Consider the following 143,527-nt stretch of genomic DNA (forward strand, 5'->3'; position numbering starts at 1 on the left):
TCCTGACCTGGTGCATCACACACTCCCCCCTCCATGCTGTGCCAGTGTGCTGGAGGGAGGCTTCTTCCTCTCCCTGCGGTGCCAGCTTTCAGTATTCTCTGAGCTGTAACACGGTTTGTTTTGTTTTTTTTTTTTTCTTGCAGTAATTTAACTGCTTCCCGTTTTGAGAGGATTGCCAAGGATTTTCTCTCTGAATAAATAATATGCCTTCATTTCACTGCAAAGTGAGTGAGCTACAGAGCCTCACCCAGGTTTTCCAGCCAGCAAGGTCATTGCCCACCAAGGCAATTAAAGGGAGCAGAAAGTGAATGTGGATGATGCTGAGGGTCTGTGTGTGGACCATGACCTGTCACCCATTTGCAGTCCATCTTCTCTTGTTCAAGAACTGTCACTTGATGCAGGGGTGCAGCTCTGTTAAAAAGTGTAGGGGTTGTTCAGAGTCTCCTCCCTGCTAAATTCATGAAGTGCTGTGAAATGAATGTTTGGATTTCAAAATGAAGACTCAAAATTTCAATCAAAGGAATTCAAAAGGAAGACTCCTATCTGTTTTCTATCTCTCTGTCTGTGTGTTGTGGGTCAGGCATGAGTTAGGTAAGATGGGTATCTCTTTCCAGGCTTCACTGCCTGTTTATTGTCACTTCAAACTGTCACTTCTAGTTTGCATTGGTTGTTGAGCACTGAGGGCTTGCTCTGCCCAAGGAGAACACAGCTGTTCAAAAACCAGCCCTTTCTTGAAAGGAGGAATAAACGCCTTGTCTGAGTGCTTGTTCACCTGCACATTCACACTCTGGGTGTACAAATATCTGACCTGGGGAAAATATAAGAGCCTGAGCTCTGCAAGGTGATCTGCTCCCCTGGAAATCTTCCCAGGGATGTGACCCTTGCACTGCAAGGGAAGTTCTTGTCCTAGGAAGGAAGGGTTCAAACCACTGCAAACAAATCCTTTGCCTGGTTCCATGGAGAGAACCTTCCCTGAGAGGGCTCTTTGCAGACTGGGTCTTCTCGATTGCAGCTGGGATAATTTCTCAAGGATGCAAAGCCTGCACTGGTGGAGATCACACTGGGGCAGGATTTGAGCTGGAAAGTTGCAAATTATTATTACATTAATCCTTGCTAATGGATCTAGAGCCTAATGCTGTCTTTTCAACTCTTTCCAGCTGTGTAACTGCTCCCAGTCAAGTCTGGGCAGAGACCAGTGCTGGAGGATGCTCTGTCTGTGTTCTGATTGCCCCAAACTGTTCTTTCATCTCTGCTGGAAAATAGGAATTCTGTTCCTGTCACTCAACCTTTCCATCATGTTGTAGAAAGATTTCCCTTAGGGGATCACCCGTCAGCTTCCCAGGGGAGGTGTATTCTTTTCTAACGAGTGCCCTTAGGGCTTGCCTGGAGTTCTTTGACTGTACAGTGTTACTGTAAAAGCTTCTTTTTTTTTTTCATTGCTTGTACCTGTGTCTGGTCAGATTGCTCCTCTGCAGCATGTGAGAAATAAGGCAGTTCATTTGTCTGCGTGATCAGTAAGACATTTTGGTCCTTCATACTCCACTGTAGTGACGGGTCACTCAATAATGACAGTCAATAATGACAGTGAGAGCTTTGAATATTTATCTGTCTCTGGGAGGACAGTTTCCTCTGTTGCTTTCAGTTCCAGGTTTTTCCAGTTTCAAGTCAGAGAATGTCAGCCTAGTTCCAGCTAAATCTTATCCAGTTCCCGAGCACACACATAAAGAGGAGACATCACAAAATGAGCATTACTACAGCTGCCTTATCCATGAGCCCTGAAGGGATCTTTGACATGGTGTTAGATTTAAACTTTTTTCCCTTTGAACATGTCAGAGACAAGAAAGACAGTGAAAGATTCACCAGAATCTCCTCCTGGAAAAAAAAAAAATCTGGGACTTCTGCTGCATTGTAAATTCACATGCAGCAAAGTCAGGAGATCTGAGGTGATCTCAGAGCTTTTTTCAGGATTTGGGGTATGTCAGCATACCCCAAATCAATCTCGGTCTCCAATGACAACTGCTGCTACCAGACCAAAGCTGGTTCTCCCTCCCAGATGTGTTCTGGATCAAATAGTGGAGACCCATACTGAGCACCCCTTCCCCATCTGCACTTCTGTTAAGGACAGCCAGGAAAGTACAAGGACACCATAAAGGAGAGGATCTCTATTGACTAAAGCTTAAGTATTTGCTTTTCATCTCCATGTATTTTCTTCAGGCTTTCCCACCCAGTCTTCTTTCCTTGGGACCTGAGCTCATAGAGGGCTCTTAACCCAGTGTTTTGTCATCTTTTGTGTGTGCCTTCAGAGCTCAAAACTGTACAGACTCTAAAAATAAAGACTGTCTTTTGTTGTTTTCCTGATAAATGACCAGTAAAGCTTATACTAAATTCTTTTCAAAGGTCATTTATGAGTTCTGATAAATCAAGGGAGTAACCAACTTTCTCTTTTTTCCCCTGACAAGGAGTACTTCCAGAAAGGTCTGCTTGTACTACCTGGGTAAGTTCAGTGGGCAGGAGTCTTGAAAAGTAATATTAGTATTGTCAGTCATGACAATGAGAGGCATAAAAATATTACAGAGACCTAGGATGGCCAGCTTGGAACAAATAATTGCTTTCTTGGCTTGCAGACAACCCCATTCCAAGTACCCTGGGTTATAATAGCATTTTGTCAGTTTGTTAATCAGAAATGGAAAAATACAGAACGACTAATCTCCACAGTTGCCAAGTGAGATGTGTACATGTGATACTGAAAGACCTGGAACTTCCCAGGAGAGGGATCATCTAGTTCAGAAGGGTGCCTGAGGATTATGGAAATCTACTGCCTTGTCACTCTTGCCCTTCCTGTGCTGCTTCACCCCACAGCACAGGCACTCGTGGGGCCACAGGGCTCATGGCCCCTTTCAGCACCTGTCATTTACAGGCAGGTCAGCAGCTGCACACACCAGGCACATAAAAGGAGTGTGTGTATGAAGCACAACCTCTGTCCAGTCTGACAGGTTCAGCAATCCCACTGTTGCTTCTTGTAGCTGTCCCAGATCAAAGGGCTTGTACTTACTGTTCCTTGGTCACAGGTTTTTTAGAACAGGGCTACAGCACCAAGTACACGTCCTGCTCATAACTCAATACCCGGTGGTTATTCATGGACCTTCTTCTGGGGAGAGTTTGGCTCACAGGAAATAGGCCATGATTACAGGAGCCTGGCAGGCAGGTGCTTCCTGTGATACCTAGAGAAACCCTGAATCTGACAAATTGAACAATCAACCAAACATGAGATTGATGCTAAATATTAGACCTTTTACGTACACTTATTGTTCTTTAACCTTTTTGAACAGCCAGGCTGGCTGAAGGTATCTTGATTTAAAGATATGACTGTACAAACGGTCTACTGGTGGTTTTGAGCATGAATTGATGTGGAGAAAATCACTGTGCTGGAAAGTAATTGAAAACTTTCCAGCAAGTAGCAGCTTTGTGTGGCTGTAAAAGCCACTTGCTGTTTGGATAAATTGGGCTGTTATTGTACTTATGCCTTCTCTTGTCAGAGGTGCCTTGAAGAAATGAAGAGAAGGTGTCTGTGCCATTGTGGTCTTGGGAGAGAAGACATAGGTGCTACAAGCTGTTACTTTTTGCATGTGAGGTGAATGGGGCTTGAAGGCTCATAGATGAGATCTGTCATGACAGCACAAGAGAAATCTTCCTCCAGCAGCACTCTGCTCAAGCATCTGTCTCTGTGAAAAACAACTGGCAAACTAAAAGCAATGCCTCATGCTCTTCACTGGCTGCTCAGTGCATATTTTGAGGGAACAGTTTATTGTATAGTGATTAGAAAGAGCTGGAGGGAATTCCAGCTCACCTGAGGGAGCCAGGCTGCTGCCCTGGCAGTCACTCAGACAGCTATTGATTGCTACAGAGCTCAGCTGTGTGTGGGCACACTCATGTCTTGGGTACCCTCCACAGGATGCAAATATTCCCATTTCCTCAAGGACAAGATGAAGCACTAAATGCTGGATGGTGTGAGAGAAAATACAGCCAGTAGGCACATGTCAGTGGTGTCTGCTGCAGTGCCTGGAGCAGTGCAACAAGCCCTGGCAGCTGTGGCCAGAGGACAAAGCACTGGGCACAGTTTGAGGCTGCTCAGATGCTGGGTCAGTGGTGACTTTACAAAACTAGGGCTACCTTTGTGAAGATGGCTTCTGTCTGCCTTCATTGGTGACCTTTGATGCTGGTTGATCTCTGGAGAAATACACAAATGTGCCTGTGTGAATCCTCCTGTGAAATAAATGCCTGTAACAAAAATATTTTGTTGGTAATGAATAATACTGATTGGCTTTGTCTTTACCCTGTGGGCATGAAATAACATTTACAGGCTGTCCTTCCAGATCCATGGGCCAAAATTTAGGCTCCTTTAATTCAGCCTCCAGGTTGAAATCTGGCCTTTGCTGTGTAAGTCACAGTGTGACATTTTGCAAAGCAGCAGTCAGTGCTAATGTCAGGCTGAAAAGGTTAAACCCTGTTTGCCTTATTACCATTGTTCAGCTTCGAGTCATTTCCCTGCAGAGCAACTGAGAGAGGCTGGACCTTATGGGGCAGTTATTTGTGGCCTCAGTTTTGGCTCCAGAGCAAGAGGGCTTGTGCCAGTCTGTTGCTGTCTAGTGAGAATTTGAGCAGCATGTTTATACCGTTCACTCAGTCTCATTTGGAGTAGCCCTGAATTCTGTTCAGAGGATCCACAGGGCAGACATAGGCACATGGCTCATCTGAATGCCACCCATATTAAATGAAATACATACTCCAGAATACAAATATTAAAAAAATACCCACCTAAAGTAATTGAAACATAATTATTAAAACATTTTATGTTACTCTACAGTACAATGTAAATTGTTCCTTTCAATTAAATTTTGAAATACACTAGATTACATCATTTAAATAATTGCAAACTCTTAAATTCACTATCAGTGGTAGCAGAGCTGTATTTACATATATTTCTGAGATATTTCAGATGCAGCATTATGTTCCAGTCCCTAAGTCAGTTAAATAACAGACTCTTACTAGGGGTGTGCTGCTCTTCCACAGTTCTACACATATGTGGGGTTTGGGGTTTATGTGTTTGCTCTTTTTTTCTTTTTTCTTTTTTTTTTTTTTTTTTTTCTGTCTGCATGCAGCTGAATCTGAGCAAATTGATACCTACTTCATTTGGATTAAAGATGAAAGGCCTTTCTTTTTAAACAAGTGTTTTGACTGAATATACAGAGGTGAATAATGAAACACAGTTCTTAGGAGTAGTGGTGGGAAACATAATTTTTTCCAGCTTTTAGCCTCTGTTGCATAATACTGCACCTAATTTTGCTGAGTACCCAGACTTTACCTAATGCTGATGAAATACAGTCAATAGTGGAAACCTCTCTCATTGTCAAAACTGGCTTTCAACACGATCCATGCAATGGCAAGCATCATACATCATTCTCCTGCAGTGCAACATTACCAAGTTAAATTATTTTCCTTCAGTGATCTCCTCAAGAGGAGCCCATCTCTGTATGTACATGAGCCACAAACTATTGTGAGTCCAGAGGCTGGAGACCAGCACCAGGCTGTGGTGTTCACTTCTAGTGCTAGTAAGAGTCTTTGGGGACAAGGCTCCTCCCTGTGTTGTCCATGGAGCAAGTTCAGGCCACTGGGGCTCTCGCTGGTCTTTGCTTGTGGCACTGGTGAAGCCAAGCCTGCCCGTGCAGGGCTCAGGGCCTGGTGTGAGGAGTGCTGATCATGATGTTGGGCAGCGCGTTCCGCCGTTTCTTCCAGGAGCCCAGCTCCCTGGAGTAGCGCCTGATCTGCCGGAACCAGTGGTGAGTCCGTGCCCGGTCGCTGTCCCGGAACACAAACGCCTCCCGCCTGATCTCAATGAGTTCAAAGGTGTCGTCGCAGTCGGGATCAGTGGAGACGATGCAATTACTCAGCCTCAAGGGCTCCCTGAGCAAATGGAACTTCCCGTTGTTTTTGTCCCTGATGAGCACCAGCACTGCGTCCTTCACAGGCCCTGGCTCAGCTGAATCCAGGCTGGACTCAGACACACGCTTCATGTTCACCAGGAGGAGGACCTGCATGTTCTGGAACTTCAGGATCTTGCTGCCTTTCTTCACCCACTGGCCATCGGGAGGCTGGGCCAGCTGCAGAGACCCCTCCATCACAAACCGTGTTTCCTCCCGCAGCCAACCGACAGTTTTGAGGGCAGTTTCTCTCATCTCGATGTTGATGACTTCCCTCTTCTTCTTGCTGTCCTGGCGAAAGGATCGGAGGGTCCATGTGTTCCCCTCCTGCTTGGTCTTCATGTTGATGTGCTCCAGGTGGGACTCGATGCGGCTCTTGGCCTCCCGCAGGCTGCTGTGGTCTGGGTGGTACTCGGTGGTGGCCTTGATGATTCTGCTGAGCAGCAGGGGGTACTTGGTGACCCTTTGCAAAGGGGCCATCAGGAACGACCTCAGGTTCATCCGCCGCAGTGCTGTGTTGTCGTTCTGGGAGACATTGAGGAATATTCTGCAGGGATTTAAGAAGACAGGATGAAGCAGTGGTTGTTCTGCCAGCAGATGCTGCAATCCTAAATGCAAATTAAGCATGGTGCTGACAGCTGCTGGGCACTGCAGCCCCCCCATTTTTAGCAACCTTGTGAATTCTGTCTTATTAAAGACCAACAACCATTTCTGCAGCTGTGCTCAGCTGCAGAATCCTAATGAGGTGCCTGGGACACTTGCACATAACATCCTAACAGTCTTCTATTAAATCATAAAATAGCAAGGGTGTGATCTTTCTCTGCTACCCACTGACGTAAACATGAGGTATATGCATCACTTTGTATCAGATTGCATTAACTTGTAATGCCTTTCATCATTAGATTAAAAACCATATTAAACAAGAATTTGGCTGAGCAGTGGAAAGAGAAATGACTTGCCTGACATTGCCCAACAGACCAAGGCTACTAATGGGAACCAAGTTCAAGTCATGTGTACCACAGAGTGGTTTTCTGCAGTGGAAATCCAACCTGGGCTCCAGCACGGGGACTGAGAGCTGATCTCAGCTGAGTATCATTTGGTGACAGTTCAGGACAGTGGTCACTGGGCAGATACTGCTAGCGCAAAACACAGAGTACAGCTGGAGACCAACTGGTAGCCTTAGCTGCCAAGGACTGAATATTTTTTGAGAATGAATGACTGTCCTCAGCCCAAGAGGGAGCAGTGATAACTGAAGAACATTAGCATCAAACTTTGATCTAGATGGGCTGGCAAAGGCTTCACCCTCAGCCTGCTGCCTTTCTGTCCCCAAAGCCTGGTTGAATATATTTATCTCCCTTCTCACCTGAGCAACTCCTTCTCCTTCTCCAGCGCGTTGAGCATATTCACAGAGGAGGACTGCTGAAGACAGTATGTCTGAAAGGCTGGCAGCATGTTTACGAATTCCAGGAATATTTCTCCAATGCACACAGTCATCAGGTCATCATCCCCCTGCAAGTATGCAATAGAGCCCTGGTCAGTTAGCTCAGGAGAGGGACAGCCATGGGGCCTGCCTTCAGTCCTATCAGCATGAACTGCTGCAGCATCTGCTGAGCACCAGACCAAAGGTGGAGCTGGGCTCAGCCTGCCTGGTCAAAAGACAGCTCCTGCAGGTCTGGGGGAATCAGTGCTTGGGAAGGGGAAGGAAAGCTGGTCTAACTGCTTGCTCTTCCACATTCAAAGAGCTGTCTGCTCTCCTCCTGTGGGCTCAGCCAGCTCATCAGAGCAAGGGCCTGAAGGCCAGCGTGAGCCTCTTAGTCAACAGGTTGTATTATGGCCTCACAGTCTTATTTCTATTTCTCTGTCCTCTGACCACCATGCTGGTGGGGCAGGAAAGCTCCTTGTGAAAGGCAGGGTGAGTCAGTAGAAGCAGCCATACACAGCTGTAAAGCAGGGAGCAGCCTGCTCTGCCTGGCCCCACAGACAGCCTAGAGCCAAGCTGCAGTAAACTGCAAGCCAAGGCAAACACAGCCAAGCCAGCATGAAGCCAGCCAGCTCAGGGCTGCAAGAGCACAGCCTGAGAGGCAGAGCAAGCTGAGCTCTGTGCCTCCATGGTCACATTCTTACCAGCCTCCAAGCCGACTGGCCTAAAACTAATTTTGATAATGAGACCATTAAGACCTGTTATTGGGATAAATGAGAGAGACTGCTGGATGTCAGTGGCATCACCATAGCACAGTGAGTACAATACCTGTGACCTGCACAGAGCTACTGAAATCAGAATAGCTGAGAGAGCAAGGGACTAGAGCTGGATAGCTGACCATAACCTGGGAGTCCTACCTCCTGTTCCTCTGCTCCACCTATGCTGCCCCCATAACACAAAACCTATTCCAGTCTGCCTGGTCCAGCTCCTTTAGAGGGCAGAGGCAGCATCATACCTGGTCAAAGGCCTGATCAATCTCTTCTTGAAGTATCTCCAGGAAGCTCTCATTGAGGTCAATGAGCTCCTGGATGTTGCTGAAGATACCCTGGAGCTGCTCCTGGCTCAGCAGCCCAGCCACCTGCATGGGGAGGTAGAACTCCTCTTTGATGATGCGCAGGTCCTCTCCATAGCTGGCCTCTGTGTTGACAAACTCCAGCACAGACTCCTTGCGCTCCGTCCTGCGCTTGCGGCACTTCTCGCAGAGATCAGCCCGCCTCTGGTTGCAGTTCTGCACGTCCGTCTCCCCCGGGAGGTCCCTTTCTCCACAGTCGGTGCAGGGACGGTGGGCTTCCCAGGCCTGCAGGGAGCTCAGCGTTTCAGATGCCCTATTCCTCCACTTCCTGGCTGGCATCTGGCCAATGCCACTGTCTGCCCTCTCCACATCTGCTGACTTGGTCCGGGTGGCCTCAGCGGGATCCAGGTCATCCCGGGCATCATTGACCCCAACAATCCCGCTGTCCGTGCTCAGACTGCTGACGTTGCTCCAGTGACGTCTGGAGCGGAGGGACCCCCGTGGGGTGCGTCGGGTCTCATCAAAGCTGCCACCATGGCCAAGGTTGGCTTTTGCTACCACTGGACCTGAGAATAGACAGAAATTGTTACAGACACTGCCAGCTGCACAGAGCTCACCCAAATAACTTGTGCTGGCACAGCCATGAATGGCAGGAAACCTGGAGAGACAGGCTGGTTCTGGTGAAGCAGGGCTGTGAGATGCCTTCCCACCCTGTTTTGCTGCTGAGACTGGTGCGAGTCAGAAGTGAATGGCTCCCAGGTGAAATCTGGGATCTGTCATCTCTGCACTGCTCTTACCTATGAACTCATTTGGGCTGCCACTTCTCCTGCCATGTACCACTCAGGGACAGAGCAGAGTAGATCCTGATTTCCTGCACACCGGGGTAACAACCCAGGATGCTTCCCTCCCCTGGTTTGTAGAGTTACTCCACATTTTCAGCAGCACAGCAGGGCCCAGGATCTGGCCCATGAGCCCCCAAGTGTGCAGTGTGTGTACCGTAGTCTCGCTCCTGCCGGCGCTTCTGTGCGTGCTGTCGCGCTGCAGCCGCGATCTTCAGCTCCAGCTGCTTCCTCTTCACTGAGTCTGTTGGCATCGGGTCGCTGAAGTGCGGCCGCAGCCGGCACTCCCGCTGGGCCTTGGCACCATCCGTGCTCTCATGGACAATGTCGGAGCTGGATCGGCGACAGCCAGGACTGGGGGTCTGCAAGAAAGGCAAGAAAGGGTTTGGAGCAAGGCTGAGGTCAAAGCAGCACCTGGTTTTGCAGACACTGGACTTCAGTTGATAAAAGAGAGAAAAGGAAACTCATCAGCCATGGGACTGTAAATGTAGCTCTGATACATGATGATTAAGAAATCTGTCCCCGGGAGTCCCTCTGTCTTGCTCAGCCCTAACAAGTAAGGACCCCTCTCCCTTTGCTGTTGTATAGCTTTGAGTACATCAGCTCTGCAGTGGTTGGATCACGGCTGTCAAATAACCATGAAGAAGTCAATAGCACAGCCCTGGCTATGGGTCTGTGCTCAGGGACCTGAGCTCACTTGCAGCTGCACTGTGAAGGTTTCAGCATTGCAGAGTCAGGAAGTCCAGCCCCTGTGCCCCACCTGCACCAGCAGCTTGCCCAAGGGGGCACTAGGAAGTAATGTCTGAACCCCCACACACAATGGAAGCCATGAAGAGGTTATTCTTGAACTCCCTGCATGAAATGCAGCAGCACATAGGCAGGAGCAAAAAACTCACTCCTGTTTTACTGAGTGTAATTAAAAAGCTTCTGATGCTTCTTACAGAGTTTAATCAATCATTGGTACCAGATTGCCATCTCCCAGCCTGCCCAGTTCCTACAATGCAGGGATCCTTCAGAGCTTCTAACAAGAAAAAAATCCTAAACACATGCATGAGAGGGGAATTCCTCTCCCTTACATTCCCTGCAGGTGGAGTGTCACTGGATGTCTCATTGCTTGGCTTGTCCTCCCAGGTCTCTGTTGCCATGGACATCGCCGTGGGCTGCTGGCTGTCCTCCAGAGGTGGGAGATCAGCTTCCCTCAGATCACACCGCCCCTTGGCGGGGGATTTGGCAGCAGTCTCAGCATTGCAGCTGCAAGGGAAGAAGCAGACTCCATTGAACATCATGGATGCAGTTCTCCTGCTGTTCCTGACACAGATGAGACTGAGCAACAAGCCCAGGTTCAAACAATAATCTGCAACAGTTCAGGGAAAGTGCAGGCAGGGATCATGACTGGTCAGCATGGACGACTGTGCTTGTGTTTCAAGGGCTCTAAGCACTGCTCAGTTAAGACAGTGCAAATTGGTAACTGCACGCATGCCAACATCAGTCTGGGTTATCAAGTGTCGGCTGTTCACAGGGCATTTTTGTGTCCATAAAACATGAGGTGCTCCATAGGGACCAGAAACACTCCTTTCTAAGTAGGCCACATCCATATTTGCTGCTGCTGCCAACACAGAAAATATATTGCTCATCTGGAAGAAAATCACCTGCTATAAACCATAATACTTTGAAGGGATTAGAGGATTAAAGGAGTATTCCCTCTGCTTTTCATCTCATTCGATCCCAAGCCCACTGAAGTCACTGGAAAGATACTATCTGTTTTCAGTGAACTCAGGATCAGGCTTTTTGGTGCACTTGAGACCTGAAAAGACTGGCAGTGCCTGTTGCTCTCACTTGGCAGTTCTGGGATGCCCTCACTCATGGCTGTCCAGTGCTAACAAGGGCCTGGTCTGGCTGATACAGGCAGCCTGTCCAACACCATGTTCCCCTCTCTGCAGACAGCATCACCCTCCAGACAGACACAGTCTGGTGCAAAACCACTGACTTGACAGAGTAGTTGACAGGCTGTCATTTGTGATACTATTTGTGATACATTTTTTTTAACAGACTCTCTAAGACATCTTATTTCCATGCATAATAAAGCCTGTCGGGAAGAATTTTTTTTTTTTTTTTTTTTTTTTTTTTTGGGTTTACTTAATTTTTATGGACTTGGATTCTTTTAAAAAGAAAGGTTGTGAGACTGAATATGGATGCTTGCATATACAGGAAGCCAGTGTCTGGAACATATTTCAGGTTCTGCATGTATTTTATGCTTAACAAAAATCTCCTATGAGAAAAATCTGCTTCTTCTTAAAGGCTTCACTTGTGAACTTATGCTGGTAGGTCACACTGCTAATGTGCAATTCCAACAGTGTCAACTACAAGCAAACACATGAGACAGATGGCCATTCTCCTTGCAGTGAATGACAGTTGGCTCCAATAACAAACCATCAGCCAATGCTAAAATCACTGAAGAGGGAACAAGTCTCCCAGAACACAAACTGGCTCTGTTGTCAGGCCAGAAAAGTTGGTTTGCATCTCTCCAGCTGATGCTTTTTCATCTTCCTCCATTTACGTTTCCAGGTCCCTGCTGACACAACCAGTTAAAAAGAGTTTAGCCATGACTAGGCGGCAACAGCAGCAGTGCCAACAGCAGGCTCCTGGCATTTGCTTTTTGCTGTCCCCCTTCAGGTCTCTATTCCCCGGCCTGTAGAAGGGGGATACCAACATCACTGCTGGCACAGAGCAGTCTGTAGCACTTACAAGGTGATAGTAAGAGCAGCACAGGCACACAGCAAGGCTGCAGTCCCACCACGGTACTGGCCTGGCCTGGCTGGCAGGTTCTTCTCTCCCTCCTGTCCCCAGCCATGCTTGGGGTATCACCAGTGTACACACAGTTACCAGAGTGTAACTGTCTGTGTGGCCATGATCTAAAATCAGTCTTGAAATTATATGGGTTTAAAAAGCCCCCCTCATGTATTCTCAGATAGATAATTTCATCCATGATTCATTGAGCTGTGTAAAGTATGAACAGATCAGTTGGGCATGGGAAGGAAGGCACAGGTTAAGGAGAAAGAAAACTCTTGAAGAGGATGTGCCACTGCCAAAAACCACCCTTTCCAAAAGCTGCTCCTGCTCAAACAGCTCCTGGCCAAATAACACAGAAAAGGGACCATGCTGGTCCAGAGAGGCAATGGGATGCATCCAAGGTTAGCAGCAGAGCTCATAATTGTAATATTATCTTCTTGATCACACCATCTCCCACTCTACAGATCATACTCTCAAGAGAGATGCTGAGCTTTCATTTGTCACTTTCACAGTGCTTCAAGATCATCCATTTAAATATGGGAAGCACTCCAGAGTATTGCTGCTCCTCTAAGTGAAGCTGACAGCAGCTCTCTGCTGATAGGGTCTACAGACCAGATGCCACCACTTAGTGTGGTTTCCGTAGCCAGCCCAAAAGGGATATTTAAAAAAATCTCCAGACGTGATCTGCAGTGGGAATAAGAGCCAATACTATCCAGAGAGCTTAGCTAAAGAAACACGACTGAAGATTGAGAAATTCAACCCACCCCATGGCTGGTCAGCTGGAGGTAAGAAAGGCAATGATGCCTTTCATCGTGTGAAAGGAGATTTCTTCATCCCTGGTTTGACTGCTCTACTTCTTGTTATGATTAGATCCCTTCTGCTTGATGTACTGGCCACGTGGTCTTGGGGCAAGTGCTGCTCCACACACCACTAGATCAGAGTGTGATCAGAGGGATGTGGGCAGAACAGAGAGGATACAAGCAGTTTCGTGGAACTACATCTTAGTAGTTACCTCTTTTAACCTTTGCCTCTGGGTTAGAAGGAATAGGGGACATTGCCAAGAAAACAGGATATTGCCCCCTATCTAGTGCCCTACTCCTGGCAGAGATCTGTGCTGCCAACAGGTTCACACCATCACCTGCTCAAGCAAGTCAAGCCCCCTCTGTCCTCGCAGGACTCCAGCATCTTTCCTTCTGTTGGATTAAATCACTTCTTGGGACAGGAGTTTTTGCCTGGAGTTGGTATCAGTTTTTTTCTGTTTTGCCCAAGAGAGGTGATGCGCTTGAGCCAACACAGGGAGGACCAGTTCTTTTTGAATGTGTTTTCAAACCTCTGGTCATCAACTCTGAATTCCATGGAAGTGGAGGTACTGGGGATGGTGTACAACTGGAAATGCACCTGCTTTCCTTCACTGTCTCTATGGGCCTCTTCATGGTTTTATCATTGTCTAAGCCAGCAGTTCTCAGCCCTTCCCACATGTTCCTGACTCTTTCTAACTAATGGAAACATTTTGTGCATGCCTTCCCTGCTGCCACCTGCCTTCCTGACTTGGAGTCCTCTGCTAGGGGAAGTTGGTATTGTACCCACTATCCTGTTGTCACCCCACATCACTCTTCTCAGGAAACCCTCTTTCCTTGGCTAAATCATGCAGCCTTCTGTTGTCACCATGTTCCTCATTTCATAGACACAAACCTGAAGTATTTGCATGTCCTTATCCTGAACAATTCCCCACTTAAGCAATTTCAGAAAGTGGACTATATACTGAAAAGCTTACAGGATTCCCATCTAGATATCAACACCCCTTCCCAACCAGGACTACAACCTAAGTAAAGGTATCCAGTGACCCAAAAGGGGGCTAAAGCCACCGGAATTATGAGACTGACAATCAAATCTTCACTGACAAAGTATTAAGTCAATTGAATGAATTTTAAGTAATTAACAATGAATTACTATGGAGACTACTAACTTACAGACAAAACTGCTTTGTAAAACTGACACACAGAAACACTAGAAAGACAATTTTAGCTATTTTACTCTGTGATGCTCCATCACAACATCTCTATCAGAGGCTTGCTGAGCTGAGTATCTGCGGAAATGAGAACAAATCCTCAGCTTTCAGCTAATTTCATTTGAGGCTTAGAAGAAATGTGGCCTGGATGCCAGTGATCATAATTTAGCACCCAAAATGCAGACAAAAATCTCCCACCTCTGCAGTGAAAATCAGCTGGAGTAGTGAATATTCAGGAAAATTACAGTCTCAGGTGAAAATGATGGAAAAATGGTAAATTTCTAAACAAAGGAAACTGGAGTTTCCCAATAACCAGTGCTTTGGAAATAACAATTACCATTAATTGTTATTACTCTGGAAAATAATAAGGCCAGGATGGTTCCTTCACATATAAAACTACCTCTCTAATAATGGAACCATTGTCATTCACATTTTTAGATCAACTGTCATTTTGGTGTTAATAAAAATTGCTTCCTAGATTTTAACACCGCAAACTAGTGAGACTGAACACATTCACAGAAACAAAAACCACTGTAGGTATTAAAAGCACAGAAGCCACACACAAAGACCCTGGGCAGGAAGTGTTTGGAGGCTGGCAGAGTAGTGGGAAGGAAGATCATATGCACTTCTCATTTCCTGTACTTTGCTCTGAATGCAGCTTGGGCTCCAGGTACCAGTAAAATCATTGATCTGCAAAGAAACAGCTGTTCTTACACCCTTACTGCTTGTGCCATCCTGTGTATTTCATTTCACATTTATGACCAAAATAGCCTAATCCATTAAAGTGGTTGCATCCCATAATATTCTCATCTACCTCTTCACTGGGTTTTCATACTGTAGAAGAAAAGCACAAAGGCTGGGCTGGACAGATGAGGGAAACACTGAGGGCTCTGACACCACCTACTTTCCTCTGGATTATAAAGCTGCAGAAGTATTTCTGCTGTCACTCTGGCTTCAGCCCCACTTAAGTTCTTTCAGACAACTCTCATTCCTGTGCAGAAGTCACTATTATCTCCTCTAAAACCAGAGTCCAGTCTCAGCCCATGCATTCCAGAAATAAAAAGGCAGCATACAAGGTTAATGCCCTGGCATTTCACACATCCATCTGTGGATTGCAAAAGCAGCCAGGAACCAAGTCTAATGCAATTCTGGCAAATCCAACCATGAAAGCCTAGTGCATGAAAACAAACCACTCCACCAATACTTACTCCTCCTTTTCCCATCAGCCTCATCTTATGATAAGACAGTGATAACTTCCCCGAATTCTTAGCTTCTAGAACTTTTCTGATCCCTACTGTGTCACCCAGCATAGAAAGGGATCCCCATTTCTTTGGCAGGAGGGAGGAACAGGACTGCAGTGTTCAAAACTAGGATGGAGAAAGCAGTTGTTCTGAACATCTTACCTAGAGAAGGGGAAAAACCCTGGATGGAGAAGGAAGAAGGCTTTATGGAAGTATTTTCTCTGGCTGCCTACACGGAGATGGCAGAAGGACAGTATTTACAAGTACTTCCACTCGCTGGGGTTAAAGACTCATAGCAGCTGTTTTGTCCTTGTGTGCCTGTTCACAATATACAGCCAACAAGTGAGAGCACTTGCTGCTGCATGTCACACTATCTAAAGTCATGTCCTGCACTGGTGGGACAGAGTCTACATCTTTCTTCAAAGGAATCACATCAGTACTTTGTATCCTTTGGCTGTCTTCTACTTTTAACAGATGCAAAAGAAAAAAAAAAAAAGACATTTTGACAATTTAATACAGAAATAAAATGGGGGGGGGGAGGAAACTGGGTGTCAGAACTGCTAATGGCTGTTGTCTTTAAAGGATTAAGGTGCATAAAAAGGCAAAGCCTAGATGAAAATGCTTTTTGATGTTTAATCCCCTGCAAGGTGGAATTTAAGCTGAACAGCTTTAAAGATGTGTCCATGTGACTATCAGAGACTCCAAGATAAAAGGCTCTGTCAACAGCACATTTATGCTACAGGAATTAAATGTACATATCAGGAGAAAGAGAAGATCATTAACAAGGGAACTTCTTTCAGGTGACCCCATGGAGCATGTTACCTTTTCTTAATAAGTTCCAAGGCTGAACCTATGAATTCATCCTTCATTTTTTGTAGCTTAGCTCCATAGCTGGATAAATCTGTGGCTTCTAACAGCAGCGATGAACAGCAAGAGGACTGGGCTTCAGAAGGCAGTGACTGCCCTGCAAGGTGGACAACATCATTTAATTGTCTTGTCTCTCCTTTCTGCTGCTCATCACTGAAGATCTCTTGCCCAGCACTGTGTATTGCTCCTGCCGGTAGAGGTGATCGTGGAATAGGACTGGAACAAATAGGGACTGGTGATGTATCTGGGATGGAGGTATGGAAGGTTCTGTCCTTCACCTCAGGACTGCTCATCTTGAAACCATCCCATGTGGCTGGGTTTTGGGAAAAGCCAGCAGAGGTGTGGTTTTCATGAAATACATCATCATCCTCCTCCACTGTGACAGCAGGTTCATTCACAGCTTTGGTCTCTAAAGCCTCTGGACAGACATTCTTACTGTTTTCCTCCTCCAGTGTCTGGTTTGCAGGCAGAGCCTTTTTCAAGCAATCTGCTGGCCCACTGCTGCTGTCAAATGAATTTCCCTCCTTTCTTCTCATGTGCTTGAACTCCTCAAAGGTTGGTATGTAGAGCTTCCCTTTGCAGCGGCCTTTCTTGCTCTGTCCCAATGTGGGTTTGCCATCTGTTTCCCCACTGTACTGTTCTACGGTCTCTGCTGTTCTGGATTTGCTCATCTCATGGCTTTCCCCAGCATGCTGAAGGGGCAGACTGGGGGAGCTATTCTGCCTTCGGAGCTGAAGCCTCCTTTGCGCCTCCTGCTTGATGTCTTCTGGACTGATGATGGTGTGTGCAAAGCACAGCCCCTGCCCCGCTGTGAGGCTGTGCCTGAGAGCAGTGTGTCCCACCAGAACTGTGCAGCAGTTCACAGCACAGCTGTTCTTGCACTGCTGGCACATCCGGCATTCAGAGCACTCCTGGCCCATCAGCTCAGGCAGGGCCAGCGGTGGGCGCACAGGCTTACAGGGCTCTGCCACCTTACTGCTGTGCAGCCTCAGCTTCTCCTTCAGCTCTTTTCTGGCATCCCCGCGTAGGGATCTTTCCTCTGTGGAAGGGAAGAGCCACTGAGGCACTTTGGCAAAAGGAGGGAGGAGCACATTCTGTGCGGATCGAGATGTCTGTTTAGCGCGAAGAGAAAGGTTCCTCAGAGAGTCTGATGTGCTCTGTCCTGGGGCCACATCCACACAGCCTTCTGTCCACTGACTGGTGGCTCTACAGCGAAAGATGATCTCGTTATCCAGGCTCCGGCAGTGAGAATACAGCCCACAGTCAGCAACTGTTTCCCAGTGTAGGTTTTCCACACTCCGATACATCCGGTTTTCCACAGGACTGGTCAAAGGTGCCTTGCCTGTGCGGCAGGCAAGAGTGTGGAAGTCCCCAGAAAAAATATGAGTGTCTAGGTTCTTTAGTGGATGCATGCTGCTAACTGAAAAGTCCTTTAAGCCATGTTGTGCACAGAGCTGATTATTTCGGCAGCTCGAGATCACCCGGCAGTGTTCCTGTCTCTCATCAACATTGATGTATGTCATAGCAAATGCACATGGAGGCTCTAGGACAGTGGCGTCTAGGGGGAGAGGAGGGAGCTGGGGTGTCGCTTAGATGCCAGTCAATGTCCACAGACCACAGACAGCAAAGTGTGCTGCTGGGCACTCACATAAGAGCTCTCACATGGGTGTTGTCGCCATGCGCAGAAGACCTGTGAATGGAAGGAAAGATGAGTTACTGAAGCAGCCTGGTGCTGACTTGCAGGATGCAGCAGCAGGTCTGCTTCCAGGGTAGGCAGAATCCAACACCAACTGCTTCTGTAGGAGCAGATCAGCGTAACTGGGCAATGAGCCATGGGGTTTGAGGCAGGGAAGCTTTTTCTTCTCCAGCCAAGCCAACAGTGGCCTTACACTACCTGTCTGAATTTGGAGAAGTTCATCCTACCTACCCTCAGCAATTCCCTCACGATAACATTGCTCAACTCTAGAGACAAATGCTCAGAAGTGCTTGCTGCAGGCTCAGCTTACTTACACAGCAGCACTAAGGAGATGGCAGGTTTACAAGAGATAGTGAGGTTCTTTCCCTCAAATGGGGTGCAGACAAGAGTGTATGAATTAAGGGGGATGCTGGGCTTGGGAAAGGATGACATAACTGGTCTCCTTGAACCAGTAGCAAGGAGGAAGAAGAAGGCTGACAGGTGGTGGTTTTCTGCCTGACAGTCACATTGCAGCCCCTTATTGCTCTGCTTTACCCTTCATGAGGAAGATACATATGGTTTATTGACTGCACATGGTAGCCAAGTATTGCCAAGGCCTTTCCAGTGCAGAGACAAAGATACCTTACAGTCTTTCACAAATGCTCCCTCCTGACTCCTTAGCCACAGGTTCAAATGATCATCCTCCCATGATAGTTCAGTGGAGGCTCCAAAAGAGAAAGCTGTGCTTTTCAAGGCTCCTCCTATGAGCTGTGTTCAGCACTGTAAGGCCCAGGGAATCTAAGTGACTAAATCACATGTTCAGAGTGGAGAATTATGTCTCTAAACTCCAGTTTGGGCCAGCAGGATGAAGACTAAGTGGGCTAAGTCCTTGCTGGAAGTGGATGGAGCCTAATTACACTGAATGGAGAGACTCCAGATTTCTTTTAGGGATTTAGGCCTCATGGGCTTTCCAGCCGTCACACAAAACATCAGTGTCTGCTACAGCCTAGTCCACTCCCTTCCTTGGCAATCAGAGGCAAAGGGACTGAGTGAGTGCCATATGTAAAGGAGAGTAAGACTGGGCAGGGGATGTGGGGTTAGCCTAAGGTTCGTAAGAGCTGGGATGGTGAGGCACAAGTCTTTAATAATAAGCCAGGCAAGAACCAACCAGGTTGAACACACAGGAAGAGGTCTTGGTAAAGCAAGACAGAACCAGTTACAGCCAGATTGTTTGTTCTGTAGTGCAGCTGGATTCCCCACATGTGGCAAAATATTCAGGGAGCACACCCACCTTGATCAGGAGGGCAATGAAGAGGTTTGTTACTCCCTGAAGGCTTAGACACCACAGGCACCTAGCCATGTGATGCACCAAAGACATCTATCTGAGGGGAAGTCTGAGGTAAGGTATTGCCTGGAAGCCAATCTTGCTAACACACTGGGAGCTTGATTCATTCCATGCTTAGAGTGGTACAAATTAGCATATTTTCCCCGCATTGATGAAACTATGTCTAATCTCATCCCAGAAAGGGAAGGCAGAACTGCTCCTGTGGTTCACCACTGAATGAAGAACATAATTTCCATCCTCCATAACTGCTAAAAATAAAAACTAAAACTAGCTCTGAAAACGTGGCTGTCCCCCAAGATGTCACAGGCACTTCTCACCCGGTCTTCTCATGGTGGGGCTGGAGCTCCCCCTTCTTCACGGCTCTGGAGGAGCCCACAGGTGACAGCAGAGAAACGTGAGGATCAGGACTTTCTGTGCTCAGAGGTTATAACATAATCTGTCAAGAAAGAGAGAATTATATGATGTGAAAGCCAGTCACTGAGCAGAGAGCATGGCTCCTGGTAGTGCCAAAGGGCTCCTGTGAGAAAGTGCTGTTAATAAAGGATGCCATGCCCTGTCAGGTTGGTCTGCGATCAGGTCACAGCCACACGATTAAAAGCCACCATGTACTTTTGGCACTGTGCTTTCAGAACAAGAAGAAAGAGCAAACAGCCCTTTTTGCAGTGAGAACAGAGAACGAAGCTGTCCTTGCCCAAGGCAGGGAGTTACACAGAGCAAGGCCTGAAGAGAAAGCAAGGCCCATGTGAGACAGGATCCTGGGCTGGATATTGGCTTGACAGGCTCTGCATATCTGTGTGTGACAGCAAGGGGGCCAGAGAAGAAAGTGCACAGGCAGGGGCAGAAGCAGTCAGGAGAAGAGCAAGGAAACAGAGGCACAGAAACAACAGGGTGGGATCTCTCTGTAGCTGCACCATTCACCAAGAGATGGGCAGCACTGAGAAGACAATTGGTTTTTGCCCTCATGATTCTCTTCAGGTGGAAGTTCACTGTGAGGGCTCATAGAGCTGACCCCTCTATGGGCTGCAGGTCAGCTAAAGTGATCCCAGGCATGGGAGGCCAGGGGCCACTCTGTCCCTGCCTGCTCAAGTGCACAGCACAGCCCATGCAGGGGGGTTCACACCCCTCCATTTCTCAGGGGAAGGCCTCAAACCCTCCAGCAGATGAGGGTACCCCTCTGCACTGCAGAACAGTACAGACCATCCCCCAGCAGCCATGGAAGGTGCCAGTGCTCTCGAGCACTGCCAGGCAGCAGAGACCTGCTGCTGCTTTGTCTGGGCAGGATTTTCCAGAAAATGTACATGAGATGGCAAAAGTCACTTTCAGGGAAGGAGCAGCTGGAATAAAACGTCCTGTGGGCACAGTGGGGCAGGCAGAGTCAGGGACAGAGAGCAGGAGCCAGAGGCAGGTTTGCAGAGCAGAGGAGTCAGAGAAGACAGAGAACAGCTAGAGCTGGCTGCAAGACAGCAGGGAACAGAGACTTTCCAGAGGAGGCTGAGCAAAGTTTGCTGACATGTAGGCAAGAACCAAAATTCACCGGATTAAGTGCAGAAAGATGGGAATTTTATTTTCAAATAATTTAATATTTGTCACCCATCGGGACTGAATTTTTTCTCTGAACAGTAATTTTTTTGTTTGTTTGTTTGTTTGTTTGTTTGTTTAAACACTTCTGACACAGGAAGTCCCTCCAATACTTCCAGGAGAGCTCAGGGCAAAGGTGAACACAGATGTGGCTCACAGGTGGGTGTGCAAGGGGATCTGGTGCTCTGGCTGGAGTGAGGGGGAGCCTCAGAAATCAGTGAGTTCTGTTCCCCCAAACACCTGCAGGGCAGCTGTGGAGATCTCGTAACAGCCAGCTCAGGCAGCAGCACCTTTCTTCCCTCACTCCACTCTTGGAAGGACCATCTCTTTCCAGCTGAACTCTTGTGACCTTGCCCATTCCCCCATGTCACCACCCTGAGGGCTGTGCACAGCATGTCAGGCAGCTAAGCTTAATTTCACTGAGCACCCTGGGCAACTGCTGCCCGAGTCATGACCTGGACAGGGGACTGGCTGAGACAGCCTCCTTCCCCCACAGCTCAGGGATGCTTGGAGCAGGAGAAAAGCAGTGGCCTCTCTAAAAAACACCAGGTAATTTGTCCCTGGTTTGTCCCCTGGTCTGTAACCAGGAAACAGAGAGTTTCCCCCTCCTTCCCCTATTCTTGTGCTGTATGGCACACAGCAAGTGCATCATAGTTTCAGCTCAGATGCCTGCATGTGCCAGGTCATTGACACCTCATGACATAAAACATGGCCTACATACTCAGCTCCCAAGTAACATGGGCACAAGCCTGTTGTAGGCAGACTGCTGGAGAGCAAAAGATGGAGACAGAAAAAAGCCCCAAAAGAAGTTAATACGCTTCTGGTTGATGATGACCTCTGAGTATTTACCTCCAGCCTTATATGGTCACCAACAAAGAAACATTGGGAACCACGGCAATTTGAAAGTTTGCCTTCCCACCACCTCAGAGCTGTAAGTACATGCTACAGCAGGTGATTCCAGGTATTGACTAGCAAAGGTCAATGAAGTGTGAGGGGAAGGAAGGAAGGAAGGAAGGAAGGAAGGAAGGAAGGAAGGAAGGAAGGAAGGAAGGAAGGAAGGAAGGAAGGAAGGAAGGAAGGAAGGAAGGAAGGAAGGAAGGAAGGAAGGAAGGAAGGAAGGAAGGAAGGAAGGAAGGAAGGAAGGAAGGAAGGAAGGAAGGAAGGAAATGCTGATTTCTTATATGGTGACCAAATTCCAGGTCCTAATTTACCCTCTCCTAAAGGTACACGGCAGCCCTAATGTATCCTCTGCTCTCTTCCAGTTACACGAAGCACTGACTTGCCCATTCTTTGTCACTCCCCACTGTGTATGAGCACTGTGATTGATGCTACACTCCCTCATTCCCCATCTGGGTACTTCCAGGCAGCACTGTCCACACTTACCCAAAGCTCAGGCTTTATTCTAGACCAGCAGTTCTCCATGCCAATGGTCACTTATTCCAGGCCAAATAGCAAAGCAGAGTTTAGTGCTGGCTGCTGCTGCAGCACATCATTGCTCCTCAATCACATTGTCTGTGAAACATTTGCCTGTTCCCTGGCTCAGGGACTGAAAAGCTTCTAGTGGTTATGAGCCTCATGCCTAAAGTGAGCATAAGACTAAGGGCAATGTGTCTCAGCTTATTTTCTACCACGTGATTCTGTTTAATCAACTTCTCCACTACTCTGATAAGTGCCTGCTTGGACACCTGCCATGAACCTTAATTTTCCTGTAAAATCCCCCCCAAAAACTTATTTCTCAAGGATTAAAGCTTGAAGGATAAATTATTTCTTCTCAAACACATCAGAACCGTTCTGCCTGGCTGACCTTCCCAGCAAAGCACAAGATAAAGTGCCAGGAGGATGAAGCACGCAGGGACAGGATAAGTAGCTCATTGCTGATGAAAAACACTGTGGAGAAGACCAGACATGTTCAAGGACTCCAGGAATATCAGAATAAGGGATCACAGAGCCTCACAAGGCCTCAGGAAAAGAGGCCACGAAATCTGGCAGGGCTGAGTAGGTTTACTGGCGCTGCTTTGCAGAGCTTCCTGCAGCAAGATTTACTCTATAGACCTATCAAACATGGACAATTGTTCCATGAAATGGTGGAGAGCAGCTTGCTATTGTCTGGCATCTCCTGCTTGATCAGACATCAAGTGAGTCTGGTACATTTTCCACTTTCCACATTTACAACGTTTCAGTCACAAGCAAATGAGCTTCCAAGTCATGGCTATCACACTGAACTCCTGCTTCCAAGGGAGGGGAATAACTGCACATCCTTACTCCATCTTGAAATAAGAGATGACACTAACCTTCAGATTTTATTCTAATGTCTCTGCATTAGGTTTTGCAAATTGCAGCACTGAACAGAGGTTAGTTTATTCTGGACTACAATCTCCCTTTTATTTAAGAGATCCAGCCAGCTAGAGGGATGTGAACAGCACATTTCAAAGAGCTATACAAAGGATTTTAGCAAGCTATTTTACTGCTGTGAGTTTTGTGCTATTTGATACAGCAAACCTCATGGTCACAGCAGGATCTGCTTGCTGCCACGTCATGCACATCACTTCAGTTGCTTAGCAGAACACCAGCAGTCTCAAGGGAAAGAATGCCAGATGTTTGTGGTTTTTTTTCATATTAAAGGTTAAAAACAAAAAGAAAGGTGCCTTGGCTGTATTTGCTTTCTTAGCTGTTCTCTTAACCAGCACTGTGCTGCAGAAATTGAATGATGAAGAAAAGGTGACTATAGTCAAATTTATTGGGGTTTTTTTGGTCTGTTTTAGCAGCTGAAGCAGGAACACAGCTTATATAGTGTCTATTAATTGCAGCAGGAAAGGTACAGCCACAGTAGTTCTCTAAACCAGTAAAGTTTCCTGGGTTTCTTTCTCCTTCCTAGGGTAAACAGCTAATCATAACTTTTCCTGAGCTTACAGTATTATCACTGCTTTCATTGTCCTCTGCATGGCATAAATCAGGACTGCTAACAAGAGGACCAACTGCCAGATTGATTTCAAAACCAGGTAATAAAGGGAAAACAATAACCTTTATAGTCTGCTCACTGATTTATAGTCTGTGTTCTCACCTTAAGAATAAGCAAGAACCACAAAGTCTCAGAGCCAGCTTGGCATGGGGAACCCCTGAAGAGACAGTACAGCCCAGGGTCAAGAGGTTGCTGAGAGCACAGGCAATGGTATTAAATTCTGCTGTGTTATGAGCTGCTTGCTTCACCATCTGATATTGTCTAGCCATTCTCCTCCTTTCACATTTCTTTTCCTAATCCTTTTCGGGATTTTTTATCCTGCTTCTCCAATTCTTCTCCATCTCACTGCACTCAACACAACACAACACAACAACTTGTTAACAACTTGTCCAGAAAAACTGGTCTTGGTCACTGGTCAGAGCAGCCCAAAGAGCACACATTGGCAGCCAGATGTGTCACAGAAGAATCTGTCCACAGTATCTGTTGATCACCATAGGAACATCCTGCTAAGGATCAGCACAGTTCCAACAGGGAGAGTGTAGGAATCACCATAACTTCATGCGAGTTTCTATTTGGGCCAGACTGGCTCCAAAATAGTCTCAAGGCAGTGGAAAAGCTACTCTCAAAATTTTATCTACTCACTTAAGTATTCTTGGCTCCTTTTCTGTAGGATTTTTAAGCTGTTTGGGAACTATTTTTATTGACATAAAAGGTTTCACCTGAGAAGCCTTACTGCTCCACACACCTGTGCACTTGGCAGCAGTGCCTTTGATGAATTTTTCTGGCTGCTCTCTTAGTCTGAGCAGCTTCTCCTTCTTGAGTCCCACCATGGTTTTCCCCTTGTGCTCCTCTTTCAAAAAGGCTGTGATGAGATGATGCTTCCAGCCTACCTCCAAGGGCAGGCATTCCAGCACACTGATTTCAGGTAGCATACTTGCAAGGTGACTTGTGTTCCCTCTTGATTCTTTGCTTTGGGAAGGGGTACCTCCTTTTGTCTCACTAATGCACCACTCAATCTCTTGGACAATATTGCTCCAACAGTCCTACTTGATGATGCAGCAGAGGGACTGGAGCTTCAGAGGATTAACATTCATCTTGCAGCAAAGGAAGGCTGAGTAGGTTGATTCTGTAACAACTGCTCCTGGAGACACCAATGTGACACCCCCATCAAGCATTCCAGCTGGAGTTGTTTGTCATCATCAGCTGTGAAGTATCCTAAGAGATGGCAGCATCCACCATCTGCCAAGCTTTCAGTGACTCAACACCCTGGCTGACCACAAAGCTCCTTTGGATGACTCCATCTCAGGAGGAAGCCAGTTCCATTTGCAATGAAGTCCTCTTGTGGGACAGATCACCCACAGCACCTATGACCCTGCAGGGTACATCTGATTGACAGATGCTGCCCTTGTCTGTAACACTGTGAGCCACCCTGCTCCCCTCTTACAGCTAGAGAAGGAGTCCATAGGGTTATACCCAAGCAGAGACAATGCCCAGGCTTGAGTTAGTTGATATTCAGGACCCAGGTGGTTTCCCCTGACCTGTGCAGACACAGGCAAACATTCCCAGGCCTTTGGGTCATGCAGAGTAGATCTTGCCCACCACGCACCTTGGTCCTGGCATACACACACAGAACTCACTGCTGGCCTTATGAGGAACAGACATGATCTGAGCACAGGCTCCGACCTTGCTCTATACCTGCCAAAGACACAGGCAATTCTCAGAGGCAAACCTGAGCCAGGAAAACCTACCCATCCCCCTGTGAGATCTGGGAATTAAAAAGCCATATGTCAGCTCACTTTACAACCTGGCACCTCCATTTCTCCTTCAAACCCCCACTCTGCAACGGTATAACACCAGCACTAACTGCGGAAAATGTTTCCAATATGGCTACAAGAGAATTTGTTATTTCTTGGGAAGTGGGGAGAAGAAAAGGTTAAGGCTGTGACTTGAAGCTCAGTCCCAGCAAAGGATCCAACATCAGTTGTGACAGTGCCAGCTCCAGACCATTCTCCTCCGCTCCCTGCCAGAGATGTGCCCCAGCCCAGCCCTGCTATGCTCAGTCAATGACTCACACACCTTTGTGAGGCAGCCCAGAACTGCCAGCCCAGTGCTCTGCCTCCAGCTGCGGTCAGCAGCACATCCTTTTGGAAAGAGCAACACAGATGGGGCATGTCTGCAGCTGAAAAATGATGAGGTGGGGAACTACACCTCAGATCATCTAAAACTGTCTTGATCCTCTCTGCATGTGTTTGAGGAAGGCAGAAGGGACAGAGCAAAAAAAGCAGGGCACAATGGGTCAGTTGAATATGAGAACTGATGGGGAAAAGTAGATCAAGCCAGTAGCAGGAAAAGGCTGGCTGCTCCCTTCCCCTTGCAGCATGTGAAGAGGATCAACAGAGCCTTCACGTAAGCTGAATGTTGTCATATTTTGTGCATTGAAGACCAGCATTTCAACTCATCATTTTTATTCACTTTCTGGCAAGAAAGAGGTAAAAAGCCAAGTCACACTTAATGGGAAAAATAAAATCCAGTCCTTTGTTAATATCACCATTTAACTCTTGATTTAATCTCACGATTTGCAGGGCCTGAGTAATGATGCTGGATTTCTTTCAGGGTGGATATACCCCTGGCTGAACTAGCAATACATGACCATTAGGGCACACCAAAATATAGCACTTCCCATGCCCTATTACATTGCTTCCATCAGTCCCAGTAGGACAACAGAAAACCAGTCCTATGCAGTTGGTGCCCTCAGGGTGGCCAAAGTTCTTCCTTGTTCTAAGATTGTTCTGAGAGTTTCAGCCTAATCCTTAAAATGCATAAGGCACAGGAAAGAAATCACACCCTAATTCTAACAATAAGCTGTATGTTGAAGGTTCCTACTCCCTTCCTTGTACTAGGAAAACGTTTTTTGCAGCACAGCCACAAATGTTAAACTTTGAGTGCACTAGTGGCTTACTGTATCAGTCTTTCCAACCAGGCAGTATGAACCTTGGCTCCCATCTCACTAGGGGGGAAAAGAAGCCCCACAACTTAATTCTGTTGACCTCAGTTCATTAACTTAGCACTGGAAGCCACTCCAGCACTACCCAAAGTTTAGGGTAGGTGGATGACCAGGGCTCTTCCATGCCAGCAACACACGTGAGATTGGAAAGAGATCTGGGGGAAAAAGGAGGTGTTGAGGACAGTGAGAGACACATGATCTCATCCTACACCCTGCCTGGTTACATCCCAAAGCTTCAGGCACTGTGTCATAATGCTGGCAGAGGCAGGTTTGGCATGAGGAAATGTGGATGACAGCAGCACCAGTAGTCCTGGCCGGGTGTGGATGGCCATGGGCAGTAACACTCCTTGTTCCTTTGGCTCTGGAGGCACTCGGCAATGCTGCTACAGAAAAACAGGCAGGACTGTGCCCACCATCTGCCTCAGTCGAGAGATGTATCCTCAGAAGGTCCAGCACTGCATGGTACCCACTATGAGGCACTGGGAGTCCTGACAGGAAGCTGGTGCAGCTGTCCAGGCTCCGCCTCTACATCAATCCCAAGGAACATCACAAGCTCTTCCTACCTACCAAAGAGAAGCTATTTTCTTCTTTTTTGCAGATTTTCAACTCCTCCCATGGGCCTCTCAAACAACCCCCTCCCTTTCAGATGCTGATGCTTTTCAGCTGATTAAACTGTGGACCAGACCACGAGCTGTGTGTAAACCAGTATTGCTTGTCAATGCTAATTTACACCTGCTGAGAATTTCCCTTCCTTCACCATTTAGCAGAATTATATGACATGTCTTTTATCTCTCTTCACAGTTTAGCCTGCCATTCCCCTTCCCTGGCCCCCAAGCCTCCCACTTTGCTCTGAACTCCCTGGAGGTTTACAGGATAAGTTGCTTATTTGCAATGTAAAGTGTCTCTCAGAACCACATCCCCGTGCAAACAAACCCAAAAGAGGCACATTTATCCCTACTTGTGCAACAAATCCAGCCCCATCTTTTTCTGGCAGCAGTTCCCTAATCACACGCTGAACGGGACTTGCTAAGGGCAGAAATATGTCCTTTATTGCCATTACACAATGCAGGACTTCTCTGGGGAAATGCAGAGGATAGAGAATGAAAAGATTGATTCCACAGAGACCCTGAGCTCTTTCCTTTCTCATTGAAACTGATGGTGATGGCTTGCCATCCACATCAGCACCCTGTAGATTCTGACTGTCAATAGGCAGGATGCCATTAATGACTTCTTGTTGCTATGGTGATATTGATGGATAGTCCTTGGTGTTGGTGGGAATCCTGGGAAAGCTAGGAAAAAAAAAAAAAAAAAAAAAAAAAAAAAAAAAAGTGGGTCAACAAAATGTGAGTTTTCCCACAAATGGGTATTTATGTGACATACCTGATGAATTCGGTGGCACTTCACACCTCTTGCCTCCTCCTGCCTCCTACAAGAACAGCATGGTGTTCTCCAGAGCCAGGGCAAACCTGCTCACAGCAGGGATCTGGTGCAGAGGCACAGTGTTGCAAATGGATTTCCTTACTAGGCATTACTTTTGCAGCTTCACCCTGGCAATTCATTTCACATACACAGTAAAAATCTTGGCTCCAGTGAAATCACTTGGACCTGTGCCATGGGCAGAGAGCCAGGGTTTCCCCCAGCTCTCAGGATGCCTTATCGCAAGTGACAATTTCATTCAGCTGCCTCAATAGCCACTGGGAACCCCCTGCCCCTCCAGAGCTGTTTCAAGCATAGAAAAACCACTGTTGCAGTTTTTTGCTCTATTTTGCTGAGGCTCAGTGCTGTGCTTTCTTTGAAGGTGGTGTCATGGACTCTCTCTTGGTTTCCTACTTTGCAATGTGCAGTTTAGAGCAACCTTTCATCCCAACCGAGTGACCACGGGAAATTACAGGCTGGGCTCCAGCCACAATTGGGTCTTTTCACTTTGCACAAGTATTCTTGGGATTTGGGCACATCTTCCTAAAATAACATTTCTCTCTGACCTTTCTTTCTCTGGGAAAATCATTCCTAATTCAGGTTGGTGGCCCATTAATGAAGAAGTGATAAAGCTCCAGTGGAACTGCCTCTTTCTCTACAGATGCTATTTATCTAAGCCCACCAAGGAGTGCACAACTTGCAAGATGCCTTGTTTTGGGGGAGATTTTAGTATGATTAGCGAATTCCAGAGTATGCTTTTTGTCTTAGCAAAGACTCTTATCTTTTCTGCTTTGCTTATGCACATACAAATTTAAGGAACCTTTTATTCCTAATAGTACTACCACTCCAGGCATGTATCACTCCAATCACTCCATCACCTGATGAGCACTCTCAATCCACAAAGTTTTTATTTGTTTGGATCTGTTATTACAGAAGAATTATATCCACGGGGGAGCATTATCTATAGCAATAGCATTACATAGATAGTTTTGTCAGTAAATGCCCCAGTGCAGATCAGATCCAATGGATGTGTCAGCTTTTCTCTCTAGTTGTATGTTCAGATCCTTTGCCTCCATGTGAACTTAGGAACTGAAACGAAACTACCCTGCCCCTCTCTTTTGCATCTTTTGATATCCCTAGTTCTAATGGCCTACAGAGTCTGAAAGCACTTTACATCAGGAACAGATCCCAAGAGAAAAATTCAGTTCCTTTCTCTACATTACATATAGCTGTTCATCAAATTTACTGGGCAAAGCTCCTAAGCACATGGAGGCCGGACCAGCACTGACAGAGGGTCTCTCTTGTATAGAAACCCTTTGATCAGACTGTCAGCATCATTTATTTGCTTTTGTTTCATATTTTTCACTGCTCCAGTAAGTTATATTTCCCAGTTGATTATCAAAGGCAAAGGCTGCCCTTTCAAGTTGGATTTGCACCTCTTCCCTTCCATTTCAATTAGCTATGGAAATTACTTGGATTTTCTTTTTCTATCTTCTCTTGCCTGCTTGTCTATATGAGAGGCTTTGTGAACACTGATGGCTGGGGAAAACTCCAGTTGATGTCTTCCCTGTAGGAAAGATTGTGACTTGCAATTAGCACATCTAAGTGCTCTACTTGACCTACTGCTGGCCAGGGTGGAGAGCTCAGACCCAGCTGCCTTTTCCCCAGCCAGGAGCAAGGGGATGGAGGGCTGTGAGTGCTATGGATGGAAGAAAGGAGCTACCACCACAAACCGGTAGGGACAGATGAGGACAGAAACTGGTTTACTGCACTAGGAGACAGAAGTTGATAGGAAGGTAAAAGCTTCTTGAAATAGGATCTCTGCCTGTGAGGAAGTGCTGTTCTGCTGCATTTGCAGCTATTACTGTTCTGCAAACAATTCTGTGACTACAGAGACACGACAGGCAGTGAACTGCCCAGAGCAGCTTAGGGCTGAGCAGAAACGGCATTTAGACTGGGCTGGAGGTCTGGGTTCCTCCACCTGGAGGTGCCTGGATAAATGTCTATAAGCACAAATCCCAGCACACTGGGAGGAGCACACATTCTACAGGGCAGCTTTCCAAGTGTGATTTGCCCTAAACAGCTAGTCACCAAAGTTTTCTCAGATGACAATATCAAGACTTAAAAACATATCAGATATATTCAAGACAGGAGAATCACTCTGGGCTGTATTTGACACCAGCTGGGCATTAATGCCCAGGTGACCTCATAGGAACAGGATTTGGAGATATTAGACTGGAGGCAATACAGATCCATGGGATTTCTTACCACACACAAGTGTCCCCTAGAAACATCATGTCACACATGGTTTACTGGAGATGTTCTGAAGTCATCATTAAGAAACAGATTCTAAGACTGATTAATACCAATGCATATACTCTCAGGATGTTCCTAACCACATCTATATATTCTAAATTATCAGCATTGCCATGGGACTCCTTCTTTTGGTTTTCTGCCAGACCCTACATTATAGCGAACAGTGATGGAAGAGGAGGCAGGACATGTCCCTTTGTTTAAATCCAGCTGTAAGAAAATAGTTTTGTTTGCTCAGATGTACTGGACACTTTGTGCAAGCTGCATCTTCATGCAGAGCAGGTTTGCAACTGCACATGTAACATGGTGAAGAAAATAATAACGGCAGCGGTTTTGCAGCTCTTCCTAAAAGACTGAGGGAGAAGGATAGGGAATCAGATTCTTTCTTCATGTGCTGCTGGTGTTGAATATTGGCTACATCATACAGACCCCATGACATTAAGTGTGATGAAGACCCACCCTTGATCCAGAATCACAAGACACTCCATGTCACTTCTTATGCCAGTAACTTGCTGCAGGGTCTGAAGCTGGCAGTTCCCAACCAGCTCTGGGTTCTCACAGCCTGAGTTAGGTACCATTACTTCCATGCCATTTTGCAAAATATTCCAAGAGTTTAATGAAGGTCATTACATTCTTGTTAACCTTCACTTTTTTGCAACTGGAAAAAAATAAGACACCGATCATAGTAGCTGATGAGAGTTCTTGCATGCACATTTATTTTACCAAAGTAGTGCTGAAAACTGAACCAAGAGCATCCATGCAGAGCTGCAGGCAACCAGCCAGGTTTCTTTTTAGTAACACCACACCCAATGTGTGCAGCCTTTAGGGTTGTCACAAAGTACACACATCTACCCAAAGCTGCATAGCAAGGAGGAAAAACCACACTATTGATACAACTTCATAATATCTATCAAAAGAGAGGAAACATTGTCCATGCAGACATCTAATCCCTCATGGGAAACAGACAGGAATCCTTTGTAAACACCTTTTTAAAGGAGTATTCTGAGAAGATACAGTGGAGATGATGCAGCCAACACTTCGGTATGAGTTTCATGCAACACAGCATCTCAGAAAAGAATTTAACTCAACCCCATAAGTACTGTCCATCAACAATTCCTGCATGTATCTATAACACCTCAGAAAGTTTAATTACCACTAAAGAAATGGAAGACTAAATGAGCTATGTGACATTTCCCACCCCAGACCCTGTAGGTCAGCATTATTTAAGACAACTGGGAGCTTGAAAAGTTAAACATTAGTTTTGGCAGATGAACAGATGGATGGATTGCTGCCAACAAAATCCATCTTCCCACTTGCCTCCATAGGACTGGGTGACATTCAAAGCTAACTACTTCCCTATGCAAAGAGAAATGCACGCAATGCAATCAGTGGGCTTTAAAAAGGACTCATCATTTGGCAGGACCAGAGGCAAAATGCTTTATGGCTGCTGTTTAATGTGCAGGTGAGGCTGTAAAAAAGAGGCATCAGGTTGTGACAGAAGAGGGGACTGTAGTGACCACAGTGGATTAGCTGTAAGATAACCTCTGAGCAAGTTGTAAAAATCTGTCAGGATGCTGTCATTTTTTCTTTGTACATAAGAGGTCTAAATCTAATTAACCTTTTAATCAGAGCAGATAAAATTGCAGAATTATCATCAAAGGGGATGCCTTATCTACAGCTTCATGAAAAATTTCCATCTCTGCTCAACTAGGATTTATTTTTTATTTTTCGCTTGAGGCTCTACAAGTAAATTCACCAAACATTGAAAAATAAAAAAGAGTAAAGTAGGAGATGGTTTAACACAGACAGTTACTATGCAGATATCAGCTCATCTGATGCCAGATGGGACTCAGTCCAGAACTTTCAGATCCAGCTCAAATACCTGTTGGTGAGCACAGGGGAAGTTCCTGCTCCCTGACTGGGGCAGGCACAACAGGAGGAGCTGTGACACACTGTGCCAGTATGAATTGTGTCACCCTCCCTGACTGAGGACACTGAAGCCCACAAACTCCCACATACCCAGGACTTTCTGGTTTTCTGCAAGGATTAAAAAAAAAGTAAAACAATCTCTGACATCTACTAGCTATAGCAGGCTGTTCTGTCAGCTACTAGACTACAACATAACTTTTCTAAATTGATCCAAATAACTCTGTCATCTACCTTTGTACCTACAGGAACCTAAAGAATAAAGGTTGCTGTCTTTGACTGGTCTACAGTATAACCCAGATCAGGCTGTATGTTGTGGGCTTTTTTTAACAATGGCTGAAGTTGTCAAGATTTTCTACATGTGCTGGCAAACATTAGTACTGTTGATAATTCAGCCAGCACAAGCAAGTGCAGAAAAAACCCCAATCAAGATCTGAATGTGGGACTCCAGATAATGAAGCTTCCTGATTAACGCACTGGCGCATCTGCTTCACTGAACTTGCCTGTGTAATCTGAACCAAAAACCCCACTCATTTCCATTTACTATTGCCCATATGCCACCTCTAAATATACTTGCATATTAGCATTTATGCAACGTTCAGTACAAAATCCATATGGCTGCTTTCAGCAAGCAGCACCAAGGATAAGTTGCAAACTGAGTCTGGAGATGGAGCTTCTAAAGATTTCTTTCCACACACCATGCAACATTTGCTGTAGATAGACAGTGGCAGAAGAGTTCTTACAACCTGCTCCAGATGGACCACGTTTTCTTTCTTGCATGAAGCTAAAATGGATTTCTTTTCTATGAAATGTCCCTTAGTGATCCCTCTGGAACAGAATTTAGGTAGCAGAGCAGATCGAAGCTTAGGCTGAGGAGTGTTTTACAGCTGGCTCTAATTACCTTGACAGCCTCATCTGGGACTTTCACCCTTGCTAGTGCCACCCATTGGCCTGGAAGCCCTCACTTGGATTTTACTGTGTGTATGTGCTTGTTCTGATCTGCTTGGCTTTACTTCTTGGGTGACATGAGAGCTGTGTTGAAACTACAGGTTTCTCTGAGGCCTGTCGGATGAAAAAAGATCCAGTCATGGGACCCACTCTCCCTTTCCTGTTTAGGTGCAGTGGGACTGTGCCCCTGTTCCAAGGTTCCTGTCTCAAGCTGCCCTGTTGTCTTGCTTCTACCGCACTTTCCTTCCTGGAGATGTCCATCCTTACTTGCTTCCTGACAAGGAGTTTTCCAAGCCCTTGAAACTGGTATTATCCACAGTAAATAGAAGAAACAAATGTTCCCATGGAATGAGTGAGTAGAAAATCAAGAGTTTTTGAAGCTCCCCTGTGCAGTGACCACTGCCAGGTGACCTTCCAGGATGTAGAAGCAAAGCAACTCAAGCCTGTCACACTTGGCCTTCTGACTAGAGAAGAGAGCACCTGAATGTTAACAACTTGCTGTAACATATAAAGGGTAAATATAGGTTGGCTGTCACTGCCTGAATCACAGGAATAAAATGTCGCAGCCAATTAACTTCTACCTCAACCACCAAGACTCTAAGACCATTAAAATTTCCTATGCACTGAAAGGAAAAGGTTCCATGTCTCTAAGAGACTGCAGCCAGAGAAGTAAGTCAGGGGCCTTGTGCTGCTGTTGCTCTTAGTCTTTTAGATGATGGGTTCTTAACTCCACAAATTGTTGTATCCCTTGTGGACACATGCTGTGTTAGACTTAATCTTGACAGATAGCAAGGAATTGATCACAGAAATAAAACATAACTGGTTGCTTAGTTACCAATGATCACTACACAGTTACATTTGCTGTGTGCAAACAGAGCCCAGTGCAAACCAATTACCTCTCATTACAACTCTAAAATGTCAGCTTCAGTGAGCTGAAAACAACTGAGCCAGGTAATAAAGGGAAATTTGCGTAGAAAAATTCAAATTATAACTGGGAACTTTTTTCCCCCCTAAATGTTCAAATAGCCACAATCCTGTGACTGAGGAAAGTAAACATATTGGTTTGAAAAAAATAGGATTCTTGTTTATTGGGAAAGTGAAAACAAGCATGTTATGTGTGTAAACACTGGGAGAAAGCAGAAAGTTGTAAATAAAAATGACAAGGTAAAAATTGCACAAAACTGACTGGGTGGAAAAAGACATAGGGAGAATTAAAGAGCTTCAGAATTAATGATGGTTTAAGGGAGCTGAAATACTTTGGGTCTAAAAAACAGCAGGGTGTTACTCCAGAAATGAAGTGGGGACTGTGATGATTAGGGGGAATGGCTTAGGCATGGGAAACAGCCCTATGTCTGTGTGAGGCAGACTTGAAGAGCCAGCAGGTACAATGGTTGCAGGATTTGCAGATATCCCTCCCACTTCTTGAAACACAGATATATGGCTATTGCTATTTAATACACTTTGAGGAGCCACCCTCATACTTCTTACAATTAGGTGCTATTCTTCTGTGATCCATCCCCAAAGAGCAAATTATTAAATGTCTCATAATTGTAACCTGCCTTTAGCAAGGTCTGTCTTCATCTATCAATCAAACTGAACTTTGGTGCCAGCTCTGTGGATAAACTGCTGTGCTTGGATGCCTCACCAGCAGCACATTTATGAGAGGATGCACCACAGAGACGCTGCAGGTTAGATACTCATGGACTAATCTATGCACTGAATTTATCACTAGGACTGTAAACAATTAATTCTTAGCATTGCTTGTGTCCAGCCTCTCTCCTCCTCAACAGTTCATCTTCCCTCTCCTAAAATACATGATAATAAATGCACCTGTGGAGATTTCTGCCTTCCTTGCATGTGCTGTAAAATGCAGCGATCTGATCATGTCCTCATGGCAATATGAGTTCTCTGAATACAGGAAGAGTCAGAGCTGGGTGCAGACACAGTAGAAATGGCTTTGGGCTAAATGCTCTGATTCTCTCCAGTAAAAACTGCACATCTTGTGTACAGGAGGGATAAGGACTGTAAGTGCTAAATCCTCTACTAGACCTGGGCTGGAGAAATACCCCACCCTGGGTGACCTGCAGTTTACAGAGGAGAAAAGAAAGACCCATTTCCTCCTTTCTCACCTTTTTATACAGTGCAGCACAATGTAATAAAAATAAATTCTACAGGGGACAAAGAGCACCTTTTTGTCTTTGACTCCACTATGAAATTGGTTCCTATGTGGCCAGGAGAAAAGCAAAAAAGCAATTCTGAGGTTGATAATGAGCAGAGAAAAATGCGTTCCTGTCTATTCAAGCGATGTGCAAGAAACTGCTACAAGCTCTTCAGTGTCAGGAAGAATTTTCTGTTGAAGAGTTTGAGCAGAAGCTCGGGGAAACACACTTTACAACAGTCACCAGCTCAGCTCAGTGTTGGCTGTGAGAACTATTGCTCTGAAGAAGTTTATCTGCAGCCTGGATGGGATGTCTGCAGTGTAGAAGAGATGCTGCTTGTGTTTACATTAATAGTTGTATATGCATTAATAGCTGTGTGGGGCAATGTGTGCATGTGTTACATCCATGGCTGAATCCACATAGGTGCTTCCTAAATGGGATTGATTCATAACATCACTGTGTGCCTGCTCTGGAGAAATATTAGAGACGTAGGAACAATTCCATGAGTGAGTCTGTGTGAAAGATGGGAAGTGCCTCTCAGCTGCTGTGGTGTCTGGGCCATCTGCCTGGAGGGCTACACTCTGCTTTGGAGGTCAGCATGTCGCAGCTGAGTCTGTTTCTGTAGAGGCAAAACCATCTTCCCTGTGCAAAGATGGAGCTTTGTGATCTCCTGAGAGATGGGGGAGTTCTGTTGTCTCTTCTGCTCACTGTAGATCTACCCCAAGTTATCCCTGTCTGCTGCTAATCCCTCGCTTATTATCAAGGCCCTCAGGTATGTAAACCTGGACCAAATGAAAAAGGCCCCAAGAAATAATGCGCTTACCTCATCATATCCCAGCTGGCAGCACTGCTGAGAACATGGTAGAAAACTTGATTTATTAAAATTGATGAAGGAACTGGCTAGTCTTGAATAATTCATTACATATCAGCTGCTGCTGAGGTAATAGAAGCTCAGCAAGATCCTCTTTAGCACTGCACAGTGCCTAAAATCTTTAAATAAGATGAAGTCAAAGACTGGCTAGATAAAGATTGAGAGGCTTTTTCCATGTGAAGTGAGAGGCCCTGGCTCCTGGTGCTGAGGAGATCCGGCTGTGAAAATCACCCACGTCTCTCAAATGGAAGCCAGCCTGCTAATGTCACTGATATTTGCCAGGGCATGAAACATTCTGCCTCAGCCATCAACTTTTGCAGAATATAATGGCTCCATTTTTCACAATTCTTACTGGAATCAGGTTTAGTTTTCAATATTCACCACAAGCTAGGGATGCCTGAGAGTGTTGGCTCGCTTTTCTGATCATTATGCTTGAAAATAAATCAGCCTGGTACACTAAGAAGTAGGCACTACTATTTGAGTACACAGATCTTGAGGTGCAATCTCTGCTGCTGCTCAGGGCTTTTGTCAGCACCAGCAGAATCAAATTACCCACAGCCTGGGCAGTAGCTGGGTTGGATTTTGGAAGCATGTCAGAAGCCCTGGAAAAGAATCCTGCTAACTTAATCTGGTGCCACTTGATGCACCAAGAGCTCGTTTTCAACTCCCCTAATGTCAATGGTAAAGCCTTTGATAAACACGTAAAGCAGCAGCAAAATAAGGCACTGTAATAAGATGGCTGGTACTCCTCTTCCTTTGTGTCCTCCTGCAGAGGTTGGAGGAATTGTAGTTAATAAACAGTGAGGAAAAACCAATTAATGTAATGAACATACTCCTGCTTCCCAGCTGCTGGTATGGGGTCTCCATTATCCACAGCTATAGACCCTCCCTGAAATCCATTGCTTTCTCTCTTTCCAGCTGGTGATGATGGAAACTGGCCCCACAGCCAGTATTATTCTCAGCTCCAGCTTTGGTTTGCATTGTCTTCCTTTGTCCCCCAGCAGGTACCTAGGAATCTGTGAGGTGCTGATGGTACAGCACCTCTAGATCATTTAGACAGATGGACACAAGACAGCCTTTGATTTAAGATCCTAATGAATACAGAGATTGTGATGCCTTGTTGATTTCCTCAAGCCAGATTTTACTTCCAGATGCCATTCCTGCTTCAGCCAGAGCAGATGATTTTAGCCAGGCCTCAAGTGTCTTAAGTATGTTGGTAAAGGTACTCTGATGTATCACTGGCCTCATCTGACATACCACCAGAAGACTGTTGGTTTCCTCCTCTCTCCAAAAATACTGCTCCATCAATCACTTGTGAAAGTGTTTTAAAAATTAAAGCCAACTCACTCTTGCCTTGAAATGGAGGCAGCACTTTCTCTTCCTGCCTTCTGTTAATAACCTTTCTGCAGGAGGTCACAGGACACTGATTTACACTCCTGAGCTTTTTGTGGACATAGGTTAAGATCATTTGGAGAAGCCACAAACTGAAGTTGTGACTTCTCACCCTGAAGTGTGGGAATGAAGCAAATCCTGTAACTCTCACAGCTGCAGAGTGGGAGGTGCTGTGAACAAACTGTAACTTGGTAATATGAGACTGATGTCTGGTCCCTGATCTCCCGAGACAAGACACTCCAATACCTGTGTTTCAGCTCTATTACCTGTAAGAGGCCAAAATAAAACTCCCTTCCAGCATCTGCAAGAATTCTCTTGGCAGTCTCTGAGAACCAAGGAAATTCAGGTAAGGTTTCCTAAAACTGAAGTGTAATTATTTGAAATTAACTTAATTCTGAGACCTGTGCTCAAGTGTAAGAGCTCCAAGCCACAGTCTGAGCACAAGCTGGCATGGCCCAGGGACATGTGCCCTAAGGGACATTGTGCCTTCCCCTCTGAAGAGGCAAGGAAATGCAGGTATGTGGGCAAGGACAGGACTATGGCTTTAGAAGAACAGTCCATGACCCACACACATCTCTCTTTACCCACGACCAGCATAACTATGCTTGTGGTTCTCTCTTATCAGCTGTTTTTGATCTTTCATCATTGTTTTCTTTTCCTTCTTTCTCACTTTTTTTTTTAACAGTCATCTGTTCTCTTCTTCAAAAGAACACCTGATTAGTGACGATGCATAATTGCCTTGGGAGCTGGTTTAGGAGGCATGGTGCCCCTCTGACCTGCCAGACAACAGCAGTTGCTATGTGGTTTCTTTTGCCTTGTTCCTGCAGGAGACCAGCTGGTATTTATAGCATTTTCTCTAAGCAAGGCATCATCCCTGAGGTACACTCAGGTAAGAGTACTTCAGAGAATTCCCACTGGGAGGTGAGAGTAAAGGATTTTATTATTAAAAAAAACCCCCAAACCAACAACAAAACCCACAAAATCACAAATCCTGGAGGAAATGCTGTTTCCTTTCAAGTGATTCTGTGAGGTAGGGACTGCAAGAGAAGTAGGGAAGCAAGAGTTTTATCCATTCCAATACAATCTGATTTTTTCAGAAAGGTATTAAAAGACCATTTCAATGCAAACCCTTTTGGGGAAGGGTAGAAGCTGAAGCCTATTCAAACATACACCTGATTTTAGCTGGGCTAGAGTTCATTTCCCAACCTAAACAGTGAAAAAAAAAAAAAGCTATAGAAAAAAGAAACGTTAAATGCTTTTTTATTTTCTCTAAGGATATGGTGGAACTAAGCCAAAACTGTGTATTTGTACTGCTCTGCCTAAGGCAGCATAAGCATCTTCTCTGGTGAATCACTAGGCCCCAAAGCTTTTGCTCCTCCTAAATGAATGCCAAGCATCCTGGGGAAATGCTACCAGGTACAAGAACAGAGTGACACTGCTGGGCTAATGCATGATAGGTGTCCATGGCTGAGGGTCTGCAGGATTCTGCCCCAAACTCCCTAGGATGATAACATCTGGGATCTAATTCTCTGTATCTGACTTTTCACTGTGCCTCAATTCACCTCAGTTTTTCTGCTTAATGCTATTTTCCGATCTTCTGTGAAGCATTTTCCAAATGTTTTGCCCAGTATCTTCCATGAAGCTGGTGAGAGAAGCTCCTCACTGCTCAGGGGCTCACATAAATAGGATGTTGGCAGCTAGGTGCACAGGACATCTTTGGAGATCAAGGAAAACAGAAGATTGCTGCCACCATGCTTCTATGGACAAATTACACACAGAAAAGTTTGGAAATGCATCTTCTGCAAGATGGAGATAAAGGGCAAACCCACTCAGATAAATTTGAGACTTCCTTTGCAGCTACAGCAGCCATGTTAACATCCACTAGGTTAAGACCAGACTCAACTGTTTTGATGTTAATTGCCTGGCTGCTTTAATTGGATATAGGCTTCTAAATCCTGAAGTCAGCTGTGTGACACAGCCAACTGATACTTACCTCTTCACTGCTTTATCTTTCTCAGTGATGCAGGGTCAGTGCACATATTCCTGTGCATTAGAGTTGTCCACAGAACTGGTGGATTATTTTGCAAGAGAAGCAAGTAACGTTTCACATCTGAAGGGACTGTTCAGACTTTAATTTCAGGCAAAGCTGATCTGGCCTAGGTTCACTTTCTGCTCCAAGCACTGATAACTATCACCAGAAACCAGACAATAATCACTGATCTGTGGACTACTCACTGGCAGCACTATGACTGCATTTGGACACTCAATGGCCTCTGATTGGTGATGTGACACTCATGCAATGCAGGCAGTATCTCTCTGGACTTGCTGAGGAACACAGAGGACTCATGCTCTAAGGACACTCAGAGTTAGAATACCACACAGTAGTGTTTTGAGCATGGCTGAGGATGAGGAACCTTTCTAAGATGAGTCTTGGAACACCAGGCTTCCTGCTGCAGTCTGTGCCAATGGGATGGCACGCAGAGGGACAGAGGACTGCTGAGTTCAACTTCTGTCTTTCTTCTTAGAATCTCTCCTATCCAAAATTATGTAGGACAGGAACACCATGAGGGACAGAAGACACTAACTACTGCTGCTAAGCACTGCACTGCCCTCTGAGCTGATGCAAACAGGTGGAGCACCAGGTTTGCAGCCAGGCCCAGAAAACCACCAGCAGCTGGAAGCAGCAGGTTGTGTGGTGCAGAGATAGCAGTGATTCCTGGCTGGGGCTGGTCACACACTTGCACCAATGCACTGGCACACCCAGCTTGGCTCCACTGAGCCAGGGGCGTCACTGAGCCTGTGGAGAAAATTCCTGCAAATGAGATTGCAGATCATCTCGCAGTCATCCCTGTCACAAGCAGCAAGACACCATCTCAGCCTTCTGATCTCAATCTCTGTTAGGGTTTTGTATTAAGAGAACATAGGCTCAGTTTATAACTTCAGTGACATAAGAGGAGAGGAAAAAAGACATTACTCTGCATCAAGGAGTGCTGGTTTTTTTTTCCAAATAAAGTGGAGGAGGACCCCTCAGTAGGGTGTAGTCCCACACAAGCAGCATTGCTGTCAGGTTCCCTCACTGGGAGGAAGGCTATGAGGATAAGCATTTTCCTGCTGCTCCACACTCCCACAACTACCTTGTAGGCATCAGCCATCTTCAGCAGGGATATTGGCATGGGCACAGGAGACTGCCCGCTGCCAAAGGCTTCTTGGACAGCTGTGTGCTTGAAGGAGCACTGCTGGAAGACACCTCCGACTGCAGCTCTCCTCTCCTTGCAGGACAGTTCCCAGCAGTGAGGGCCATCCCTGTGTGCTGGGCCTAGGAGTAGGCTCATCTGCACTAAATGACCACTAATATGTCCTCACAGCAAACAGAAAGGCAGCTGGGAGACCTGGACTATTGCATACACAGAAGCAGTACCATAGGCTAGTGTTTACCCTCATTTACATGCATTTAAACAACCTGTTCAGAAGCAAGCAAGGATACCTGATTTTGGCTACTGCCAGTGTGAAGAGAACACTGTGTGGGGTAAAGAGCTACCAGAAGCTACAATGAAATCAACCCACCCCTCTTCAAGCCATTTACCACAACACAAGGCAGGATGAATCAATAATATGTATCGAGCTGGGAAAGTTAATCTGCATCCAGAGCATCATAACAAATTAAAAGGAAATAAAATCAGTACAATTCCACTGGCTCTCATTACTATCACAGTGGAGAGTAATTAAAATCTATGGGGCGAATTCAACGCTGTAGGAACTCTCCTGAAGCCAAAAGCACTGTACAAGGGCATTGCTTTTTCCAGATGCTATGTATTTCCAACAGCAGCAGGAATGGCAAAATGGACAGAGAGGATAGGACAGGGTAAGAGCAGAACCTCTTTAGGAACCAGGCATTCTGCTGCTTGCTCTTCCTTATGTGGAGTCATGCTGCACACCTGCTGCTTTGGTGCTTGGTGAAGTGCTGACTTTCAAAAGCTCCAAGCATTTGTATATGGGGCTCCCACTCAAGGACTTCCCAAGCCAATACACAACTGCCATTCATCTGCTCTGGCTGTCACCTCATCCTGCCTGTTCCCTGCTCCCCTGCATTATCCTGCTGCCTTTGTGTGCACTCCTCTCTTCTCCCCATGCCCAAGCACAGCTGCCCCTGCTACATGCTCTCTTAGGTGCTAAAGAAATGCCTTTTTCTGCCACAGAGCACCTTCTGCTATCCTGTTGCCTGATAAGACTTTCAACTCATCTTTCTGTGCTTTCCTATCCTTATCCTTTGACCTACACACATCACAGCTGATGAAGAAGCTGAAGGAGGACTATCACATGCCTCAAAGCCACAGCAATCTGCACTCACATTACAGCTCTGCTCCAGTCTTGTGTTAATTATGAGCTGAAGCTGTGCTGTAAGGCAGGAATTTAACTTGAAGCAGCATTCACTGCCCAAACTTTGATACCTTGACCCTGTGCAAGGCCCTACTGCCCCACAGCCAGGGTGTTGTCATGACTCAGTCGAGCACCTGATTCCCACTGAGTGGAAGGAGATGTGTGAAGGACATTCCTCATCACTGCACACAGCAATGTGTCCAGTTACCCAGCACTGCAGCATGAGGCAGCAGGGCAGCTGCCACACTGGCACCCAGAGAGGCAACTGATGGTGACAGCCAGTGGCATGGGGCTGCAAATGCAAAGTTTGCCTCACGGGGCTTAGGAGCTGGAAACTGCCATTAACAGAGGGAGGTATTGGATGGAATAAATCAATCTGGGCAAGTCCTATAGATGGTGCATAGCAAAAAAATTCATCTCAGTGTGCTTGTCCAGCTTTCACCTTTATGAATCTCTTATCTCCTGTCACCCCATCCTGTGCATGGTTTCCACCTACAGAAGCTATGCCAATGTCAGCAGGATGACACAGCTGCTAAATACCACATGTGGCAAACAGCAGTCTGCACACATATAGTGCTGCTGAGGGCTCTTCCACATGGACACGTTTACCATATAATACTTCTGGTAATATACAGAGATAATGCAAAGTGGATTGTTAATGCCGTTTTACAAATTGATGTACTATGGTCCTGCAGGTGGAACCAGGGACTAAGAGTTGTATTTCCAGATACACATGATCTTGTTCACTCTCTGGAAAAGTGGAGGTCTCACTTGACCTGCCTTACCTCAGTATACCTTTCAAAAGTTCAACCACTTTATTAACACATATCCACATCTGTAACCATGTTCAGATTCACCAATGAACAGCACAAAAGCCTCATTCTCAAAAGTCTTCAGCACCTTGAAAGTCACAGCCATATTATCACAGAATGTGCTTCAACATTTCACCAAACTCAGGTGCTCACATCTTTCAAAATAATCCAGCGAGGAAAGAAAATGGAAATCTGCCCCTTAATAAGAACCTATCTAGCAGCCAACCTCCCTTGTTTTTCTAATTTCCATCTGAAAACAACAGACCTTCTCTCCAGATATAGCAATTTCATCTGCCTTTCCTATTACAACAACTTTGAGTTGATTTGTATGACATTTATATATTCTACAAAGCGATTGCTCTTTAAGGTAGTGTTAGCTTGAGGTATAACTGGAGTTTTGATCTGAATATTACTTCACTCAAAAGGGGCTGTGCTCTAACGGTCTTTATAGGAGGTGAGATACAGGTAGAAGAATGTCTTTTAGGCAAAGAGGAAAAATGTTTCTGACACTCATCCCTCTGGACAGGCCAGGGGGAGTAGGGATCTTCTCCCTGTGGAGGTCAAAAAGCCATCCTACTAAAAAAAAAATCTAAGGTATGCACTAATGCATGCTTCACTGTTGTAAGCATGAACAGGATTGCTGATGTAGTTGTGGGCTATGTTAGTGCCTGCAGCTGCTTCTGGCTGGGTTAGCTCTGTTTTATGGATTTACGTCATGCTACTGCTGTAATGAAGAAAAGCCTGAAGAGTGTGCTGAGAGCTAGAATAAAGTGTTGCAGACTTATTGCTCCACTGTCTGCATGTGACCAGAATTATCACAGCACTGTGTAGGCAAGCAATGACTGTCTCCCTTGGGAACATGGCTCTGTGGTACCCAGGTAAGAACAGAACCCAGAATAAAGGGCAGAAGAACACTGAGAGACAGAACTGGCTGTGGAGTTAGTAGACCTGTTTCTCAGAGCCAGGAATGAGACATTGATTCTTCCTGTACGTGTTGGAAGATGTTCTGAAACTCCAGTGGCAGATCAAACAAGTAAGCTATGCACCTTAATCTTTAAAAGCTGATCAGCTCAGTGGCTGCTTATCAGTACAAAGGAGTCCATGGCCTACTCATTACTCTTTCAAAAGCAGATTTTCTTTTTTGTTCTTTTTTTTCTCCTGTGACTTTGGCTGATGCTTGTTTTCAGTGATACTGAGCTGTTAGGGAAGCTGAAGTACTGTGTTGTGAGGTCTCCTCACTGCAAGTATGGTTTCTGCAATCATAAAGCGCCAATTTCCAAAGCTGTATCTAGCCCTTAAATAGGAGAAGTGCCACACTGGGGCTTACTGACAGGTTATCTTGTGTTGTGGAAACCTGAGCCCTGATTGTCTACAGAGAACAGAGCTGTTGCAACAGCTGTGGTAAAAAATGGGGCACATCAGTGCAAAACAGTTAAGTACCGCAAACCAGGACTCCTGAGGGAGTGCTCTCGTCTGCTTGTAACTGAGAGGTCTCAGTTCAGGCCTGAGGGGCTTTTTTCAGGTTAAACTACCACAGCACAGATTAGCAGTGAAACTCTATCGATCCTTTATGAGAAGCAGTTACCTCCCCGGTTCTTACAAGGCACTTTCTTGGAAAGGGTCTTTCCAGACAGACCTCCTATTGGAAGGGATTGCTTCTGTCTGTTCCTAGAAGCAGGCTGGAAGGATCAGGCACACCACCATGAATGACAGCAGCATTTCAGCACAGAGCTGATTGATATCTCCAGGCACTGATATGCTGTTAGTCAAGGGGGCTTAGCTTCAATCCAGTACCAGCCATGGCTAGTGGTAACTCTGCTCCAGCCAAATTCTGACCCACTGCTCTGTCTCTAGACCTCTCTGAAAGGTGTATTTATTGAGAAAGATGCTTGATATGTAAAGTAAGATAAGCAAGGACTTGAGTAGAGGGAATGGTAGGCAAGTCGTCCATTCAACAAGCTAGGAAGCCAGCAAATAAATCTGACACAACAGCTCCAACAGGCTGTGACACTAGAAACTAATGTGTATCACTTCTGTGCTAGGTCTGAATGGAGCTGTCTCTGCTCAGTGTTTGAGGGTCTTTAATTCCCCTTTATCTCGGGGAAGAACCTTGCATGAAAAGTTCAGCTGTGTGTAGCCTGAGTCTTGTGAATCACTTGATTGTGGTCAAAGCCACTGTCATCTTTCAGTTGCTAACTGGCTTCCTAAACATGCCTACAGAAACAGTAGGATTGCTGTGTGGTAAACAAATTACTTTTGACAGGAGACTGCCAGTGTTGCTCCCAGACGCCAGGGAAGCCACAAGATGGGCTGCACAGTGTCTGACTGGAGCAGCTCTAGCATTGCATCCACAGCTAGTGCAGTGTGAGGCTGCTTCTGCAAGCACTGACAAAGAACCAAGCCTGCAAACTCCCACTACCATCTGCTGAAGCTTCATATCCCAAAGGAAAAATGGATTTTTGCTTACACGTATCTTCCAGCATTTCAACAGCAGAGAAGACAAGGGCGTAGACACTCTCTCTAGCTAAAAACACAAAGCCATGTTTTTTTCTTTATAAGAAAAAAATTACTGCTGCTCCTTGACTTCCCATCTAGGACATGGTTTCTTTCAAAAGTTTTAGAACCTTTAGCCCCTTTCTGGAGAGAAATCCTTAGGACAGGTACCGTTGAGTTCCTAAACAATTAATTTCTAGAATGAAAATACTGTTCAAACACAGATTTCAAAAGGTCTGCAAAGGGCCCTGAGTTGTTGCAGGCCATGAGATGTTACATGGCAAAGTGAATATCATCAGACAGGGGAGATTTTTTCCCCTTGTGCTTCACCTTGAAGCAGCTGTTAGCAAAGCCAGAAAACTCCTCTACCCCTTAGTGTATTTTAATACAGCCTTGGCAAAGGGACTGCAGTCTGTCAGCTCATGAATATGGGAATTGCCTAATTCTCCAGCTATTATTATTACCTCAGCCTGAGGATCCCAGCTTTCCATAACTAATTCCTGAAATCGCAGACTTTCCACTGTCCTTTCTGTCCTTGAGCAGCAAATTGCTCCTCCTCATGTAGATGATGCTGGTGCCTGCTGTGGTGCCACCGCTTTTCCCGGGGCCCTTCCCTTGCAGGGACAGCACTGTGAACAAGGTTACTGACCCCTGCACTCCCACATGGTTCCTGGAGATACTCACCCTTTGTTGCTGTAACTTACAGGAGGATGTCTGGAAAATAACAAATGCTGCGCAGCCCTGTGCAGTGGCTCGGGCTGGCTGAACAGCTCTGAAGCCTGGGCAGTGGCCTGGCAGCTGTAATGCAATCTGTCCCTGGCAGCAGAGATCTCTCATCCTGTTCCTACAAGCTGCAGAGCTCCCTGACTCCCTCCACATCCTACCTTGTCTGTGACTCCCACAAAGACTCAGGATTTGTGGTGCCTCCCGTCACTTCAGTTTTCACTCATTGTCACATACATTCTCAGTCCACTTTCCCCCTCTGTCCTCATGTACCTGTTTTCTACCTCTTTGTTATTTTTCTGTATCTCACTGATCCTGCCAGACCTGTCCATCCTCCCAAGCCTCAGAGCTAAAGCTGTTCCTGTGCTGGAAGGTGATAATGGCTGCCAGGAACCAGCTGTGAGGGCTGCTGTGAACTGAAAAACAGATGGAAGCTGTGACTGGGCTAATTATGAAGCAAGGACTGCAAAACTTGTGGAGATGCTGGCCAGAGGTGCCCAGTTTGCCCCCAGGCACAAATGGGTGCAGATTTTGAATATTGGCAGGTGACACAGGAACAGGAAACTCATCGAGCTGTGGACATCTTTCCAATGCTGGCCATGGAGTGCTGCATGTGATGCCTTTTCATCTCACGAACACCCATGACTGCTGCTGCCAAGCTGCTGTGGACAAGGAGAATGTGCTCACTGCAGTGGCAGCTGAGGAAATCTCCAGGCTGGTTCCAAGGGCTACATGCAGGTTAAAGCTTTTGTCTTAGGCCAAGAAGCAGCTACAGCAGCACAGGCTGTATTGCAACAAGACCACGGCAAGGTGGAAAAAACCTGTTAAAATCTTCCTGTTTCTTTTGTGAAACAGGATTTTTTCCCAAACCACCTGCCAAACCAAAAGGATAACTGCATCAATGGAAAATAAAAACTGGGTTACATCCTCTAGTAGTTAATTTCTTAGTTCCAAACTGTCCCATTTAAAAGCCACAGAAGAAATCACCTTCGAAGTCCATGGTTTTGTAATCAGAACCTCCCTTTCAATTAGTCACGTTATAGGGCTGTAAACACAATAATTCCATCAATACTATGGAACAGTCATGTTGCATTTGTATTAACACAAATGTGTGCTGATGTGCCATAGAGCTAATCTGATATGACAGTAATTGGCTGATGCCCAGCTATGGAGGCCCTGGAGCTGTGCTTGCTGTCTCTCCTCTAAAAGAACTGTCCTCGGAAACACTGGAAAGGAAACCAAATGTGATGTCATATTTTGCCTGCCATCAATCAGCAATGCTTCTTGGACCTGCAGCACTGAGGTATTTGAAGTTAGAGGGTAATTTTTTGGCTGGGGGAGCTGTATTTGAAGTGGAACTTGATCTCCTACAAATGTAAATATTAAGAAAGTCGGATTTCCAGACTATCTTGTTAGACTAAATCAGACTCAGCAAGCACGCAATGGATAATAAACTTAGAAAATCCATAAAAGCATTCTTTTCCCTTTCCTCTGTGACTACTGGGAGCTGTGCATCATCACCTAGTCTGCAGTAGGCTTTTCTTACACAGATGAAGCTTAAGGAGCTTAAAACTTTACAAATGCTTTGGGGCTACCGTTGTTATCTTGTACAGTGCTCTACAGACAGAGGCAAGCCTTAAATCTGAGACTGCAGCTGGGGTTCTCTGGTTAAAGGCCTTAAAGGAGATCAATATAAGCAATGCATAAGGATGTGAACCAGATCTCAAACACAGTCCATCTCCTGTCTGGGCCATGAAAGCAAGAGAACAGACTCAAAAACCAGGCTAGGATCATGAGTCTTCACAGTTGCAGTCACAATAGGAATCACTTATTTTGCTTTTGGAAATATAACCATAATGAAGAGAGACCATATATCTTTTTGAGGGAGGCTGCCAAAGAAACCACAGCAAACACACAGGCTTTCTGTATCTGGCTCATCAGCTCTGTGCATGCTTTGCTATCTGGCTGCACAATGCCTTGCCTAACACATCCTTGCTCATGATAGAGCTCTTGGGTTCTACCTCAGTACAAACCAAATAAGAGAGACTTGTTTTACTCAGAAACCATTATTCTCAACAGTATGGCACTAAAGGCACATAACTTTTGGCAATATGCAAGAGCAGGATCTCAAAATCCCAGAGCATCCGTGGCTGACAGTGCCCAAAACATCTCATGGAGCAGCCAGTGAAATTAGGAGAAAATATTTTAAAGTAAGGTGGGGAAGAGCACCTTAAATAGGGGATTTGGAATCTGTGCTTAGATTCTGGATTTGAATTAAATCTTTCTAGGTCTCTATCTGCTCCTTCATCTGTAAAATGGGATCAATAAAACCTCCCCAGATTTGCAGCAGTGCTTCCAGTCTTAATTGATGTCTGTGAAGCATGTTGAGAGCCACAAGTGAAAGAAACCATTACCAAGCCCTCAGGCCTTACTATAATACCAACAAACAAGTCGAGTTGTTTATAATGCTTTTCAGTGCAACAATGACTAGGAATTGAGGAAAGGTTAAAGTGTAGATGCACCCAGTGCTGCTTTGCTGCAGCGTAAATGTAAATGGTAGGAGCAGATTTTACAGATTCTCCTCCAGGGGATTCTGTTTCCAATAATGCAGTAAAACTTATACCTCTATGGATTCAAACAGATGCCCTTGCCAGCACCTCAGGTATCAAAATTATGATTTTGGGGAGAATGCGTCTTGGAGTTGAAATCACATGGAAATTAATCAAGAAATGACTCACTGGGACCTCGCAGATTTAAAGAGCCAAGTGCTGTCCAGCCACCCCTTCCCAACGACTGAAAGCCTAGCACCGTACCAGCACACGATATCCCACCTTGCACAGGACCAAAAGCCCCCGGGCATCTCCGAGGCTCTATCCTGCCGTCTGCAAAGCTCTGTGTCCCTGCGGGTGCAGCTTTAGGCGCGGAGAGCAGCGGCCCGGCTCGCCGGGAGCAGCGCACGGGCAGAGCGCTCCGGCCCGCGCTGCGGAGTGCGGGGAGCGAGCGAGTGCGGGGCGCGGGCACATGCGGGACCCCGGCAGCGAGCAGGGGCAGCCGGAGCTGCGGAAAGGCTTGAGCAGCGCCTGTACCCCCCGCGCTGGGCGCCGGGCTCCGGGCTCCGCTGGACCCGGGGAACGAGAGCCAGCGCACAGATAAATCACAAAGCGCTCCGTGAGCGGTCCCGCAGCCCTCCCCGCCGCGCAGCCATTTGCCTTTGTTGCAGCCCCGCGCCCGCAAGGTGCGGCGGGGCCGGGGCTGAGGATGGAGAAGGAGCTCGCTCCTCAGTCGCTCTCCCCTCACAGCAGAGCGGTGGGGACACGTCCTGCGGGACTGGCTGCCGAGAGGGACCCGCCCGCACCCACCTACCTGCGGAGCCCGCCCGGGACGCGTCGCCCGCCGCCTTTGTTGTGCATGCCCGCCCGGCAGCGCCGAGCCGCGGGTCGGCTCCGGCCCGGCCCCTCCGCGCCCGCCGCTCGCAGGCCCGGCTTAGCCCGTCGCCACGGCAACGGCGGGCGCGGCTCGGGCGAGGGACCGGCCCCAGGGCCCCGCCCCGACCGGGATGAGGGGACAGAGCGGGGGGCCCCGGAGGGCCCCGCCCCGAGCGTGCTGGGGGGACAGAGCGGGGGGTCCTGGGGGGACAGAGCGGGGCTCCCCGCGGGGCCGGGGCGGGCGGTGCTGGGGGGACAGGGCGGGGGTCCTGGGCTTTAGGGCGCTCGTCTCTCTGCGCCCGCCCTTCTTCCCAGCCCTGCGCCCCTCCTTCCCCAGAGTGCCGGGCAATGCCGAGCGGGGCTTAAATTAGCCCTCGGCTTCCTCTTACGGTGCTTGGGATCCCTCATTTTCCATATCCGGTAGCTTTTCTTTAGACTGGCCACCTCGGGAGTCCCTATCTCCGGCCACAGGTCGCCACGTTCTTTTGTCCTACAGCAAGCACGGCTCTGGTGACTCTCCTGACTATCCTCCTGCATCAGCCTCCACAGGCTCTTACACGTGACGGGCAGTCTCTCTGGAAAGAGGGGAGCTGCTGTGAGAATAAAGCCAAGGCAGCGGTAACGCCTCCATCTATCCCTGCTCCTGGCCACAGGAACCAATTGTATCCTACATTTACAACTATTTTAATTGACCATTCATTTTAGGGATAACCATGACAGTTTGAACCTCTTCCCTTTCAGTCAGTAAAGACTTGGCAAATGAATAGTTATGCTGATTGTTTCTAGGATTAAGTGCCGCAGCTCATTGGCTCTATCATGTAATGCTGGATTGAGCTGGGTCTTGTTACCAGACCTACACGTGTGTTCATCTCGTTCTGAACAGGCAGATTCTGGACTGGGGAGACATGTTAAAAGGAGGGTCCCTGATCAGAATTCCTCACATTCACGAGTTTTGTTAAGTGATCCAGCCTAAGTAAAGGCATTGTTTCTGTTTGAGGACATTAATTAGAGAAGAACTAAATTCTGCAGAGAAAAGTTGATTGGGGAGAAAAATAAATAGCATAGCAACCCTGAACTCTCTGTGTTCAAAACCTGATTATACAATTTTTTTTTTTCTTTCTGGAATCTGTCAAACTCCTATTTAACCTTAGTAGAAAGGGATTTCAGTGGCGCTAGGCTCCGAGCATCCTCCACTGAAGGCTCTTAAATTACAAAAAAACCCCATGAAACCTTACTGAAACCTCTTCAGTAAGCCTCATGTGTCAGAGGAAAAGACACAATGTGCTCAAGGTTACAGAGATGTTCTCTGGCACAACTGGGAAAAACTGCCAGAGCCGTGGTGTCCTTTCCTAGGTGTTCATCTGCCAGGCTTTGCCATTCTGTCCCAAGAAGGCACCGAGGGTAAACCCAGCCCTGGCTTCAGGGACAGCAGGGGAGAGGGGACAGGAGACAGCTGTCCTTCAGTTCCCCTTGATCAGTCTGGGCCCATATATTGCCCATGTCAGTAAACAATCTTGTTCTTAAAAGGTTTCTCCTGGATACAAGGATGCTTGGGGGACCACCGGGTGTTACTGTGCTGTAAAGAAAGATGATAAGGAGAACTTGGAGACCTATTGTGATGGTCTTTGCAGCTGCCCCTGCAATGAGCATTTCCTTTTCCGATGCGTGCTAATTTATAAATAGACCTGATTCCACTACTTGGAGAAAGCTTTTGTCTCTCCTTGTACTCGATATATGTGATACTCTGCAGTGGAGAGCAGATGTTTGTACCAGATTCTGCTCCCATGGAAATGGGCAGTAGAAGACTCAGAGGCAAGTGGTGAAATAGCATCAGGGTTATCTCTTGTCCTCTGCTCAGAGCTCCTGTTACAGCCAGTCTGAAAGGCCAGGAGACGCCCTTGGATTTAGCAGCACAGTCCCGAGTGTATGCCTCTGTCTCTGCTGGAGATGAACATCCTGTTGTTTGCAGAGTCCAGTTACAGCTAAAGCTAAAAAAAAAAAGTATCTGTCTGCATAAACAGGAATTTTCCTCAATTGCAGGAGCCAGCAGAGGACACTGCTTTGTCTCTGTCTCTGAAAGGGCTGAGTAATGTTTTGCTTGTTTGTTTTGTTCTTTTAGCTGTCTTCCTCCAGCTCCATGACTTTGGTGGCGCCTTTGGCAGAAGAACAGTTGCCATTGCTTCCATTTTATCCATATCCACTGGAGGATTTTGTTTTCTAGATTGTTTGCTGCTGCTGAAGCCATAACAATAATGCTCCTGTATAGCTTTACTTAAGGGAGGGAAGAAACAAAACCACATGACAAATTGGTCCAATTTATCACAGCAACAGAAACCTGCAATTCAGCTCAATCGCCCCCACAGGCCAGCTTAGACAGCATCAATATTTAATGACCTGAGCACCACTGCCTTCACAGCTTGGGCTCCACCTCTGCCCCTTGCCTTGTCACAGGTACCCTCCAAGACTGTCACCCCACCACTGTGGAGAGCACCCCCAGAATTCCTCTGGGTGAGCAGGGCCTGTCTTCAGTCTGCCAAGTCAAGCCTGCTTGCTACCCAAAGGGGCACAGTCCAGACCTGCTGGGCATGACCAAACTCTGCCCCTTTTTCCTGCCTGGCTGGACCACCCATGCCATAGGTTTATGCCCAAGTAACAGCCCCAGGCTTTCTGGGCATGCCTGTGGTCTGTGGCAAACAGGAAAGCAGGAGTAGGATTGGACCATCGCAGCTCATGGCCCCTCCTACAGTCTTTTTCTGGGTAATTGTATAATGCAGACAGGACTGTTCACTTGGTAGCAAGCTGGAGGTGGCTTCTGTTCAGCTGTCTATATCTGTTCCCATTATTAAGGCAGGAGTATTTTATTCCAGGAGCTGCAGTGAAATAAAATGCCAGCAACATGTCCTGCACGTGGTGCAGGAAGACTTGAAAAGATGATGAGTCAAACTACGCCAAATCCCTCCCACTGTGAGCCAAACAGGCATCAGAAGAGGTTGGGAATCTCTTTTATTGGGCCCAGGCTCTGAACTGGCCACAGCAATTGGCATCTAAGAACATCTCCCAGCTCCATCCCAGGATGTGGCCCCTTTCTGGCTTGCTCTGACTGGGACAGGAACAAGTGACAGGTTATACAGCTATATATAGCCATAGGCATGTTTCCTCATGGCTCTTTTGCCTTAGTTTCCCTGGTCTGTAAAATGGATGTGACTGTGATCTCCTGGTGACAAGTACAAAGTAAAACAAAGCATTTTTATCAGGGCTGTGGTAGGGCAGAGGAATTTGTACTGCTGGACCAGCAACTTGAATTCCTCCAGCAAAACAGCATCTTTCACTAGGTTCTCTGTTTACTTGAAAACCCCCATGATTTAGTAAATTCCATATTCCAAAGGGGGAGTTCAATATCCACTCCACTGGCAGTGAGGGGCACAGGCCATTAGAATAAGGCATTTTGGGAAAATGGCTCTCTAAGTCACTTGGTACTTAACACTGGCCATGGGGGCTCAGCTCTTTATGTAAGATACATTCAGCAAAAGCCCTTTTGTGACCATCTCCCTGCACTAAGGAGCTGTTAGAATAATGGTGATTATGAATAAACTCAAGAGCAGAGATTTCTGCAACAAAATAATTGCAGAGGCTGCATGGCCATGGGACGATGATGTGCACAGAGGACTCGGGTATTTAGAATGGAAAAGCTGGCTTGCTGCAGTTCATCCAGAGATTCTGGGCATTTCCAGTGCCAGAGCTTGGCACTTGAGGGATAGCTTCCATCCCCTGGAGCACTTGGTGACTGCCCCGAGACCCTCTGCTCTTGTAGTTGTAGGGTGCCTGTTTTGTTATGGGCATGGCTCAAAACCAACACAGCAGAGCTGTGCAGAATAATATGTAACTCAACAGACAACTGCAAGTGCCCTAGCAAATACTTAATGGATTGTTCCATCAGTTAACTGTCCAAGAAAGGAATTGTGAGCCAATTCAGTGCATTCCAAATCACAGCTCTGTGAAAAAAAAGTTTACATAGAGCACAGCTCTTCCTCCTGGCAGCCATCCAGTTATTAATTTCCATGTATCAGCTGCATCTGAATGGGCTTGGTCTTCCGCCCACTGTTTCTATTTATTTGTTTTCCATTCATCTCCACTAAAATTAAGACTCAAAGCTTTCCAGAGAGAATGGAAAACAAACATGCTGAACCAATACTGCTTCCCATATACAATCAGCAGGAACCACTGCACTTCTTCCTTCTTTGCAGTGAGGCAAGATCTAATTTTTAAGATCTCTGGCCTTTCACTTGAAAAATAGCACAGGTAGCCATGACATTAGCACAGTCTCAAATCCTTGTTCCAGACACCTCAGTAGGCAGCACCCTTCAGCTCTTGGCTTTAGGTGCTCCAGGTCACAGTGACTGCAGACACCCTGTGCTGGAGATCTTTATGGATGAAGCAACTTCTGCGTGGTTTAAAAAGACAGCGCTGATGGTCCACATGATCACACTGGCTGAGAGTTTATGGGTCAGGATTAAAGGGAGGGCAGGGACTGGTGACATTATAGTAGGGGTCTTCCTGCCCAAGCAGGAAGATTGAGCTGATAACATCTTCTACAGACAGACAGGAACACATTCACAGGTCCTGGTCCTCGTGGTGGACTTCAGCCACCCCAATACCTGTTAGAGGGACAACACAGACGGGACAGGCAATCCAGGAACTTGCCAGAATGCACTGCTGATTACTTCCTTCTCCAAGACATAGAGGAACCAACAAGGACAGGTGCAAAGCTGGACCTTGTCCTCATCCACAAGGAGGGGCTGGTGGGGAATGCAAAGCCCAAAGACAGCCTTGGCTGCAGTAACCATGGAATGGTAGAGTTCCAGTGTGGCAAGGAGGGTGCACAGCAAGCTCACTGCCCTGGACTTCAGAAGAACAGACTGGCTTCTTCAGGGACCTGCTTGGTAGAGTACCCTGGCATAAAGCCCTGGAGGGCCCAAGAAAGCTGATTAATATTCAAGAATCACCTTCTCCAAGTTCAGGAGGAATGTATCCTAACAAAAAGGAAGTCAGGCAAAAACACCAGGAAGCCTTCAAGGATGAACAAAGAGCTCCTGGACAAACTCAAACAAAAGGAAACCTACAGTGGGTGGAAGCAAGGATAGCTAGTCTGGGAGGAATACAGAGAAAACACCTGGCCTTCCTTACGTTTGCATGATTTCCTATTGGTTTCTTGGTTTGTTCTGGACACGGGCATTTCAAAGCACATTGCCTGGTAAAATGTTTTGCTATAAAATCTCAGGCTTTTACAATGGCCAGATTCTTTATGCATCTCCGTGTGAATAAGAACTGAAAAGCCAAAGGTTATGAACTTACTTTTAAAGTGATACAAATTATAAAATACCTCATTTACAATTACAGTATTTACATCCTATTTGCAACAGCACAATCAACAGGATCCAACTGTTGATGTACAGGAAGGGATTCTTACTAAGTAAAATGCACTAAAATAAGTCCTTGGTCTTTTTCAAATGTTTTCCTTCCTTAAAAACATACACAAGTGAGTGCATAGTGCTAGATATGAGTCTGGTTGAATAAGAAATTCTTCTGCTTGTTACCTAAAAGGATTTCCTTCCTCCAATAAAGAGAGTTTCCAGTTCTGTGTTTATGGCACCATCAGGAATTACATCATCTTCCATAAACTCATCTCCAAGCTTCTTCCACCATGGCCAACGAGTGTATTTTAACATAGTGTTGTGGGTTTGTCTTGCCTTGGTAGCTACAGGGATTGATCGACTCATAAAGGCACCAAGATCTTTTTCTGTGGTCTCTGCTAAACCTGGAGCATCTGCAAGAACAAGGAGAAGAGTCTTCTGTGTTTTGTTTGTGGTTTTACAAGTATTTAAAAAAAAAGGAACACCACCCTTTCACTTCCCACTGTTCTAGGTCACTCCTTTCCCTGTGCTGGCATTGTGATTTATGACTTCATGATAAATGATAAATCTGATTGGAGAAGCAATCCAAATAAAGGGTACTCTGAAAAAATAAATACATAATAGGGTAAAAAGAAGAAAAGGAAAAGATGGACTATACTTCTTTCAGGTGCAGTGATGATATCCACCAAAATGACTTCTTGTGGGAGTATAACCTCAGAGGATCTCCTGGTCACTACTGTGGATCAGCGCTCCTGATGCAAGGTGACATCAGCACGGTGTTCCCAGTGCTCTGGTGCAGCAGCACTGTGGTTTCCCGGCTTGGGGGACCCAGCACAGTGTAAGTGTTGCTGATTTGCCTGCTCAGGGAGTGATGAGCTGCAGTGACACAGCACGTGACAGACTAAATAATGGCATTCAGTAACTTGCTGAATTCTGCCCGGCTTGGGTGCTCTCTGGTGGCTGCAGTTGGCTACTCTTGCTCTTTCATGCAGCCACTTGTCTGGAGCTAAGATAGCTCAGTAGTGAATTCTGTTTCACTTAAAGCCAGGCCAGAGAAAATGAAAACATGGAATTTGCAGCTCAAAGATATCCCTCTTCACCTGGAAGGGGTGAGAGTGTTTTAACCATCAGGTTACTTACAACACAAGAAAACAAACCAAAGCAAAACAGATGTGAGTGAATAGGTTGTGTGAGACTCCATGTTAAGAAATTCTAATGCCTATTACAGGGCCCTTGCTTTTCTTGTGAACATATCAGAGAGAGACTTTCAGCAGAAGAATAAGATGTTCCTTGTAAAACAGGTGTTTACCCTTAACCTACAGCAGCATTTGGATAATCTCTAACAAAGCCTTGATCTCAAGATAAGGCATATGGCAAAGGAAGAAAGATATTTCAGTTCTGAAATAAGGCTTTACCACTGCTCACTCTAATTTTCCCTCTAAATTAATTTAATCCAAATGGTAATCAAAGCCATGAGCAGGGCAGTCACATACTCATTAGCAGCTCCACGTCGGTGTTGACCTGAGCCAGTAAAGCCTCTCTGCGCTGCGCTGCTCTCTGATCCAGCCTGCTCCGCAACAGGAACTGTGCCAGCTTCGCCTGAGCCTGCATATGCAACTCTTTACTCATTTCTTCTGACATTTGGGAAGCCTGGAGGAAAATAAGTTTGTTACCATTAGGAGCTGGTTATTTTAAAACTTCTGGGGGCAGAATAATGCCTAAACAAGGAATGCAAATGCTGTTTGTAATTGTTAACTTCATAATTTTGCTTCCTCTGCAACTCTATTCATAATTATCCATTATCATGTATATAAATTTTCCAATTACAGTTTGCTTTGACACTTCTTATTAGATTATTGGTTAAAATCCCCAATATCCTAGTGCCTTGCTGTCAAACAAGCAAGGTTAACACATACATTCCTCAAATGGCTTATCTTGATTATAATTTATGAAGCTGAATATATTTCATCCCTACAGTATTTTATGTTGCATCATTAATGCAAATTATGAAATGACTAAGAAACAGACCGGATGCAATTTGATGTAGTCATCCACCTTCTGCTGCAAAGCCAGTCTCTGCTCATCAGTCAGTCCCTTGGGTTCTTTCCAAGGAGAGAGAGGTCTCCTCCTCCTTCGTTTCTCCAAGAATTTACAAGCCTTTGTAAGGAACATATGAGAATATGACAATCACAGAGAGGAAGTTTGTCTTCCCACTTCGTTTGTAAACAATCAGTGAAAGTGTTTCTGTACTGCATCTGTTAAAGCCTAAATGCAGCTATGATGTTGAAAAGACAACATACAAGGTCAGCATGAACACTAAATAGTAACTAACAACACTCATAATAAATTACTGACTCATCTGTACTATGGTGTCATTCCAATCCTGGGTTTCAAAGAAGCAGCTTTTATATTTTAGTTACAAGACTGTATTAGGCTTTGTAGCCTATACAAGGTTTAATCCTTTAAAGTAACTTGTGGCTCTAGACTAACACCCCCGAGTAGTTTTTTAATAAATTATGGCTACATCGACAGTAAGAGAATAAACAGAGTTTTATGAGGCTTCACAATAATCCATTCAGTCCTATCTACTGTTAGAACAAAGTATAAATACTTACTGCTCTCTGAATGATGATAGCTGCCTTATACTCCTTTAGAGATTGTTTCTGTTGATGAAAAATTCTTCTTGCTCTATACCCTCGCCAGAATCTCTGGATAGTTAATGCTGATTTCTCCTCCATTTCCTGCATGTATTTATTCACCTGACCTACAAAGGTAACAGAAATCCACAGTTACGAGACTCTGGGGTAGATTCTCTTAACAATTTACATTGTTAATCTTCAAACTAGATAGTACCAAAAAACCTTGGGGTGCTCTCAGTTAAATGCCCCTCTTCCCCCAAGGTCTCCTAGCTGTGGGTCAGGTCTTGCATATCATAGCTGCAATGGAGCTTTGTAACACAAGAAAACTGTCTCTCCCTTTCTCCTGCACGATTTTGAAGGCAGCAGATCTTGATCAGTAGTTACTGAGCCCTGGGGGAATTAGCACATTCTTTTTCAGATAATTGGGTCAGGAGAAGAGACAGTAAGACTACTGTGCAAATAGACATGCAAGATTGGAAAACAGATTTGGGGAAATTGTTCCTAAGGACACCCAGACACTTTAATCTTCTGCTATAGTTTAATATAAATCATACTGGCATGGACAACTTCCAGTAAGGCCAGCTGTCGTTGATGGAAGAGTCTCATGGCCCTCTGTCTCTGAAGTTGCATTTGCAGTTTTAGAGCTTCATCTTCCTTCTGTTTTGTTAAATGCTGAAGCTCCTGTTCTCGTTTAGCTCTGCAATACACAAACACATTAACAATTATCTTCAGTTGTATATTTCTTTAAAGTATATATTTTTCTTTGTGTTAAGTGGTTCAGCATCAAGAAAGAAAACTTTCAAAACAATCTGCTATGCCAGCTGTTGGTTGCAGAATGACACCAAGCAATGAGAAGTCTCCTGCAAACTATCAAATTACCCCACTATCTATAGCCACAAAAGACTCTGAAACACTCTATGAAATCAAAGTTTCAATCTTTACTTAGGATAAAGTTCTAAGGACTCTGAAGGGAATGATGCTTCATGTGGGACATTCACAGCCAGAATGAACTGGAACAACAATTTTGAATCCGTCATCTGCTGGAGAGGTAAAGCAACATTAGCCATCTGCTCCAGTATGCACCTTTCCCAGTCCATCCATCAGTATTGCATGGCACCTGTTTCCCACAATACATATAATTATTTTTGTACTGACTTCAAGAGTTGTTCAGAACATTGGCTGTCAAACCTCACTTCTTAATTTTGGAGGGATTTTTTTTTTTTTGTCCACAGGCTAGAACTGATGTCCAGCAATTCTGCTATTGTTGCAGGGCACACACCTTTGGACTCACAGTACTAATGAGCTATTAGTGTTTCCCATCACTAGTATAAATTGAGCTATAATTTTTTCCCACCAACCATACTTTCCCTTTAGTTTCTAAAACTGTTTGGGAGAGATTGGGATGGAAACTGTTGTGTAAAAGAGAGGCTCTGAATTTAATGATCTGACCTTAACAGATAAAAAAGCCTCCACCACAATCTGACAGACCATAATCCTTTTACAACTATAATGCAGACTTGAGGTGTGCCCACACACCTACCTACAGAGACAGCTCATGATACATGTGATTATATCAGAATGGTTTCAAGGAAACTAAAGGTTTTCAGCCCACACATTTCTGCAAATTACAGCTGTAAATTTTAACATTTTTAATTCAGATAATTAATATTTAAATCCAAATATTACATTTCTAAGGAAAATGCAATTGCAGGATCAAACAAGACTTTTGGTCACATTTTCTTGATAAAACTATTAATATTTGCCCATCAATTTTTATCAGCTTCACTAAGTTGAAAATGACAAAAATGTTTCATGAACTTCTTAGATGCACATCTGTGAAACCAAGAGTGTCTGTCAAGTATCTAAATGATTCTTTAATACTGATTCTTTCCTATGTAGTCTGCAAAACACATTCATCCTCTGTTTCTCCTCATGATAAGATATATTTGCTTGCAGAAGACCACACTGTGACAGGGAACTGCCTCTGAACTAAAGTAAAACATACACAGAGTAAGATCCAAGCTTCCTTCTGCAGTTCATGGCACAGAGCAGCCTCCCTCTGGTCATCTCTTTAGAAATGTAAAATGGTTTCATTTTTGATGCATTATTAATAAAAATTATTACAATTTTAAATGTGCTACAATTAGCTATGTAATAGTGAACTGGCTTCAAGGAGAGACTTCAGGCTTTAACATTCACTGAGGAGACATTTCTGAAACCACAGCTTCAAAAGTTTATAACTTGCAGAGTTACATCTTCCTCTGCAGCTGCAGGTGAGCAAAGTTTGGAGTTTCAATCTCGGCAGAATTTAACCACACTTGTTCTAAAATAAATCTGTGAACATAACCAGAACCTGACTGCTAAAAAAAATTTTAAAAGTTCCCTTAAAATATCTTCTAAAGTCACGTTTACAGTATTCCAAACACTATTTTTCAGTGTAATGTTTTGACATAGACAGAAGAAAACCAACACTGGCACTGTGCAGTTACTGTATTTGCTCAGTACACTGGGACTGAGTGAGCCATGAACACACACAACTGTAAGGATATTAATAAGTTTCCATTCCTCTCAATATTAAACAAACACTTTCAAAAGTCCATTTGAATGACTTGAGAACTACTTAAAAGGCACACACTAATGCTTACAATATTGAAAATATGACACAAGGGAGTCAAGCAGCTTGGTGATTGCTGATAGTCTCCCCATCCTTTCCCTACTGCTTTTCCATGTTACATCTTAGCCAAATTCTGGGCTATAAGTTTGGCTTGCAGGCTTGCAAGGTGCCTTATGAGGGAAGGAATATTGGCTTCAAATGTATGGTGGAGTAAAAAGGAGTGACAAGGATGTCTGACTGCAGCACTGAAGTGCAGTGACCAGTGGCCCTCAACAGACACACTGCTTGCACCTGCAAATCTTTCAGAATTTAAAGATTACACCTTAGATAGTCCAATAGCCTCTTAAGGCCAGTCTAGAAAATAAAGCAGAGTTGTTTGCTTTGTATTACTTTGGTCACAATGCAATGTGATTTGACAGTGATTTATAAGATCTACTTTTGACACAGTAATGATCAATGTGCAAAAAAAATTTGAAAAAACTTGCTGTGGAGCCTGCACTTGATTTAGATCTCTTAACCTAAGTTAAAGTCGAACTAAATTTCTCAAAACAGTTAGCCTAACATGTGCTAACATTACTGCTGCAATCTAATTCAAGTGAGACAAGCACTATTTACATAGCTTCCTTCTTCTCTGCTGCTCCAAGGCAGAAGATACAATTTCTAGGTCACTGAAGTAACTCTACTTCTGAGAGCCAAAGACTTAAAAATTAATGAAGAACAAAGTCTTGCAAGTACTACACTGAGCAAGCACTATGGGCCTTGGTTTCTGCAGCACTCTGGCACGTGGAAGCTCCACAATAGCTCCAATGTAATTTACAGAGCAATTTTGTGTCACATCAACTGTGAACCAATTAACTGTCCTACTACCAGTACATCATCTTCTAGTGCTATTTAGTGCAATCCCATGCCACACTTTCAGTTTTCCATATGCCACAAATTTTCACAGAAAACATGAAAGCACCACAGAAGTAAGTTTTTTTTTCATGGAGAAGTCTGGCAGCTGGGAAAGGGACAGTTGGAGCTTCTGGCACCAGAATTGGCAGTTTGATACTGCAGAAAAAACACATTGTTTGGATGTTTTTGCTAAAGAATCTATAGTGAAATGGTTCACATTGGCATTACATTACCTTTATATTTGAGAAGTAACAGCTGACTGGAAAAAGGCACCTTCAAGATAAAGGGACACTTGGTCAGCCCACATTTAGGGCCTGGGACATGAGAATAAATTCTCAGGGAAGCTACACCCAGGAAGAACAGGAAGGTGAATGGGAATAGCCAGCATAGATTTATCACAGGCAAATCACGTTTGACCAGCTTGATTGCATTCTGTGATGACTGGCTCTGTGGATGAGGGGAAAGCAGTGGATGTCATTTTCATTGACTTTACCAAAGCTGTTATCACAGTCTCCTGTGCCAGGTGGGGCTGTCACTCAGACAAACCTCCACAAACACAGTAAATGATTCAATAAAAAACACATGAAGTTCAAATGGGAAATTCTACAGCTGGTACTAAATAACCTCATGGAACAGCACAGGCTGGGCACCAATTACTCAAACAGCAACTCCAACGAAAAGAGAGGAGAGGCTGGACAGGCCAGTAGGGAGCCCTTGCAGGAACAAAGGCTACAGCTTAGTGGGGAGATTATTTGGCTTTACTTGGCACACCTGGAGCATTGGTCACACTCTGCTGGGACCTCCAGTGGAAGAGCAGTGCTGACAAACAGGAGGGATAGAGATTGTCCAAACAGAGACAACTGGGGCCATGGAATGTAGGATATATAAGGACAGGTAAGGTGTGTTCAGCCTAAAGGAAGGGAAATCTGTCTCTCACTACCTAAAGAACTGTTATAGAGCAGACACAGCCAGACTCATAGGGGTGCTCAGAAAAAGGACAAGAGGCAGTGATAGAGTGCAATAAGGAAATTCCCATTGCCTGTAATGGAAGAATTCTTCACAAGGCAAATAGTCCAACACAAGGAAAGGGATATAGTGACATGGTAGGATCTCCATCCTTGGAAACCTCTAAAATTGGATGTGGCCCTCAGCATCCAGATCCCATTTTGAGGCAGGGCCTACTTCAAACAGAACATTGAATTAGATGACCTGAATTTTTCCTCTTCCTTTGTGACTTGAGAAAACCCAACTCAAACCTTCATACTAGATCCTATTCTTTACGGTTTTTCACAAAGTCATCCTGTTTACCTGAAGCTTCTCTGTAAGGTGATCACTGCTTGGGGTAGCTTTTTCAGCCTCTTCCTTGTCTGAAATCCCCGCCACGCTGCCTGGATTATACAAGCTGCTTGATGCTGCTTCTGAAATTAACAAAACAGTTGGTAGAAGATTTTCCAGGCATATAAAACCACTTTATTACTGCTTGCATAATTGGAAAATCTCAACATTTGGCCAAACCCCATCAGTTTTCAAATGCATCAAATTGGGGGATTTAAGGTCTTACAAGACAGTTATTATCATTAACTCCATACTTGCCCCAAAAGCAGCTAATCTGATCACCTGTATTGATGTTCTCTGTGGTAAACAAATGAATCTACAGCACAAATATATAAATAAATATATATATATATATAATCAGTATCAGAAATTTGTATTTAAAACACCTGAAGCACTTGATATTTCAAATGGTGATTCAATCAAAATACCTACACTAGAGAGGACAGAAAAACAAGTTTGGAGAAAGAGCAGCAGGAGAAATGTTACATTTTCAGTATGATCAGAAGTCATTGAAATGCAAACATGAAAAAAATCAATTCTGTTCTTAAATGGATTAAAAAAAAAAAAAAAACAACACAAACAAACTGAATCACAAAACACCCTGTTCTATTGAAGATGAAAGCAGGTCTCTGCAAACATAACTGATTTTCACTGAAGTATTGTTTCTGAGAAACCTGCATGTAATTTTTTTTAAGATGCTCACAAAGCACATGTTGTCTCTTTTATTGGGAACACAGTCCAGGTGGTGTTCTTACTGCACATTTTCTGTATGTGACTTAGTTCTATGTAAATGCTGCCTAGAATTCAGAGATCTAAATTTGTAACACTGATGTGAGAAAAGCAGATGCAGTTATTTTAATTTTATAGTTACTAAAAATTTTAATTATTCCCCCCCATGGTTATATTGAAATCTATAATGAATCTGCACAGAAAGTCAATGTCTTGAGTCACAGTCCCATATCTTAATGACTGAGCAATTTCTTGATGTTTAAAAAAAACACAATAAAACAATTTCAAAAAGGTAATTAAAAATTAACATAGTGAAATAATAACAGGTTTTTAAAAGTGTCTACAAGGTGATAAAGTAAATCCATTCTAAACATACACAAATCACATGTAAATAGGATTTCACATCTAAATAGAATTTCACATCTGAAAGTCACATTAAACTTCATCACCTGCATTTCTCCTTTTCCACTGGATTGTTCCAAATACAGCAGATCCAGAAGTTGATTGACCTCCCTGTCAAATCCTTTGCCAGTCCACTGCTTACTTAAAAGCCCTTTTAATCCTAAGAGAAAGAAAAGAAAGTACTTCACTAATGTGAATTTTTGTTTTCAAACTTTCAAAGTAACTAACTGCGAATCAACAAATCAAATCAGATTCTATGTGTAAAGGAGTGTGAGAGCTGAAGACCATCAGCCATCTTTGAGTGTCATGCATAATCTTATCAAAGAATATCTGGTGCTCCAACTATCACAGAGAAGCATTATCCAGTGATTTTGTATGTCCCAGTCTGTATTGTATTTATATCACTGACAGTCAAATTACTAATGTTCTTTCAGTATCTTATCAGTAAGTCATTGTAAGGTGTTAAAAAGATTCAAAGCACCACACAAGTGCTGGGTGCTGTTAACACTCTTTTCATACTTTTCATAATAAAATTTATTGATTCCTAACTGGGATTGTTTGATGTCTTATCTGCACAGCACGGTTTAACTGTGAGTGCATGTGCATCCAACCCATGAGACAAAAGAGCTTTTCAGGTTTGCAGTAACTAAAAAGCACCTTTGTGATCTCCCCACAACACTCACACACTCCCTACGCAAGAAGATAGTAACATGTGCTACAATGTTTGTATCAGGCAAATCCCAGAGCCTACGGGCTCTGCAGGGAGTTGGAGGGAAGAGGAAGGAGGGCAGGAAGTATGTGTGTGCTTGCCTCCTGAAGAACTGCAGATTCAAGTAACTTTTCCATCTTCAAATCATTGTCCATAAGCATATTCATACACGGGGCAACTCCAACACTCAAATGTACTTACAGGATCTGGAGCACACAGAAATGGCACCTCTGTGGCACCACATGCACCACTTTAGAAAAACAGTGACAGTTAAACACTTCAGGAGAGAGACAGGAAGGACTCCAAATGGAGTCAGTGGGTGCTCCAGGGCTGTGTGAGCCCTGCAAAAGCAGGGAGCCAGGCTACACAAGAGAGCTCCCTCACAGAAGTGCTGTGGGTCTGACACAACCACTTGCCAGTCTCTGTACAGACTACACAGCCAAATGCACCTTTTGGCTCCTGACAGGGAGAACCTCCAATGTGCCTCACAGATGTGTCAACCCATGCAGGACAAAAGGCCAGGCCTTCTGGGAAACCTGACACAGGGACTGTGGTGGTCCTGGAGATCCCTCACCTCCAGCAGGCTGCCTTCACTGTCAAAACTCACACCAAAGCACTTCACCCTGCCACCAGCTCTGAGCTACTGTGAAGCCAAGGGACTTCAGTGAGATGGCCAGATGGTGGAAATGCTGTAATGCTTTCTTTGTTGCTTTTATTCCTCAAAGTCTCTAAAGGATTCCAAAGCCTGAGTTAAAACTAACAGAAGGATTCCAGCTTTAAAAAAAAAAAAAAAAAAAAAAAAAAGTAGAGTAGAGAAAAAAAGCAATTTTGTTTTTTTCTTTTCCTAGTGGAAAGAGGAAACACATACAGAAGAGAGAGGAAAAGTTTCTAAATGACTGTGGCATGCTGTGACTCTAAAGCATCTTTTGATGGAGATCTGTGCCTCTTCAGACAAGCCAGCATTCTACAGCTGCTGTGATCAGACCATCATGGCAGTGTCCCAAGAATCCACAATGTGATGCCAGCCTTAGGCACACTATATTTAATTCCATACTACAAGGAATCCCTCCTCTCAGTTCTGTAGGCAAAAGGGTGGCAAAGCTGTTCATCTGGTCCAGAAATTTATCTGGCTGGTACTGTATAATAACTAGTCAGCACAAGTGCAAAAAATGAGAATTGGACATTTTTGCCTTGCATTCCCTCTTTTAACTGTTCTTGTCCTCAGAGGACTGAGGCTGCTCACAAGCAGCTTTGACCAACAATAACATCCAGAACATAAAAGACATGGCAAGCATCGTGCCTGTTCCTTAGTCTCCATGATAGAGCACAAAGGGGTTTCCTGGAGCTTCCTGCTAGGCTAGAGACAGAAACATTAAATGGGACACCTCATTAAAGAATGAAAAACATAGAACAAATTACACACATACTCAGCCTCATCATCTGAAGGCATCAAGACAAAATGATAAACTAATTTAATGAGTTCTTGGAAAGAGTTCATTCCAATTAGTTGGATATCCAGAGAGTCAGCTCCTGGATAACTAAACAGCCCTCTATCAGATGAGCAGACCTGCAATAGCCAGAGTCAGCAGTTCACTCTAAGTAAAACTTTCATGCTCTGGATTAGTGAGCCTTAGCACTGTGGCAGATGTGACACAGGACTCTCTGATTGTGGCAGTACAGGCACCCTGCCAGTGGATCCCTCAATAACCAACCTGCACAGGGAAACAGAAAGAAGTAAAAGCCCATCAGGTCGGAAGTGACAAACAACAGCTTTAAAAGACAAGTTGCCACATGCGGAGTCCTCACTACACAGAAGAAAATAAATCTAAGAACCAGAAAGAGGTGCAGTACCTTAACCTGCAATGAAAATGAAGAGAAGGAAAAAAACCCACAAAGGAACATGGCACTGCCATCTCCACATAACTGGAAAGTTATTGAACCACAAGGGGAAACCTCTGTCTTTTTATTCTCACAGGAAATGTAAGAGGAGGGTCAGTGATTGGTCCCATGCATGGTTACAAACCTTTGTAGCGAGCTGTCAATAACTGCACAAGCTGTTTGCTAAGTTTTGCCACAAATAGCAGCAGTTTTGTGGCAGCACTTCCTACAGCAGGATTGGTGGTAGAGGAAAACTTATAAACAAGTTCATCCAAAACAGAGTGAAGAGTCTCTTCCTCAACTTGAAGCAAGACAGAACTTTTAAAAGAATAAAGAAAAAAAAGAAGGGTGGGACAGAAGTGTTAATTGAAAAACATGAGCTTTTAAACAGTGACTTATTTTTAGCTATGTCAGGCTATATACAGCAAGCCAAGATGCCCAGCTAGCTGGACCAGGAATCTGATCCAGACAGTATTACTCCCCCCCTCAATTTAAGAAGATTAAAACCCCAGCTTTTTAATGCTTTCAATTTCTACTACAAAGACTAGGGGGAAAAAAACCCCAAACAATAAAACACAACAATGCTTGCATAAGAAAAGATTTTATTTTACCAAGCAGTAATGAACTACCATTTATATTTATTATTAAAAAAATAATAATATGAAAACAACTAACCTATTGATCCTCAAAATATTGTGTAACACTGACATCATTATAATCGCTGTTTCAACATCATCTGTTATTAACAACTGCAGGAAGCGATCATTTTGTAGTACTGCAAAGACAACCAAAAACAAGCAAACAAGAAATCATGCAATCAGAACCAGACTTGAAAAATACCATAAAACAAATAAACTTCATCATAAGCCATAGCAAGTAAAACCAGACACTGTTTCTGGAACAAACTCCCTCATTTATAGTTCTTACACTGAAACTTACTGAGATAACTAAACCACTTCAACCTCTAAAAAAAAAAAAGCTGAATCTTGTTTTTTCTGCCTTTGGACAACCCTCAGGCACTGATGTTGCAAGGGAACAAAAGCTTTAAGCCCCTTTATGCTACAATAGTATCTTTTCCTTACAACAACAGTGGAATTAACACTGGGGCAACAATATCAGAAAAAGTTAAGGACTTCAACCTTGACAATTTGTTACCCCAGGTTATTTAATGCAAGTGCACTGATGTCATTAAAGCAACATCTTTTCTATCCCAGTGTACCACTGGCTATGTATTCAGTAATTTTTCTGACCACGTGTGTTTTTAGTTACACATCTTATGATCCTTAGGTTTTTGTCCAATACTAGAAACAAAACAAATTCTGCTTTTCAGAATCAGTGTGATTAATATCACTTAAATGATGTTTAAATGAAAGCTTATTTTGGTCAGAAATAAACAGTGAAGTTTGTTAGATATTTATAGAATTTCCTATCATGGCAGAAACTTCAGAAATCTGATTCCAATTCTATCTACTCATCAAGGCTAGCAACGTAGTCTGGTCAAATTTCTGCATATTTTAAATCACACACAAGAAAAGATCAATGTCTCTTATTGGAAAAAAACCTCTGATTTTTAAAAGGTATAGACTTATAAAGAGAAACTACAGGGTAACACTTTAAATATTTATCTCTGAAAGTCTACAAGGGGAACTCTTGGGTATTTCCCTTTAGTGGATGTTTAGCATTTTAGATATTGCAGTTGAGCTGGCTAAAGAGACTGGTTTACCACCTACTCCAGTTTAGAAGACTAGGCGGAGATTAGCTTAAGAGTGAATTTTGATACTTGCAGTTGCCATAAATAAATGTTCAGGTGTTCTGTGGGTTGGTATTTCCCTTACCACACGCTGCTAGTTGAATGTGCCCGCTGAACAGCCAGCAGATGGCGTCAGTTACTATTCGGAACCAGTGTAAAAAGTCTTGTTTTTCTTTATCCTAAACGAAAGAGAAGTAGGTAAAAACATGTGTATGATCTTCACTAAGGACTTCGCCTTGATGTCATGGCAAGGTTTGTATGCCTCAGGTATTTTGGAGAACAAGTATTCCACCAAATTTCCAAATAAGGTTGGTGAAACTGCAGGAACTAGTAAAAAAAAAAACAAAAACAAAACAACCCCAAACCTAGCTTGTGAGACCTTTGAGGTCAGAGATTAATCAAGAAGATCTGAACATACTAAAAATATAAAAGCATCCAACTGGGGGGGGGGGGGGGGGAATCACAAGGAGAGAGAAATCTCGTTTATTCCTTAAAAATATTTGATAGCATAAGAGGGATAAGACAAATAATAGCTCAGCAAATATGCATCACATACTTAATGCACTAAATGGGAAATATATTACTTTAAATAAAAGGGGAGAAATAGAAAAACGTACAAAGTGGCCAAGGACACAGTCAAAATGAAAAAGGTTCCTGATAACTGGTATGGTGAAGCTTCAGAAGCACCTCCTAGTTGGAGGTCTGGGAGCAAACACCAAACCAGTATAAAGCTGAAATTTGATCTGTTTGCCAAACAGACTACATCATGTGCTTGCCTGTGATAGCACTGGACTGGAAAAAAACATAGAATCAATCATAGAATGGTAGTGTTGGAAAGGACCTAAAGTCCACCTTGTTCCAGCCCCACTGCCAGGGGCTGGGACACCTTCCAGTAGACCACATTTCTCAGAGCTTGATGGAGCCTGGCCTTGAATGCTTCCACAGGTGGAGCATCCACAGCTTCTCTAGGCAGCCTGTCCCACTATTTTACCAACCTGACACAGAGTTTCTTCCCAATACTTAATTTAAACCTCACTCTTTCAGTGTAAAGCCATCACCCCTTATCTTGTCACTAAACCCTCTTGTAAAAAGTCCCCCTTCAGCTTTCTTGTATCCCCTTTAGGTACGGGGAGGTGACACAAGTTCTCCTCAGAGACTTCTCTTCTTCATACTGAACAATCCCATCTCTCTCAGCCTTTCTTGACAGCAGAGGTGCTCCAGTGCTCCCCTATGACCAGTAGGAATTCAGGTTTTTAAAATGAGAATGCACATACAGATGCACATTCCAGTCTGTATTCCAAGTGTGAGCCACAGACTACTGTAAATCTGGAACCTGGGTGTGTGGAAGAGCAAAAAGGGTTTTTAACAGTACCACACCACTGACAAATGTTGTTACAAAGCACATGGTCATATATCCCACATTAACTGAGCCTTGACAAGTGAAACCCTGGGAAGCCTATTCCTAGATCCCTGCTGGAGCCCCAGCTCTCAGTCAAGGTTTAACTTTGTATTTGGTCCATACTGACAAGGAGAGATACAAAATAACAGTAATATGTTAAGTTGTAATATTATCTGCTCTGTGTTTTGGCAACGTGTCAGTTTCTGAAAGCTGTTTCACTACTTCCCTTGACTTCAAAAACTTGTACCAAAAGGAAAAGACAGCAGAATAAACTACAAATATCCACTGGCAGAGTGGGATTTCAAAAATTCCCCTCAGCAAGCATCAAGTCTGGGTGCCCAGTCACCTCTGAGACCACAAAGTTTAAAAGCCAAAGTACTAATTATAATGTAGACTGCATTTGCATTCAAAAGAAATCTTTGCCCACAAGCATGACTCAAGTAGCATGTAGGCTGAGACATAATAAGAAAGTACTGGGGAAATTACATATTGTGGATAAGAGTCTCCTGGGATGTCATTTAGGAAGCTTCCTTCTTAAGCACTAAATGCACTTCTCAGGTACTGGACTAACAGAAACTATGTTATTGCACTGATGCTTTCTGAGAATTGATTGTCTGTGGTGTCTATCACAATACTTTGTATGAAAACTTTGGCTAAGTTTTTGACAAGAAGCCAGTGAGCCAAGAAATGAGACAGTATGGAGAAATGGGGATATTAAAAGAAACTGTCAGAATCCATGAAGTTGGTTATTTAAATTACTCATGGGTTTTTGTTTGTTGGGGGTATTTTTCCTTCTGATTCTAGAACTCAGAATACTCCAGAAGCATGAGGCAATCTCATCGAGCAAAACCCTTCTTAACTACATAAAAAGGAGGGACATGTGAGAAAGTGTTTAAATCTATAAATTCATGAAGTCTGCCTTTGGCATTCTCTATGTGAAAGTTCAGAAGCAGTGAGCATTCTTGGAATTTTTTTGCCAATTATGCAGCAGAAATTGAATAACAAAACAAACTTCAACAAATCTGATTTAAAATCTTAAGACTTCCTAAACCATTTATTGTAAAGCTGAATAAAATTAGTGAGAATTAATTCATTACAAAGGCTGAACTAATAATATGCAAAGTTAAGACACTACCATGACTGGGATGCTGTTTTTTGTAGGGCTTTTTTTCCCCCTGTTATACTGCTCTAATTCTTCAGTCCTTCCTATAATTGCACTTCCCCCTTCTACCTTTAAAACTTGTGAAAAGTAGTAGCCAAACTATCTAAAAGGCCTATGTCTTTGCACAAGTCACAGAGCAAATGCTGCACAATGACAGTTTTCATCTTCAGAGCTCAGAGGCATAAGAAAAACTACTGCAATTTCTGGAAAATAAATTTTCATAATACCATGTCCCTAGAATAATATCCTACTCATCCAATACGTGTCCTTGGAAAGTCTGCAGGTGTTCTGTGCTCTTTTAACTATGAAACTTAAATACCTTGATTGCTCGGGTAAATCGTGCTTGCAAGCGTTTTCCCAAAACCAGCAGGGTGTCTATAGCTGAAGGAAGAAACTTCTTGTAAAATTCCTCAGGATCTTCTTTCACCTCTAGCCCTACACAACAATGACTGAAATGGAGTGAAAAAAAAAAAAAAAAAAAAAAAAAAAAAAAAAGGGGAAAAAAAAAATCAACCTGAATAGTCCAAGGCCTGTTTGAACAACTTTGAATGAATGTCACGTCATCAGAGAAATGCTTCAGTGGCAGGGGACAATTCCCCCTGAACAACAGCTCACTGCTGTGACTGGCTCCAAGGTGGCTGCCTCTGAGGAAGAGCAACCACTCACAGGTTGGAGACCATTTTACTACTTGTTATGGCATTTCTCAGTTAAAAACATATCCAAGGCACTTTCTCCTTTAGCTTCATAGAATCTGTTCAGGCTTGTTCCATATTCTAGGGAAGGGCTCTGATGGTCAAAAAGAAGAAAAAAAGTCAAAATAGAAAGGTAGAAAAAAAACCTGATAAAGGAAGCTCAATGATGGAGGGGGTGCACATCAGGCAGTGAAAATATGTATAAAAAATATACCATGAAGCCTTCAGTGAGCCTGTCTACAACTATTCTCAAACTGAGGAAGGCATGTGGGCTAGAAATCAGTTCCTCAGATCTCAGCTCTCTTATTTTACTCACCGCAATACGTCAGCTGTTTCTGGAAGACTATTTACAAGAAAATGCATGTTTTACAACTGCTGAGTTGTTTCAGGTCTGAACTCAGTGCTGATACCAGTGCAACAAAAGAGTCTTCCTGACTTCTTATGAATTTTGCTTTCTGATATTTTATCTAGGCTATGTTAGCTTTTTGGGAATGCACACACGTAAATCTGTCTACCAAAGCCCTTGGAAAAAGATTCTAGGCATGAAGCTGAGATTTATCTAGCTACAAAAGGACATGTTTACAGCTAAAATAAATTTCAGTATTCTCTGCAACTGAAACAGCTTATAGGGGATGATTTAAGTATCACACTACTCTGGTGATAACTCTTGCATCCCTTACTGAAATTCCTCACATTAAAAATTCATACTGCAGCTATGGCATATATAAGAGATGGTCACATAATTACTTCATGCCTTAGAATTTTACTCCCTAGTTAAGCCAAAACTAAATACAACTTGAGGAAAATTTAAAATGTATTATTTTTCTTGACATTTAAAATTGAGATTGGATCACTGGGGGGTTGAGTTTAAAGTTTTCTTATTTACAATGCCATTCTCAAAGTATCACTACATCAAGTTATCTAGTCTTTATGAACTATGTCATCTATTTTATTTAAAAATGTAAATAGATATTTAAAATGGGTATATTAAATAAATATTTAAATATAGTCAAGCCAAGCAGTGAGTAAATCAGTCTGACGATCTTTGCAAGAAGAAATCTACAAAACAAAATAACAATTTTTAAATAACTACAATTCAGAATTATATAATTACTGGGTAAGAGCTGTCACACTGGTGAGTACTATCCACAAAAAAAGGTACAAATACAAACCATGTTCCCAGCACAGAGTTCCCCCAGCTCAATGAAACACAATGCAAATGAATTAAACAGGACCAATTAGGCTATGCCTGACCCCTCTGCTCTTGACTGCTCCGTGCACTTTAACCCTGGCCTTTCCTGAACAACAAGCCTTGTTCTGGATGGGAGCCAATGTATTACAGCTTGAAAAGAGAAAGAGCAAGATGAAAGGACAGAAAGAAAACTGGAAGAAAACTTCTTAGCTTCTTTTTTTTTACCTTAGTATCTCTGCTAGCTGGGCAGCAGTAGCCCAGGCTCCATGCAGCTGAGAGTGGTCTCGCTTAAGCACCAGCAAGCAGTACTGAGTAAGACCATAATCGTATAGATCCTGCTTAATTTTATTTGATTCTTCACATCCTAAGGAAGGACTACTTAAAATTCCTGTGGGAAGAAAGCAGGAGAGAGACAAAGAGGAACATTAGATTCTCATGTGCAAGGGTTTTTTTTTCTTTTTCTAAAATGTAAGAAGAATATATGTAAACTGAGCCAGGATCCAGGATTAAAGCAACTGTAGAAGTGCTAATAACAGCATTAAATATTTTGTCAGCAATTTTTGCTGTTACGGCTACAACTCATTTGTAAGATTATATTGATGACAATTGGGAAGGATAGCTAAACTTAGGTTTCCATTTTCTCTCTACATATTTAGTAGCAAAACATACATTACCTGGGATATGAACCATTTGTATGAATTTCCTAGGCTAGATAAAACCACAACCACTGGGAAACATATAGCTTCCTTATAATTACATCCCAATTTAGAACAGGACCTGACTTGTTTCAACCATTCCTATGAGCAGTGCCTGTATAGCAGAAGGAAAGACAGGGAAGTCACACAGGAGCTCACGATCTTGTTTCTATGTTAAGATTTAAAAACGGAATACTAACCACCCTGGCTCTCTGCCCAAAAAGCATTGAGAGAAATGATTTGACCAAGTGTAAGATCCCTGCCTGTATCAGCAGGGAAAGGGCCCACATTATCAGAGTGACAGCTGAAAGGCAGAAAAAAAATTCTGTCCATTTGCTCCTCAGCTCCTCCTCCTTATTTTTGCCACTCTCAGGAAAAGTTGCCGTACCAACCTTCCTTACAGACTTTCAGAAAAACCGTCTGTATTTAAGGAGGCAGAGGGGAGAAGGACTGGCCTTTTATTTTAGGAACGGCATTAATTACCCTTTAACTTCAGCAGCAGCAGGGGGATGTCCTGTTCTCTGCTCTCAGTGATCTGAGCAGCCAAGGCCAGGACCTGGGGGTCCGTGGCCGCCATAGGGAACAGCCAGAGGCGCACACCACCATCGATTCCAGCCTCTTTCCTTTTTATGTTAAGGCGCGGGGTCCTCACGCCACTACTTCATCCCAGCTCCGGCACCACCAGCTGGAAGCCTTGGGCCGCAGGACTCCCCCTGAGAAAGGAAACAAACATGGAGGGAGCCCCAGCCGCGCTCCCTTCCTGAGGCCGCGGGCAGCCGGACCGGCTCTGCCGGCAGGGCGCTCCTCCGGCCGGGCAGCCTGAGCGCGGCCTCACGGGGCGGGCAGCGGGAGCGGCCTCACCTCACCCAGGGCCGGGGAAAGGGCAGAGGGAGCGGTGCCCTCTCCCACCGGCGTCACACCGATGCCCCCGCTGTCCCTGGGAGCCGCGAAGTGCCCAGGCCGCGGGGCCCCCTCGGGGCGCTCTGAGGGACCCAACGCACCCCCGGCCCCTCTCACCGCCGCGCGGGGGCTTCCCCACTGCGGGGGCAGAGAGGGGGGAGTTGGAACGCCGATCCCGCCGTCTCCAACGCGACGGTTCCCCCACGCCCCCCTCCCCTCACAGCTGTGTGGTCGCGGCCTCTCTCCGCCAACCAGCGCTCTCCCCTGCGGGAGGAGGGTGTATTTGCATATCCGCGTGCGGGCCGGCGCCTCTGACACCCCACTGGCGGGACTCTACAGAGTGACGCGCCCGCTGACCAATCCGGCTCGGGGAACGCGCGCTCTGCCCGTCGCGGCCTATCGGAGGCCGCGTGGGCGGGGCCCGCCGGCCCGGGCGGCGTGAGGGATGCTCGGTGCGGGCGGCGGCGGCGGCCCCGGGGCCCGCCATGGTGTGAGGCGCTGCCGCGATGAACGGAGCGGTCCCGTCCCTCTACGACCCCAAGGCGCGGGTGCTAAAGCTGGGAGAGAGCTTCGAGAAGCAGCCGCGCTGCGCTTTCCACACCGTCCGCTGTGAGTGCGGGGTCGGGGCAGCTCTCGGGGGCTGCGGGGGTCGGGGAGGGGGTCGGCGGCCCCCGGTCCCCGCAGTCTCCTGAAGGGCGGGGGATGGTTGCGGCCCGGTGGCTCCTCTCTCCCGGGATTCTGGGGCGCCGTGGAGTGCCGGTCCGGGATTTCGGGAGCGGTGCAGGTTTCAGTCGCTGCCGGGAGCACGTACGGCCATTGTATCCTGGAGCTGCCCCTCGCTGTCCGCTGGGCACCAACTTCGCTTTTTGTGACTTTTCTGTAGCGTCTCCCTGCGGTTCTGCTGGAAACCGAGCTAACCTGAACTTGTGGCTCTGCCTTCTTTCCTTGCGCTCAGTTTTCCCAAGTTCCGTCCAATTCAGCAATCAAAGGTTAAAGGCAGGCGGCGTTAATCACGGAGCCAGAACACCCTCCCTGAGTACATAATTACTATCTAGAGAGGTGTGTGCTCAAAGATTCTGAGGGTAGCTAGGAAACAAATGCTCCCAGGATTATAGTCCTCGGCAATTTAGGACTGCAGCTTCTGGTTTTGTTGTCTGGTTATTTATAGAGCGATATCCCCCAAGATTCAGTCTCAGTATGTTCTCTGGAGAGTGTCCTGTGTGCTCCATGGGTAACGTGCTCTCTGTGAGCAAAGGGAACGCCACTCAGGCAGATTGTTTCCAACTGTGGAAGCGGTGGAGAGGGGGAGGAAAAAAAAAGCTATAAATGGATTTAAACAAATCCTGCAATTTGAAATTTATCCTAATTTTAAAGAGGACTAACAACCCCGTCTGGTACCTCCTACCCTTAGAGTTTCATGCTGACTCTTGTAATTTGATGATTTATTCTGAAATCTGTTTTGAAATCTCTCTTCCTTTCCAACAAATGAGACATAGAAACTGGCACGTTCATCAGTTCTATCAAATGCACATGCAGAAGAAATATCCTCTGACCCCTGACATTCTTTAACAGTTGAGTAAAAGGGAAAACAGCTGCTGGTTAGAAGTTAAGATTGGAAGTATCAATATCTTCATTTCCTCAAGTACTAACAGCCCAGTGGCCATACATTAAAACAAGTATTCTCTGATTTGGTGAGAAACTTTGGAACTGTTGTATGTAAGAGGACATTTCGGGGTTTCCCCTAGACAGGGTTGGCAGGGGCTGTCAGCTGTGTCTGCGCTGCGGGCACGGCCCTGCCCAGCAGCTCCTGCAGCCCGGTTTTCCTGCCCGGTCGGTGCGCTGGCTGGAGCCGCGCTTCCTTCCCGGCTGTGGCCTGTGCCGCCGGCCCGTGGCTGCAGGCCCGCTCCGGGAACTGGGAAGCTCCCAGCAGCACGAACGCCGCGGCAGTGCCTGGCAGCGAGGCCGGAGCGTGTGCCGAGGTGTGGCCGTGCAGTGTGTGCCGGCCGGCGGGTCCCTCCGCGCCAGCCGGGCTCCGGCGTCCCGGGGTGCGAGACTGGCCCTGCCTTACCTGGAGCCGCGGGCTCAACCCCGCGTGTGTTGTCACAGGCCTTGAGGAATGTCTTGATGCACCCCCTGTCCCCCTAAATCAGCACAGGCAGAGTTTTGGCTGTAGCCTTTCCCATTTATTTGTGGTGGAAATAATACTTTGTAGGCAATGGTATGTAGCAGAGCTGCCGTGCTGATGCCTGAACACATGCACGTTTGCAATGTCTCAGGGTTTTGAAAAGGATCAGAAATCTATACCTTCTTTTGCTCAAAACTTATTTAAACTGGTACTTTAGATGCTGAAAGAAACAAAATGTAAATCAATGTTAAATCGGGAAGGAATTTCACTTTTAACAAAAATAACTATACTGAAACACCAAGTTTTTGTCAGGTTCTGACCTGCTTATTTACAGTAAAGTCAGAACCAGAAAGAGAAATGCATATTGAGGGTTGGTGTTGTTCTTTGCATTTTCAGCCACTTGTCTACATCTCCCATGTTTGGGATCGACATTTTCAAGAACTATTTATTGATTCTTCTGAAAATAATTACATGAGAATTTACCTTTTGAAATATAACACAGTTCATTCAGCCTTTTTATCCTTTAAAACCTAAAGGCGTTTTTTCTAATTTTAACCAAAAGATTACTTAGCATGAATCCTGAGAAAAGCAGCTTGACTTTGAATTCTATTGACTTATGGAGTGATCTGCTCAGGGGAATGGTAGATGATACACCAGCAGAAAAGGCTTTTACTTAATAGCCTCCAACTGCAATTAAGTGGTGCCTGCATTTATAAGATTCCTGAAAAGCCTGTAAATAATCTAGTTTGTTTTTCTATTTAGATGACTTCAAGCCTGCATCTATTGATATGTCCTGTGAAGGAGACCTTGAAGTTGGCAAAGGTGAACAGGTGACAATAACACTGCCAAATATTGAGGTGAGTGGATGTGGCTGAAGAGTGACGGGCTTAAGGGAATGATTTATTTTGTTGTCCTGAGTATAGATCCTGACTATGGAAGGGTATAAAGTTTTAGTGCTGTTTCAGAGCTGCCTGGGTGATTTTTAGAGTAGAAAAACAATTGCTCTAAGAATGTAAGATTACAAAAGACCCAAAGGTTAAACAGCTGCACTGTAACTTTAAGTGTATTTGCTGCACTGGAAATATGCTGCAGGATGACCCAGAAGTGTTGCGTACACAGAAAAGCTTCGTGTGTATGTTGGCAGTGCAAGTTTCCCCTTGGTATTTATTGCTCTAGTGCAGTTCCAAAGCAGGAAAGACTGGAAAGAGAAAATTTACTACCTGCCTTGCTTTACTGCCCTGCTGATATGGGAACTGAAACTCCTTTTGGTGAGAGGAGTCCTAGAGAGAGCCTGCTCTCATTGGGAAATAAGCATTTAATCAGTTTCAAACTAAGCTAAGCAAGTAAAATCCCATTCCAGTCAAACACCAGCTGCTTTTGGACATGGCTACTGTGAATCTAATTTGAATTAACCAATAACATTTTTAATGGCTAGAAATGATCACTTGTAGTGAACTTGTCACCTCTGATAGATTGCTGTTTCTAAGAAAAATGACTACAGGAGTAACACTTACTGGACTTCTGATTTAATAGGGCTCAACTCCACCAGTGACGGTGTTCAAGGGCTCAAAGAAGCCTTACCTAAAAGAATGTATCTTAATTATGAACCATGACACTGGAGAATGTCGCCTAGAGAAACTTAGTAGCAACATCACTGTGAAAAAAACCAGGTGGGTGATTTAGAGGAGAAACAACTGTGCTTTACTCATTGTGAAAATCAATTTGTTAATGAGTCTAAATTGAGATATACAACTACATATAACTATTTTTTAGGAAAACATAATTTTAGAAAGTAACTGGCTTTGTTCAAAGGAGTGAAAAGTCTCCTTTCTCAGCAAACTGACTTCATGTCTTTTGAGTTGTGACTGCAGAAGAAATGGAAATTTATTTTTTTGTTAACCAAAGCATGTTATATTACTGAAGTAAATAGTAACTTTTTCCTGGTGAGTTTAGGAGGAGGAAAAAAAAGATCTGTTTGGCTAGTAGCTTACCTACTGTCTTTTGACTTGTAAATGAGGAAATAAAAATAAATTTTGTGACAAGTCTTAGTAAGTTAATGGCTTGTTTTTCTCATATCAAGTTTTTTAATTTTTTTTTTGTGCTGCTGAGTCCATCCATATAAGTAACTTCCAGCAGAATTATTATTAAGTGATCCTGGGTAGCAAGATACAAAAATCAAATGACAAAGTGTTATAAAGTTATTAGCACGGTATAAAAAATATTAATACATATATGTATGATATTAATAGTATAGTATTAATATATTATGTGTATTAGTATAATAACCTATTAGTATAAAGAATCTAATGATACTATTTAGAAAGGCATGAGAAATAATTCCATGCTACCATATCCCCTGTGTTCTTACCTTTTTTCCTTGCATCTTGCCTTCTAGTAATTAAAAACCTTCTCCTTTTACACACAGAGCTGAAGGAAGTAGTAAAGTCCAGTCTCGCATTGAGCAGCAACAGCAGCAAATGCGAAATGCAACAAAGGTTCCAAACAACGTTAAAAACTCTCCAACAAAAGAAAAAACGTTTCCATCTTCTCCTATGGATGATATTGAACGGGGTAAGCTCCACTGGCACATAAGTTTCAGAAACTTTGCTGTTAACAAGCAATTAGTTTTTAAGAGGTTTTTGCATGTGTAGGTTGTTTTTGTTTTGTTTTGTGTTATTTGAGTTTCACAGTAGAAGCTGATTATGTAATCAACTTTACTCTGTGGAAATGACCACTCTGGTTCAAGTGGGTAAAAAAGCAGTATTTGTAGATTGCTACTGTAAAAATCCAGCTGAACCATTAGGCTTAATAATGCCAAGGGTTCTGCTGCTGTCTCCTTGACTCTGTCTTCCATTGTTACTTTAATCAAGTATATGGTTGGTTGTACTGTGGTACTGGAACTAAGTCACTTCCATTTTGACATTGCTCCTTTCATTTTCTGTGCACTCAGCAAATATGTTACAGTCCTTTACAGCCCAACATACACTTTAAATTACCAGATAGAGCCTTGTGGAAGATGAGGTTCCAATGAAAAAGACAGCTAAAAGCTTGCATAAATCAACCCTTGAGCAGTGCCAGGTACTGTTTCCTTGAGAGACTCTGGTTTGGTGTGACACTCATATTTCACTTAATAGGAGGTCTTATTTCCTTTGGAGAGGACAAGGAAGATGGCAGGTGGTAATTACTTGCCACAGAAATGCTGACAGGTGGCAGTTTCATTGACTGGAACTGACATCTGTTTCCTAAGTTGTTCTGAATTCCTTTAAACAGATTTTTTTAGATGTATCATTATGAAGATGGGTTTTGTTTCCATTTTGGTCTTAAGCTCTGACCAGCAATCTGTATTGCAGAACAGTACTAGAATTCATCTAAGGTTGCAAAGATGAAGGAAAATTTGAGCACATGAAATAAAATTGTGCCTTTTCTAGATGGTCTTTTCTTTAGGGGGGAGTGGTGCTATCAAACACTGAAAGTCTCTAAAGTGACTACCAGTGTACCAAACTCTTGTGTAGTGCCAGTCCAATTTTGAGTGCTATTTAAAATGCTGAAAAATTGAAAAGTATGCTAGAGATATTATCAAGTCATCTAGTCCATCCTTCTCCCCTAAAGTCAGATTTCTGATATAACTTTAACCTGTTCTTAGAACCTTCCATGAGTAGGTCCTTGTACTTGCTGGCAAGACATTCCAGGGCTTTGCTCTCCTTACTGCTCAGGTTCTCCTGTATAAATAGTCTGACAGCAAGCCTATTACTACTTTCATATTTATTGTGCAAGGACAGAGCAGATTCCTGTGCTGCTTTTGAGCAGCACAGACTCAAACTCTTCTGTCTTTTCCATTCTTTATGCAAAATGACACCAGTTGGTTCAATCTTTCCTTAGAAGTTTCCTTTCTAAATCACTGATTTGTTCTCAATTTCCTTTAGCTTTCTTGCAATGAATCCAAAAACTTCCTAAAATATAGTCCCTAAACACACCTACTGAGGTTTTAGCAGTGCTGATGTGAGCAAGAAGGCTGCTTTGCGGGCACTATTCATCTTTATACACAAAGAACAAATAGTATCATGTCTATACTATCACAAGACCAAACAGTATCAAGTCATTTCCGCACAGCGTGGTGTGGTAGAACAGTGTGTAGGGATCCACTGTAATTCTCAGACTCTTCAGAAGTGTTGCCTGCTTAATCATTCTTCATCCCATGGTTGTGTAACTGACTATTCTTGCTTAAGTACACTACCTGGAACTTGTTACTAACTTGGTTTTCTGGGGTGGAGGGGAAGCTCATTCTGCCATTATCCTCTAGTATATGTACAGCTCTTCCTTCACTGGTTAAAATTATTTAATTTAAATCCTGTCTGATTAAATTACATCAAAACTCAAGGCAGAAATCTTATTTCTGAGCTTTTGGTATTGGCCATCCACCTAAACCTTTTTATATTAGACATTGCTTAGGAGGAAGTGGAATTGAATACTTAGGAATTTATTTGCTTAGGTGTCTTTCAGTTAGGTGTCTTACAGCTCCAGATGTGCAGTGGATCATGTTCTCTTATACATGTCCTTAGGATTAAGGATGCTTCCAATTTTTATTTTCTTTCTGCTCCCCTTCTTTTCTTCCTTATGTTTGAGTAGTCAAGTCTTTCATTGTTCTTTCTTTTCTTTCCTGGCATTGGGTTAATTTGTCCCTGCAGCCACAGCTACACTATTTTAGGTGCCGTTTTTCCTGAACACCATTTTCTTTTAGACTGGCCTTTGATAAGACTGGCCTTTGATAAAGATGGCCTTTCCTTTAGACTGGCCTTTGATAACTTAGAGTCTGTTTCATGCAAGTCTGTGTTGAAGATTAATCTTTTTTTTCCTTCTCCTTTCTTCTCTTAAGCTTTTCACTGTCTTGCATCTTGGTGACTATCACCTGCAACCTGTTCTGTATTGGGTAAATTTGAAGAGAGATGAGCTACTCTCCTACTTGCTTTATTGTGTCTGCTATATCAAAGCTGTTCCTGAAGCATTCTAAGAGCTTGTAAGACCATCTTAACAAATGTCTAGGTAATTACAATCTTGTAGTGAACTTCTGCAGTCTGTATAACTCAAGTTCTCCCTCCACCATGATTCAGAGGTCTTTTGCAGACTTCTCTCAGCACTCATGCTTTGCAAACAATTATTATGTGTCTCCTCCTGCAAAGATTAACTTCTTCTGTATGTTGGACTTATGTCAGAAATGCATAATGTGCAGGATTATTCGCACCTCCAAATCTCTAACAAAACAAGGATTTGGAGAAATCCTCCTAATATAAACTTTGGATAGTTCTTTTGGATATTCTTCATGCTTAACTTGATTTTGAGCAAAATGTCACATGGTCTAAACAAGTGTATTGATTGTAATGCTGAGCTGCTGGGAGGCATTTTGGGTGCAGCTGCAGACATCTTGCAGTGACTGATCTGTGGATTGTAACTGCAGTTTTTAGTCAGTGAAAGCCATACTTGGGGTGCTAAGGAAATCACAGAACTTTTTCTGCTAGTTGCAGAAACTAAACTATGTGGGATGCATTACTCCATGGAATATGGGGTTAAGTATTTGTGTTCACAGTCACCCTTGTTCTAACACTTGGCTTGAAAGGGAGAAAGTGCTCAAGCTGTGAGAATAGAAAACCACATGACAGGCTGGATACTCACTTGTGCCCTTTTCTTTGTTCTGGAGAGCTTTGGTGGGTTTGGTCTGGGGTTTTTTTAAGTTGCTGTAGTGTGTGCCTCATGTCTGTTGATTTTTTGTTTTCCCTCTTCTTTATATTTCAATTATGATGAATGAAAACTGAGAAACAAATCATATTGTTTGCAGAGCTAAAAGCAGAAGCCAGTATCATGGACCAACTGAGTAGCTCTGACAGTTCATCTGACTCTAAAAGTTCTTCGTCCTCTTCATCGAGTAGTGAAAATAGTTCTAGTGATTCTGAAGACGAGGAAATGAAGCCCTCTCTTCCTCTGTCGATGCCGTATTTGCAGCCTCAGCCCACTGTGTCTGCCATACCACAACAGGCTGTTCCTGACAAAGATGCCAGTCATAACAGATCCCAAGAGAGCAGTGGTCATATGATGAATACACTACGTAAGTACAAAGGCTGTTCTTTTCTTAGTGCACAATTCCAGACATCAAGATTCTGAAAGGAAACCATATTGTTTTTAAGTATGTCTCTGTTATAATTAAAACTGTGGGAAGTATTGCTAGGGTTTGATTGTTTAGCAGCAGGCTGAATTAGACACTGGGCTAGAAGGTTCGTGGCTCACAGAGATATTAAATTAAAGCTGAAGAGGTTGAAAATATTTCCGAAGCTGTTCTGGCTTCCTCCCAGTTCTATACATTGGGACTGGAGAACAGTAATTTTGTATTGAAAATACTTGAACTAACAGGGCACTCCCTAAACATATGCTTATAATTTCTTGACTAGAACTATGGGAAGGATTCTATGGTTGCAATACTCTGAGTTATAGAAAAGATGGTGAGTTCTTAGCTGTGTCAGTTACAATTATTCATGGCAGCGTTCCACTGGCCAACATGGCAAAATTGTCCTTTGCGTATAAGGAAGGAGCTGATTTCTTTCAGGTGATATTATCTTATTCCACACATTCAGGCAACTAAAAATGTAATTTGAAGAGTAGCTATGATGTTCAAGAGGGGTTGCTGCACAGTCTGGAATTGAATGCTCAGTGTATTCAAAAAAAAAAAAAAAAAGGAAAATTTGGAAAACTCTCACACGCAAAAAAAAAATCCCACCAGGTAGAGAAACTTAAGTTCGCTACCAAAATAACAGGAGTACTCAGTCATAGAAGTGAGTATTCAGCTATGACAACTCTTCCAAAATTATTACATTTTTATTTAGGTGTTTAGCTGCCAGGAAGTTGCCAAGCTTCTCTTGAAGAGATTTCCATCAACCCTGGTTTGCAGCCTAAGATCATTATGCTTTATATTTTATATGTAAACTTCCACTTTTATTTCAGCTTTAAGTGCATAACATAAATGAGTTATTTTTCTTTTTTCTCTTTTTTTAAGCTAGTACTTAAATACTTAAATAACCTACATTGATATTTAATTATGTACTGCATTAACAGATAAGATCAGACTGAAAAGTCCTGTGACTTCATGTGCAGAGAACTAAATGCTGCTTTCATTTTACTGTCACTGCAGAGAACAATGTCTTCATGTTTGCAATTTGCGTAACTTCAGAGTGCCACTTATTTCAACCCTTACTGATAAATGCGATTTCCCGTTCTCCACACTTCAAATAAAACTGTTACGAAAATGTGATTAAGCTTTATCCCCAGTGACAGAATCTCAGGTGGTGAGAAATACAAGTACAGATGGCCAAGTCCACCAATTCCAGCACAGGGAGAAAGTGCTGCTTAAACCATGACATCATCAAGATGTTTCAGGAGAAGTTGGTGGGTTGATGTTGCTTGAGAGCCGTGTTGACAGGTAGAACCTCTGCCTGTAACCTTAGGCCCCTGAGCTTGCCCCAGCTCTTGAGATTATTGCCATTTACTTGTATTGTGGTTACAGTTATGTTACTGCTTAAAACCATTCCATCCCCAAATTCCAGTGCAGTTAACACAAGACACCTCCACTAGTTAAAGATGAAACCACCTACTTCCAAAGAGATTGCTCTTCTCTAGCTCTGTTGCTGAGGGATTTTTGCAGGAGAGTGAAACCTGGAGAAACAAAATGGATAGATATCACATTGTTCTACTTTGAATGGCAAGAGTTCTCCGTCAGATTTTGTGCAGTCATTTCTTCCATCTCAAATAAAGTTTTGCAAAAATAAAATATTGAATCAACAAATGTCAGCACAAGCTTCTTGCTTGTCTAATCTTGCTTTAAGGTGTGTGTGTGCTTATGTGACCAGTTTTGTGCACCTCTGTAGAATCAGGGCCATACTGGGTAATTAGTGACATTCTGTGTGCAGGGAGAAGGTTGGGGGAAGCTTAGAGAACAGAGTTTTATCTTGCATGTAGAAATTATACAGCTGAGATTTTGTAGATCTTTAAAAATGGAAGAGGTGGTGTCTAGAGCATGGTAACTAAATATTTCTGTCAGATACATATCTACCTCTTCTGGGGCTCAAGACTGCCCCTCACTACCAAAATACTGCTTCTTCTCCTTTCTGCCTTGAGAAGCTGATTATATAGGCTCACAACTTGCCTTGTAATGAAGTCTGTAAATGGTGGCACTAATGAATCTGTTCTTCATGAATATTTGATCATATGTTGCTTTATGTCTAGGTTTTGTTTAAACAAGGGTTATGTTAAACAAAGTAACTTTCCAAAGAAAACCCAGCATAGATGGGATATTCTGTGGCCTTGTGCTAGGTACTTTGTATTCAGCACAACTTCACTTCTTTAGATGCTTAGTGCTGGTACAAACATAGCTGTTTTACTTTGATAAGTAATAATTTTCCCTTATATTAGTTTGGTGTGGGTGTGACCACTAAGATCTGTGAAACAGTGATCATTCCTATGTGTTTCCCTGTCCCCTATAACTAGCAAGAATTCAGTTGAATATATTACATGCACTGATTTAAAAACATAGGAAATATAATTTGCAGTGCAATCTATTTCTCCAATTAATATTGCTAATAAACAACTGGCACCATGAAAACAATTCAACAATTCTCCATCACTTCATTGCTGTCTTGTAAGTACAATAGCCCAGATGTTTCTTCAGGCTCCTCATTAAATGAGCTTTCTGTCTTTGCACCAAATCCATCTGAAAGCCACCAGCTCTAGATTGTGCTATTTTGCCCACTCTCTGAAGGTGTTTTTTTGGAGATAGGGTTGCAAAAATGAGGCAGAAAGTTTAGCCTGAAGTAAATCCTAACATATTAATTCTGACTCTGGAACTCGGAGTTCTTGCTTTTCCCATCTGCTGGTTTTCACAAGCATTGGTATTTTTGGCTGGTGTTATAGGGTTTGTGTAATTCCCATTAACTGTGTTGAAATAACTTTTGAAGGCTGAAGAAACATTATTTGGAAGGTTATCTTCTTGTTCACACTCCCTGTCCTCCCATAAAGCAGATAGTGTGTACCAGGGCTGGGATTTCTAAGAATTCACTGGAATTCTCCTTTGAGTGATAAATACATGAGTGTAATTTACCAATACCATTCTCTGTCTTGAAAGAATTTTTAGGGTATTACATTGTTCTGAATAATTATTGACAAATAACTTGATTTTGTTCTTTCTAAATTGCTTTTTAAATTTATCTTAAAATAATATGGCTGTAATTTTTTTCTCTATATAGAGAATTGGAAGCAAAAACATTGTCTACAGTAATACTTTAAAGATGTCTTGAAACAACCATCTTCACTATTATTTTCTTATGTAAAGTGTTTTTGTTGTCCCAGAGAAGCATGTACCACTTTCTAAGCTTTATTGATGACACAGTGGAAAACAAAGGAAGGCTAAATGCAGCCATGTTAAAGACTCCAGTGTTCTGGCAGATATGATATGCCTGAGAATAAAAGATCCAATCTCAATGTCTTGTGGGGTTTACCCACTTGAGGTTACTTCTTCACCCATCTGCAAAAGGGATCTATGAAGAGTGCTGCAGCTGAGGAAAGGACATGTGAAAATAGTGTGTTGAGTCAGTTTTCTCAGTTTCAGTGATTTTTCTTTTGTTTTTAGGCCATTTCTGCACAGCCTGAGATTATTGTCTTTTTCTTTTGTAATGGTTGTTTGTCAAGGCAGGTGTGGGTAAAAGCATACCAGTTGGAACAGACTCCTAAAAACGTGTGGGAAGTTGCTAGATATGTTGTAGATTGTGTAGAGCATGCTGCTATATTTTTTGTTAGTTATCTGTCATACTGTGAAGATTCCCTTCCTTCCACCCCCTGAGCTTATGGACATCCACAGCAAGCACAGTGTAGTCTTTTTGACTTCCTCATTTTGAAATATATATATAGAGAGCCACCAAATTAAAGTGCTGTGTAAAATTGCTTTTGATGTTTTGTTTGCTCACTTGTTCCAAAACCAGTTTGAAATAGTAGGTCACTGATACATCTTTAAGTGGTATGTCAAAGAGCTGCTCTTCTTGATTGAGACACCACTTTGTTTTGAAGCACAGCTGAGTAGCATTCAGATGTGTTTCCAATAAAACCCAACAACTTGTTTTTCATAAAACTGCATTCACCAGCAGTTTTTCCACTTGTGAAGCATGAAAATGTGGGTGGCAGAGATAGCTAGGTGTTGTCTTTTGTGATCTGGTGATATTAAGTAAATGCCCTTGTGCAAATATGCTAATAGTTCTTTGCCAAGATTTTAAAATTTTAGAAAAGTGATCTCTCTAAGGGTCTGTCAATGGGAGTTTGGTTCTATACCTACTTATTCTTTTATCATAGAATAGTTTAGGTTAGAAGAGACTTGAAAGATCATTGAGTCCAGCCCCTGTACCTGTTTGCTATTAGCTTTTGTAAGCCTTAACTGGGAAAGGGAATGTCTTGAAAGAAGAAAATTATTTCCTTGAAAAATGACTAATATGTTGACTCTTTCTCTTCTAGGAAATGACTTGCAGCTGAGTGAATCTGGAAGCGATAGTGATGACTGAACAAGTTTTTTGCCTTAAATGTATCACCTTTTTTGCTAAATATGTCTTAGCATCTGTTTTGCACTAAGATTAGATTACCAGAGACTGGAATGAATGTCCTCAATTTTGATAATAGACATCCTAATTTTCTACTGACACATCATGTCTATAATACAGCAGCATTGATATACTGTCAGTGCTATGGTTATGTGTTTATCTTTCAAATTACTGTATTTACAGTAAAATTGTGTATGATCTGATTTTGATTATTTTTGCCTCAGCCACCTGTTTTACTTGAAACTGATTTGTAACAGCTAGTTACTTTATATAAATAGCTATGGAATGGAGAAATTTCTGATATTTATGGAGGCAAGTTTCCTTCTTATCATTTAAATGCTGACCTCACAACTTTGACTTGGAGGGAGTGAAAGGGAGAACAACTAAATGAGGTCTGCTGTGTCAGCTACACTTTTTGTTCAGTTCACAGTTCATACCTTTAAGGAAACTGCTGAATAATGTGGTCTACTAGTGCAGTTACAGTTTACAATTGTTCAACACATTGCTGAATTCTTAATTTCATTGTATAATGGGACTTTATATTTCTGAGCCTCAAGATTCCTAAGGGAACTTGTCTATTCTCTGCCTGTTTTATGTAACTTAAATAAGGCAGTCTTTTTTGCAACCTTTTTGTATCTAAATTTAGGTAACTGCAGAGACAGCAATGAATTTCCTTCATTTAATTCTGTAACGGAAATCAGAAAATTTCTTTGTAGAAGTATAAAAGTAATTTAATAAAGCAAATGTTTATCATTTTCATGCATCAGATTCTGTTTTTACTGGTGAAGAATTTGACTTTCTGCCTGAAGTATTCATGCCAGTGAAGGGGTCAGGCAAAGAAATTGTATCTAATAAGGGCTCTCTATCCTGTCTACAAGACTGAAATGTTTGTTGCTTTTGTTACACTGAGGTGACCTTTAGTAAGAGTTTGCCAAAAGTTTATGGTGGTGCAACTGAATGTTTATTACAGATTACATCCAAATGCCAGTGGGAAGCAATACTATATTAGACAAGAAAAGGGTTTTAATTTTTCTACATTTGAAATTATACTTCAGGACCTGAAGAACTGAGGATCAGACTCCAAATTTCATCCTGCTATTCACTGCTTAAGAGTTTTGTAACAGTAGCAAATGTCTGTAGGGTGAGTTCTGACAAGATAAATCTGCTCAGTCTTGCACAGAAGTCTCCTTTTCTGGATTGCAGCGATTGGGTCACAGCTCTGTGTCTAAACTGTGAGGACTAAATCCCATACATCAGCCTGAATGCGCAGATGTGGCAAAAACTGCACACTCAGTAAATGTATACAATAGATGGTACTAGAGGAGCTTATTCTCTGAACTCTGCTCTATCAGCCCACTGAAATACAGGAAATTAAATGAAATATGGGAAATGCTGCTTTCCAATGCTTCCAAACCTTGTGCTCTTCACCAGGTTACAGCTCGTTAATCTTCTGGCTTTCTAAAGTTGGTATCATAAGAAGCCAAATGTTCTTGTGTTTGTCCTCAAAGGAAAAAAGTTAATAGCCATGAGTGAGCAGGTGTTAGAAAAGGGTTAATGCACAACCTTGAGAAAGGATGCTATGTAATAACTCCTGTAAGACATCTGAAACTCTTGAGGGAAGGCAGATTGAAGTCTCTCATAGATCCTAGCTGTTGGTGGGGGAACTTTAGCAGAGTACCTGGCTCTTGGCTGCTGATAAAGTCAGCTAGGGCAGTGTGAGGAGCTGAGATGTTGCTCCTTAGCACCAAGGAGCAGCCCTGTGTGCTAAAGGGCTCTATGGTAATGCAGTGTCCTGAGCTGAAATGTCTTCTCTTTGCCTTCCCTCTATCCCCAGTGGTTCATTTGCATAAAAGCCTTTCCTTAGGATTATTCCAAATTCTAATTCCAAATTCTAATTCCAACCAGAATGCTTCTGTTTATCCTGGATACCAGGGCATTCCGAGTGTACAGAGTGAGCAGATGTGTGGAAGCACTGACCAGGCCACAGCTTAAATCAAGCAGAGCACATGTATTCATGGATTATGATCACTCCTTCAGTGATAAAACTGTTGGGTATAGTCTGTATATAACTGTGCTCACATGTATACAGGTGCTTAAATATAGCTCAGGGAGTAAAGCAGATTTCCAGGTTCCTTGGTCTCAGGACTGTAACTAAGCCTGTGCTATCTTTAGGATTTGATCTTTGGGCTGAAAATTTTCTAGGAAGGGAAGAATGTTATTGAAGCTTTTGTATGGTATGTAGTATAGTACAGAGTCGTTAGTGGCCAGTCTGACATTTTGATGTGACAATTCATGAAAGCTTCCCTTTAAGTAACATGACCAGAGATAAGATTCTCTAACAGTTCCTGGAGAGATAAGGGGGAAAAGATAACATGTAAATGCATTAAAGAATAAAGCTCTGCATGTCATTTCCAGCCCAAACATATGTTATCGGTGTCCCCCTTATCCATGTACCTGTCAAACATCAGCAGGTGAAATAAGGAGTTTGTTCAGCCTCTTCTCACGCAGAGGACTTAGCAAGGGTCTCATTTCTGACTTGCAGGGGGCATTCCCCCCCCCTAAGGCTGGGGTGGTGTGCCCCCCAGCAGTGCTGAGCCTCCATATCTCCTACTGCAGGTTGTTCCCAAATGGCACAAGTGAGAAGGGATTGCATTGAGATTTTAAAGCTATTTTCTTTTTTTTGGACCTTGATTTGAAAATTCTATTCTCCCTTAAAACCAGTTTTATTAATGTGGTATCAATTCAACTAGAAAGTAATAAAATCAGTAACATGACCACAGTTAAATCAGTTCCATGATCACTGTTCCTACAACATCTGAGTACCTCTTTCAAAATGACTTAAATATATCTGGCTCTATCTTATTTCTTGCAGTTTTACAGCCAGAGATTTAAAGCATTTGTGTATCTCTAAGCAGCAGATACATTTGAATTATATTTTGAGACATTATATATTTTTCTGTGACATTATAATGAAGCTATTGTGTATGTTTTGGATTTGAAGAACAGCTGCTTATCACTTCTATTGATAAATCAAAAATACCTTCCCAATGCAGCTGAAAACTTGAGATTTTTTCAATGCTAAGGACCACTGCAGCCACAGTTCACCTGCCCCTTTTCTCTGCATGGCACCTGGTACAAGCACAGTTTGTCTGGTAACTACTTCAAGGCTGCAGTATTCAACCCCCGTTAATTCCTGAAACAGGATTATGTGTGTTTACCAGTTGTACCTACCTTGCCTGGCAGATTCCAATTTTTTTAAAAACTCTGTCCTACTCTTGTTTTTCATGAATCCTGCCCTGGGGCATGTGGAGAGTCTGGGGTCATCTCTTCACAGTAGCTCTGGCACCACTGTATTCCATGATAAACACTGAGATTGCCATACACTTGGGGTTTTCTGAAGGACGGTATAATAATTTTTTCAGATTAAAGAACTTTACTAAGTAATTTCTGTGCTAACAGACAGTGCATCACCTTAAGAATAGAACCACAGTATTTTTAAGAAGAATTATTTGTTGGGTCTTTCTTGACTGTTGTTGGGTCTTTCTTGACTGATTTCTGGGGAACCAAATATGAAAACAGACCATCTCAGATAACAATTTGATTTGGTACTCAAGACGTTGATCCACAAAAATCATAAAATTTCTGGCCAACACATTTATTTTATTTAGAATTTCTACAGGAAGATTTCTGAGCACAGCCAAGCAGATAGTTGAGTCCTCCTTAAACAGAAGAGATGAGGATGCATAAACTGGACAGAAATGAAGAAACTCAGAGGAAGAAAGAGAAGATAATTTGGGTCATGATGGTTGCTCAGCTGAATGTTTGCAGTACACGTGAATTCCTTCTCTCACTTTTTGAGGTCATTCACCCAGCCACATAAGGTGCTGAGGACAGTCTTGATACCTATGGGTTTCAGACCAGCTTTTTGAGGACATGTACAAAGAAGAATAAGGAAAAAGAGTTTTGAATATTGTTAAAATATATATTCCTGCTGCTTTGATGAATGTAGGGGAAATGCAAAAAGAAGGTGAAGATGTGCTGAAATGAGGAGAAAAAAGTGAGAAATTATAGTGTCTTTCACAGTTTAGACCTCAAGTATAAGTAGTCATCCACATCTGAGGGAAGATAGAAAGGCTTCTGTGTCTCAGCTATTACTCTACTCAGTTGAATGAAACTAGAGTAACAGCTTTCCCTGGTTGTTAACTGGCTAGCAGTAGCATCCCAAGGCAGCAGCTCCTTGCTTACCAGATATATGCACAGGAGTGGGCTGAAGTAATAGAAATCTTTAAAGCATCTGTTACTGTGGGGTTTATTTCTCCACTTGCAGATTCTCATAATGAAGAAAAGCTCCTGAAGGGCAGACTCAGAGCTCAAGGCTTGTGTTGGCATGGAGAACTACTCAGCTCCAAAGCAGAAATCCCAACTTCATACAGGGTTTGTGTAAAACCAGTGCCACATCTGCTGGGAGCAGCAAGGGCTTGGGCTCTAGTTGTTTCTGCGGTTTTCTGAATCCATAGAAGAAATGAGTATGTTCTCAGATTTTCCTTCTCTCAAAAGCAAATCCCTCTGCTGTGGTGAGGAAGGAATGGAGGTTAGAGGCAAAGATGAAGGAGCCTTTCATTCAACAGAGAAAGCTTTGTTGATGTACAACACGTACCTGGTGAATTAGCTGCTGAGACCTCTCTTGACTCGCTTTGAACAGGGGCCCTTGTTACAGAACCTGTTCTCCATCTCTCATCTCCCATGCGCTGAGCAGCTTGGCTTGTTCTCATAAGTGCTTACGCATGACACAGGATTACTTGCTCCGTCTAAGAGATGAGGCCTTCTTCATGCTGTTATTTAAAGTTTAAAGAAAAGTGGAGTGTCTTAAAAAGGTAATTAAAGAAGACCCAACAGCAACCTAAACTCTTCTTTAATATCTTTAGTTTCACTTCCACATGCTGTGCATCTTGTTCTACCAGTTTCAGTGCTCTTGCAAAACAGTTGCACAATGGCTTCCTTTTACCAACCAGCAGAATTAAACTTGAGCTTACCTAATTGGATGTACCTTTTCTAAGATGTGCTGAATTTCCAGTAAACTCTGCAGACCCCCTTTTTCCTTGTGCCTTTTCATTGCTACAAGTTTTGAATAAATACTCATGGACATCCTCATATACATCTCCCAGAGAGACACAGGAGCTGGTTGCAGCATGAAAATACCAACTCATCCCTTATCCAATTACCTTCTTTTACACCTGACTCTCTGCACATTGGCAATTTATGAGAAGATTTAGGCTTTTACCAGAGTTTTGATCCAAGTGTTTATAGTAGTATTAAAAAATCTACCACTGTGAAATGTTCCTACAAGCTAAGGCTGTTTTAAAGGCCAGTGTCTGATTGAGATTCCTCCTTCAAATAAAAACATGTTTGTTCCAGTTCACTGCAATGAGGGCACAACAAACTATTTTGGAATTATCTGTCCTTCAGTGATTCTGCTGGAAATGTTTATGTGCCTTATGATCCTCTCCCACCACAGTGTGGAATAACTTCCATGCTGCACGATGACCAGGGCTTTTGGTTATTTTTTCTAGTTTCTTTTTTTTTCCCATGTGTGAAAGCTGACATTTAGCTAACATTTTATAGCTGCTTTTTTTTAGAAATGCTGGTCATCAAAAATGTTTTCCAAAATGTGACCTGAATGCAGGTGGGGAAAACTCCATGCAGATTATCAACTACACTTATGTTACTCCCTTATTTGAGCTCTTTCTCCCCTTACAAGACAGACTTTGCCTAGCAGCCTTTGCCAACATGGTGTTTGTCAAGGACAGTGATGATCAGTGGCTGTGGTTATGTTTAACTGAGGATGCAAGACCGTTAAGCTATTTAAGAAGTTCTTTCCACAATGACTACATTTTAGAAAGTACCACCTGGAAGGAGTGTACTGAGCTTAGTGGGGACTTTTTATCCCCATTAATTTGTAAAACAAACTGACTACTAAAAGATTAGAACCCATCCCTGCCTTTGTACTTTCCATTTGACTCCCTCTTGGTGATGAAACAACAGCTACTCACAGGTGAATAACTGAGGGCCTCAAGAGAGAAACTTGTTAAAATGTTAATAACGTGTCACCAATATTTATAATTCTGTACAGCTGAGCTGAGTGAGCCAAAGAATCTACCATGTTACATCAGAGCCTTTGATCCAAATCACCTCCATTGTGGAAAGAGTACATGCTCATGCTGCACAAACCTCCCTAAACTCAACAAAAATATGTGTGAGATTGTCTGTGCTGTACAGGAGAACAATTGTTGCCAGGTAACTTCAGCTGCTCTTCAGTGGGAGCAGCTCTGTGATGGGAGGCTGACAAACAGCCAGTGTCCATGGGATGTGTGTGAAGGCAATCATGGATTGATCTGAAGCTTCCTGGGACTTTGAGAGCAACCAGGCAGGTGCATTTGTTGCTGGAAGTGCTGAAGCTACAAACTGCTCCCTGATGTGTGGTAGCTGTGAGTCTCCTGGGTCTTATCAGCAGCTCACACTACACAGAGACCTCCTGCCTGACAGAGATCTCAGCTGCAAGAGGCTGCCTTACAGCTGTGTTTTCTTCACCTTATGCTCCTTTGACAAGAAGGATGGGCTGTACAGATGGTAAATTCATTTTCCAAGCTAAATGAAAACTGTAATTTCAAGCTTGCTTGCCTTGGCACTTCTCACAGCTTTCCAATTTACAGGGATAGTGGCAGGGTGCTCATCAGGGAGGGAAATAGTTTGGTCATCCCACAATAAGGTGAGGTGACTGTTCCAGGTAGTGCAGTGGCTCAGCAGCAGGGATCCTCACTGCTAAACTCTGCTTAGGTGACATAGCCACACAATTTAACCCCCAATTAGCTTGTTGTGCTACTACAGTGTTCCCAGACTGCCACATGCCCAGTTCCAGTGAAATCAGACTACCTGGCCTCACAAGTTTCCTTTCCACCATGCTAGTATGAGCCTCCCCCCTCACTTCTCATGCAAGAGAGTATTTATGCCATGAGTCTCTCACTCTACTCTTCATGTAGCTGCTCTATATTGTTCAAGTTGATGTAAGAGTATTTTACATCATTACTATGTCTCTCCTGACAAAGGAATGAAGCCCAGCCTTCCTAAAAAAGTGCCAGTTTGGAAGCATAAAGACCATCTTAGAAAGGAGACAAGCCTTGGGAACCACACCAGGTAGCCCTTTTCCCTCTGGGTCTGAGTTAGTCACACATTCAAGCTCACAGTCCTGTCAGGACATAACCCACCCAGCTGCATGGTCTCCCAGCCTCCAGCACTACTGTCCATGAGGAAAGAAAAATCATAAAGTGTAAATGTTTGAGTCACAAACAAAGGGTGGGTGAGTAGGATTAGGCGAGGCTGTGCTGACTAACCCACCCCAGCAACAGGCAAGTATTGCTCCCAATTTGTCCTGAAGGAATTGGATCTGGCTGTGTTAAAGTCAAGAGGGTGTTGAAAGGTACAGAAACATCTTAACTCTGATGCTGGGCCACCCTACCAAAATGATATCCCAGGCTTGGATTTGTCTGGATTTAGACAAAGACATCACAACATCAGTGATAAAAAGCAAACAAGGAATATATCATTGTTGCTATTGCATCTGACAGTCAAATCCCTTGAGGCAGAAACAATTTATGTGTGGCTCAAAATGACTCATTAGAAGCTGTTTCAAACAATTGGTGTCTTCATATTGAAAAGGCAAGTCCTGATGAAACTGGCAAGGACACAATTTCAGATTACTTTATACTCTGCTTTATAAAGCTGCATACAGGGTTAATGACAGTTTAGTACTAATTGTGTATCTCTGGCAATTTTCAGAGAGACATTTGTCTGACTAAAGCCTTGTTCCTGCTTTTAACATTTCTAGTTCTTGAGCAACAAAACAACTGGAAATTAGAACATTGCTTTCTCAAATGACTTTATCTGGGCTTTCAGGGTATGATACAACTAAGTATTTAATTGTGAGGCCCTGTATGGACAGTGTAAAATTTATGTATCCCCAACCACGGTGCAGCCTCTCCCAGACTAGAGTGTGATGGCTGCTACCAACCTGCAGTGCCAAAATAACTCCTTAGCAGGCTGACACGGGATTGGGAGGAAATGAGATGGTCAGGGCACCTTTAGCAGTAAAGCAGCTTACCTGTTCAGTCACGCTAACAAACAGATGCAGAAATACAAAACTGTGGCTTCTTATCACCAGCAACACGTGTGAGCAGGGTCTGAGACCTGGCTGCTTTGAATTTCCAGGAATTAGCTGGTAATGCATTAGCTCTGTTAAGATAAACTCCTGTGCTGGCAAGGCCTGCTGTTAACTCTCCTTTGTGAGTGTGTGCTGAGATACAGATAACTCTGAAGAAAGAGCATTTGGTGTTGTAGGTTCTGGTCTCAACTTCAGCAAGATAAAGACAGCTTTTATGCAGCAGTTATTCAGTGAAGGCCACTTGTTCAGTGCAAGGAAGAAATGGTTGATAAATTTCATTTTTCATTTACAATGGCTTTAAATGCCCTTGAGTAGGAACATGGATTTTAAATTCTGACCATTATTTAAATTATTTGTAAAATTCCAACTGACTTCCATCTGATTAAAATGACAACTAGAATTTACAAATAATCCAAGTGGCCTTCTTCAGGGCAGGGAAAAGTAATTTCCAGGAGGATTCAATAAACGCACAATGACATCCGCTTATTTTGTTCTCCACTTATTTTTAATGACTGGTGTGGTTTGGTCTTTCTGCACTTCACTCTTCTACTGATTACCAGCAGGACCATTCATCCCTATGCACTACCCCAGCTGGACTGTCAGTGGGAAAAGAGCAAAGGCCCTGGGAGCATCCCTTCTCCTGGAGGTTTTAGTGCCCAAACACAGGTTGAGCTAGAGCTACTCCCCAGATTTTTTTATTTTCCCAGTTGCAATTAGAGGACACCCCAACTGGTAAATGTGCTTGTATTTCCTGTGCTTGTAGGTTTCCAAAAGCCTAAACCTGGCATGCCAAATAGTTAAATCTATTTGACCAGACTGACCCCCAACTTTGGTTTGTACCCTCTCTGGGCAACCTTTGCTTAAGCTTCAGTTCCTCCAGACAGAGTTTTCCAGGACTTTGCCTTTTCCCAAAGAGCTATAGTCAAATACTGGTTCCTTAGAACTGGTGTTTCAGCACATGGCACTGGGGGAGCAGTTTGTGGCATTTGTGTGCAAGACCAGAGATGGTGCTGTGTTTGGGAACAGTTTGACTCTCTGGACTTGTGGTTTGCAAGGAAATCTGAAGCTATTTGGTTTGGGGCCTCTTCCCATAATTTTCTCAAATGTGTTATTTTTACATGCTGCATGCTTTTCTTTTTGTGCAACCACATTTTGCCAAGGAAGGCAGACCATTTTTCCACAACCTCAGACTGAGAGTGGACAGAACCTCTGGGACTTGGGATGGGAAGCAGCCCCATGAGAGCTGGTACTGGTATTGATTATAACTCAGAGAGCTCAGAGGGTTTCCCCCAGTTAGTCCATGGAGCAGTCCAGAGCAAGACCTTTTACTAATGAATTTCTTAATGATTTCCTGGGTACCACCAGATCCTCTAACCAAGACACTGAGAATTGGGCATCTATAAGAGGACTGCTAGCAGTGACAGAAAAAAGAAAGACAAATAAGAGTGGAGGTTTTTAAAATGTTTTCCTTGAGGGAACTCTGGCAACAGTTGTACACTCAGATGGCAGCTGCATGTGCTCATGTGTGGTGGGCTCCATTCCCTGCCAGGTCACACTGAGCTTTGCTACCCTGTTTCTTCCCAATTCCTATTCAAGGACCTTCCCCTGCCTTACTCCTCCAGTGGGGATAACAAGCCTTGGCACGCAGGACCAGGTGCCAGGCTCAGGAGTTGCCCAAAGTTTTCTTGTATTTGAAGAATGCCATGTTTGGGATCTCCAACTCCCTTTTTAAAAGCACTCTTGATGTTTCAGTTCACCTTGTGATGTTGCTTGACACCACTGAGAAATTAGACCTTGCTGTTGATTTACACATGTATTGCTACATATGGGTGAGATGAGAGTAAATCCTGAAAGGAACTATTGCCACGAGATTGGCATGGGTCCCAAGGACTGCCTTTCCAACAGAAGCATTGAAAGAAAAACCTCTTCAAAAGAAACAGGTAAAACCCCTTAACTTTAGCTTGGAGAGAAAGAGGCTCCTGGGGGACCTTCTTGCTCTCTGCAAACACCCTGAAAGGAGGTTGTAACCAGGTGAAGATTTGTTTCTTCTCTCAAGTAAGAAGTGACAGACAAGAGGAAATGGCCCAGTGTTGTGCCAGGGGAGGTTTAGGTTGGATACTGGAGACAATTTCTTCATTGAAAGGGTGGTCAGGCATTGGAACAGGCTGCTCAGGAAAGTGGTGAAATCAGCATCCCTGGAAGTGCTCAAAAGGCACATGGATGTGGCACTTTGTGACATGATTCAGTGGTGCTGGTTTAACAGCTGGACTCTGTGACCTTAGAAGCCTTTTCCAACCTTAATGGTTCTATGATTTTACTTTGCATTTTTGTTGCCTGTAAGAGGAAAATGTCTCCTGCAATTCCCAAGATCTGCTGCAAGCACCTCAACCCACAGAACTCCTGACACAGCCTGAGAGCACCAGGCTGGCATTGAAGCTGTTTTGCAATGGCTCAGCAGCCGCTTAAAGATTTGAAGGTAGTGACGAGTGCTGAGAGCAGCAGGGAATGTGCCGAGAGTCCGGCCCAGAGCAAGGACAAACACCCTCCTGCTCGCAGGTCCTGGCACCCCTGGGCTGCTCCCTGCTGCTGCTCCAAAACTTCTTCAGCAGCAAAAATGTCCGGGTCTCCTCAGGCCTCGGTTAAACCCTGCCCGCTGCAGGCTGCCTGACAAAACATGATGTTTCTCTGTGGGGGTGACCCCATTGACTCCGGTTCCCGAGCCCCGTGTGCCCGAGGCCCAGGAGCCCAGCTCTGGGGGTTTCTGTCAGGGCACAGGCCGGGGACAGGCCGGGACAGGCCGGATTTCCCCGTGGGCCGCAGCTCCGGGCCCGCAGGTGCAGCGCCAGGCCGGCCATGGCCGAGGGGCCGGCGCCATCTCCTGGGCACGGCTGAGGGGGCACAGCCCGGCGGGGAAACACCGCGGCTGTGAGGGCACGTCCGAGGAACAACCAGATCCCCTCAGGCTGGAGCCTCGCCGGCCTGCCCGCAGCTGGGAGGAGAGGAGGGCTCTCAGAAAAGCCCTCAGTGATGTTCTGTGTTTTGTATTTCTGCTCCTTTCTCCTTCCTCCACTTGGTAACGTGGGGTTTTGTCCCTTCCAGAGTGGTGCTTCTCAGCTCGGGGCAGAGCCCAGCGTGGGCCCAGGCGCTTTGCCAGCCGTGGAAGAAGGCGCTGAGGGCCCAGTGCCGGCGTTGGGGTGGGAGGGCACGGGGCGGCCTCGGGAATCCTTGGGCTTGTTCTGCCCAGCAGAATGCTAACTGTGAGGACACAGGAAAAATATACAAATATCACTGGTGTCGGGAAGCCGCGGGAAGGGCGCTTTTCCTGGGCGAAGGCGGAGAGATGTGCTGCCGGCACACGGCCCCGTCAGACAGTTCTGAGGGCTGGGTGAGCACCGGGCCTGCCCCGAGCGGGGCCAGAGCCGGCAGTGCTGCTCTCCCCCTGCTCCCTGTTTCCAGCCGGGATGGGGCTTGTGCCAGGCGGGTCAGAGCTTGGGACTGGTGGGAGCTGTGTGCCTGTGTGTGCAGTCATGCCCACAGAGTCTGTGGCCGTGTTCAGTAGGGATTTTCTTATTTGCACTTAGGAGCTTTCCGAATTCAGTGGCACTCGAGGAGGAGGGCGGAACGCTCAGTCATTGCCAAGCATTGACTCAAGGTGGGGTTCTGAGGACCGGGGTTTAGCAATCGTGCTGAGGTTTCACAGAGCTGTGGGAGTTACAAAGAGGCATGGGGCACTGCATCCTTGTTCCCTCAGTTTAGTGAGGGTCAGCCTCAAGAGGTTTTCATGGCTGTTATCTGATGGATCAGAAAGAAATCTCATCCGTACATCCTTGCCCTGATAACTTCTGCTCTGCAGGGAAGGAGATAACTGCTACTCTGCAATGTGCAAGGCAACCACATAACCAGTGAGAAATGGGAGATTTACACCAGCGAATTGCATTTCTTGGCTAATATACACTGGCGAAGAAAGTCTGGCCTAGATAAGCTTTGAGTATACTGCTGTGGGAATGGATAATGAATATCATGGAGTCACTGCCTCTGTGCCTTTGGAGGGGACTGGCACTCCCCATCCCACCCCTCTGTGTCTTCCCAGACTGCAAACCCTCTGCTCCAATGCCTGTCTCTCACCAGGTGTGGGGATGACATCTTGCACAATGCAGTTGTTGTATCTGGTGCTTTTAGGCATCAGAGAGCATTTCTGCTGATGACTATTCCTCACAGGAACCCCTGTGGTGGTGCTTCTGTTGAAAAACAGGAAACTGTAGAAATAAATCTCTTCCTCTCTAGGGTGTTTTGTGGTTCAAGCAGAGTTGCACAGCAAGGGACCACTTTTGCCTTGCCATTGGCTTGGTGTGACTGTAGGCAAGTAATTTCTTCTTTCTGGAGTAACTTCATGTCTCTGCAAGTCTGCAAAGCCTGTTTCTGACATGAAAAATTTGGTGTGCTACTTGCATAGCAGTAAAGTAAACAAGTGTTTTGTTCTTGTTCAGTTGTCTTTTATTATTTACTACATCAAAGAAGAAAGTGGTGGAGGTGATTAGCATAGGAGGAAATGCCTTCTGAGGAATGTGAATTTACAGAAAAATACAGTTTTGCAGAATAAAATTATTTGTGAGTCTGGGTTGAATTCAGTGAATTGTTTTGGGCAAAAAATGAAGACAGAGAACTTTTTCAAGTAAGGGTTTTTCTGACAGCTTCAGAATAAAATGACACACATTTCTTGGAAAATGATGTTTGTTTAAATCACTACAATTTCTAGGAAGAAAAATGGGACCTGTAGTGTGGCCTGGAGGAGGGAAAGGCTCAGAGTTTACTGAAAAAGCCTGAAAAAAAGCCTTGAAGTGTCTGAGGTCAGACTAATTTATGGGTTATGATAATTTCTTTCCCCAGCCATCATTCAAAACTCCATGTCCTCATCCTGATAAACCTGGACTGATGAGAGGACTCCCTGACACTTTCCTTATCTTAGAGTTACAGTTTGCTGCTGCTCCCACCTGCAGGAATAATTTGGCTTGCACCTCAGTGAAGAACACAGTGGAGTGATAGCAATTTCCAAAGAACAATTTGAAACTGATGACTGTAACCTGCAGATGGGCTTTAGGATACAGAGCAAGCCCCCAAAAGGGGCTGCCTTCCTTTTCTCATTGAGAAGGGAGTGCTCAGCATCATCCTCTACATACCTGTGACACAGCTTTGTGTAGCTCCAGGACACTGGGAGGGAGCCCTGCTTGCTGAGATGAACAGTACCAAACTCAAGCTGTTTTCAGTTGTGTTGTGTCCCTGCTGTGTTCTTATCTGTTTGAACTGCAGATAGATTGTCTCATGGGAAAAAGCTCCTAACAGACAAACCCTATCTATCTGTTAGTTTGGTAATGAGCCCTAAAGCCCTGGAGGACAAGGGAAAAACTGCTACAGCTATGCCCCAAGATTTGGTGGTGACTGTGAGGTTTTTATGTTGGGAAGCACTGGTTTTGTGTGAGGGTTTTTTTGGGGGGGAGGTTTCTGGTGGGGTGGTTTGTTGTTGTTGTTGTGTTTTTTTTTTTTTTTTTTTTTTTTTTTTTTTTTTTTTTTTTTTTTTTCTGTTGTTGTTTTTTTTTCCCCTCGAAACTGAGGGACTGGACTTGGTGACTATAGGTGTTTATGTTTGAATGTGCTGATGGGGAAATGGAGGGGTCCTTCTGTAACAGTTTGATTAGTAAGGGTCAGGAGCAATAAAATATCTGGACGACATCATCTTGAAAGCCCGGCTTATCCATCAAATGTGGATGTCAATGAAGAAACATCTCCCGTACGTGCTGGATGGCGCCCTGTGTGTCCCTGACGCAGCAGTGCCTCGGGATGAGCTCTGCAGGTGGGACAGACAGCCCGTGGGTGACAGCAGTGCTGCAGCGGGCAGCCGCGGAGCACACGCCAGTCCCCGGGCCGGCCAGGCAGTGGCACTGAAAGCAAAGCTAAACCCCGGCCAGCAGCCCTGGCAAGCTGTGCGCTGTACACGAGAGTATCTCAGGGCAGTATATCTCGGTATATCAGGGCAGGCTCTTGTGCCGGGAGAGTGGAGCGGGGAGATGGAAGGAGCGTCGCCTGCAGCGTGCAGAGCACAGGGAGCGTTCTCCGTCCCTTGCCATTTATCAGTTTGCTCTGTTAGCCCAAGTGCTCGCAGTGTGCTTCTGCACCCCCAGCTGACTTCCTGGGACTGTAATTCACCGGGCCTGTCTTTGTTGCCAGAAGAAAGCGAGGGTCTTTGTTGCTTGCTCAGTTTGCCCTGCAGAATGACAGAGACTTCAGCTTTCCCTTCTGCAAAAGAGGTGTATTTTCAGCCTTCTTTTTATTCTGCCCCATCTGTCCCATGAATGAGATGCTGACTTTGCTCTTGAGTGTATCTGCAGAGTGCCTGGGTGCAAAGAGAAGCTGGAGGCAGTAGTGTTGTTAAAAGCACATGAAAAGAAGGGAGTGTCTTCATGGCAAAGGTTCTCACTGTAGCTAGTGACAAAGGCAAAAATTTCTTATTGATTTTCTAAATTGCAGAGTAGGCACAATGCAACAAACGATTTTGAGCTGTTGAGCACTTGAAATGGCTGAAAATATTTTCATGAAATAATTTTGTTCAGAAAATACTTCTCAAAAGGGGGGTGGTTTTGATTAAACTCGGCTTGGATCAAGGAGATAGAGAAAAATGATTGCATGCTCCATTGCAGTGCAGAGCATGGGAGTTAACAGGACAGCAGGAGCTGACAGAGAATGCTAAATATGAGTTTGGATGAATGTATCCCAACTTTGTGTACCAGGCTGGGCTTTTTTGGGTCAGGTTTTTATCTATTCATCCTATTGAAGCAGTCCCACTTTGTAGAAGAGAAATATTCACTAGCCCTGAGGAAGCTGGGATCAATTCACTGTTTGGTTGAAGCTGTGATGTTTATGCAGTGTGAAGAAGCTCCAGCAGCAGAGATGGTGGCATGCTCAGTAGCCTGCTTGGAGGATACCTGCTGAAAAGTCAACCTGGACTTGAAGAGTCTCACCCTGTCCCAGTTGATAGCCCCTCACTACTGGGGTACACATGCATTTCTTTCAGAAAGGATTTGAGAGTCTTTGTTTTTTATTTTAAAATGGGACTTTTCAAAGTTGCAAAAATGTCTGTTGGGTTGGTAACTCATTTTCTACCCAATACTTGTTTCAGTAGAACAGCCATGGGAGTGAAATGCAGGATTTACTGTGCAATGTGTTCATACTTGTGCAGTATCTAATGGAATAGGACAATTAAACTTCAGCTCAATAGGTTTCTCTAGTTTCCAGATAAATTCTAAATTGGGAGCATTGCCCAGAAGGCCTGCTAGAAATCTTTGAAAATACATGAACGTAAGTTTCCTTTCAAATTGTATTAGGTGAGCACAGAGCAAACTGAACCCCTGACCTCAAATTAAAAAGTCTCTCTGGGTGAATCTGAGTTAAAATAATCCCACTGGATGGGCAGGCTCCTTTTCTGCTTTGGCTTTGCAGATCAAACACTGTGAAAACAAACAACCTCTCCAACCTTGTGCCCTGTTTCAGAGCACCATCTGCCTTGTTCTTGTACAATATCTCTCTCACTGGTACTGGAGCTGTCCCCCTCCCATGTGCAGGGACAGAAAGGATGGTGGGCCAGTGCAGATGTACTGTGGGTTGCCAGCTGACTCAGTGGTAGATCACTTAGTGCCCCAGACTGTCTGACTGCACGTGCAGTGCTGTTCAGGGTGTTCTTACTGCAGTGTGGGATTACCCATCTGCTCGCCCTCCTTTGGTTGCCTTTAAGTGCTGTTCTTTCCTCAAGGTGTCTTTAAGGATTGCAGTTACTGCAACTTGACTTCCTCTTGTTTTCCAACCTCTGAACAAGAAATCGATTTTACCTGGTGTGTTTGGCCTGCAAATGAGCAGAGGAATCACAGGGGCTTCAGTTAGCAGTGGTCTGCACTCTGTGTCTGCCATGTCTGCAGCAGTGAGGGACTGTGGTGTGCAAACACATCTCAAAGAAGCCTCTTCTTTGGCCTGTGGCTTTGTGTAAGCAGCATCTAGAGAGTCCCTGAGACAGGAAGGGATGGAACCAAAGGGGCTCAGTCTGTCCTAAAATACAAGCCAAACCTGCTTGGGATGCAGAATGCAATTTTTCTTTCACTGTTAGCTCCATGCCTCTTGCCAGGTGGGAAGGTTCAGGCAAAAATCTCAGCTCCTGACAGTCCCAGCCTGGCTGCCTGTGCCTTACATCAGCATTCCCCTCACCTAACAGGTATATTGCTTTCCTCCTCTACTGTCTGTCTCTGATTGATGCTGTCATTTGTGTATTGAGACAACCAGAGCTTATAAATCCTTCCAAATACCCTGTTATTAAAAAGGGATCTCACCTTCAGCTTCAGGGTGGTGAGAAGGGCTCATTATGCTTCTGTTTGTTAGCTGTGCTTGTGCAGGCAGTGTCTCTTGAGGCGGAGACAGTGCTTGGGTGTGTGGTGTAACACAGTCAGCGAGTAGTCGCCTGTGTCAAAAGGCACCTCGAGGGCAGGCAGAGGTTTCAAAGGCAGCAGCCTGCAGAAATTGAGATATTTGTGCCTGTACTGTCAGGGCTGGCAGTGTGGAGACAGGCATTTGTGACTTCTGAGTGACTACTCACTCCAGAGCAGTCCAGAGTGATGGCACCAGCCAAGGACCCTTTGTTGTTGTTCCTTTCCTGTGGCTGAGGGTGAAGATGGGTGTAAAACCAGACGCTCAACTTAGTAAGTGCTGAGTCTGCCTCACAGAGCCTGTTTGCACTGCAGAAACAGCCAGAATAAGCAAGGCAGGTGCTGTTATGAACCACTAAGAAGCTCCTCATCCTGTTCCCTCCTGTGTTCTAGGGGCTCTGCTTCCTTAGGGGAGGGCAGGTGTGGACCAGCCATACACCAAACCTGACTTGCAGGCTGGAATACAAAGATATTTATGAGAAGAATCATCCACATACAGATTTAGCAGTATTGACTATCTACTTCGTGTCACCTCCAAAAAATCCATAAAGCTGAGGCAAATGTCTATCTCTGTGCCCAGGTGGATTGAGTTTTCCTGCATTCTGAAGGTTTCTTCCCCATTTTTTTATTATTTTGCCTCAGGCAGAAGGGTCTCTTTTAGGGCCAGTGCAATAGCTGCCATAACTTTGTCAGGCTGACACATCAGTATGGTGCCAATCATGGTTATAGAGACCCTGGGACCACTTCATCACAGCAGCTTCACTCCAAGGCTCCTTTTAATCTTTCCTAATAAAATTTAAATGACAGTAGCTGTTCCAGTCATGAACCAAGAAAAACCTCTTGTATTATTTCGTCCTTTATTTTTTTTTTCCTAGTGTTGGGTTCTCTGTTTTATAGTGAGTAATTTATATGAGAGCTAACATCTTCGAGAGATGGCTATGTGAGTCTGAAACAAGTGGCACTTCTTTTTAGTGACTCCCTTCTCAGCTGATGAGATTTTTCCAGAAGAATGTGGAAAATTGTATATTTGTGCCTTTGTGGTCTTCTTCATAATCCAGGCTGAGGTTCCTGAGGCTTATGGATGGTTTTGACCAGGAGCTGTTATTGAGCTTGGATAGATATTTGCTGCAGGTTTTTCTAATCAGCCATGAGAGATCGGACCCACCAGTGATGCTGAGGTACCTGTTAGTCCCACATTAAATGAGGTGAGCCAGTTCTCCTCATGTGCTTCCACTTTTCTCCTCTCCCAAGTGGAAGATGGTAGAAGGAGAAGTTTAACAAAACTGTACAACCTTTTCTTTTTAAGCATGAGTGCAATTATATGGCCTGCCCCACTGGGAAATGGGCCTGGCATTTGGAAGGAGAGGTAAAGTGGTTTTTAGCAAATTTTTGGATCCTGCAGGCTGCACAGTCCACAGACTTGGACCAGCCCCTGAGAAAAAAAATTAGTTTGGCACTAAAAGTCAAGCCACAGAAGACAGTCTCAGCCTTCCTAAAGTGCAAGGGGTCAGGGAGCTGTTTGGAAATCCTGTGGCTGGAACCTCTGTTTGAGTTGTTTCTAGTACTGAACACAGTGGGATTTGAGCAATAATTTGGATTATGCCCATGTCTTTTGCTTATTTTTCATTTAACCTGCTGGTGGCCTATATCTTGTATTGCTTTTCAGATCCATTGAGAGTAACTGCTCATGACTGCATTAGTGAGAATGGATGTTTATGACTGATCCCTTGGTGGTTGCAAAACCCATCATGCTTCATCAAAACAGAACACTTAGTGTGGTTCAAGTAAGTGATTTTTTTTTCTGGTCTGTTCCTCAATCTGTTTCTAGCAGAAAGCTGGAGAATGACTCGAATCACTGAAGCTCTCAGAGTCTTGGTGGGAAGGAGGATGGATGCTGGTGTGTGGGGGGTGTCAGTCTGGTGGGGTGGATGCTGCCCCAGCCCCAACACCCCCTGAGTGATGAGCTCATGTGCTGGGGTTGTGTGCTCTGGGAGGGGAAGTGCAGGGTTGCCGGGCCAGATTCCAGTCATTGCTATGTTCCCTCCATATCTTTCATAGGTCATGAAGCTGGAGGGAAGGCTGGGGACTGTGCTGGTAATCCAAGTAAAATCCAAGTGCTGTGGCAAAGAGGTGGGAGATGGACACTGATGTCATTACCCATTTCCCTTAACCTCTCATCCAGTGAATTTTCACTGGTCTAGTATGGGGAAGACCTGCTCCAGGTCCTGCACCAGCACAGACCTTTTTTGACGCCAGGAGTTTTTTTTCCTTTCTTTTAGCAATTGGCCTAGTCTCACATGTAAAGAAAATGTCAGTGGATTTAATCAAGGTATCTTCCATCTCCTTTCTGTGTGCACATCAGGGAAGGTGGTATCTGGGGCTTTATTAATACTGCAGTGATGAAATGTCACTGACTGTGGCACAAGCAGGCCTTGAATTACATGAATATAATAGAGATCAGACTGGGATCTGCAGACTTCAATGTCAAAGGCCTGCAGAGTTGGATTACAATTTCCTCCATGGTGATGGAAATATATTCCTGGGGGGAAATGGGTTGTTTGGTCTCATCTGAATTCTTTCTGAAGTAGTATTGCCTTCAGAAACTCTAACTGGCAGCCAGTGGCTTTCTTCTTGGCAGTCTTAGTGGGAAAAACAAGGAATTAGTGATCTGGGAACAACATTTTGGCATTTCTCAGCCATCCATGTTATCTCATTTAGCTACAAGAGGGATTGCTACCAGGAACATCTGTGGTGTCTGGATGGAGGATGAGAGAGCATTTAGGAGACACACTGTGCATCCCAACCTCTGTCACTTTCTGTAGTCAATCCCAACAGACTGTCTTTGAAGGAGATGATATCTTTTGTTTAAATTTCCTATCTTTACTCAATATCCATGTCCTTCCATCAGTTTACACCTTCCTGCATGACTGTTTGGCCCATACCCACTGGCATCATTGTCCTCTTGCCAGCATGCCTTGCTTGAGATCTGGCCCTTTACAACGCTGCATGTTCTGGGAGACTTGACCTTCAAAGATTTCTGGCCAAACTGTATCTGTCTCAAGAGCTTGGATGTTACAAGGCATCATCAGCTCTTTCTCTCCGAAGTTTCTTCCAGTTGGCTCATTCAGAAAATGCAGCCTAGACTGGTATTTGCTTTGCTGTTTTCAATACCGAGTACTTCTCAAGTTTCAGAAGTTGCAGGGGAAGGTGGGCTAAGCTCATATGTCTGAGGGATCCTAAGGTGAAGGTAGGTATCCTGATCCTTTGGCCTGTAGAAATTGTTTTTGTAGTAAGATTGGAGTTCTGGCTGCTACTTTTGCAGGAGATGACTGTGAAGACCATGTACCTGGGTGCCTGGTGGCTGGACAGGCCTTGACTGCTTGTTCCCTTGTATGTCAGTGGTTCTCACCTATTTCTTATTACAGTGGTGTTCTTGGGTACCATTTATCATAATTTCCCTTCTGTAAGATTTTTTTTTGTTTAAAATTACAGTAGAAACTAAGAAATAGTGGGAAAGTTGGCATAGTTTCTATTTTTTTCCTCTTTCAAGTAAATGTTCTCCTATGGCATTTGTACCTGTCCCATTCTAAACTGAAAATACTTCCTTAAGGGTTGTCTCTCCCGGGACCACCTTGTTCCCACTGAGGCAGAACCAAAGTCACACAAGTCACATGGATTTCTGGCAGCGATCTGAGTAGTTCAGGGGCTGTTTTCAGGGTAGATGGGGACCTTGCTTCTCATTTTCAAGAGATCAAATCCTTTTGAGCTCAGTCTAACCCATATAAAGATTTTACAAGATGCCTAGAGTTTGTTACAGACTAAAGTCATGCAGGGACACTTTCTTGAGTTTGTTGCTTTTGGTGGATCTCTAAAGAACATCATAAATGTCAGTTTTGGAGCCTAACAGACCCCTAGGAGGTAACTGAGGCTCAAAGAGATACAATAACTCAGGCAACACCTTTTAAACCCCTTTTTTTCGTCTTACATTTTAAGTCCTGTACCCCTGTGTCTTTTTCTACCATGTGCAGTTTCTAGCAGAGAGCACACAGAATTCTGTTTATAGGGGACTTGGGTGTGAATTATTACCTGTGAAGCTTGCAGTCAAGGTAGTGGGTTATAATACTAATTAAGGCAAATGTCACAGCAAGAGCATGCTGACGTTGTCAGAATTAATGGCCCAGAGCATTACTACTTAGCACACCTTTTTGAAGTTAATGGAATTGTATTAATTGGGATCTTGGAGGGACTGAGGGACACAGAGTACATCACTCCTCAGCAGCACCTCTGTTATTGCATTACAGCTGGAATAGCATCCAAGTTCCTACTGCCTTTTGGGCCCCTTTTGCACAACCATTTCACAAGTGGGTGGCTCTGACAAGGCCCAGGGGAGGGTTGTTTGGTTCTAGGGTAAGAGGTGAAAAATGCTGTTCCTGCTGTGGTTGCAGAGAATCACTCTGCCTCCAGAAACTGGTGCTGGGGACTGCCAAAATGCCTCTGGCACGATATTGAAGGGACAAGGAGATGTGTTCAAAATTACTCTGTACCCTTGTCCCTGAGTCTGATTCTGCAAATTCATTGCCCCTCCACAGTACTTGTTCCAATGAGCACAACCCTGGATAGTGGTGCAAGACACAGTGTCAGAGTGCTAAAACAAAAGTGTCTGTCAGCAATTCTGAGTTCTTTTGGATATCAGCCACCTGTGGTAGCACTGAGACCAGCGCAAGGCATGGTTAGACCTAATGCCAACAAAATTCTAGTTTTGAAATAGAAAACAGCAAATCATGGAGGGAATTTGCTTTCTTTGGGATAAAAAAAAAAAAAAAAAAAAAAAAAAGCCTGAGGAGATGGTACTTATAGAAAACCAAAACTCAAAACTTTTAATACAGTGTTATGAGCAGATGAGGAAAAAGGGGAAAAAAAAAGAGTTTTCTACTGAGGATTTTGATTCTAAAGAAGAATGTTCTCATTTTCATCCAAGTTTTCCACATGGGGGAAATAATTTTTAAGCATCCCTCGTATAAAGTAATTAACCATGGATGAGAAATGGATGATTTCAGAAGAAAAGGAACACATGCTATCTTTAGATAATGGTATTAAATCCATTGTGCACTGGAATGGAAGTTTTTATGATACTGTAGGTTTTCTGTGCCATTTTATCCTTCTTGAGTTTAGATTTTAAAGAAATTATTTAGCTATGATAAAACTTTTTTCTGTATTAACAGGAGTACAATTATTAATTGTCCTTTGCAATGTTACTGGTATGTAGGTTTGTGATTACTGTTGACTGAATTTGTAGGGTTTCACATTCTCTCCTGGGTTAGCATAGGGGAAACATTCATATTTTCTAGAAACGGTGATGATTCAATGTCAGCCCAGTCACCTACTGCATGGAAGTAGAAACAACAGCGTGGTTGAGCCAGTGCTGCCTGGATGGGAAGATCCCTCTCAGCTCCAACCTCGGAGGCTTGACTGCAATATCTATCCAGAATTCATCCCATGAGGTGCTGGACAGCTGAGCAGGAGCTGGAATATGTGAGCCCTAAATCTGTTGCAGGCTTCCTGCATGATGTTGGACACACCTCAGCCTCACTGCTGCGTCTGCTGTGCAGCCTGTAACTGGCTGCAAGGGAAGGTAGGGTTTGCAGCAAAAGCCCTTCTGCTTAGGGCAGTTTCTCTCAGGACTCCTTACCCTGACCTGAGGCTGCAGAGCTGCTTTGCTCCCAAGCAAGCGTGAAGCGCTCCTGGCTGTTTAAATCTGTTGCAGTCCTGTTTGAACTGAAAGATTCCTCTGTTCCTCAGCAGAATGTGTTGTAAAACAGTGACATTTGTTAAATGGAGAACACATAGGGCAAGGACTCCATCAGCTCCGAGGAGACAGTGAGTAATGATCTCTTAATATCTGAGAGCTTTAAAGCTACTATAATATTCTTCAAAGTCAGGGTAGTGCGGTGGGGCCCCGCACAGCCATCCTGTGTTCAGGGGCAGGTCGCCGCTGAGCACGCAGCCAGACACTGTTCCTCAGCATCATCTCTGCAGAGGGAAGCATTAGTTGCTGTGCAATGTGCATCACAGCCCAGACAGATTTATTATTTACTTGTGAGCGTTCCTGTAGCACCCATCACTCAGCTGGTTACCTGCACCTGCCAGACGCTGCTTTGTGCTTGGAGTGGTGTCTGCTCTGCCCTCTTCCCGACAAATCAATGTGCTAAGCCTCAGTGAATTTGGGAAGGAGGCAAAAGTTGCACAGCTGTCACCACAAAAGGGGGAATGGAGGGGAAGGTGACATCTGTGATCCAATAGGAACCTGTGGTACAGTTGGACATGGGTCTTGATGTTTTGGATCCCTCAGACTTGCGATGCCAATGATCTCTGTCTGGTGCCATGGGTTCATCTTACCCCTTGGGCAAGGTCCTGGCTCTGCAGAGATCAGAAGAAAAGACAGGCAATAACTTCATTAGGCTGACTGTCTCTTCCCCTCTTGTGTGGATCTCTTGAGCTGTCCTGGCACATGCAGAACCTGCAAAGGTTCACTTTCAGCCACCATGACCTCTGCTGCCACACACAGCACAAGGCTGAACTGATCCTCGTCTGTCACATGAAGATGCACATTTATGCTGTTTGAAACTTGGCCAAATAACAACTAAGTGGTAATGAACTGTGTGGTTTTGGCTTCAGAGTCTCTGGGGCAGAGGGATGGAAGCAGAGAGAAGATTTATATCCTCAAGCCTGTTATTTACAAGTAGTCATGCTCCTCATCTTTCTGTAGACAAATGGAAGGAGTTGTAAATTTGCCATATACAGTCCCTTGAGCTAATACCTATGGGAAATATAATTTATTCTTTTGTCCTGGAGAACTGAGCCTGAACCGCACTGCCATGGAAATAGGTACAAAACCCAGGAACAGGTGGAAGCACTCCATACCATTCTTAGTATAAAGAATTTACTATCCATGTAGTCACAACAGAAGAAGCAGGAGGGAAATTAGGTCTCCTGAGTGGCAATTCACCTTATTAATCACTGCAACAGATGACTAGTTGAGGACTAATTAAGGGCTAACTGTGGGTCGAGAGAAATGAAGCAGCTACCAAATAGGCATGACAGCACTGGGCATTCATTCCTTAACAGATCACATAAACCTGAAAGTGTACTCTCTGCTTTTAGTGAGCATGGGACTACTCACATTTTACAATTAATCTGAAAAACAGTTATGCCTTTTTTCTAAGGAAAATCTTGTGTATATGTCAGTGGGAATACAAGCATTACATGAGGTAAGTACAAAGTGTGGATGTCAGGATCAGGCCTTAGAATTTTTGCACTTCTTCCTTTCTGGATACTTTTATGAGGACAGTTGTTCTGTAGACGTCACCCCACACAGAAGCATTTGTTACAGCAGGGGTAGTGAGTTTTGTTTGAAAATAGTCAGATGTTTAATATCATCACTCCCCCATGCCTGTGCTTACCACCCATGTCAGGAGTTTAAGGAAGAGGCGAAATACAGATATTTTGTGTACTTTTGTCTGTTTTCCTTGCAAATCCTCTCTCCATCTGAAATGGGGATTTTTGAGGGCAAAAGTCAATAGATCCAGTTAAATGGATTGGATTTCCTTTTAATTCTACTAATTGTACTGGCTTGACTGGAGTTGTTATTGATTTATAAGGCATTGCCATTTTTGCCATGGACTTCTGTGAAGGAAGAAGCCAAGCCTCTCTAATACTTTGTCTCAATTTCTTCTCTTCCACCTTCACAGTCTTGTTCCTTGCTGTGAGTGGAAAGAATCAAGTCCAGTGAATGCCTTGTGTCTGCTCTGGCTCATGGGCAGAGCTAATGACAGATCCTCAGAGTCCCAGCTAAAGGCTGTGGCATGAGCCTTCTGGCTGTCCTGCTTAAGGATTCCACTCTTATCTGAAGCACATAATTTTTTCCCTATTTGAATATTGTAATGAAGTATGGGGGGAAGACTTTTCCTATTTATCTGGGACTACATCAAAGTAGTGTTACAAGCAGATTGCCAAATTCCTTTGTGCTCTGGATCTGCTATTCTTCTGGTTTGTACATGGATCAGCCATGACTGAGAGCTATGCAGGGCAGGATGGAAAGGGGGTTCACGGGGTAGCTGCAGCAGACTCATAGTCCTGGGGATGTCAGGGTTCTGCTGGTTTCCCTGATCCTGCTTGGGTATCTCAGTGCTGTGCTAATATCCTGTGCTCCTTTCCTAGCACTGTTAGCTTCCTTGGGTCTGATGCTCTCTGGCTGTTATCTCCATTTCCTGCACAGCTGTTAGGTGCATTTTCTCCTTTAACTGGGTGTTTCATGTATCTAGCTATGGTGAATGCCCTATATTTTCCCGCACCACTTTTGTGGCTATCTGCACTTACTTATTTCTCTCTCTCCTAGATATATTGTTTCTGTCATGGCATTGGGTCCTCCCTCACTGCAAAGAGGCAGAAAGAAAAAAATCACTTCATAAATTCCCCCATTTCATCACCTGCTGACTCCAGTTCACCCCTAACATTTTTACTGGAGTAATCGTCTTGTTCACTCTCTGTCTGGCACAGGCTTGTCCACAGTGCATTATGCTTCCTGGGAGCCTCTCTGTAAGTCTGGTACTCAATATCTTTTTCTGGTTCTTAATAATCCTCCTAACTCACTTTGCCTTGTTTTTATAGGTCTTCTAGTCCCCTTGCAGGTAGTTCATATCTTTAATACAATTCTCTTTATTGCTTGTACTCCTTTTTACCTTCTGGCCTAAAACATTGGCCTCTAATGCCTTGGGTTTTGCTCCTAGTCTAGACTCCTGTAATTAGCACTGAGCTCACAAAAGGTGAAATAGTAATTTTACAGAGCTGCTCATGAACCTGTGCATGTGTGAGAGCATCCAGGGGCAGAGCCTGGGTTTCTGCACTCCCCAAACTCTCTGCCCTCCAAACTGTCTGCCCGGGATGCTCCAAAGGCCCTGCTGTTCCTTTCCTTTTCTGTGGTCTATTGCTATTTCAAGTACTAACTTTGACTCTTATTAGACCTGTTTGGCATTTACCACAGTGGAGCTTGGCCTGCAGGTGTCTCCTGCTTGCAGATAAGAAAGATGCCCCTCTGGTAGTACTAGGAGGGCAGTTATCTCTCATTTTTAGGCTTATATCTGCAGAAAGTCCAGTGCCAGGTCAATGGATGCAGAGGGATGGATTTGACTCGGTGCTCTAAGGCATGTGGAAATTAACATTTGTCTCTCTACGTGGACGGTTTTCAAAATTTAGGTGTCTAACTTAGAAAAAAATCTTAAGAGTATTCCAGTGTTGTACTAAAGCTGGGAAGAACTCAGGAATGCATGACTGATGGAAATGGATACTAGGGTGTTCTGTACATGAGGGTCTCTCAAAGCAAGCATAGTCCTCACATTAGTTTGTTCTGCTTCTCAGGTCCCTTTTATATTTGATGTCATTGATTATGCGTGCAATTCTTCAGATGGACTTGAGGCTGCTAACTGAAAGGGAGCATCTCTACAGGCAATATGTTAACAATGTGAAAATAAAAATCCTTTCTCCTTCACATTGCCAAAATAAAATGAAGTGCTCTCCATGTCCCTGACCTGTCACCCAAATTCCCATCTTACTTTTTTGTCTGTGGCAGTTGCAATGATAAATGACCCAGCAGGATGACTTTCCACTGAAGGAAGGGCCTGATAGCTGAAATTCTGTGAGGTTATTCAGAGCAGCAAAGATCCTGAGGAACAATTACATCTTTTCTTTAATGGCAAAAAAGCTGTGTCAGTATGACTTCATCTTCCTGGTGTGCAAAAGCTACAGATGTGCTTTTAAGGCCCTACAGGAGTTGGCATCTGCATAGCACATCCTGTGCATAGTATTGCTCTGCTTTGGCACTGGAACTTTGAAACACAAAAGCTTGCATTAAAGTGAGGGAGACCACAACCAAATAATACATAAGGCCAGTACAGTGGAGTATGTATGATTCAACAAGAGGCAGTGAGGCTCTGGAGAGGAGAATGGTGCTGAGATTTCCGTGTTTCTTTTGTTTACAAAACCAAAATGTGCCATGGAAACCTGTTTGCCTTTTTCCCTGGGTACCATTACATAAATTAATAGATATACGTAAGAACACAGTGTGTCAAATAAAGTATTAGAGACACAGTTTCCTAAGAAGTTACTAGCAAAATTAATTTCACTTGTCTGAGAAGTAAATGATACCCCAAGGCTACAGAGATGCATTTTAGATGGTTAGAATATGAAATGCATGCTCCTTTCTCAGAGAAGGGGTATATGTGTGATTTTCTATTCTTGATTATGAATGTGTATGTTTTGTTTGTCTTGCTGGAAGAGATAAAAACAGAAATGAGGAGTGTTCTGAGTAGTTCCCCATGCCTGTACTTGTGCAGGACTTGGCATGCAGCCTCCTGAATCTTCAGGGGCAGAGGTTTTTTCCTCTCCCTACAAGTCATCTAATGATAGACAGAGAAGACTTCATCTCTTCCCAAGGAAAGAGTTGGAGATGAGCAGGTAAATTGCCTGCCAGAAGAGTTGGTCTCTCTCCAGTGATCAGAAGAGCTATCTCAGTGAGAGTGGGTCTCATTGGGTTAGACTACAGTTGTCACTTCTGTTTAGTTACAGGCATATGAGAGGTGTCCCACACCTGTGGTCACACTTGCAGAGTTACCTGGCTGCCTCTATGCTTGAAGACTCTGGGAATTATTTTATTCTGTAGAAAACAAGTACTGAAGGAAAAAAAGTACTTACCAGCTTGAGCAGTTGAGGAATTAAATGATAAGATAAAATCCCATCATCCTGATTTGCCTGTTAGCTTCCATCTCCTGATATCAAGCATATTCTGACATCAGTCATGAGAACAGCTGGCTGTGGAGTTAATGCTGCACTATGCCTTGGAGCAGGGCATACTACCATTTCTGTGCTGTCTTTGTTTCGAGGATTCATAGCAATCTTGGACCTGAGGTGCAGTCTGGGGGTAAAAGCAAGACAAGCATCCCAAGGAGATGATTCTTTTGAAGGGATTATTGGTTTTTTCCTTCTTGTTTTCCAAATAGTCCATATTGTCTCCATTCCCAATTCCTCATCAGTTTCAGAATATTTAATTAAAAGGTCGTATCCATCTATGCCTTGTGCCCTACGTGGCTTCCTCCTCCACTTTAAAGAGAAGCTAAATTTCCTAGTGAGGATAAATGGAGAAAGCATTAGGCCAAAGTGGGTAGATACAGTTTCTGTGGAACACATGGAGAAGGAAAGCATATGTAGAAATCACATCTCCTGACAAGACTGCTCAGGCAAGACATTAGTCACAGGCTGGGAGTCAAATGGCTTCCTGAGTAACACCAGGAAACAGCAGTTTTTATCAAATGATGCATTGCAATATGATAGTTTGGGGCAAATTGCTTAATGCATATGCATTTCAGCTTAACTCACTGTGAAATAAGGACAACACAGTGCTCACTCATCCCAAAAAGTAAATACGTACGTTAATAAGTTTGCCAGATATTCATGTCATGGAATGATTCATCAGAGTGTACTTGCACTGAAGCTTATGCACTGCTGCTTGATCTTGACAAACATATCATTTCATATGGAGGTATATGGAAGCATCTACTTAATCATCCTGGATTGGAGAGGTTTCACCAGTGTCCTGAGTGGGAGGTTCCATCCTGTTCATGAAGAGTGCTCCTACCCTCTGATACATGACAATTAAATTTCTGTACTTGAACACTCCAAATACCAGATGCACGTTTTTGATATGTGCCCTTGTGCCAATACATGGAGAAACAAAAGAGACTCTATTCTTGTACCCCTTAAGCAGAAGGTTATTAAAATGTGAAGTCCATAGTTAAAGCTGTAAAGCCAATTTCATAACTCATGTAGTAATGTTCCCTCTATTTAATAAGGCTATTCATTGACCTGCAGCAGCAGATTATACTTTTTGAGCATTTCAGTAATACTTCCACTTGGCTTCCAGTTTATGAAGCAATTTAGTATTTCCCTGGGCTCCTAGTGCTGACTGCACACAACTTTTGGTGTTGGGCATTTAGTCAGCATAGAAGCTTGAACAAAGTTATTGCTGTTTTATGCACAATATGAGAGTGTTTGCTTTTAGATATTTCCCCTTTGCCCTTTGCTCAGCTACCTCCAAAGCCATTGGAGCATACCCAATTCTAGCAAAAAAATCCAAAAGGAATGGATTAATCCAAGTGAGTTACATAGGCAGCCAACATCAGGAACACCTGGCCTAAAGAGGACGTGGTGCTAGATTTCTAAAGCTGGCCTGACCTGCTTTACTTCACTATCTCTTCAAAAGCACCAGAGGATCTGGTGTCTCCCCTGGATAATGGGGAGAATTCAAACAGAGAAATCAATTGTCTTTAAGAAAACTGTTTCAGAAGGATCCATTGAACAAGAACTGGTGGTATTTTTGTTTAGTCCGAAATGATTTGAAGACTTTTATGATCCTAAAGCTGTTTTGGCTTTCTTTTTAGGTCAGTTCATGTAATGAGAGATATTGCTCGCCTATACAAACATCTCACCTGTGGTCTTAGACCATGATCATTGTGATGTTCACAGTTGGAGTCCTCTGTGGACAGCAGAAGTTCCCTGACGCCATCCATTTGCTATTATGATTGTTGAAAATCTGCCAGCACGCCGTAGGTGATTCCATGAGACAAAAATATTCTGCTTGTAATAGTCCTTTTCCCATATAGATCCTTCTTCAGCTAAAAGCCCACTCTAGCCTGCATTATTTCAAAATATTTCAGAACATGTTTTTTCTAGGATATTTCAGAACATTTTTGAGGCATTTCCTTTAGGTGGCAGCAGGAGTACAAGAATATTCAGCCTTCACGGTTCCCTGCACTATTGTGATGGCATGGCTTTGTGCTGAAGGATGTAAACCCAGTTTTACCACCCTTTCATAGCCTAACACACATGAAAGTTTATTTTCATTATTAGAGCAACTTGCTGATGAGCTGAAATCAAGAGTGAAGACCCCATTACCTGTCTGGGCAATCCTTTGGGTCTCTGCATGTAACTCTATGACAGTCTGGACATTTAACAATAATGGAAATGCTTAGGAGATCTATCTGGACTTGGTATTGCCTACGCGTAACATTGTGATGGAGTGTGAAAGGCAAGGAGATGGGGAGGAGAATGCTCAAGGTTGTGTTGCATGTTCACCTGGTTTAGGAGTTGAGGCAAAACTGTCAATATGCTAAACACAATTGCAGTAGAGCTGCTAAATTGCAGAATTCCTCATTTCTGGGACAACCCTACTTTTTGCACATCTGGTGGTAGGCCAAAAGAAATTTCTCTATACCACCCCTCATTTTCAGACTCTTTTCCTTCAGAAGGAAATTCTCAGCTGATGTCCATCATATTTCCTGGGAAATGCTTTCAGGTTTATGGTCTGCTTGTGAGACAAGGAAACCTGCAACATCATTTTGCTTTGAACACCAGTATGCTATGGGGTTTCTCGTAATGAGGAACTAGGATCTGGAACTGTCAACTGTGAACTCCATAGAATGCCATTCAGGCATTTCCACCCAGCTGGAAATGAGCCAGTAACATTCAGCAGTGAGGGGGACCTGTCTCAGGCCATGGCCTTGGGCTCATAGGAAGCGAGGCAGAGACTGAGCTTTCACTGCTGTCTCTCCCACACCAGAAATGCCTGATGTGGGATCCAGCTGGACATCCATGGCTGGGGGCCTCCAGTGATTGCTTGTGTGCTGCCATGTAAGAGTCTGCTCTGGTTCAGACCCTTGTACCTTCTGGATGTGTTATCCTCAGATTTCTCAGTGCTGCTCCAGAGGAGAAATGATGTTTCTCCTGTACGTTGGTCCCCTCCCTTCTCAGGGGGGCCTTGAAGGAGCCTCACGTTTTTGAGGAAAAAGCAGATATGCCTGTTGCAGTGACTTGTGGAAGCTGTTGGTATAGTTCCCAGTATCCTGATGTTCTCTGTCACGCTCAAACCTCCTTCCATTCATCTGTCAATGAACAACTGCTGTTGCCTCACACCCTCCTGGAGCTTGGCCATTTATCTGGCTTTTATAGTGAGTAAATAATATGCTCAGTTATATGTCTGGAAATAGTGTTCTGTACAAATTCCTGGGGCAATCAATATACAGAGTCATTTTATGTTAGAAATAGCTTGTTCCAAATGGCCGTATATATCTTTATTATACTGTAAATTCTCACACTGTCACTGGAAGCCACATATGCCTTATTGCACAGCTTTGGTTGCAGAGCAAGCTCCTTCCCTCCTTCCATTTCCAAGCTTTTCTCTTTCCTCCCATCCACCTGGATCAAGGCTTAGGAATTGACTGTACTCTCCAATGTACCCCAAAATCTCCTTCTCTTTCTAATGCAAATGTCCTATTAGGATATTTTTCTCCCATTGAAGGCCACACTGAAGCTCTCTTCCAAAAAAACCCAATAGATCAGTCTTTGAATGTCCATGCCCTATAGCCTTACTATTTTGGTCATGTTTCTTCTGTCAAAATTAATTCTATGGCAAAAGCCTTGGGAGCCCCAAGCAGGGATTGAGCCCTGCTCTCCCAGGTGCTGTATGCAGAGCACAACTTGGCTTTGGTTATCCTGAACCAACAAATCTACCAGAGGAAATCTCTGGTTATGGTCTCTCCATATCTGGGGATTAGTCTGAAAGGCTTATGAAAGTTAAAAATGTGGGACATGGTAAATCAGATATAGTGAGGACAGTTCCAGCCACATAATGGAATATGGAATGTGTTTGCACTATGGGCAGGGATTGGGAGATGGGTGGTTACTGCCCCCCTCAGCTGGGGGGCTGCTTCACAAACATGTCTAGTTAGAAAATATCTGGCAGTGGTATAAGAGGGGATTTTGGTAACTGTGAATCTTCTCTGTAAGGAAAATGTAAAAAAAATCATGTGAGAGGCAGAATGTGGTGATACAGATAGAGAATGAGTGTCTTGACACACAGGCACAGATGCTGTTCTCCTAGAAGCATTCTCATTCTCCTTCCTGTGATGGGGAAATGAAAGTTATTTGCAGGGTTAAAGTTATGGGCATTGGAGACAGCAAAATAAACAATAATGGCTTGGAGAGAAGACAGGAAGATGAAGCATGGCTGTGCCCTGGGGACAGTCACTGCTTGCACAGCATGTCTTGCTGCTGTACACCATCTCAGAGTGAGTCCCACCTTCAGAATTTGAATTACTTTAGGGGAGATATTTCTTTTTTACTGTTTTTAGCCCTGTTGTGCCCAGAGAGTGAGCAGGGCTTGTCCTGCTCTGGCACAGCTGTAGCAAAGCTCTGGCTAAATGAGAGCCAGAAACCACCATAAAAGAGAGGGATGATACTCATGGGGCTGAGAAACATGGGTTGTAGTTTACTGTGGGTCTCAACTAAGCTCAGAAGAACGAAGTTTCTTTGCAAGTCTAGCAGATTTGAGCAAGTCCTGAGGAAGCACTAAAATGTCTTGCTGGGACACAGTTTTTGTTTTTCAGAATGAGTGTGGATATCAGGTGCATCCACTTTGCAGGCCTGGGCCTGGGTGGAGGGGCTGAAACATGGCCCACTGGTTTGGGGCTGAGAAGTTTCTTCCCACCCAGTAAGAAGTCCTCTTGGAATGGGTATTTCTGTATGCCAGTGTAGGGATTATTTCCGTGGATGGCAGGGACAAGGAACTCTGCAGACCTGAGATGTTCTAGAAACACGTGGCTTTATTATTACAAGGGTCGTGGGTAAAGCGGGCCTGCTTCCAGCCACCAGCCTGGACTGGAGCAAAGCCCCAAAGAGAGAATGGGGAGAGAAGAGAGCTATGGGGTAAAAACGGGACAGGAGCAGGGGAAAAACGTGGGGAGAAAGCAGGAGCAAGGGACGTGAGAGAGAGGAGAGGAGATGAGTGGACAAGAGCGGGGAGGAGAGAACAAGGCAAGAGAGCGATCCTCTTGTGACAATACAATATATCCTTTTTTCTGTTGAATATTCTAATTCACATTGACCAACCAGCGTGAGATACAAAACCTACAAACTTTGCATGCAGCCTATAAGAACGACTGCATTACCATGTCATTTTACTCTCTATAGACTTCTTTCTTATGCATTTGTTCCTGGATGTCTTTTGCCAAGGTGTAAAGGCAACATTCTTGTCCTTTTGTGAGCTTAATCACCGTCTTCCTGCCTGCCAGGCTTACATCTCAAAACTGGCTTCCATTTCTATTTCACTTACAGGTTTTGTATCTGCAGTATTTTTTATCATGCAATCATATTCATAAGTCCTTCCTGTCCCGTCTTTCCCAACATGCCAGGAGCTGGTGCTTTGCTTAACACAGAGGCACCACATCTTCAGCTGTGGAGATAGTTGTGATGAGTCATAACCTTGGACTGCTGCTCTCAGGGAGGATGTGCTGCCAGCTCCATCGCCTGACAGAGAGGGGACTAGTGAAATTCCTCAGCATGGTTATGTGACATGTTTGGGAAGGCTGTTTGTAAAGCCCCAGCCCCTGGAGCAAGGTCCATATCGCTGTGAGCATCACCTCCCTAACCTGGACAAGGCTCCCACCACAGGTCCCTGAAGGCCAGCTCTGCTTGTGTGAGGAGGCAGAGCTTTGCTGGAAAAGCCAACGTAATCCTGCAACATGGTGTCACAGCTGGAGGCAACAGTCACATCCTTTGCCAGTGTAAATCACCGTGACCTGATTGATTTCAGGGCTAGCCTTGGTATTGAAAATGTTGCAAAAAGTTCTTCCAAGGAGTCTTTAGAGAAATGTTTCCCCCCTGGTCTTCTGTTAACTTGCCTGTGATAATACATCTGCAGTTGCTATCACTGTAGAGCTTGCTCAGAAGAAGAAGAAAGAAAAAGAAAGAAGAAGAGAGGCTGCTGTTCATCTTATTGACCGCTTATTCACTTCTTTAAAAGTAATTAGGAGTTTAATCAGAGTTTCTATGGATTTTTGGGGGAATCTGTAATTAAAATCTGCACAGTCAACTTGCATTATATACTTAACCTTCTTCCAGAGCTGCTCAAATATCTTTAATATTCTCACGTCCACTAATGGAAACTGTCAAGTACCTCAACATAAAAATGAGCAGCAAATTCCCTGCAACAGGCTGCCAAACTACAGCCCCCAACAGTTTTTTTGTTTTGAGGGAAGGTCTGCTCTGTGATAACAGCCCAGGCTGTAGGTTAGCAGGCCTGATCGACTCCAAGCTGAATTTTCTCTAATGAATAGAGATGTTTCTTTTCATCAGCATAGAGTGCAGTGTATGGAAAGGGGGAAGGGAAGCAGAAGAAAAAAAAAAGCTGTCTGACTGTGTAGGGATGGAGCCAGTCTCTTGATAAGCTTTCAATTAAGAGCAGATTAAAATTAGGTTTATCTTCTCCTGAAAATGGCAATGACGTTAATATAATAATAGAATGTAATAACTTAATAACCCAGTTGGAAGTGACTCATCCACATTGGAAAGATCAAATTTTTGCTGCCTGGTTCTGGGAAGGTTGAGCGTGTCCATCCCTCATTCCTGCAGGTGTGCAGGGGAGAGGGAAAGCTGGTCAGTAATTCTCAGCCTGGCTGCTTCTCCTCCTGGGAGGTTTGGTGTGACTGACAAGGGAGATTTATGGTGCAGCAGTGTGTGAGGGGTCCATTTGTAGAAACAAGTGTTGAGGCTCAGCAGAGTCCTCCACTGCCTGGTCCTCACTGCTTACACAATCCCATTGCTCCACCGGGGACAGGACAAAGACCCAGAGGTTTGAGGTGTAGCAGCTGGTGTCTGGCATTGCTAGGAAAAAATCCAGAATCAAACACCCCCAGCTGACTGTTCCTTACTTGTCAGTCCAGCCCATCACATGTATTAAGGACTATGAAATCTGCTGGCTGTGGTGGGGGTTTATTTCTTCTGTTCAGGTAAAGGAAGTAAATTTCCTCTGCCACAGGAGACTGTGTGTGTTAGCTGCCTTGTGCAGTGTTTGCTGCCCCAAGCTCAGGTGCTGACCCCTGAAATTAACCCAGATTTTCACCTGAGAAGAGCCTGACTGAACCTGGTGTCATGGGAGAGTGCAGGCGCTCATTCTGCTCAGGCTGGATGATCTCAGATGTGCCATTTGGCTGCAGGGACAAAGCTGGTAAATCCATTCCTGCAATCAGGAGATCTGATTTGGCTGAGGATGGTTTGCTTGTCTCATTTCATGGGATGATCACCACTAGCCTGTTACTTGGGTGTTGGACAAAGGACTTGTGTCTGTGCCCTGCGAGGTGTTTTATGGAGGAGGGTATAAAACACTTCTACTCTCTTGTCATGAAGGTTGTCGTCATCTTGGTCCAAAGCCTGAGCTTTACCCATGAGAAGTGATCAGATTAAATTAGTTGTCTTACTAGAGCACATAAGACCTCTAAATTATAAAGTGTAATGATATAGTTTTTTTCAGCTGACAATGTCTAAGCACTTGAATTAGTTATTGTGATTTTGTGTGCTGGCCACTCTGCAAATGTGCTGGAGATTTCCTGCACTTCAGCATGTCCATGGCTTCCTTGAGTTCTTTGAGAGCAACGAATTAAAGCAGCTTCCCAGTAAGACAAACACTTACCTGTGTCTAAATACAAACCCCTTCAGGGCAGTATTTACTCATTCCTGACCTCTAATGTGGGTTTAACCATTTATCTTTTGAGTTGAGTGACTCATTGTGACTGACTGCAGGATGGGTTTGCTCAGTCCAGTCCAGGTGCAGGGCAGACGAGTTCAGTGGTAAAGAAAGTGAAAAACAACAGAAAGCAACTGAAGTAACAAGGAAATGCCTGGAGAAAGAAGACCAGATTTCTTTCCCTTGGCATTATGGCCTGGGATTTTTTCATCAATGAAATGGAGTGTGTAGAAGTATTTGGTTTTAAAACTCTAGCTTTAATTCAGAAATGCCTCTAATGCACTGAAGATTTATTCCACGGAGAGTGACAGCCCTACAGTAATGTGGCCATGACTCACCAGTTCCTTGTGGTCTTCCCTCTCCCACTTGTGACCATGCATCTAGGGATGTTAGAACAGGAAAAAAAGACTTTTCAGCCTGTCCAGTACTGCTTGAATGCTCTTCTTCCTCAATTATTTGAGGATAATGAAGGTAGCAGTTTCTTCTTTGGATTTATTCTGCTTTAGAATGTTAAGCTGTTGGCTGCTTTTGGGTACTTCTGTGTCGCATCAGCTGTGTCCCATGCCCAGAAGAACAACTGCGTACATTTTTTAACACTGCCAAAGGAAAATTAAAAACATGGAATATTTTGCTATACAAGTCTAATTTTTATTATAGTAACAACATAGACTATTTTCTTGGGCTTTGGCCTGTATTATTTTTGCCTGAATTTGAAGCAGTTGTTTTTTAATAGTTTTACATTGACTGACACAGGAGGCTACTTGTAAAATTATAATAGAGAAATTAAAATGTCACACTTTATAGAAAAATAAGACACTCATGCTGAATATCATAAATAGGCAAATTTATCCTTTGACAGCAAAAACAAGCTCAGCTGATTGTGGATGTTTCTGAGGATGCTTTTTAGCTTTGTACCCTTTCAACAGCATAGTCAGGACTGGACCTCCTACTTGTGTGTGTGAAGGCTCCTTGTTTTTATTCCTGAGCAACCAAGGCTACCCAACATGGATAACTGTATTCAGTATTCAATAAATGGTGTTTATTGTTGTTGGAAAAAAGTAATTCCCCTTCTGGCAGTGAAGAAGGTGTGACTTGTTAATAGAGGTCTGGGAGCAGTGCTGTGCCTGCAGATACAGCAAGGGTTTGACAAAAAGGCTGCAGAGCTGGATTAGGTACATGTTGGTGCACAGAGCAGAACAACCCTGTCAAAATGCAGACTCTGCTTGCTGGAGCCACTGCCCTGGATGAGATCCTGCAGAAAGGAGTTACTGTGCAAAGTGACTCAAGTGCCAGATTTCCAAGCCATGCTTATTAAGAGGGAATACCCCAAATTATATGGGATGGGAAAAGCATGCTGCCTAAAGCTTTGATATAATTTCAAATGTGAAATGTCTTTAAGAAAAATGTCTTACACTGGCCGTGTCATAGAGACTGAGATGCCCACTAAGGCTTGTCACACAGGTCACAGCTGTTTTCCTTTGAAAATTGCTTGTACACAGAGATCAGTGTTCTTCCCAAGCATCACCACTCACCTGGCACGCTTTTGTAGATTCTCAGCTCTCAAGAGATTTTACTCTGCTCTGATCTCCCACCTGGGGTTCTTTTTGTCATTAATTTCCTCTGGAACAGAAGCACTTAAGCTGCAAACTCAGAAGCTGCAAGAGCTAGAGGAGCATTTGGGATTGTGGCATTTGCCCTGTTACTTCATTTTTCCCTGGGCATCTTTGCCTGTGATTGGAGGCAGGCTGTTGATCAAAGTTGACAACATTTATCCTGGTAATGCTGATTGGTGTTTTTTTTTTAGTTATTCTTGTTTTTCTAACCCACCACTTTATTACCTGCTCTCTGTGCTGAGAAGTTGATTGAGGACACACCTTGGTCTCTTCCCTAGTTTGAACCTGGCAGCATCTACAGGTGTGATGTGGAGAGGGCCATGAGCATTTCAGATATTGGTCCTTGGCTACCAGTTTATGCAGCAACCCCATTGGAGAAGCCTCCCTTTCTTAAATATAGCATTCTCACAGTAACTGCAGATGCTGTGGATTGTTCCTTGTAGCATTTATCTCCCTGATATGTGCAGCCAGCTCCCTGCCTGGAGCCTGGCAGGCCCACTACTTAGTTGGGATATAGATGTTTAGTCTGTTTTAATCTGATCCTCACAAATCAGTCCCAGAAGCCATTTCTGCTGCCTTCCCTCCCAGTGTCATGCAGTTTGTCAATACCCTGCCTGCTGCTGGGGGTTTAAAAATGTATATGTGTATTTTTAACCAGGCAGTCTCTGCTCTGAGCTCTTGGAGAGCAGAAACTGAAGGCTGTGTACAGGGAGGTGAAGCTGGAAAAGGGAGGAAGATCCACTAGGATGCTTGCTCTCTCTGACTGACCCCATTGAGGATCTGCTCAGAGCCCATGCCTTGTTTGGAGCCTGTCACCTCAGTCATTGGGGAGCTGCTGGAACAGGCTGGGAACAGGCTGTGCTAGTGCCAATGGCACTACACAAAAAGGCATTCACAAATAACGAAGCTCTGAAACACCCTGAAAATAAGTGTCAGCAGCTTGAATTGGGGTCAGCTGTGCTGTGGTGAGAAGCAGGCTGGGCTGGGGAGCAGGGAAAAGATCTCCCCTTTTTCTGCCTGCCTGGGAGAAGGGGCTTCCAAGGCAATGGGGAACACACCTGTTCCTGCTGACTGTCCCTGGGAAAGCCAGACACTGACAGGGGCATCCTGGTATTCTTCAGACCTTATGTAGATACCCAAAAAAAAGCATCCTCCCATCTGCAGAGCTTGGCTTCCTGAGGCTGTGGCAGGCAAACAGATGCTGCCCACACAGACCAGCAGTTCATGTAGCCTCCTGACTGTCTGCAATGCCCTGAGCAGCCACGCACAAGTTTTCACCTTGTTCTCTGCCTCAGTTTCCCTTTTATATATCAGGATAATAACACCGTAGGGAGGGAGGAGGTGATAAGGGGTTTTGTGTTATTATGGCTGTCACTGCTGAGGGGCTGCTGCTGCCAGAGAGAGAGAAAGAAAGTGATTTTAGACTAAGGCAGGATATTTGCTTTTGCCATTAAACTAGTGGCTGTCTCTGGCCACATGACAACATCCTTTAATGCTATTCCCTTAAAACAGGAAGAAGGATCCCCACAAGGTCCAAGTGGACCCCGGGCTTCTTTAAGCCAGTCTGTGGTCCCCCTTTGAAGATGTCATGTCTCTGGCTAAAAGACACTCTTCGAGTCCTGAGGACCCACCTCAGCAGGCTATGTAAAACACTGGCTTTCCACAGGCTAGACTTGCTGCATGAGTCAACTTTGAGGAAAGAAGATAAGATTTTTAGAGCTGAACTGAATGGGAACAAAGCCTGCTCCTGTCTCCCAGGTGTTGAATAGCAACTCTGCTGCTAAAGGACTTAGCTAGCAAAATTGCTCTGAAGTGCTGTGTGTAGGGTTGAGCCACCAGTGCTATCTGCTATAAGACATGAGGTGCAGACCTGAGAACATATGGGATTGCAGTGTTGCTGTTCCCCGCACTGGAGTGGTTAGTAAGTGTGCAGATACCAGCTGGACAAGTGTTTAGGATTCTTACAAGTGCCATCACCAAATGCTGTCTCCTGAAACCCCGGGGCTGCTTGGCAGCAAATTAAAGAGAGCAGATGCCCGTATGTTATTTCACTGGGCAAAGTGGGGAGAACAAATTAAAGTGCCTATTTTAGCACACTGAGACAGCTGTGCTCTTCTCAAGCCAGTTCCTGAGGAGTCACCTATCCATGCTTGATGGAAGGGAAAGCATCTGGTGTAGCAACAGCCAGTTAGCCAGAAGTGGAGGAGCTGGCAAAGGCTTCCTGCTGTGGAAATCTTTGGATGACACCTTGGCAAAGACCAAGGCACAGATGGGAGCCCCGAACACTTCCCCCTAAGCAGTGTCAAGTGCCAGGTGAGAGGGGGTTGCAACCTACACAATGGGGCATTTTAGGGCTCAGCTGCAGTGGGTGTCAGGTGCTGAGGAGGATTTGTTCACTGTTGATTATGACTCTGAGTTACATGAGAGTGACTTGGCTGCAGGAATAATCTTAGGCTGATTCCCTGCAAAGTTAGTCAGTTACTTAACCTGTAGTGGTTTTTAAACAGTACAGATCTATTAAGTATATCATGTTACTGTTAAGCCTTGGTGCACTCTGGAAATGTCTGGCATCGTTATTCTTCTGTTAGCAAAATGAGGCTTAGGAAGTTTAAGTGACCAGAATCCCAATAGATTCTGGAATGAAGAGAAAGTGGAAAGGTAGAAGTGTTGTCATGCCTTACCACAGGCATTAGAAGTGATGATTGGATGTTCTTAGCTGTGCTTCTTTATTTCTAACATAGCTCTCATAATAGAAAGAAATTTGGAAATTGGAGAAAATGGTACTTCAGTGTTAATAGATCCCAATAAACAAACTGATCAGAGGATGCAATCCCTCCCCATGTATCTACATAGGTGCTGAGCATATTTCCCTGTTTCAGCATCCAAAATACTGTATTGTGATTCTCAGTGTTTTCTTTCATCCCTTGCCTAGAGTGGTTTATATTTCATAGGACATGACTTAATTAAATTTAACCACTCCAAATCTAACCTGAAGTTTCCCTTATTTGATGTTTAGGAGCTTACATTTTGGAATAAGTTCAGCCTGTGATATGCATATTTGGGTGCTCCTGGGCTATTCCTATGTGATCCAGAGCTGGAAAAAGTCACTGTATGTGGATTTTAGTTTCCCAAGCAGTGTGTAACCATCTCCTGAAAAAGTTCTTATGGATCCATGGTCAATAAAAGGTTGCACGTGATTGTTACAAAGTGCTGACTGCAAAAAAGAATAATTTTGTTTCTTCTCCAGGTGAAAACAGGTCCCACAGATGAAGTGCTTTGCTCAAGGTCTCTCAGAGAATGTAAAGCAGACTCAGGAGATGAGCCCAGGTCACCTGACATCCCACCTTAGCCAAAATGCCTACTTGCGTTATGGGAAGCTTGGCAAGAAATAAGGGTAATGAAGCTGCCCAGCTGCCTGGAAGAATGTGTCTGCTGCTATACAGCAGGTAATCCTTTAGATTTAAGGAATGGCATAACTTTTAAGGAGGAAATTTACAAAATATGTCATCTGAAGACATTGCCATGTTTAATGCATTTGCTGCCAGTGATTTTTTCCCCCTTGCTATACTGTTTACAGAGCAGCTGGTGCAGAGCTGTTGAGCTTGCTATTGAAGATGAAAGCCTGGTTGTTTTTCAAAGTCTTTTGTGCCTGTTTGCTCCTAACTGGAGCTGTCAGTGTAGATGTTTTTTTATTTCCTTTATCACTATAGGTCTGAAGTCCCTTCTTTAAAGATTTCCTCAATCCAAAGAAAGAGTTCTTTTGCTCTAAGTCCCAAAAGACCTGAAGGGTCTTTGCTCTTTTGTTTGGGCTGGAGACTCCACAGGCAATGCCAGTGCCTTCAAAGGGTTGCTGAAAACCTTTAACCTGCAGACAGCCAATGTCCCAGCTGAAGTCCTTTGATGAAGGCATGAGGAATTCAGTCTGTTCTACTCATTTCTGTGGCCTGGGAATAAAAACACCCCTCTTGAACTATATAGATGCAGTGGAAAACTTTCAGTGACTATTAATTAGTGGTGTTTACAATAGTACATAAAGGATGGAGCTTTTCCCCTCAAAACAGCTACAAAGAGCATGTGTTAGATACTGTACAAACCCCCACAGAGATGCTCACTCAAGTTGCTTAAAAGCCAAGTAATCAAGGCTGCAGAATCATCCCCATTCCAAAACCGAGGCACTAAAGTTATGGGAGGTCAAGTCATTTGCCCAAGATCACAACAGGAAGATGAGACAAAGCTGAGAACCAAGGTTCCTTAACAACCTGATTTTCCTTTTGTGTGCCACCTCTCATGCACTGAAATAGGCTGAATTACAGGATTTTCTCTCTTTCATATAATCTGTCTGCTGGTAGTTTTGTTACTTTGGTGAGGGAATTATTTTAGAAATCTCTCTGATCAGTCATTAAATCTTTATAATCTCACTTTTTTGAAATGTTTTAGTCAATGAATTTCTCTCAGAGAAGATCTGGTCTGCAATGGCAGTCTGAAAGGCAGTCCCTGTGATGCTCATTTCAAGCATTCAGCCTTCCCACCCAGCCTGCAGCACCTGGGTTATCAGTCACTCAAACCAATGCTCCTACCCAGCAACATCACCCAACTGGAAAGCAAGTCTACCCAAATTTCATAGTGAAGGTGTACTGAAAAGAACTGGATCCCGAGGGCTCTCCAAAGTGCTCCTCATCAGTGCATTCAAATGACTTCTCCACTGATGAAATATTCTTCAGCTAAATGTACTTTTCATTTTTAAATGTGTTTTCTGTAAATGATCCACAAAAGTGATTCCAACTGGTATTTTTCATGTTGCCCTCTAGTCCCGCTGCCAACTCCCTGTCCTTGCTGACCAGAGTATAGTCCTGGAGAGGAGCTGCAGCTGAGCTGATTGTGAGCTGTATGGGGCTGAAAAGCCCATCGTCCAGCCACTCTGATTTTAGCTGAATGAGAAACAGTCTCAAAGGCACAGTGTTCACAATGGCCAGAGCAGACCTTGCTGTTCTTGTTGAGCAGTTGTAACACTGAGCCAGGACTGAATCAATACTGAGTGTGCTGAAACCAAAGGAAGAATATCTCTAGATACATTTCCAGTTTTAATGGTCTCCACTTAGCAGAAATTGATGGCACCTGGCCACTAGGAGATCCAAGCAGATCTCTGCTTGCTTGTATTAAATGTTTTCTTCCTGGTTTATTTCTTATGATAGTGTACACAGCAAAGCCCATGCATAATGCACACAAACTTCTTCCTTCTTTGCTGTTTGTGATTCATTAGAGCATTGAGATTAAGCATGCATGAATGTGAGGAGGGTGATGTTGCTGCCAAAGAAAACTTGTGTTCTACATCTCGAGTTTCAGGTCACCAGAGAACTGTGTAAAGAGTAACCAAAATGCATATAGCTATCACTGAAGGTGACTGACTCTTAGTAGGGCATGTAGTTCATACACTCACTGGTATATTTAGAAAAATTGCACAATATCAGTGCAAAAAAACATTCACCAAACCTAGAAGATAGACGCAGTCACATGATAAGTCTGTTCAGAACTGGAAAGTTAATGTGAATCTTACATTCTAGAGCATTGCCCTCACTTGGCTTTGTCAAACAGCCTGATCTAAGAACACCATGATTTCTATACCTGATTCTGTTACCAGCTTTGCTGATTTCTATTCTAAAAAAGGTTTGTTGATTTTTGTTTTGTAAATTTTAGCTTCCTCAAAAAATATCCCAAATGCTCTAAATATATCATCTTTTGCCACAGAACCCTTTTTGGATTGATAATTAGGAGATTGATCACCCCCAGCAACAGACACAAACGTTTAAACAGTACATAACTGTTCTCTGTACTAATGCAATAAAAGTGGGTTTACTTTTACAGTGGTAATTTTAACAGCAGTCTAAATCAACACCCTGTTGATAATCAGACAAATCTTCCTTTAAAGAGAAATGCAGTGCAAGTGAGCTTGTTAGTATTATGGGCACATTATTGTCTCCACTTTCCTCAATCAGCTTTTATTCATGCTTTTACAATAGGTGTAAATTTTTATATTTCCTTAGGCAAGCAGAAGAATGAACTGAACATTGAGAAGATTACTTAAAATAGGTTATGGTGATAAGAAATAGTCAATCCTGTACAATGTTGAAAAGGTCAGTGGATTAGAGTGCTGATTTCTGCAAATGAGCAGCCCTGCTCTGCTGGGGCTGGCAGGCAGCTAAAAATGGAAAAAAAATAAAATAGGGGAGGGGTGGTGTTCAAAATCTGGTAGGGTGTTTTCTGTATGGATGTGCTAGGGAATTTGGGAGGGAGAATGGTGGGCAAACATTTCTGCAGTATGAGGTACAGCCAGCGGGTGAACGGTGTCTGAAAGAGGAATTGTGTGAGGTTGAGGACTTGCTCCTGTGTCAGACACAGGCTCCCTCAGTTGTGTCTTGTCTTCATCCCTCAGCCCTGGTCTGCCTTGTAGGTGTAGGAGAAGTGAGGAAATACAGGGAAGAGGCTTTGTACCTTTGTGTGTCATACAGTGACAAATGCTGCTCTGGGTTGCATGATCTCAAGCAGTACCAAAAATGTAGGGCAGCCAATTTATTTTTCCATTCTCTTGACAATGTTGCTTTAAAAAGTTGAAAGAAATCAGTGAGATATTTCTGGGCTAAAATTTCATGAGTGCTCCTGTCAAGGACATGCTTGTTGCTCCGCATGGCTATTTCCAAGCTGCACTGGCTCTGACAAGTAACATGGTGGCTGCTCTCACTTGCATTGCTTCCAAGGTGGAGCTTTTGTTTTTCCTGTTTCCCAAGTCCAGCCGAAGAGTCTGGGTCAGCCACAGTACACCCATCAAGCCTCTCTGTAGAAACTCTAGATGGATTTGTGCTTGTGGTTGATTTGAGAATCACCGTTTTCCTTATATCAGGACTGTAATTCCTGCTGGCTCCAAGGAGAATCTGTTCACTTGAAAATGTAGACAGACATGTTAATTATGATCCTTTCTACTTCATTAGTATCTGGATAGTACCTTGCTGTCCTCTTCTGAACCAAGACCACTCCTAACTCAGTTTGGATGCTCCATGCAGTGTGTTGCTCATGCCTGACTAGGGACAGCTGTTCTGTGTGAATGCCTGCACAGCAGAAAATGTTGTGGTCCTGAGGATGGCCCATCTCAGATAGGAGTCATTGCCCTGTATTTTCCTTTTGAGCCACCCTCCCATCTGACTGCTGTTTGTAAACTCATGAAATTTTGTTGCAAAGTGCTGTCATTCCAATTTTCAAGCAAAAGGAGAGAAATGGTGGTGCCAGGTTCAGAGCAGCATTAACTGAAGGTGGTGACGTGCCTTACATTATTGTTGGCCCTTTTATCTCTGTTCCTTTCTCTTTTTTTTTTATGGCTAGCAAGATGATAATAAGTCAGCTCAGGTTGACTGCTCCTTGCCTGAAGGGCCATGAGAGTGTTTCAAGGATGGTTTTGTGATGGCTTCTCTTTTAACATTTTAAATGTTAAGCATTGTATGTTTGCCAGAATGCAAGATTCCTCATAAATCAGTTCTTAACAGAGCACATTCAGAACTGTGGTAGAAACAGCCTCCTTTTCAACCAATAGAGATGGATTCAGCCATGATCTGGCTTCTCAGGCCTGATAAAATTTGCAGGAATATCCATTCCTTGAGCAGAGCCTGTACCTTCCTTATTTGCCTAGTCAAATGGTTCTCCTAGCAATGATGGGATGGGTATAGCAGCCTGGTTTCCTTTGTTCTGGAGAGTACCTCATATTTTCTGCAGTCAATGACAGATGGGTGTGGCTTTGATATCTGCTTGGTTTTTTTTCTTAGGAAGTCAAATGGAATCAGTAGCTCATTTTAGGTGGGCTGCTGGATTGCTGCTGAAATGCAGTTCAACTGTACTTTGTTATGAGTGGGGGAATGCAGGGCTGATCCTTACCCATCAGGGCTAGAATGAGCATGGAGACTTCCACAGCTGACAGGAAGGAAAAAGACCAGGGAAGAAGAGTCTGTGGATCAGTGGCCTTTCACATACTGAAGAACAGAGAGGCAAATCCATCTGTCAGCTGATGGCCCATCACCGTGGTCTTGGACTAGTAGGACAAGCCCTCTCCAGCTGCATGCTGGGAGCAAAAGGTTCATTGAGCTTCTGTTGTGTGCCCTGAAGCCAAAGAATATTCATTTCATGGAGAATTCAGTGTTAGGAATGACCTTTTGTATCATATCCTTTGGGGCAGGTGGTTGGCTCTGGTGCTTTGTGTAAGACCATCCTTTGTCTTGGTTTTGGCTTTCTTTTGCCTTCCTGTTTCTGGCTCACCTTGGTTCACCACATGTTGAATTACTTTCATCTTTGCTGCCTGCCAGGGTGGGGCAGGGGCCAAAAATACAGTAGAGCAGAAGGTGCTGCAGACACAGCTTTTACTGGCAGATAGAACTGTGCAGTCCAAGCCAGTGGTCCCAAAGGTTTTTCCTTAGCTTATAAGCAGGCAAGGAGCCTGGTGCCTTCAATGACTCTTGCCTAAGAAAGCCCTTTGTGACTTGTCCTGCAGCAAGGTGTTAAGTGATGCAGACTTGCCTCTCTCCAGGCATCCATCCAGCCTCAGATGGAGAAGTGGAGCTGCTTACTGTGCCATCTAAGCTATGTTTGGCCATCCTGCCGTTTGGACAAACCTGCTTCCCTTCTCTGGCTTGCACATGAAAACCAACAGCCTCAGGCAGTCACCCGATGCATCTGCCTCAGCTTTCACTGGCATGGCCAGAGTCATCTGTTCTGCATGAATGGGGCTGACCAGCATCTGGCAAATCTCTGCACTACTAGGATCTGTTGTAAAGGGCAAGTGACCAAGTACTCCAACTGCACATCTATAGAGCAGAATTAAGTAAGCAATGGCTCTGTCCTGGCATGGTTGCTTTTGAGCTTTCAGTTCGAATGAGTTGGGCTGCTTCCCCATTTAAAAACATCTGAATTCACAGTGTCCAGCAGAGTCACGATATCTGTCTCATAGGCAGGTTTTTGGGTGCCTTTGGCTTCAGATTCAGTGTCTCTGGCAGTGGCTCAAAGCTGAGGTATCTGAGAGTCTGCTCCAGGGAGGCAGGGCTGGATGGGGTGCACAGGTGGGACAGATTTGGCCCATGCAGGTGGCAAATAGCCAGTCTTTTTGCCCTGCCCTTCCCTAAAACAAACACAACTCTAGAGCTTGACCTTGTCTGGGTGGAAAATGAGCCGTGTTCACTGAAGAGTCAGCTGAGGCAGTGTAAACCAGTGTTGTCACTCACTGGCAATACCCTGCCTCACTGCATGTAGTTTATCTGGGCCAGTGCTCCATTACTGAGGTGCAGAAGTGGAAGGAGTGTACACTGGCAATGCAGTTGTCTTTCTCTAGAACGTCTGGAAATTTAACAGTCTCAGAGACTTAAAGATGCACATTTTCACCTCACCAGAATGTTTGAGATTTAGAAAATCTTCCTATCCCGAGGCAGAACAAACTGCCGGTATTTTGGAAAGAATGAAAACATGAAAAATATAGCCTGAGTCAGTCAAAATGTTTTTGACATGTTTTGTTTAAATTGCAAGCTTTTATGATGTGTTTGCAGATTTTATCTACAACAACTAAAATCTTTGAAATGACATATTTGAATAATGCTGAAATTTCATTCTCTCTGATTTTGTATATAAAGACAATCTTTTCAATTCCTTTCCCTGCAAGCCCATATTTTTTGCTGGTTTAAGTGAATGCCTACTTCCTGCTTAAAAAAAAAAAAATCAGTTGGTGTAATGTGAATCTGCTTAATTCCATTAGAAAGAGCTTTTGAGGAGCAAAGTCAGGGAATTTATCTCCTGTATGAAAAATGGTGTCAAAGAGGTTACCACTGGATATAAATTTAGCCTGGGAACTAGTTTTTCCTATCTTCTAGCTCAGTTTTAAATGCTGATAATTCTGTCTTTGGTTTGAGTCAGGAAATCACTGTAAGAAGCCTCACAGAGCACTTAGAGATCATTTGATTGTGGGGCAGCAAAGAGAGATGAACATCCCGAGATTTTACGGTCCTAACTGCAAGCAAAGACATTAGCTTCTCATCCACTGGCAGTTGATTCCAAATCCCTCTAAAGGGCTTCAAGAAAATGTAAGTTATTGAGCTTTATCCTCAACTAAGTCTCTCCTCATACTAGGTCTTGTAGCTACTTGACTACAGCATCATCGTGGTGCACGACCTGCTGCTGGGCAGGACACTGCCTCTGATGCTGGCACATTAAACTGTCTGCATGTACACACATTCATATGCATTTTGATGATATGTGACACCTGCAATTGTTTGAACAGTTCACCCTGAGGAGGGTTGAACTAAAGTGCAAGGGAAGCAACCCTGCCTGGCCAAGATGCAGCAGAGGAAATCTCTGCTGTAACCAAGAGTAACAAACCACAGCAATTACACAATTAAAGCTAAGCCCTTCTTTAATCAAGACAGTCAAGTTAAGAGGCCCTGGGGATTTTTGTGAGAAAGAGGAAAGTCCTAATCATTGCAAAGAGAATTGCTTCTTTTTCTACCAGGTTTGAAGTTGCCTCCAAACTTGTAGTTGCTAATTTATAAAAAAAGAATAATTAGTTTTTAATAAAGAATTTGCTCCTTGGGTGGTGTGGGGATGGACTGAAAGCATTTCGCTGTACAGTTTAGAGTTCATTAGTGCACCCATCAGGGAAAATGTGCGAGAAAAGTGTAATCAGATGAATATTCCTTATTTAACCTCCAAACCAGTAATTTGGGAAAAAAAAAGAAATTTCTTCTGAATCTGAGTTCCAGGTGACTGCTTTTTATCTGAGCTCCATTCAATTATTCCCCTGCTAAATTTTCATGAAATAGGCTTTTTGCTCCAGCAGACGCTGACTCCCTGAGATAATTTTGAAAGCAAAACATTCTGTTTTTATTAGTAATGATCCATCTTCCACCCTGGTGCTATGGGGGGGGTGGGGGGGCTTGCTAGGTTGTGCCTAGGTGTCAATTTTCTGCACTGAATCCCTGTTTTATTTCACTAACATGGGGATGGGCAGGATGAGCTGGTTCCTGCTTGTCTCCCTGGCTGTGGGTATCACCAGGGTACAGCAAAAAGTCATGAGAGCAGTGATTCTGCCTCCAGATAAGTCAAGAGGCGGTGTCTCGGGCCTCACACTCCTCACACTCACTGCTCAGGCTTGTAGCTGGATCCCTCTCACCCTCATTCCCACTGCAGTGTGAGACTGCAGAGAGGAGACTCTCTTTGGGCTCAGTTATGGTAATTTCTTCCTTCCTTGGTTGTCCCATGTGATTAATTTCCAGCATTTATTTCTATGTGGCAACCACCAGACACAATTTTTCTACAAGCTCCTGTTTATTCTGGACTTACACATGGCAAATTTCCTACACAACCCTTTTTAAAAACACAGATTTATTTGCTTTTACTGACTCTGGTCAAAGCAGCTATTCTGAAAACCCTCAGGGATGGAGCATTAGGGGCAGACAAATGTGATGAGCTGGAGCTGCTCAACATACCAAGTGCAGCTGGTTGAAAATAGCCTTGACCTTTTTATAAACTGAAGTGTTGTCCAGCTCTGTTTTCACTGACCTGACTTATTAATGTGCTGAGGGGACTGGGCAGAACTGCCTCAACATTTCCCAGGTGGTCTTTTCTTGGGGCATTTTTGCCTTGACAGATTTCTTCCTGTCCATGAACTCTGAGGCAAAAGGAATCTTTTACAAAGATTTTGTATTACTGTCTATGATTTTTATGGCAAATTGAGCTCCCTTCATGTTATTTTGCTTCCCTTCTTTCCTCTCTCCTGGGTGACCTCACAGCCATTAGTGCCTGAATTCCAGCCTTTATGTACCTCATTTCCTCTTTCTGCTGTCTCTGAGGAGGGCTCTGTATCCATGACCCAGGCATATGAGGCTTGGATGCTTGTACGGCAGTCTGAAGGGCTGTTCACATGGCATGATCTGACTGGGACCTCTCTAGGTGTGTAGAAGACCACAGAAGTCTGGGATTCCCTGAAAGAAGCAGCATTGGAAACAACAAGCTTGGTTTAGGGCTTCCAGGCTCCTGCCTCTATGCTGGGAAGCCTGGAAGCCCCCATACTCCAAGGATTTGCAGGGTTCTCACTGTGGGAATGAGCTGAGTTGCTCAGATGCAGAGGCTGCTGAGGTCTGTGACCCAGATATCCTCACTCCAGTGCAGTCCTGCCACCATCCAAGGAAGAGATTCTTCCTATCAAGCCATTTTACTACAGGTTTGGCTTCACAGGCAATGCAGAGCATAGGTGAGAGGAGAATCAGGCCTTTAATCTCAAGGGATGCAATGGCATTTTATCATGTCCTCTGAATTATTCTGCCACAAGCATCTTGAATGTCTGGTTTATCTCCTCTAAAATGATCCATACACTGCTCATCAATCATCCTTATTTCACAACTAACATGCCACAGGTGGTTCAGCAACCTGAGCATTTGAATTGAAATTATTGTATTTTCTGGAGCTCTGTGCCTGAGGCAGGGGGAAGCTGCTGGTGCATTTGAGATGTTTGGGTGCTGTGGAGATGGGGCATGGGGTGCTTGGGTGGATGGCCAGGCAGCCACCTGAGTCAGGCTCTGTTCCTCTGCCTGCCAGCTCTCAGAAGCAGCAAATTTCAACTTTGCAGTAGATTATGAAGGCAGGACTGAAGCAAAACTTCTTTTCTTTCTCTGTTAAAACACTCAAGGTTACTTTGCCTTAGGAACACAGGTCTACCTGCCTGGCTTGCTCCTATTTCACTGCAACCCAGACTTGAATAGCAAAGTGATTCTTGCATGAGTAGAAATTGGGGGTGCCTGAGAAATCTTCAGCACTCACAGGAGGACTGTGAGTGTGACTTTTTGGAGAAGTTGCTTGTCAATCACCAAAGCCTAAATCTAATTTTAGGTGTTAAGCTGATTATGAACTCTTGGAAAACATATGGCATCAATTCTGCTTACTGATCAGTTTTGATAAGTTGACTTGATATAGTCAAATCCTTTCAGTTGCTTTCCATTCCCCAACAGGGAATGTGAAAAAAGGAGGAAACTCCAGGGCTGAGAGAGACCAGGTCTGGCCAAGCTAGGTCCAATGTACCTGTTTTAGCAGTCTATCATCCCTTTATGACCAGCTGTTTATTCTTGAGCCCTGCTCTGGAACATGTGCAAGTTGGGAAGGGACGTCACCAATAACTGCACTTACAAAGCCACTGAGTGGTACAGAAAATACAAAAGACTGCCCTGAAATACATGAAATGATGAAGTAAAGAGTTAATGTATCCTCAAGAAGCTTTAAGTTTGCATAGAGAAATCAGAGAGGGGAGGTTCGCCAGTACATTTCTCTGGCCAAACCCACAGATGAAGATTAACTGGAAGTCTCCAGGGACAACAAACAGAACAATGTTCCTGTAAGGCCAAGAGTTTGTTTTGCCATTTGTTCTCTGTATGTTACCATGGAATACAAGTGCTGCTGTGGGTGCAAGAAGAAATAACTTCATACCCTGCGTTTATCTCGGACACATCCTGAAGTTTAAACCGGTCATTGTGCTATTCTTTTGCACTGGACAATTTCACTTCTTTCTCCATGGAAATCCCTCCATCTGGGGACACTCCACCGACACCTTTGTGTGAGACTCTGTGCAGAGATTTCCGTAAGTAACATGCTTGGATTGTGTTCCCACTCTTTCTGTGTTCCCTGGCTGGGAGTGCTCGAGCAGACAGATGTCTTGTGTGGAATGTTGGTGGGACTGGGCTGTTCTGAGGCAGTTGTCCAAAATATCCACTCAAGAGCTTCAGAATGAGAGTTGTGCAAATCTGCAGCCTAAGGAAAAAACACCCCTGTTCGTTTGGGGGGGAAGGAAGCAAAAGGTAGAAAATGAGCAAGGTGCTATTATTTTTTATAATTCATAAAAAATCACCCATCTTCAGATCTGACAAAATACTCAGAGGAAGTTGAAGTCTCTTTTTGCTCTATTTTCAGCTGGTGCTTGAAGCAGAAGTGTCAGAAATCTCTCTGCAAAGTCTGTTCTAATGAGATTTCCAGCCAGTTTCATGAATGAAGTTGGTTTGGATTAACTGTGAATAAGTTCTTGTGCAGAGAACTAGCAAAGCATGGGTTCATTGATCACAGACACATCTTTGTATGGTGTCTGACCCAACACTCAATAAAGGCAATGAGAAACCTACTGGGGCAGCTTATCCAATAGCTGTGGAGCCACTTTGCTGTTCCAAAGCAGCTGGAGTCAGCTATTCCTAGACACTGGAAACTGGATGGGAGGGAAATTTGCTTGTGATCTATTCTCCTGATTTATAGGGGTTTGCATCAGGCCCAGGGACATGTTCTCTACACCATATATTGCTCATTTGCGAAACTGGTGTAGCAGATGAGACCTAGTAAGAGTCAAGCTCTAATCTTTTCCTCCTCCTGCTCTGATGCTTTATTTCCCATCAGTTATAAACAGGAATAGATATCTACTTCTTCTAGGATTGTTTAACTGAGGGGACAGTTCCAAGGCTGTCCCCTGAGGCTGTCTCCACAAGTAACAGGTTTTTAAGCTATGCCTCCCTATTGATCCCCCGTCTGAACAATTAGCAGTGTGCTTGCTCTGAGTCCAAAGGTGTCTGCAATCAACCCCACAATGATATTCAAGGAGAGCTCTGTTTTAAAATACTGTCTCTCCTGAAGTGTGCTGTGTGTTTTAAATGTGACAGGCTACACGACAGGACCTGAAACAGAGATGTTTGAGGAAGCTTGGGGACTTCTGATTCTTGAGCCTGAGGCAAAGCCATACTTCCAGACTTTTTGGCTTGGAAGTCTCTGATTCAAATACACCATTTTCACCTACTCTCCATAGCTTTATCACTCCTGCAGAATAATCACTGTTTTTAAGATGCCTGCCTTGATATAACAATGCAATTCTCAATGCAATTCTCTAAAAATCTGGTGGCTGGTAAATAAAAATTATTGAGAATGATTGTTTCATTTGAAGTATCATTAACTTCAGCAGAGCTGTAAGGAGAACAGCTCAGCTTCCCTGAAAATTGCAAAGGAATGTTTTTGGTTATGAAGCTCACTTTTCCTGCTCTGCAAACTCCAACTAAGGCTCCTGGGAGTCAGATTTTCTGGAGGTGGAAATCCAATACTGAGTATCTGATGGGGCATCAGGGCTACCAATTCTGTTTGTGAGGCTGTGTGAAAAGCTAAATTGTGCATTGAGAAGTAAAAGCACTGACTGAATGATCTTTCAGGAGTTGTGGACTCAGCTCTTGTTTCTATGCAAGAATTCAATGTGTTCTATATGTTTTTTGCACAGCCTTGAGATGATGGCTCCTCCTTGTCTTCACATGGGCTCAGTTGCTAGACCAGTCTTGCAGTGGGTGCAAGGGAGCAGGAGAGGTCAGGCCTTCCATCTGCTTCTTTGAGCAGCCTGGGCAGCCCCATGGCTGGCAGGGCTTCTGCCCGGAGTGACTGGAGTCAGCAAAGAGCCACAGCAGCAGGACACTGATCCTTATCTCCATAGGTGCTGTCACTGCACTCCCAGGGAGCTCTACCACCCAACTGCCTGTGGAGCCAAATGCCAACAGGAGATGGGACTTACAGGGAGCATTCTTCAGGCACTGGTTTTCCTTCACAGCTTTTCTTTTAGAAAGTGGATAGTCCTCTGTCACTTCTCAGCCTAGTGGCAAAGCTATTGGGCTGGCAGCTCAAATTGGGGGCTGATGCAAGAAGACAGGTTGGAGTGAATCTGCTTGAAGAGTTCTTTGCTGATTAGGGTCAGATGTTATTGCCATAGGGGCAGTTAATTGAGGGGCTATCAACAGACAGAAGGCCACCTCTCTAATTTTCCTTTCCAGCCTGTTATTTAACAAAACTATTGAGAGAAAGGCTCCATTAACTATACTTTTGTCTTTAATTCTGAAATTGCAGTAAAAGCCAGTTTAGGAGAAGCCCTTGAATACAGGATAGAATTGGTTTGGTAATAATAATAATAACTTGCTTTCCCTCTTTGAAAATAAATATGGTTCTTCATAGAGAGATTTACCCGTTGCTGGCAATCAATCAGGCAGGACAATTTGGGCTCTGAGTACTTGATTAGAATAACTTTAAGGCAAATTGCCTTCCTGAATCAAGTAAGGATCCATTAACCTGATGAAACAGGGTTTGCTTATCTGAGAGGTTAACACAGCTTGGACTGCATTAGATGAGGCCTCTTTTAGAACAGAAAGTAATAAAAACACCATCTGTCGTGTCTAGTCAATCAGACCTCATATAAGAGAGGAATTATTCCTCTGACTTTACCATTATAAGATCATCTGTTTGTTAACAATGGGAAGTGTCAGGAATGCTGAAAACTGGTTTTACGCCCTCAAATTATTTTGAGCTGCCTTTATCTTAGAGAGAATTAATATTAATCTGAGTTTATACAGGAAAGAAATATTTCTAGATGAATACAATGCCAAGCCATTCCATGTTGAGTCTCTTCTGATTTATTATTAGAGGTAAAACTGACTGGGAGATAGGGGAAAAAGTGCCATGTACACTTTTCTTCTGAAAGTGATTATTTCTATAAACAAATCTCTTGCAAGTTGCTGAGCACTCAAAGGTTCTTTGAAGTCAATTGAATGTATTCAATTCACTCAAGTGGCTGTCTGCATCTTAAAGAACTGGCATGGCTACATCTTCTCATGTAGCATAGGCATAGCTGGAGGTTGTGGAAAAGGTGTTTGCATTTTTTGCATGGATTTATCAAAGTTGTTAAATGTTGTCACTAATGGATTTCTCTGACAGTGCGGTCTCCTCTATTTACTGAGGAGTACTTGGAGATACTGAATGCCAGACAGCAAAGACAGCTGTGGGCACGGGAGGTGGAAAGAGTGGTGGAAAACCTGTACCAGTGTATCCTCAGCACCCCTATGCACCAGCTGGGGTGGAAACACCATCCCCACTTGTCACACACCACAGATGAGACTGCAGTGGATGTGTTAATATACACCATTGCCTGCTGTTTGGGCATGTGCCATGCTGCTGCCCAGCACATTCAGCAGTGTTCTATGGTTTCCGGGTGGCCACAAGCTGGAGAACACCAGAGTGGTTTTTGTGTGCCCAAGGAAAAACCATTTCCTTTGTTCAGGGTTGTTGTTTGCACAAGAGAAACACACAGAGTGTTTGCAGGTATGTGATACAGAACTCAGCTGTTTTGTGGTGGGCACAACCCTATGCAAGGTCCCAGGAGGAAGGAGGCAGGCTGGGGATAGAGGAGGAGGAGGAGGATTAAAGCAAATGCCTAATTCAGTATTCAATCACAGCCAGAAGATGTGCTCCAGTTAAGGCAGTGAGACTGGAGATCTGGGAGAAAGATGGTTGAGCAGGAGGAAGACAATATGTGCTCTGAGGTATCATCAAGAGAAGGCTGAGCACTCCTGGTCCCACTGATGTCAGGTGGATCAGATGTCACTCATCTCCTAGTGAAAAAAGGACACTTTTTGGGAGTTAGCATGAGGATGAAGAGTCACAGATGAATTCTTCCTTCCATGAGAGTATAACCCTTATCCCTGCCAAACTCTGAGGGGCTTTGTCATGAGTGCCAGTGGAGAACAGACTGCCCTGGGCACAGGATGGCCAGAACAAAAAGAATTGTTCTGCAAAGTGTTAGGGTCTCTGGAGACCCAAACTCTCTATGGTTAGATCAACATTAAAAAAAGCAAAAATATCTCTAATTTTGTGCCAGTTCCTCTGAGACCTGATGCAGGGAAAACCCACATGACTGCACTTCCCCCTGGAGCTGGTGAGAGCTGCTCCCACTCACTGTGTTAGCAAATTGATCCCCATGGTCACTGCGGGGGGAGGCTGAAAAGAATGGATGGCACTGCAAGCTTGTTATGAAAATGCAGGGAACCAGAGTTAATGAATCTTGGACGAGCCTCTAATCCGCCTGGCCCTTGGTGTGGTGATAGAGGAGGCTGGGTGGGGAGGATCTGATTAACATCTCAGTGGAAATGACAGACCCTAGAATGCAGAAGGTTGTATGGTATCTGTCAGTGCTTGCATCTGGGAGGGGCCACTGTCAGAGAGCTGAGATCTCTGTGGATTAGATCTGGAAGGGTTTTTTCATCAGAGCAGAGGTATTTTTGGGATTTACATGTTCTCTGTCCCTGGCAGCTTGCCTTGATGAAATACCGATTACACAATTGCAATCTGACTTAAACCAGAGTTTAAGAATCAGCTGTGTGCTGGGTTATGGTGAGAATATCCTCTCCGTGACGGCAAAGATTTGAAATTGTGCAGTACATTATGTCTTCTGACACAGGAAAACTTGCAGAGAACAACAAACAGGCTGTTTACTGTGGTTGTATGGAAAAAAAAATGGAAAAACTGGAATTCATGCCTTCTCTGAGATTTTTCTTAGTCCAGTAGCCAGATTAATGAATGAAATCACTTGCCCCAGATGTACAGATTATGCTGCTTGGTGCTTTTTTTATGGGCAGTGCAGTTAAGGTTAGGGAACTTGAAATAAGTGCTCAAGGGCCTGACAAGCAAGGTAGTCAGAACCAAACCCCAGGGTCCTGCTGTCACATCCTGGAGCCCCTCCTTCACTGCCCAACAGACCCCCCCCATGTTCCAAGCATTGCTGTGAGTAGTTATAAGATTTCCGGTTTCTCAGTACCAACTGCCTCACTGAAGCCAGTAAAAACAGCATTTTACTCAGGAGCAGGTGGGAGAGGGAACGGGACACACCACCAGAAGAGAGCTACTGGTCAGCTGAGAGATCAGTGCAGAAAGAGAAATTCCCAAGGCAGTGTCTGTCCCACAGGCTGGAAGTGAGCATGGAGAGTAGGGCAATGCACCCACAGGGTGGCTGAGACACTGGGTGCAACTGCCTTTCAGCATTCTTCCAGACCCAGGCTGCTGCAGACTGTGATGTCTTCAGCGGCTGAGCTGTCCCTCAGAGCCTGTGGCACAATAAATCAGTAGCTGTTTCTCACTTGCTCTGATAAAACTGCAGGCGGGGCAGCTTAACGGAGACACTGCTGGGCTGGCACGCAAGAGGCTTCAGCGGAGTCTACCTTCATCAGGATGTTTCTTCCTTCTTTTGCTCCTTTTTGAAATGGAGTTACTGATATCTGCTCTGTGAGATGCCCTGAGACCTGCTGCTGAAAGGCACTGTGCGAGCTTCTGAAACCACCTGGGAGAAAATGTTCTTGGGACACCAAATGGTCCTCAAGTGTTTTTCCAAAGTTCTGCCTCACCAAATACATCTTTCTTCCAGCTGCAGGGAAGCACCTCCCACCTTCTCACACCAGGAAGGGGACCACCCAGCCTCAGCTTCAGGCAAGTGGACTGGATAAATGTTTAGATTTTTCTGTTTCCAGGCTCTCTCTGATAGTCAGAAGTTTTGAACAGAGAGCCTGAGCTGAGCCTGAGCCAGACAGGTATCTCAGTACCAACAGGTGTGACACTAGGTGCCTGAGGGACCAGCACTCCTTGTGACAGTCAGAATTGATCACTTGCACCCGAGAGAGACAAACAGCACTGTGTTTGAAACTGAGCTCACATGCACTCACACACACCTATCTTGGCTCTCCTTTTCTGCATTTGTTTTTCTTCAGAGCACTCTTTCTGTTGCTGACTTTATATACCTATGTGAACAATAAAAATAGCTATTGTTTCAATAGGAACTGTGTCTAAGCAGTGGACAGCATTCCCCAAATGCCTTTAATTTCTATAAAGGGGGAACAAAGGACTATGAAGAGTAGAACATAGAAACATCCCAGGAACTGGGCATGTTCCCCTTGTCTGGAGCACCTGTATGTACATTTTCTCTGTGTCTTGAACTTATTGAAA

The 143,527-nt window shown here is 44.1% G+C and overlaps 3 protein-coding genes across 8 annotated transcripts; 1 reads left to right on the forward strand and 2 right to left on the reverse strand.

Annotated features, from left to right (window-relative positions):
• Nucleotides 1-4,862: 4,862 nt before the first annotated feature.
• On the reverse strand, nucleotides 4,863-17,738 carry LOC310911410 (uncharacterized protein; the record flags this gene model as incomplete). Its single annotated transcript, XM_083864902.1, has 6 exons — nucleotides 4,863-6,525; nucleotides 7,342-7,487; nucleotides 8,414-9,036; nucleotides 9,467-9,671; nucleotides 10,386-10,560; nucleotides 16,171-17,738. The coding sequence occupies 6 exons, from the start codon at nucleotides 17,736-17,738 to the stop codon at nucleotides 5,730-5,732; spliced, it is 3,513 nt and encodes a 1,170-aa protein (XP_083721028.1). The 3' UTR covers nucleotides 4,863-5,729.
• A 1,823-nt stretch (nucleotides 17,739-19,561) lies between these two features.
• IQCB1 (IQ motif containing B1) lies at nucleotides 19,562-74,262 on the reverse strand. Of its 6 annotated transcripts, none has more exons than XM_083865120.1 (15): nucleotides 73,994-74,262; nucleotides 73,616-73,845; nucleotides 72,663-72,825; nucleotides 70,873-71,002; nucleotides 68,078-68,171; nucleotides 66,918-67,017; nucleotides 66,388-66,560; nucleotides 63,703-63,815; nucleotides 62,498-62,607; nucleotides 58,236-58,378; nucleotides 57,658-57,806; nucleotides 57,071-57,199; nucleotides 56,536-56,692; nucleotides 55,226-55,455; nucleotides 19,562-19,671 (listed from the first exon to the last, which is right to left on the reverse strand). In XM_083865120.1, the coding sequence occupies exons 2-14, from the start codon at nucleotides 73,707-73,709 to the stop codon at nucleotides 55,226-55,228; spliced, it is 1,785 nt and encodes a 594-aa protein (XP_083721246.1). In that variant the 5' UTR covers nucleotides 73,710-73,845; nucleotides 73,994-74,262; the 3' UTR covers nucleotides 19,562-19,671. The 6 variants fall into 6 exon arrangements, with proteins under 6 accessions (XP_083721246.1, XP_083721248.1, XP_083721245.1 ...); XM_083865122.1 differs by lacking the exon at nucleotides 19,562-19,671 and adding an exon at nucleotides 50,752-51,619; XM_083865119.1 differs by lacking the exon at nucleotides 19,562-19,671 and adding an exon at nucleotides 51,645-51,902.
• A 215-nt stretch (nucleotides 74,263-74,477) lies between these two features.
• On the forward strand, nucleotides 74,478-87,533 carry EAF2 (ELL associated factor 2). Its single transcript, XM_083865495.1, has 6 exons — nucleotides 74,478-74,641; nucleotides 76,920-77,014; nucleotides 77,691-77,827; nucleotides 78,583-78,728; nucleotides 81,988-82,254; nucleotides 86,694-87,533. The coding sequence occupies exons 1-6, from the start codon at nucleotides 74,539-74,541 to the stop codon at nucleotides 86,738-86,740; spliced, it is 795 nt and encodes a 264-aa protein (XP_083721621.1). The 5' UTR covers nucleotides 74,478-74,538; the 3' UTR covers nucleotides 86,741-87,533.
• The last annotated feature ends 55,994 nt before the right edge of the window (nucleotides 87,534-143,527 follow it).

The sequence above is a fragment of the Zosterops lateralis genome (genome assembly GCF_965231275.1).
Source record: "Zosterops lateralis genome assembly, chromosome: 7".
Taxonomy (NCBI): domain Eukaryota; kingdom Metazoa; phylum Chordata; class Aves; order Passeriformes; family Zosteropidae; genus Zosterops; species Zosterops lateralis.

Coding starts and splice junctions, on each gene's coding strand:
- IQCB1 (XM_083865120.1), bottom strand. CDS start 73,709: ATGGCGGCCACGGACCCCCAGGTCCTGGCCTTGGCTGCTCAGATCACT. Junction 71,003..72,662: donor CAGCTAGCAGAGATACTAAG/GTAAAAAAAAAG, acceptor ACTCCATTTCAG/TCATTGTTGTGTAGGGCTAG. Junction 66,561..66,917: donor AATATTTTGAGGATCAATAG/GTTAGTTGTTTT, acceptor TTCTTTTAAAAG/TTCTGTCTTGCTTCAAGTTG.
- EAF2 (XM_083865495.1), top strand. CDS start 74,539: ATGAACGGAGCGGTCCCGTCCCTCTACGACCCCAAGGCGCGGGTGCTA. Junction 74,642..76,919: donor CGCTTTCCACACCGTCCGCT/GTGAGTGCGGGG, acceptor TTTTCTATTTAG/ATGACTTCAAGCCTGCATCT. Junction 77,015..77,690: donor TAACACTGCCAAATATTGAG/GTGAGTGGATGT, acceptor CTGATTTAATAG/GGCTCAACTCCACCAGTGAC.